Source organism: Balearica regulorum, chromosome 5 (assembly GCF_011004875.1).
Source record: "Balearica regulorum gibbericeps isolate bBalReg1 chromosome 5, bBalReg1.pri, whole genome shotgun sequence".
Classification (NCBI taxonomy): domain Eukaryota; kingdom Metazoa; phylum Chordata; class Aves; order Gruiformes; family Gruidae; genus Balearica; species Balearica regulorum.
In genome coordinates this window covers 67,824,580-67,946,475 of record NC_046188.1, presented here as the reverse complement: position 1 = coordinate 67,946,475, position 121,896 = coordinate 67,824,580, and the positions used below count along the sequence as shown (strand labels likewise).

Below are 121,896 nucleotides of genomic sequence, written 5' to 3'. Positions count from 1 at the left end.
CGAATACACACATAAACATACGGCTTTGCTGTTACTCACCGATTTTGGAGTGGGGCTTTTTAAAGCAGAAGTAGCCTGTATGCATCTTTGCCAAGTACCTGAACCTGGAAGTGATTAACTGTAATCTCTTATCATCAAGAAGACCCAGAGATGATTACCAGCTCTCTTTGGTCAGAGCTAAAAGACCAAACATCATAAAGATGCGGAGAAATTTGTTTTCAGAAGTAAAATTCAAAAAGACAAAAGTGAAGAGATTTAGTAGAATTTCAGGACTGACTCTCAGTTTTTCCTCTTTTGCTCTTTGAAGCCAGGAAGAAGATGTAGCTGAAATTCATATTCATTTACTCCCAGGACTTTCACTGTTCCTTCCCTTCTCCCAGCTCCTTCCCACTCCCAACAGTGTCTGAGTAGAGTAAAACACCTGAGCAACTCTCGGAGTGTGGCACAGAATCCACCCGATTGCAGAGATGTTTAATTATGGACACCGTCTCTTGCTGACTTGAGAGGTCGTGCAGTAAACCTGGAGTAGTCTAGCCTGCTAAGATCTATTACTTTCCCACTTGATGGTTAATTACTTGTAATTACCTACCTTCTTTACTTGCAGATGTATTTTGAAGATTAATACATTAAGAAATGTGAGCCTCTCATCTAATTACACGCTCCTACCAGGACAGGTGGGAATTCCATGCTTGTGAGCACCATGCCACGATGACGCAAGGCTGCCATCTGCGTTCAAAGCAGGTGACACCGGCAGATCAGCCACTTACCTGCGCATCGCCTTTGGGGCTTGAGAGACTTATCTACTCCAGAACCAAAGGCCTTGTACCAACTGGGACTCGGCTTCAATGTTGGAAGCCGTGTGAGAGTTTATAAATTGTTCTGATCAATGTTAAAAATGTGTGTTCCTAGAGGAACTGTTTATTTTTGGTTGCCGAGGATCGTAGTAGTATTTGCAATTCAGTACATCAGTGGAGAAGGCATAGTCATCAAGCCCTCACTGATGCCAGAGAGGTCTTCTCTTCCTTACTCTGTTTGCATCCGTTTCCTTCCAAAGGACCAAAGCCTTCCAGCTTTCATCTGAACACAAGACCAACAGTGTTGCACCGCTTGGCAGGACGAGATTGCACATCGCAAAAACGTTGGCAAAGGCTACCTGATAACCTACCTACAAGATGGCCACATCTTAGGAGGGGATTGTCTTCCCAGAAAAACAACTTCTGTGGCTGATCTGCCAGCTAACTTGGATCTGAACATCAGCTGAAAGCCTTTTCTTGCTCCTGTCCCTATTTGCACCTTTTTCCTAGCCTCCACTTTTCCTAGCCTCCACCTCAAGAAGATGACCCCTCTTTTGTCATTTAGAAGTAAAAATAGGGAATAACCTTTTCTTCTGCTCTAAGAAAGATTGCTTAACTACCTGCATTTAACTCTTGCTCTGATAAACAGACTTTGTTACACTTTTGAGTTTGTTCATCACGACGACTCTTCTGAATGTTTTGTGGTTTGATTCTTTTTCTCACGAGCATTGTGATGGATACATGTCCCATTTGGGCATGAATTTTCTCACACAGGTGGTACTAAGCAAGATGAAAGATATGACCTCAAAGCCTTCAAACTCATGTAACTAAGTTCGCATGCCTGTGTCATGCCTTTGATTTTCTGAGCACTTTACCTGGTGGAAAATAGCACAACAGCGTGCACAGCTCTTTGCTGCTCGCACAACTCACTTGTATCACTGTATTTTGGCTTAACTCTAGGTTACAAAAGTACCATTACAGTAAGTGTCATGAATTTTTATTATAAGTGGAACCAATCATTTGATAAGTAATACTTAGTTTCATGCAAAGTGTGCTGCAGTCAAAGGGAATCAAAGAAAATACTTTCTTTTGCTTCAGGTGACCTCGAATCAGACGGCATGCATGGTATTAAAAATTAAGGAAAAAGCTTAAAATTAAAAAGAAGCCACATTAATAATTAGTTTCTTCTTCAGAAAGGCCTGTTGGGCTAAAAAAAGAAGGAGGTTAAAAAAATAACTTTGGTTTTTCTCTGCTGTACTAAAAATGGCATATTGTGTTTGGTCATGGAATAAATAGTACTCAAATGTGCAAAGAATTGAACCAGAGTTTGAATGGAATCCATATAAATTTTAAGTCATGGTTTCTTCCGTGGCAAAAGGAAAAAGATGTTTACTCTGAAAACTTCATAGGAAAATATAAATGCACTCAAGTGATCTATGAAACTTCAGGAGAGTTCAGACTCCTGAGGTAACAAGATGAAAAGTAAATTATTATTGCTTATTGGAAATCACAACAGCCAAAAAGATCATTAACAGCTCAGGACCAGAGAGCACGGAGGATTTAAAAATAGAAATGAATCTGTGCCTTGACTTGAGACTTATTCACCCTTAAGCTATTTAAGACTGCAAAATATTTGTAAGACAGTATCTTAGAAACACAATGACATGGAAATCCAGAAGATTCGGACTCATACTGTCAACACAGTAGGGTGGATATGATTTCCTCCTTGGATGCACCAACTGAAGTTGTCTTTGCTACAAACTTTGGGTAGCAAAAAACGATCAGCGTGTTTTAGCAATGGTTCAAAAACAGTCTACGCAGCCACTTTCAGCTGTAGTATTTCCTCCTGTTGTTTGCATTTGCTCTTGGACTAAGCAAACCAGTATAATGATCTTTCTGTTTAATACATTGATACATTGGGATTTGGCTTTTTTTTTTCCTTGTTTTCTTTGATCAAAGCAGGGCTGAGAAATGGGGTTTTATACTTACAATTTTCTGGCAGAAGCATGCCAAGAACAGGTTGAATGCACGTCGTGGAGATACTGTCAAATCAATACAGAATTCAGGTATATTTGTACAAATGCTACTATCTTCCATCCAACCTGACCCATATGGTAGCTGTGAGTCACGTGGAGGTATTTTCTGTTATTTCTGGGTCACTTCCAGATCCTTGCTTCTCTGTCTTAACTTTGTTTTCCCCCCTCTTCCAGTGAATCCTTATTAGTGGAATCCTGCGTCAGATTTGCTGTTGGTAAAACCCAAACTTGTTTCTACTTGCATCACAAATACGAAAAAAAAATCTTTCATGAAAAGTGCCACAAGCGCAGTGCAAATCGCTTTCTGGAAGACATTATCTTATATCTAATGAGCTTGTATCCGTATTTTGTCTGTAAGAACGGACAAAACCAAGGCAGTTACCAACTAGGCAGTGATTTACCTGCTTCTGGTTTTCATACCCATTATCTCGAAACGGAATTCCCATCTTCTAACTACATTTAATGAGAGCATTAATGTTTTCTAGTTAGAAAGGGAGAACTGGTATGAAGCCTCATGCTTTGCCTTCTCACAGAACAGTTAAATGGGAGCAGGAGAAAAAATGGGAAACGGCAAGTTAAGTTCTGAGCCCAGCTTTGCTTGTAGAGGTCCCACAAGGCAATAAAAACACGATATACGCAGTGTAGCCCTGCTGCTTCCTGAGCTACTCCCCTTCAGAGCTGCATTCAGCAAGACACAGTCGAAGGAATCCCCGAGTTTCATTCCTTTAGTTTTACCATTTCATTTTTTTCTTAATAATGAATACATTTTTCCATTGAAATGAACAAACCAAATAGCATTCTTCCTCGTTACGAGCCCCTTTCAGATGTCTCAGTGAAAGCTCTTACACCTTGCGTTCTGCTAAATGCCTAAGACTAAAGTCAGAAGAAAATGAAAGCTCCCAGGATAAGATCCATCACTGAATAGTCCGTGTCTACGGTGCCCCCATCTACGTCTGTGCTAGAAGCCAAACCTCCCTTTGTGCTCACAGAGACAGATGCATCTTAGGTGGGACTCACTTCATCTCAGAGTGGGTATCTAAAGCAGCTAGAACACAAGATTTGCCTTGGACACTGTTACAAGGATGTCTATAAATGAATGATGTCCATAAATGAAGTAGTCCCTACCTGCAAACAAATCTCAGTTCTGGCCTCTGCTGTCTGAGTACACAAGGAGCACTGGAAAGGGCACCGCACATCCAGTTTTAGGCAAACTGTAACAGGAATTACCCTATTTCTCAACTCTAACAGTACTCGTAGTTGCACACTCAGAGCACAAGGAGGATTGGGAACAGAACCTGTCCCACAGGAGAAACTCTTGCATATTTAAGTTTATTTCAAATAAATGTTCAAAGAAAAAAAAAAAACCCGAACTAAAACAGATTTAGTATATATTTGCTTTTCTTAAAAAATGATTCCATGAAAGAGTTTTATAGTTATCTAAGTAGTAATACAGTTTTTTTATATACAAAATTCCATTTCAAACAATTTACTGTACAAAAGAAAGTATAAGCAACTGTTACTATTTCATGATTTCAGCAAATAATGAAAAATTCGGATAAGTATGTGTTCAGGATATAGTTCTACCATTTACAGGAATGTCAGTATTAAGTTGGGAATACTTTCACATAAGTATTTACAGATGAAATTCCCTTCGAGGAAGTTCCTTAAGATTTCTCTTCAGAATAGGTAGTTCATGTTTGGCTTCCTTCTGGATCTTTTGGGCTACCGAGGAATGAGAGGAAGAATACTTACTTTTTCAACAAAATGTATGGACAGAATTCTGCTTGATTTATTCCCACTCACAGTCCTGTTGCAGTCAGTGGGCCTGACCCGGTAAACACTTACTACCAGGTGTAATGCGTATTGTGCGAATAAATCAGGCAGGATTGAGCCCGACAGCAGTAAGCTATCATAAGTTACGAATTTTAAAAATAGTGACATTCCTGCAAGTCAAAATACAACAGAAACAAGAGTTAACAAAATATAAGCCCTTTATTAATAAAAATCTTTGGTTGGATCAATATTTTAAATAAGCTTCAAGAATATTTGGTTAATACCATTTTCTTTCTTCCACATAATTTCTTTTCTGGTACCTTCTTTGGACAGACCACAGAAAAATATCAAGTTTATCACATACTTTAAAACAAATAAATATATCAAAAGCTAAATATGGCATAAATTTTTTTTTTAAGTTCTAGCATTAATTTTTAAATTAGTTTGGCAAAGAAAAAAGAAAAGGAAAAAAGAAATAACTAACTTCTCTTGAAAACAGTCCTTTGACGTTTGGTTTTGTAACAAACCATACAGTAGTTAGACTTTAAAGAAATCTTTCATTTTTATTTTATTTTTCAGTTTTATATTTGTAATGCAAGTGCCATGGACAAGACAAAGCAATAAGAGAAATGAGGGTAATTGCACCAATATTATTTGGAAGTGCAGTTTATCATTTGACAAAGCAAAACTAAAATGTACTATGTTTAAAAAGAGTGGTACTGATGGGATTTAGCTAGGCATCGTAAGTAAGGATTTTAGACTTATACTTTAAGGAAGCTCCTTGTACAAAAGATAGAGTATTTTAAGACAAAAGAAAAGTCCAGTAACTAACTGAAGGTCTGGTCCTGTAGCCCCAGTGCAGGCAAAACTTCCATCAAAGACAGTAAGTGGGACACGTTTTGGATTTACTCCTCCAGCACAACCTCTGGGAAAGGCCATTCAACAGCAGAAAGTCTGCTGTGAAAAACGGGTGCAGACTCCTTTCTCCTGCAGAGGATAGAGGGCTACAGAGAAGAACCTGGCTACGAAAGGGATGTGCTAAAACAAGAGGAAAAAGGGAATTTCCTCAGCAACAACGGTGTCCGAGTACTAGGCAGGGCAGTGTGAGTCACTGTAGCTCTACGTGTGCTCGTTAATTCAGGGCATTTAAGAAAATGCTCTCTGATCATCTACCTGCTGGCAGGATCTCCAAAATTGTGCTGCCGCTGCTTGGCCATGAGCGAGGAGCTGCTGGGGGACCACTCAAACAGAGCTGATGGGGCACTGAGGCACATCAGTTGTTCACTGGTGAAAAAGAACTTTTCCAGATTTATTTTTCTGATGTTTCTGAAGAAAAGCAGTGCCCCAGTGAAGGTCCCGGGTACACAGCAGAATGCCACAAGTGCCCCATGCGCCTAAAGCTCAGTGGGAGCTCTGCTTGTTTCAGACCTGCGGGTTCACACACAGACGTCTGCCAGCAGAGCTAAACCCTCTCTTGGGCAGCAAGTCAGTCTGGTGGGCGTTACGTGGTTTCTCTCCTGCCAAAAGGAGTACTAGGGCACACTCTAAAGCTGATTTTGCATATGCTTTATGGAGTTATCTCATGGACCTTCAAGGCTGGGGTTCCAAAAATATTTTAAATTAGTAGTATTACTATTACTTAAAATTTACCTTTATTTATTTAGTTAATTAATAGGCTAAGGTCAAATTCTCAGAGAATATCTCTATCAAGACATACTAAGTATCTGCATTTATTAATGCACACCAACGTCAATAGTGTTATCTATCGATGAAATATAAAAATTCCCTGCATTACTGCTTGTGCAAAAGAAAAAACAACAACATTATCAGAAATAGAACGTGGTCCTCCATATTTGTAAGAAGAGCGTTTCTCACAAAGATGGGAGCAAAATGGCAGCACATCCTTCAACATGCACCAGGTTGTCCATTAATCGAGTCCTGCCCTTTACGCAATGGCTTGTGTATCAGTGGAATGCCCCGACATATTTAACTCCCTCCTCTTCTATACGTCGAGAGGATACGAATGGCAGGAGGACAAGCTCCCACTGTGGCTCCTGGAGAGTCTGGGGCTGTGATTGTTACAGTTTTCACCTTTTTTCTTGTCCTTGTCTTTCCAGGTTTCTAGCATTTGCAGCTTGCCTTGCTCTTCTCTCATGAAGACCTCCACCATGAGAACTTTCTCTTTATGAATCTGCTGACTAATGTCCTTGGGAATGTCTGGGATAATCCAGTCAACAAAGTCACTCATAAACATGACCAAGTTCTGAAAATGAAATTGTGAGAAAATGTCAGCAGGGTCAAATGAAAAGATGACTGGAGGGGCAGGGGCCATTTTTGGTGTACTTGGGAAGAAGGAATGAAGAAAGGACAATATTTGAGTTGGGCTCAGCTGCATGTCGCAAGTCTGATACTGAGCCAAACTTACCTCGACTTCTTCCTCATGCTAGAAATAGGAAAAAATGGCAGGCACAGATCTCTGATTTATGTACAAATACTATCACAGCCACTTGGAAATTCGAAGGGATTGATAAATGCCTTACGAGTTTTACATCAGAAAGGTCGAAGCAAATAACAAGAGGTAAAATGATGAAAGTTGGTAAAATGCATTCCAATGAAATGCTTCTGGTTTTAAAACCTTGATTCAATGAAAATTAGGTCTTTCACAGAAAGATACATATTTTGTAAAAAAAAAAAAAGGAATGAAAGTTTTGAAACAAGTTGTTTAGGTAAGACGGACTTAAAACACTTGTGTCACAATAACCAGCATCACTGTTGTGAGCAAATAATGTCAGTTAGTGAAAAATTACAACATTTTGCCTTCTCATTCAGATGCGAGTTAAACTCTAACTGGGAAAATTTTGGAAATTTTGTATCTTGGTTAGGTCTAGAAATTATTTTGGATGAAGTTTATGCTGCTTCAGTGAATTTGTTGATGTCCTACTGGAGAAACTGGTGGGATGTAATTAGTATGAGCCCTGTGCTTTGCTGCTCACTGAAGTCATTAAGTTGCTTCTGCATCAAACTGGTTCCGGGAATCCCTGGGGATGAATTTTTCCACTGAGGATATATCTGGGCCTGGGTGGGTGGGAAGAAGAGGGTGACTGAGAATGGGCAAATTTCTTTGCTTTTCCATGAAACAGCTGAGAAAGAAGGTATTTTCTTTGGCCTAGTAACTTATTTCCAAAGGTGGCTTGCCTTATGTAGCTGAAGAAATATGGTAAATTTTTTTTTTCCTTATATAAAAAGTGCCTGCAGCATAACCTACCTGGAAAACTATCACAAATGCTAATCTTGCTGCTAGGACAGCCCAGAAATCCTTTGAAATGTCATACTTGTTTTCAGACCAAGGGGGTTCTCGATAATCTTTGTATCTGCAAAACACAACTCAGTAAATCATTCAGAAATTTTAGCACCGTGAGGAATTAATACCCAACAGTCAAACAGTAAAACAAACCATCTAAAAGCAAGTTCACTATTACAGCATGAATTAACCTCTCAGAAACAAGACACAGTAGAAAACCTCCCACAGCCTTCAAGTTTTACTCAAAATTAAAGGTCTTCAATCTTAATAGCCTCTGATTAGTACTAATATCAATTCTGCATAAAGATGGAGTAAACTACACAGCTCAGATAATTTATTTTCTTTTAAGATTGGTAAAAAAACCCAAAACATATATTTTTCAGACTAATTTTAAAGAGAAAAATACTGATCTCAGATCCATAGAGTGTGTTATGCTATGTGATGTTCTCTTTGTTCATGGTTAGCAAAAGATTGCAGCTAAATTTTGCCATATAGAGAGAAGGTGAGAATTTTGCCTTAGCTATGGCTTACAGAACAATCTACAAGCTAATCAACAATAACTTGTTAGAAAAATACATTAAATTTAAACCACAGCATCCTGTTGGTATTTGGAAAGAATTAGGGTTCCATATTTTCAAATGAATTTAAAATCCCTCTAACCTGGAAGAAACGATGGGATGGGAAGAAGAAAGAGGCTGGGACTAGAAAGCAAATAAACCTGGTATTTTTGTGTTGGACCACGACACTAACACTTCTGTAAGTTCAGTGCTAAAAACACGTTTGCCAACCTCAGTTATCTTGTGCCCAGAGATCACCAGGAGGAAACCACGAGAAAGTAAAAGCAAGCAAAGCTCATATATATGCAGTCTTGGTTGGTTTATTTTCCTTTAATCTCAGAGTGATTTGTCTGTTTAGCAGTCACTTCAGCAGATTAACTTGCACTATTCAAATATATAAAGAATATACACTTAAAAAAAACCCAAACCACCAAAAAAAGTGGGTTTGGTTTTTTTTCCTGGTCAGTTGGTGTAATATTTTAGTATATGTATACCAAAATCATCTTTCTTTTTTTCTCCCCTGGAATGTCTCTTCCTTCCTCGTTCTCCTCTTCCCCTTCTTACCCTCACTGTCCTCCTTCCAGTTTGGTCCAAGCGCTTTCGCTGTTATATTTGGCTTTGGTCCCCAATGCTAAGCGTTAAAACATTTGTTTTGAAGATAATGCATATCTAAGGAGGCCTAGGCAAAGCATGCATTTCAGCACTGACCTAGATTGCTTCACAAACTCAAATATGCAACAATAATTTTCCATTAAAAATGAAAAGAATATGTAGAAATTTACAGGCGTGCAGATTAAGTAGGTCTTAAGTTCCAGTGCAGATAAGGATGCTATTACTCTTATCAGGAATTGCAACAGAAACTGGACAAAAAAGAGAGGTGTACTGTGAAGCCATGGTCATTAGATCAATAGCATGTGATACAATAACATGACATCAGAGTAGCATCGTTTTGTTCCCTTAAAGCATCATTATTTATCTCCTTTCCTGAAAAAAGGAACATGTAATAATAAAAATCTTTGCACGGACAAACACTGAATTTAACAACGCCAAAATAAGCAGTACTTCATATTGAGGTTTTGTGGTTGCTTAATATGTAAGCCACAATGTTCAAGGCAGTGGATCCATCTGATATAAAAGGCTACCGAGGTGCTAAGAAGATATTGAAAATACAAGAGACCTGCCCCAGGAATGTAAAAATTTGTCCCATTTTTAGCCAGCTGCGACAATACTTAAAAGCAGTTATCATTCAAGAGAGTACCTGCATATCTGAACCTCGTAGCCAAGATCCATGGGGTCGTTTGGAGCTGTTCCTGCTTGAAAATCGCTGACATTAAAAGAGGATAGTGTATGGTTCACGAAGCCATGCATGGTGCCATTCTCACTGTACATATACAGGTACACGAGGCGTGGAATGAAGTCGGATGTGAATGAGATCACAAATGCCTAAGCCATAAGAGTAAAGAGTGAGCGCAATAGTCAGGCAGCGGTTAAGTTCACAATATCCTCAAGCACGTCTTGCCCAAAGAACTCGCGCAACTCGGGGGCTGCTTCAGAAAACAAAGAGGGGAGACTGCAGCCCACGGGACCCTACAAATGGAGTATTCGCTGCTGCAGCAAGGTAGTATTTACTGCTCACTCTTCCGAGTTGCAGGATATTAGATGGAGTAGTTCCAGGCCGACTGAGATTTCTACGTGGATAACAATCTGAACTCCAGAGAGAATGAAGCGGCCGTACCCCCCCAGCACCAGACCAAAGCAAAACCACGGTGCTGCTTCCCCGTGCCCCAGTCCCAGCTTGGCCCCGATGCATTGGATAAGGTCCAATCGATTGATTTCCGAGTACTTTTCTATTCTGCAGACAACTCACAGTGAATTGACTCTTTAAATTCTCATCGCATTGCAAAAGGCCATTGATCGTATGTGGTTTTTAACTCCACCAAGATAAAAGGATGAGCAGACTGAGCCCAGTTTCATATTTATGGTCACAAAAATTGCATTTCATTTGGTGATTTAAAAAGGTTTTCTAAAAACATCATACAGAAAAATGCAAGACAGCCAATTCGGCTGAGTTCTTCATAACTTTAGCCTTTCTCATTTATCATTATGAAACATTCTCACGTGTATAAATCTCATGTACATGCGGAACAAACAGGGTACAAAACATTTTACTTATTTTATGATAAAGAGGGGTAGTATATAGATGAAAGAGGGAAAAATAACACTGGATAATGACGAAGATAGACTACATGGAAGAAAAGAGGGGGGGAAAAAAAAAAAGAGAAATTATTTCCAAAGGAAAAGAGGAGAAATGGTAAAGACTAATTAAGGCAGCATACCAAATAACCAAAAGAATGGTTTGGCCATAGCACAACAGACACTTGTGGACAAACCAAAGGGATTTCCTGTCTGGATAATGGTGAAAAACCCGTGTGGGCCCACGGACACGTGGCTGAAAGCCCTACACGGCTCCTATTCTGCTGCATCGCAAACATGTTTTCAGCTTGTCATTCAGCTTTTTTTTTTTTTTCATCTTTCCCCAGGTAGGGTGCAATGAAGGTGATCATTGTGGATGTCTATTCATATAGAATATTAGATAAGTACATAAATTAATATATTAAGGTGTGCTAAAATTTTCTAAGGGCTGGGCTGTTCACTGTTGTAGTAAATAAAAATATTTTCATGGATTTTTAGAGTTATCTGAGTGAGAGCAATGAAGTTCAGGGCCAGATTTTCAACAGAGGGACACTGCGCTCTGATGAACAGAACTAATTCACACCCAGTTGATTACCAGACTCTAAATAGGCTTTAGCACTGAAATTAAAAAATACATCGTCTTAGTGATAGTATTTCAGAAGAGCAAAAGCAAGCAGCTGTGATCTTATTTGTTTGAAGGGCAAAACCATTTTATGAAAACATACTGGAAAAATGCTGCAATGACTACTTACTATTTTATATTATTGTTACTACTATCACAGCTTTAAAATAAACACTGCATCTGATTCTCTAATATTTCAGAAAATTTCTAAATCATATACTTTCACTTGATTTCCAGGAATTTATGCTGAAATAAAACAAATGGAGCAGAATGGAAAAGCCAGCCTATTGAGTTAAAATTTTATTCATGCCAAATTACTTACATTTATGATGACAGCAAGCTTTCCAATACCTCTGAGGATATTATACCAGATTCCTAAGAAAGGAAAGAAACATGTAAATGCTGTTCCAGTCATTAAAATTAGAAAAATTACATTTTAAGTTAACAGCGTTAGGAGCACTTATGACTGTGGCAAATTAGAGTTATAATTTGTTCTTTTTATTTAAAATATAAGAGATTAACGTAATGACCTGTAAGCAAAGGGAGCCCAACCCTGTCTTCCAAAGCTTAGTTTAGGTGCCCTTTTTTTTTTTAGGTTTTAAGCTGAAAGCTTCTTTGAGGAAGAAGAAGGCAAGTGTGAGACAGAGCAATGCCGGCATAGGTAGAAAAGAAAAACCTCATGAAATTTCATTCAAACTTCTCAAATGTTTGAGGAGAATAAGAAGGCTACAGATAGGGAGCTGGAACTTCCACACGCGTGGTGCAGAACGTACTGATCTACCAGCTTTAAGGATCCACCTGAATCTGTTTCTACACCTCCTCATCACTATTGATCTTACCTCAGTTTCGAGAAAGCAAAGCTCCAGTGGAGCCACCCGATGGGATTTTTCCATTTGCATCTGGAAACCATACAGATTTCCTCAGCATGGGCTCTGTGCACACAGAAGGTAATACCAACCAACCCCATACCGACTCAGGTTCAACCCCTCTGGATTTAGTCTGAGGATGATGCATGAAGTCCCACAGCTCTGCCCCTTCCCCATCTCCAGATCCTGTTCCTCATAGAAGGGCTTCTCTTAGCGTACGTGGTCGTGCACCCTCATGCCTGGCCTCTCTAACAGTCTCCTGGTCATTAGTGACAGCTTGAAAATTTCTCCTTAGTTGAAGCACTCAAATTGCAAGATTCAGTCTTGATGGAGAAGTCCAGGGCTGCTACCAGATCTGCGTGGTCACAGCCCTGATGAGCAACTCTCCTACTCTGGGTCTGAAGAGGAAGGAAGGTGTAGGAGGCTTTACACAGGGTGATATCCCTGGGAGACACCTCCAGCCTGGCCAAATCCCGTGCCTGATAACTAACTCGTACTTCATGTAGCTTTGGTCTTCTGGCACAGCATACACAAGCCAGCCTGGACAGAGTACAGAAGTGGACTTCAGGAAAAGATATTAGAGTATCAGCGGAAGCAGAGATAGACCTCTGCTTGCTGCCAGCGGTTACCCACTGCCCTTAGCAGGTGGGACCTTCTCCCTTTCCTCATGCTGCTGACGCTTGCCCTAAAAACTCGTCTGGTTTGTCTGTGGCCATCTCACAGTGTCTGACTTTGGGATGTCTCTGCAAGAAGTGAGGTTCTTTAACCCACAAGAGTGGGATTGAATTTCAATAAATTGTAAGTAACACCCTCTTAAAAGTCCCCCAAAACCTCCAAAACCCCACCACAACCAAAAAAAAACCCAACACACATCCCCAACATCGCCACCAGCAACCTTAGCCTGCAGCATCAAATGAGCCAGCCACGAAACACCCCAAAAGCAATCTCGTGGTAAAGGCAATAGCATGACAAAACAGGACGTGTTCTTCAACTCTAGGATGATTCTAGGGCACAAGGATGAGCCCAGGGAAAAACTCGGCTTGCACAACCCCAGAATGAACACTGAGTTTGCTAACAGATCATAAACTTCTCCGCTCTTGCTGACTGGCTCTGTAATATGAGCAATTATTTTAATGAACTTTTTAGTCGTAAGTAACCAACATTTGGGAGAAACGGGTTCCTCACTGCAGACGCCCATCGCTGTTAGCCCCCCACAGGAAGGGGAGGACTGGTCTGTTGTCACCGTACAACCGCAGAGCCCAGCTCTGAGCTTTCAGGCTTCACCCTTCCGACATTCGTGCTGAGCAGGGACGAAGGGACACATGTACCCACAGACTTTTGAGTCCCCTCTTGTTCCCACGTGTATTTCTCCAGCCCAGTCCCAAGCTATTAAATGCAGAAATTTTTGCTACTGCAAGAAAACCGCATTGCCAGGAAGGACCGTTGATGTGCAGAACCACATGACATATTTTGCTGTTGTATTGATCATTTTGATTTGAAAAGTGATATTGTTTACATAATAAAATATTCATCTGAATTTAAAGCTCTGGTCTTTCTATTTTAGAAGTAAAACCTCCATAAGTCATTACAGTTCACGGTTAAGCCACAGTCTAATGTTTTGAATTTTCCTATAAATATCTTCCTGTTAATGAAACTAACTCAACATAACAATATCTTGCCATCAATCCAGGAATAAACAAACAGGGATAACAATAGCAATGTGCACTTACCTATATCCTTTGCTCTGACTGCTACCGGTCTCCTCAGCTCGGTAACAAATTTTTTTGCATCTAGACGGATTTCAATGATATTGTTCAACAAAGCGAACAAAGGCGCCAGCGGGAAGGATGCAACGAACAAAGTTACAAACCCGAACTGAATAACTGAAAAGAAAAAGAAACCATTTCAGTGGCCACGGTCAGTATTTGTCAAATGCATGCACCACCACGTCAGTGCCAGCCCCCCAAATTCTAACAAGACGACACGTGCTGGGAGACTAAATCACATTTTCTGTCGGGCACAGCTTGCCCGACCGCCGCTCCGTTCCGGCATTGAAGGGCCAGTTGCTCCTCTTGCAAAAGGCAAGGTGAGCTGGTTTGGGCTGGGATAGAGTTAATTTTCTTCACAGTATCTAGCGTGGGGTATGGTTTGGGTTTGTGCTGAAAACAGTGTGCACAAGGAGTTGGGAGGGGACACAGCTGGGACAGCTGACCCCAAAGGGATATTCCATACCACATGATGTCATGCTCAGCATATAAAGCTGGGGGAAGGAGGAGGAAGGGGGGGACATTCGGAGTGATGGCATTTGTCTTCCCAAGTCCCCGTTACGCATGATGGAGCCCTGCTTTCCTGGGGATGGCTGAACACCTGCCTGCCCGTGGGAAGTGGGGAACAAATGCCTTGGTTTGCTTTGCTTGTGTGCACGGCTTTTGCTTTCCCTGTTAAACTGTCTTTATCCCAACCCATGAGTTTTCTCCTTTCTACTCTTCCGATTCTCTCCCCCATCCCACCAGGGGAAAGTGAGCGAGTGGCTGTGTGGTGCTTAGGGGTTAAACCACGACACAAGGCAAAGTAACCAGAAGGATGGGGAAGCTCCTAAAACAATTTCTCTGTGGGTGAGGCTGGCACAGGAGTGGGATTATGGCGGTGACTGTGTTAGCTCTACATAAACCTGCCATGCTCCACCCGGCAGGTTTTTAGCCCTCACTAATCCCACTGCAAGCTTTCTCTTCTGAAGCATAGAAACTTATGGGCTTTGAAAAGGACACGACTGATTCTCCGCCTTTACTGGGAATAACTTGCTTCCTTCAACCTGGGATTGTATCAGCTTTTGTTTGATGAGAACATCACACTGACATCATACTGTTAGTACTGGTACTGTTAGTGCCCCATCTTTCTCTTCCTCCCTTACTTCCAAATGCTGATCTCAGTAACTGCATCTTTTCTTATTTTTACGAACTGATGACATGACCTTGTAGTTTGTACCATTTAATTTCAATCTTTCAACTACGCTGCGCATCAAAGTCATCAGATATTCTAATTTGCTTCTGGATTCACTGGGCATGCCAGTTTTTGGTATTAGCATATTTCATTATCCTTTACCACTATTTTTGCTGAGTTATTCCTTAAAATACTAAATAAAGTTGCTCTTTTAAGACAGATCCTTCAGGAATGCCTGATTCTGTAGCAAACAGCATTATGTCAAACAGTTCTCAGCCCTTCCGAGATTGAAAATAGGAAAAGAAATGTAGTTGTACAGCCACAGCAATGTAGGGCTGATAGCCGGTGCTTAAACTCTTTATCACTCACTCAACATAACACATTACTTGAGAAAAAAAAATTATATGTGATCTGTCAAGTACAACCTGGTCTGCAGGGACATACCACTCGGAAGATTTAGTCCAGATTTCAGAAAACAGAAACAATCTGGTGTGAGAATACGCAATGGAAATTGTCAAATCTGAATTAAGTAACTTACTTCCAGTGTGGGGTGTACCTGATAATAAAACGTGCCTCACAATCTCAAGTTTATGCCATTTAATCATTTGCATTTGAAACTTGACAGTGGCACGTCCCATGGCTTGAATGAAAATATTTCAAATATAATGCTGAAGCAAGGGCTCAGGAAGAGCAGAGAGCACAATTCATCCCTGAAGCAGCCAGTGGTTGGCTGAAATATGCTCCAGCCCCAGACTATACACTTTAATAATTAAATTATGCCTCATCTCCACTGTCCACCGAATCTACAGTTCCAAAACCTCAGCTCTCCATCCCAGTTAGTCAGAATAACTGTGGTTTAAGATGCCTTCTTGCCACCTCACTCACTCATTTCCATGTATTCAGGGGTAAGTCCAGCGAAGGGCTCCAGGTTGTAGTCCACTTCGTAACGCTGCTTTTTTTTCATGTGCTCTTCATGGTCTAAAGAACGTCGACGCTTTAATTTCATGTATCGTATAAATTTCTTCATTTTTCTGGGGGAAATGAAAACGTTAGCATGCCATTCCGGTCAGAGTGCCCAATTCTCAGTTATTTTACACTAACAGACACAATAAGGTCCATACCTATTTTCATAAAAACTGCGCAAGAGTTGCAATACTCTAAAGGTATCAGGAATAAGCATATATAGGTACTGAACCCTGCTTTAATTGAATCACGTGTTCAGTATTACACCTCCTGCTAGCTAGTAGGAAAGCAATAGATTTTCTAACACTTTTCAAAGACGTCTGCATTGCTGGATGCAGTTGCAGCGAGGATGCAGGTATTTATTTGCAATACAGCAGACACAGGTTTACTGTAAAAATCTTGTAGGTAGCCTACGGATTATGTACCCGTCGAGGGGCAGCAGGTATAGCGTATCGCGCGCACCGCAAAACGTGTTAAACCTCCCCCCCCAAATAAAAGTCGCTACTTACGGGATGCCAATCTCAAATAAATTGTTCTGAATCAGCTGCTTGCCCAACATGATAATACTGAGCTGGATACACAACTCCATTAGGCAACCGCCTGGAGCACACTAGGGTGGGCAGAGGAAAGGTCAGTCAGAACATCTGCTGCGTCCCTGGGGCAGGGGCAGATGGTGCTCCCACCCGAGGCGATCACAGACAGGGTGAAAACACAATTACCTCTTCCATTCGGAAAGAATGGAAAATGTAGACGTAGTCTCCTGGACGTCCAACAAATCTAGGGCACAACAGTCAGAATTATAAACTTCATATGTATTTTATACTTTTTATACTTGATTCCTAAAGTCATTTATATCAAACTCTGTGCCTTTGTGTGGGACCACCTAATGTTTAGTCCTGAGAAAGTGAATGAGAATAATTATCTTGGTTTTGTTTTAAAGAGTAAGTCCCGTTGATTGAGTAAACAACGTGGTAAAACTGCAAGTCTTGTGCCCTACAATATTATAGGCGCATCCTGTCAGAAATTCTCTAAGGTAATCCTCATTTCTGTTGCATTAGCCAGATCGTGCCACGTGGAGTATTTATTTTAACCTTGCGCTTCCACGCTGTTTGCAAGGAGAGCGCTGGTTTCTATGATATAAAGTTAAAAGCGGTAAACAGACAACGGCAAATAGCCTGACGGGGGGGGTTGCATCTGAACGTACAAAGTTATCTTAACAAAATGGCTGTAACAAATTTGAAACACCAAAGTAAAGTCCCTGCTTTATCCCATGAGGCTGCAGAGGTTTTGGGTCAATACTGAGGAGTTTTTAAATCAGCTTTACTTTATCGTCCACCTATGGCCTTAGCTCAGCTACAGGGGTCTCGTAAGCAACAAGCTGAAACCCCGAACAGCCTTTTGCATTACTCACCGGCCTTTGAAGAAAGCAACGTAGAAAATGGGTGTGTAGGCATTGACAAATTTCAGCAGGAAAGCCTTAAAAATCAGTCGCTCTTCGAAATTCTTGTCAGTTTTTGGCACCTCTGGAACCAATGTGACATGAATAAGAAATGTTAAGGAATTATCCTGCCTGGAACATCTCAAGATCTTCTAAATGTGGACTTTGGAAAACATCAGCCATCTTTTAAACAAAGAGGCATATATTTATAGCGATATCAATATATTAAAGCAATATGGCCTCACTGAGGTCAGTGGTCAATCTGCTGAGGATCCCACCGTTCAGATGTGTTACAACAGTCATTCCAATTTCATTCCACATCTGGCTGACCTCCATGACAATCATTTGCAGATGGACGAGAACTTATCTGAAAAGACTGCTGGACCTTTTGTCACTGATGCTTTTTGGAAATAACACAAAAAGTTTTGTTCTACCGTTTTTTTGCACTCAACAATTTTGCATTTCTCAACATTTCTTATGCCAACTAAAAAAATGGCAGAAAATGAAAAGAGTAATTGCGTGATAGAAAAGTGAAGCTCAGGATTATGTATAGGAATTTCTGCTGTAACCCCATCACCCATAACTGGATTAGTGATTAGCATTACCACTGCCAGAAGAAAAACTTTTAAAATAAAGCCAAATCCATGTGCGCTTTGATATTTGTAAGTACCTGGTTAGAATTTTAGCCACACATTTGAATTTCCTGGGTTTGCCCACCACGTTGAAGCTAATCATGAAAGCCAGCCAGTTGGGTCCTCTCGTTTAAAATCGCTCTAGCAAACATCAGTTGAGGATTTAAACCTACCGATCTGAGTTAGCCACCTTGCGATGCAGCTGTATACTTCATCCAGGATGATGATGACGACCAAATTGATAATGACTGCGGTGGCAGTGACGGTGACCCTAACGCTTGACCGGCCCGAGGGAGTGGAACTGATTGCCAGCGCCGCTGCAGTCGAGATCCTGTATATGATGACTCCAAATACTATAGCGAAGGTCAGCCCAACCTGCAAGCAGGAATAGCACAGCCTCTTATGAAAGATTTAACTATAAATACTTCACTTGGGAGTTAGAAACGACCCTAAAAATGGGATCTCTGGGCCACATCCCAAGTCCACCCAATTATGCACGAAGGCGCCCAGTCGCTTTGACGAACCGTGGGAAAAGATCCTCTTTTGCTAGTAATTTGATCATCACATGAAAAAAATTGATATAATGATGCCACTCTCACTTGCAAAAGGCATTTTTTAAAGGCACCTAAATGTAAACTACTATTCCAAATATCAGTGGGCTTCCTTTCAGCCCTAACAGCAGCAGCACGTATACGTGGCATTTGCTTCATTATAAAAGAAAGCCAGGGTTGAAGCAGAGAGGAGTATTTCAGCTTAAGTTTGCACACAAGCCTTCAGATATCCTACTCAGGCTCGCTATGCTGTCATAATCCCAAACTGAAATTAAATCCGACTAAATCAAGGCACTTCCTGGCAACGTAAAGGTGCACAAAATCTTACTCAATTTTTCATGGCGTACATAGAGGAGTAATTTTAAAACGTGATTTTTATAAGGCACTGATTCTTCAGCTGAGATTAGATTTACTGCATTTCCATTCTCTGAAAATACAAATATTAAAAAAAAAAGAAAAAAAGCCACCCCAAAACAGAATCCCTATCCCCAAAAAACCCCAAATGAACTGAGTTAGTCTGACATATTCTACCTTTAGAAAGAGCTTAAGCTTGTTTATCCATTTGCCAATCTGTTCCATGTCTTGAATTATTATTATTTCCTTCAAAATTTATTTTAAATGCTGATGCTTTATCAGCAAACGGAGAAAGGCTGTTCTCATCATTATTTTACCTTTTTCTTGAATTAAGTGCTCTGTTTGCAATTCTCCTGTTAGATGATATAACCACAAGTTTGACTGATTGATTGAAAATCCTTGCAATCAGGATTGCAATTGGCCACATCATTTCTTTCAAAAAAGTCTGGTATAAAAATGAGGCCGTTCTCTCCTTCCTGACTACTTTCTGACTCTATCTACCTTTTAAGTTTCATCCTATCAGTGGTGGTGGTAATTTCCATTTCCATGCCCTCATTTTTCCCCTACTCTAGTTAGGTATTCTCATTTCTTTACTGGAAAGAGACAGCAAAGTTGAAATTCAAGCTCTTGAAAAGATTTTAGGTTGTAAAACAACAGAATGCTTTAATTTTTCCACTGGGAAAAAGCCATTGTGAACCACATCAACCTGATAAAGCCTGTCACGGTTTCACTAACATTTCCATCACTTCTGTTCTACTACAATGTCTCGGTAATATAAATTTCAGGTTTTGCCGGGTGATGCTTACCATGAAGATAATGCCAACAAAATTGGTTAAATAGGCTGGGAAACGATCCTTCCATGTCAGCTTTTCTTTATCTGTCTAATGTTTGGGGAGAAAAAAGGATGCATTTAATAAAGGTGGAGCGTGCGATTTTGCACGTGACAAAAACAGAGAGAGGGGAGGAAAAAAAAAAAGTCTAGCAAATACACAACCAGTTAGAAGATGCAAAGACACAGTGTTTACAGTTACAATTCCACACAGGCAAATTGTTTACTCTGTATCTAGGCTCAAATTGGTCAAGCGCCTGCACTGCGAGTATAAATAAACCCGATTTTTCTGTATACTTTTTGAAGGAAAGATGCAAATAGGTTGTCATAAACCATGAAGTAAGATCTCTCTTACTGTTAAATATTTTCTTTTGCTTTCCTTAGAAAAATTCCCCTTCTCCCCTCTCCCTCCCCAGTGAATATTTGCAGCTTTGCAGTTGCACCAGTGGTTCCAGTGAAATACCGAGTAAGGATGCTACTCAGTAACTCCAAGACAAACACACAGTTGACAGGGAAGATCTTGTTTTGGCGTGTGATAAGACTTGAAATTCCTTCAATATGAGTGATTTTTAGCTACCTGACTATCCACATGGTATTCGACGGACCATGCCGATAGGAGTTAAGATACATATGTATAATAACTCTTTATAGGATACCCTAAATCCAGTCGACCAGCCCCTGCCTGAATTTGGCCATGAAAATTTCATTTACAACAGTACTGCTCATCTAGAGTCCATCAACTTTGATGCCGGGAATTGTTTCTAAACACCAGAAAATAAACAACAAAAGGAACATGACGGAAGATGACGCACACGTTATAATGAACATAAAAATATTACTCAAATTCTATTTTTATTACATGCACGTTGTCTCAGGGAAGTGCAAGCAACTCTTTCAAGGCATGGCCCATGCTCCACTGCAAAACGCAACGTCAGTCCAGGAAGGTCGATCTCTGATTAGCCATGCAGTGCCATTCCCAACGCATAGAAACAGTGTCCCAAAGAAGAAACAAGGGGAGGAGGGGGAAGAAACCCAGAACTGAACGTGAATATTAAACAAAGGTTCAACAGCCAAAACCAAATTGATTTGTGTCTTCCATAATTACTCATAATTTGAGTTTCTTCATAAGTTTGAATAAAAAGAACCAATTTCACCCCAGCCATGACTGTCTTAACTCTTTGTCTCCATTTGTTTGCTGTCTCTTCTGGAAAATACCGATGCTTCTGATGGCAATCAAAGGAAACAAAAAAAGGATCGGGCAATATAGCATTACAAAGCACCGCTAAATTAATCTATATACTCTCTACCGACTTAGCGTACATAGCAGTTTAGCCACAAGTGAATGCTCTATTAGTTTGCTTAAGGCTTTGTGTCTCAGCTTCAGACTAATAAAACATAACAACAGCAAAAGACAAACCTTTGCCCCAAATCCTGGGGTAGATCAAACAATTCTTCAAAGGATATTCCCTTTTCAGTTTAGGATTGTGCCCCTCTTTTTCCTTTACGATGTATAAAGGATGGCCAAAAAGTTTTTCCCTTTTTTTTTAATTGGACTTCTCTTGAAAAAATATGGGCAATTTCTGGTTTAGTTTTAGGTGTTTTTTTCTTTAAGAATATTTCCAAGTTGTCTTACAACTGTTGAATTTGAACTTTAACACTATAGATCCCAATGAAAGATAATTACTGAGCCTTTCAGAAAAAACTCCTTTTCTCACGTTTCCCAAATTAGTAACATCCAAACTGAACACAGCCCAAAAAGTTATAAATAGTCTGGTTGCAAAGAAAAAAAAAAAAAATCCTCTCTTAATTGCTCAGCTTTCATACGCCGATATTTAGAGGCCATCGTTCATTAATTGTCTGATGACCCTACAGTCTTCCACCTTTAAGATCTGAATTCCTAATAGACCCACAAGTACAGCGAGCGACGGGTTTTTAGCAGAATACAACGAAGTCTGTATTCCAAGCCTGTTTATCCAGCTGGTAAGACGGCAGCAACCCCAATTCTTTTTCTTCTGCATGGGATTTTAAAGCAGTGCTGCGAGTGAGTTATTGCACGTGCTGCTGAACTGCTTACGCGCTGCATCCTATAGATTAACGGGAACGTACCACCGTCGGCTTTGTAGCATCTTTTAAGAGGCACCCAACGGTACTCAAGGACAAGCACGTGACAAAATCGGACACATTCAGTTTAATGCCGGTCCAATCTACGTATGCTGTCTCTTGAATAATTAATGTTAACGTGGTTATTGCAGTTGTATTTTCATAGAGTTTTCGTAAAATTCCAATTTAGGGCATGGTTCCACGCTACCGTGCCACTGGCAACAGATACAAAAGAGGAATTTCTGCCGACAGATTTTGTTTACGCCAGAGCATTTACTTCCCTCCTTAAAAATACGGTCGTACAAACAGCTGGATTATTGCAGTTGGGGGGAAATAACCTCAGGCAGGGTGGAAATCAGCACGCGGGGGAGAAAAGGAGCTTTTTCAAATCGGTGTGCTGCTGACAGACATAACGGGGAAGGAATTACAGCAAGGCTTGCACCGTCCGTTGGCGAGATGCACGTGCCCCAGGGATGACGGGCAGCACCTTTTTCCCGGTGATGTAAAGAGCAAGTTAAAAGCAGAAGTGAGCACTACCTTACTCAGCGGAATAAAACGGAAGTTATGTTTTTAAAAGGCAGAGAGGTATTATCAAAGCTGGAATTCAGCAGGGAAATTGGTGTTAGTACTCTTCATTAATGCTCTGGTAATATGTTTGTAAACAAAAAAAGTCTAGCAAGACAGAGAACCTCTCCTGAGAGGCTTTAGGTACTTGTAGTAGCACAGAGTCAGATGTTTTGTTACAGTTTTCTCAACCTCGATTTGTAAGCTTAATGGGAGCGCCCCTTCACTCAGCCTCAGCTTCCCTAAGCCACGCTCCTGTTCCTCATTATTAGACATTTCTAGACTTAATGAGGTCTTGTGCACTGGCATAGACCAAGCATCCCATGTATGCTCAGACCAAAGACATCTGGAATTTAAACACCATGTGCAGTGGCTTTATTTTTTAATCTAAGTCTTGGGTCAGTGCCTGCTGTAACAACCTTCTTTTTACAAGTTTTTTTTAATAAGTGAAACGAATGGGTATTTTTACCATACCTCTTTATGTTTGTGTTCTTTTCTCAGCGATTTTTCTAAAACTTTAGCTTCATATTCTGCTCTTGGATGATCCTGTGAAATAAGTCATATTTAATAAAAAGCAAAATTCTTTATTTTCTATATTTCCTACATATGAACTGTTTGCAGGTCGATTTCCTGATAATTTCCATGTTTTCTCACTGAATTTTAATTTACTCGGTATGTCATTCATGTCAACTGATAGTTGGCTGGAATTAAAACCCCAAAAAAGTTAAATCCCCTATCATTCGCAGTTCTACAGCAGCGACTGCAGAATGATCTGCGCTCGCTATCAGCCAGCCACATGCAACGCTGGGTGGGTTAAATTGAATACGTAAGAGTCTACAGCACAACCTGCAGACAGCGCGGTTCGTACCGTGTGGCGTTATGCTTGGATTTTAATTACCTATCTTTTTGATAAACATTAGATTTTGCATGTCATTAACTGTTCAATTCAGCGATCCTCAGCTCGCGAGGGAAACAGTTATCTGCTGTCAGTATGCAAAATACTTGGCTTTGGGATCCCAGAAAATTGTCAGTCGGGGTCTTCCTCTAATCCTGTCTTGGCCAGCATCCACCGATTACCCGAGTGCATTGAAGGAGAGGGTGTAGGAGACAGCCAAAAGATTCAGAAAGATTCACGGATTCAGAATTCACGGTAATTACGCATTCACGAAAGATTCAGAAATCACAATTATGCATCGGATGGGAAACAGAACGGAGTTGAAAAAAGTCTGAACGAGTGGAGAGGGGGAGGGTGTAAAGGCAAAGCAATCAGTGGAAGATCTAAAGAAAATCTGATGCTTGAAAAAGAAGAGGTGGAGATCAAAAGATGGCATTCATCAGTAGACACGTAATAAAAAAGGGAGGAGCAATTAAAAAAAAAAAAATGTTTTCCAAACCTTGACTGCCTCCTTCAGGAAACCAGAAAAAAATACGAAAAACAAGAAAAAAAACAAAACAAAACAAAAATTTGATTACTGAACTGTTGCAGATCATATTGGATTTATATTTTTTAAATTACATGAAACAAACATAGGTACAGCGGATGGCTAGACACTACCAGAGAAATTCAGTCTACTCATGTTCTACAACACTTAGTAACATGACTGTAAGTACTGTATGGAGTTGGTGTCCCTAAAAACACCAGAAGATGAGACACTTTGCGTTTTAGTATATCACTTGAAACCCCGATTCTTCAACATGATACTAGCTTAAGTTTCACCCAAATCAGAAATGGGAGGAGATTAAATTCTTTGCTAAACCCCTGACTCTATTATCTAGCACTGGCCACATGAAACAAAGAATAAAATATTCTTTATTAACAGCTGCTGGTTGAGCTGTGTAAGAGCTCTGAACTCAGACATGAAGGGGATAGACATTGGAAAGATACAGTTAATCCTTTCTACTTTCATGTATGCTAACAACAAGTTACCAAAAATAAAAGAGCAGTACAGTATCCAGGAAATAAATCCCTATATTCTCTCCCAGTAAAATAGGTACGGGCTAGCAAAGCGCACGGCGTAGGGGCTGCTGGCACAGCGCGCCTAAATATATTGTGGAGGAGATAAACATATTAAGAGGAGGTAATTCAAGCAGAAAGATTTTGGGGGTGAGGGGAACAATAACTGTGCCGGGCTCGTCAAACTGCATAGTGTTAAACCCAGGTTTTTGTCTCACGTGAGCAATATTTGTTGTGTATCTATTTAGAACATCTAGAGATATCACAAGGGCGGTCATGCTTCTTTTAATAATAACAACAGCAAAAAATAATAATTAAAAAAAAAAAAAAGCGACGAATGCCTGTACAACCCGTGGGTCCCAGCTCGGACCTGGCAGCGGGGTTTTCGGAGCACGGCTCGTCACCTACGATGGGAAAAGGGAAGGGACCCGCGCGCCTCCGCCGCCTCCGAACCAGCGCGGGCCAGGGCTGCCGGGGCTGGGACTGCGTTATCATCTGTCCAGGAAGGTGTTCTCCTTTTTTGTAAAGCGACAAAATTAAAAACAAAAAGGTGGGATACAGCTTCTCAGCTGGCTGAGGATTTTCTCTCCTTTCCTTCTAAAACTTCGTTGATTTTAAGATGTTTTTTTCATAAAGATTTGGCCCTTTTCCCCCTCATGCTATTCAGCACGTTTAGTATAAACCTGGCTAGGGATATTTGGGGGTTTTTAGCAAATGAAAAAAAAATTAAAAATACACCTCCACATTTGTGTCTCTCCCATTGCCCCAAGCCCACATGTCTGGCAATATTTTCTTAGGTATTTTCCAAGTCAGGGCTTGATCCTCCATCGTTAAATTTAATAGGATTTTTTCAGTGCTTTTTTACAGTGCTGTAACTTTATCACCTTCGATACATTCGTTTCTGATTTACAGCAGCGGGAGATGAATGAGGTCCTTGGTTGTTAGCACCCTGACATCAGCCCAGGAGTAAGGTCTGAGCTGTATATTCCATGCCTACGCTGCTAGGTGTGACCCGACTACACACTTGAAAAAAACCCTACATTTTGTGGCTATACAATTATGTTTCTATGGCAACAAGACATACTAGTCATACCCTTACTATAAAAAACCTCAAATAGTTCATGTAAAGGATTTTCCTTTCTTCTAAATGACAGAACCGCCCCAAGAGCGGCTCCCCGTGACGCAACGTCTACGGGCTCGGGGCAAGGGGCTGTCGGCAACGCTGCGGGGAAAGTCAAAGAGTCAGAACTGCAGGGACCAACCTCCTCCTCTTCAAACCCAGTCAGGTCCCACCTGTAGTTGAGACGCATCTGTTTTCTCTTCCAGTGTTCCATAAAGGTGGCAGCTGAAAAAAAAATAAACAAACCCAAAACCAGTTTAACAATTATTTTGACATTTTACAAAAAAAAAAAACCCACCCCACAACCCAAAATAAAACCCCAAAGCATCAGCCTCTGGGATTTGCCTTAAGCGGCGTGCTGGCCACGCTCCGCATCGCCTGACGGATGCCGCCCGGCTCTCGCCTCCAAAAGGTCTCAGCAGGTGCAATATCACAGTGTAGACCCGGCCAGGGTCACTTCATTTTTGTTACTCTTTTATTCAACAGTCTACCTGGGAAATACTGATTAGCAGTGTGAGGAGCCAACCTTTTTATCTAGGCAAGCTAAAAGAAAGGGCGTTTATTACAGTCACAGCTTCAAGTAGACAGATGCTACAATGTTTTTAAGGGGTGTGAGGAAGTCAGACACCCAAATTTATTTAAATATTTGTATGTGTGACTAATGATATTGTTGGTCTTCATCTGCATATAATTCCATCCGTAAGTCCAAACAAACCTGTATTTTATCTATACCAAATATGACTGATTTAACTAGCCTTGTACTGATGGGATAGTTATTCCCTCAAAGATATCAAGATAAAGCATTTTTATATTGCTATAATTACATCCATATAGTGGTCACAATAGTATAGCTAGCTCTAGTGATCACACCCAAACCCAAATACTCGTGCCAGTGAGAAAGCTGCAGGTGGGCAGGCTGTTACAGAGGAAGCCTTTAAGGGCTTTTCTCATTAGAAACACTGCCGTTTTTTTTTTTTTGACGGAGGAGACTTACAGAAAAGAAACCTCATTAAAGGAATTCTTGAGTCCCAACAAACGATCCCGGTCTATATCAGTCTATCTGTCTCTGAGACCGAGCAAGTTCTCAGAGGACATATTTAGATGCTGGGAATACACCAGTGCTGTATAATAAATAAGTGATTATGAAAGAGGCAAGTCTACCAAGAAATGGTGTTCCCAGGGGAGTTTCCCACAGTGAGTATTAACAGATGTGCTCAGAAACATTCATATCCAGAAAAAAACGGAGGCAGGGAGAGGGTAAGAAAGTTGAATAGAGAGGAAAGGACACCCTGATGACTGGAACCAGGCTGCGGTCACGACATTCATTCGCCTTCCAAGTAAAACTCTCACGTGCAAAACTTACAACTAAGCCCCTTTACGAGCCACAGGCTTCCTGTAAATCGGGATGGCCACAGCTGTATCTTAAGAGGGTCTGTGTCATGGTCCTGGAATTGCTTCCCCTTTCCTCACCGCCGGCAGTTCTCGTGCCGGGGTCTGCAGCTTCCACGTACAGTGAGCGATACGGAAAATGAACGAGATGTCGTCTCTTTGTGCTACTAGAAAAATCTCTCTGTGGCGCTGACTTACAACGATGCAAAATGGACAGACTGCGTCTGAAACACAGCCAGCTCATTGCAAAAGCCCTCGGCGAACGTGCCAGGTAGCGATGCACCGCCGCTTTGCCAAGCGCATCTGCATTTTCATATTTCATCTGGGCCCACAAACATAAGCAGAGCTTAAAAATTAGAAAAAGCTCACTGTCCAGATGCTCTTATCTGGATTCTCTGAGGTTTTTAATGTCGTTTAATACCAAACAGCACTGGGGCGCAGTCCATGTTTAATGCTGACCTTCTAACCAGTGCTATAGCTGTTGTAACGCTCGTGTGAGTAGAGTTCTCCAGGGTGTTACAATACCACAATATTGGTCACAATAATACCCCTGAACTTGGGCTAATTTTCTTGCCATGCTCAGGATGCCCTGCGTCACCGGAGCAGGTTACTTGGGTCTCCTCTGCCTCAGCCCTTCAACTGTACACAAACCTAAAAAACTTCCCATTACACACAGGGGTGTTCACAAATGGCACTGGAGAGTGTATGCGTGCCTACATTTGGAGAAAGCCAATTTTTGTTGATTTTCCTTAAATAATAAAGTGCTCATTTAATTTTTTTTTTTAAAATCGTTTAGACAAATCCTTTAGAAATGAAATTTGCAATAACACAAATTCAAAACTACGTGGAAAAAGTTCTAATTTTCTCAATTAAAAAAGACCTTTTTGAAACAACATTTATTTTATGTGCTGTTGTACCACAGTAACATTTTATGTTGACCCCAAAGAACTTGAGGAATTTCACATCCCACTCCAAAACTATCCCACATATTAAGCCTGACTCAGTAGAGAACACAGAAACTGGCTTCTGTCAACCTGCCTTACTTTGCCCAGGAATGTAGAAAATGGATGGAGGGACCCATAGTTGTTTGCTAAGGAAAGGGAGGCAAACAGAGTTACTTTTTGGGCAACAGAGTATTATGTGCCAAGATCCGTGCGGGGTTCAAAATAATGGTAAATGCGGGAGACCGATACTTGACTCGCCACGTGAGAGCATCAGGCTATTTAAAGTCTCTGACACCACATCCTGCTTTGGGGTATATCACGTTTCTCCCTATGTGCTACGGGGCGAGATGATCTGCAAAACAGTGATCCCTTTCCTCTGCTGAGAAGCTGGTCATGTTCTACCTCCCCCCCACTTCCCAGCTTTCTCTCCAAACACACAGTGCTCTCGACTCCCCAGTGCTCCCAAAATTCCTCTGCAGGACCGTCCTTATCCTATGGTACTTGATAATGAGCTCTTCGCTTGGCCTCTAAAACATAGTCATCTCAAATGGAGACCCTGGTCAAAAAGGCACTGCTGTAAATTGAACTACGTCAAATTGCACTGAAATCAGTTCAGATGAATGTTAATGTAAAAGCGGTTCCCTACACACTAGCGCAAATAAAAACTTGGGCTATGGTTTTAGGATTAAATGTAATCCAAACCAGGTTATTTGCTAACTCGCAACAAGGCGTACAGGAGGGGCAAACGTCATCTTGTGCAGCTCTCACTGACGCCGGGACTATGTGGCTATCAAATTCAAAGCTGGGGGGAATAACGCACGTTTCCCTGCTGTCTGTACAGGGCTTGGTTACAAACATGGGGTTTGGAGCCCATCAGCTCCCTTTTATCTTTACAGGCCCTCTTGGCCCGCAGCGAGGACGACGGGAGGCTCCATGCCTGGTGCTGGGGTGCCCGAGCAAGGAGGTCCCCATCCCTCCTCCAGCAGCGAGGAGAAAAGCCCTCGATAACCATTCCTGAAGACACTCTCACGAAGATTTCACGAGAGGGTTAATATATTTAACCAAGTTCTACGCACGTGCCAAGAAAGGTTAAGTGATGTGCTCAAAGTACAGGAGCCGTCAGCATCAGAAAAAATACCTATAACGCCACCGTTCCGCTTCATGGCCTACATGCATGATGTCTGGCTACTGATAAACTTAATTGCATCTCGGAGCACACTCAAGAATCAATCTTGGTTTGTCCTGAGACGCTAAAGGCCATTACACTTCCCTGCGGACCCCTCCTTGCGCTCCCAGAGTACATTAATACATTTCTTCTGTAATGTTCTAAAGTGGAAGCTGGCTCTGCAAATAGATTAGTGTGTTTTTTTGGCAAGCTATGCAATCCCGTTAATGAAATTTTGACATACCACACAGCAGTTTTATGACAGATGCTTAACAATTTCATTTGATATTCATCTTGAGCAACTTTTTGAATTTTAGCCTTCAGTCCAGAATATAAATTTGGGGGTGACAGTTTCATGGGAATTAAAAAAAAAAAAAAAGATAAGTTCTTTATATAATTAACTGCCTGAGTATAAATGCACTGCTTTATCTCTTCTGTTTCTTCCTGTTGTATTTTAAATAATTAAAAACTTCACATGAAGGCATATATCTTCTTACCCCAGAGAGCCATGAAGACCGAGAAGAAGACAGTTGCAGGGTTATCGAACAGATGACTTGCGCGAGCAGTCGCACAAGCGGAGCTCATCTTCCAGTAGCTGCACGTTCTGTCACATAAGGGACACATGGTGATATTGTTTCTCTGGTCACACATTTCCATACTGCGACAAAACAACAAGATAAGGAAAAACCACGGTCAGTACGGCTCCATCTTCCACGCACCAATGATCTTTTCTCTGCACAGCATCTTTCTGGTCTGTGGGACCATGAGATAGTACCCTCGCAGTGCTTCCCAGCTCTTGCTCCCTCCAGCACCTCTGACCGTACCCTACACCATCGTAGGGGCCGAAACCCTCACGCGAGGCTGCTGCCTCCCTCCATCCCCTACTTCTATTCCAGGGCATGAGAGAGAGCATCATGAGAGGCAGCATCACGAGAGGCATAAGGCTCTATGCTTTTTACTATAGGATCTTACAGTAAAAACAAAATTTAAAAAAAATTAAAAATAAAATTTAGAAATCATTCTTGTTTTGAAATAACTACAGCAATAGATAAGGTACAAGGGAAGTGCTGAGTATCAAGAGACTGGAGTTCAACCAATTTATCTTCTACGCACTCCAGCTGTGAAATAGCAACAGTGACACTCAAACTTTTGACTTTCTTCAACTTTTGGAAGCAGTACAAAGCAATCTTCACGAACAAAAAAAAGAAAAATAATCTATTTTTCGATATCCGTTATCTGCTTTGTTATTCAGTGCCCATGCTTGTACAAACTATATAATTTTCATCTATAGCTGATGATGCATGCAGGGTAAATAATGCAAAATCATAGGGCTTTAAAAATATTATAATACAAAACTTATTAAAAAATTAAAAATAGTACAACTTCAAGATTTTGTTAATCTGGCCACAATTGCTTATTTTAGGCATGTATATTCTTGATTCATCTTTATGTCACACAACGCCCTCCTCAGCACTTGATGATGGGAAGCACTAAAACCTATCATTAGCAGTATTTTGTTGGTTTGTTTTAACATAATGATCTGAGTTAGGGGGAAAAAAAAAATACCTGAGCAACTGGCCAAGAATTAATTTTAGTACTTCCATGCAAACTCCACAAGTAATATTAACAACCAGTGCTAACGATTTAAAGGCGTGCTGCAGTTCTGCTGCTCGCTCTCCTCCTTTAGTAGCGCTCCATCACTTACTGGAAGCAAAAATCAGTGGGGCTGCAAGCTCTCCCATCCATGCGGAGGTGGCTTCATTTTAAGCACAGCTTCCAAAAGACGAAGCGTGCGGGGTGTGAGGAGGGAGAGCGGTGGGAGCACGCTGCACCCCGACAAGCACCACTTGGCAGAGGGACCTCGGGAAGCCACGGCCAGCAAACACGGGTTGGGGTATCGGGCTGCAGGTGGCACAGAGCGAGCACTAGAAACAGGGAGCCGCAGTTTCAGCTGTGCTCGCCCTAGGTATTAGTGCGAAAACTTTGAGTTTCTAGCGGCCTCCAATAATAATCTATTTACTTATTTATTTTACCTTGGTATATTCTCATCCACAGTTGCGCAGCCATAGAGGAAAACGATAATCCCTACGATTGAAGCTGGAATAAGCATTTGTGTATAAACTCCCAGCCAGGCAAAATATAGCCCAATCTTCTCTCCAAAGTATTTTCTGAAATACATTAAAAAAAAGAAATGAGAGAGAGAAATGTTTCCTATTTCTTAAAATATAACATGGCTAAAATTACAAATCGCAGCTGGATTAAGCATGGAGAAAGTAAGATCTGATGACCTGTGGGAATTTTTTTCTTCTCAGAGCACTCTCTTTCTCATGATGCTTGGAGTTAATCCAGAGATACAGGCACCATGAAAGCAAGTCAGTCCAATTAGTAATTTTTTCCCCCCGTGTTTCTACTGTATAAATTGGTATCTTTGGATCTTCTGTGAGCTAATCCTCTTTAAAAAGCACCTAACTTTCTCCAAAGAGTCTCAGCTCTCACCACGACCAAACAAAATTCATTAAACATATGTCCCCTGCAAGCTTTCACACTAGGTGGGATACATCAGCGTGTTTCTACACCCACCAAAAACTCCTTTCCCCCCCAGCCAGTGAACTGCCTGTTCTCCAGAGTCCCCCAGGGTGGCACCGAGGGCAGCGTCCACGCAGGGACGCTGTCACGAGCATCACTGTGCACAGCTTCAGCACTGCCCTGTGGAAACACGACGTTAGGGGCTGACGTCTTACCTCACCAGGTCAATTGGCTGATATTTGTAAAAGACTCCATAGCTCGCCCACTCCTCACACAGGAGCTGTAAAACAGAAAGGCAAGGCGAAAGCTAAAGCATCGCGTGCACGAGTGTTTTCTCATAGAATCATAGAGTGGTTTGGGTGGGAAGGGACCCTAAAGCCCATCTAGTTCCACCCCCTGCCACGGGCAGGGACAGCCTCCACTTGCCCAGGTTGCCCAAAGCCCCATCCAACCTGGCCTTGGACACTGCCAGAGAGCCAGGGGCAGCCACAGCTTCTCTGGGCAACCTGTGCCAGGGCCTCAGCACCCTCACAGGGAAGAATTTCTTCCTAATATCTCATCTCCATCTCCCCTCCTGCAGCTTAAAGCCATTACCCCTTGTCCTATCACTACATGCCCTTGTAAGAAGCCCTCCTTTAGTCCCAGCAAACTGCAGAGCTCACGTGGTAGATCCAGTCTCACCACTTTGTGGTTTCAACCCATATTCTGCCAAAACACACAGTTTGCATTAAGTATTATAAACAAATTTGATGATTAGGCATGCTATAATACAGTGATGAATTCTAGTACATTAAAAGGCTCTTCAGCAACAGGACTGATGGATAACTATAGCAGGGACGGAGAGAGTAGGCCTGATTTTATGATCCGTACAAGGTACCTAGCAGAACGGATGTGAAAGATGAATATGCTTTGAGTTAGAAGACAGAAAAAAATAGAATAAACTGGTTTGTTTTCACTACACTAATATTCAGGATCCATCAGGAGGAGCTGTGCAAAGGTGCCTCGAAGGCTGCATTTAAGTGTTTTTCAGCTTTCAACTAAAAGAACACGGTGATTTCCACTCATCCTTTTGGTTAGGATATGGGCCAAGGAAAGCAATGATCACCATTAGTAATTTATAAAATTGAATCCCTCACAAAAATAGGTTCCTCTGAGACCTTCACCTTATCCTTTACTTCATAAAATATATTAATAGCGCTTCGCAGATCTGTGGTGTTTTGTGGTTTGTTTTTTTTTTTTCCTTAATTCAGCTAACAGAGAGAACAAGAAATCAGTGTGTGCACAAAAATATACTGGAGAAGATGAAGTGTGCTCACTGGTCACCCAGCCATCACCTCCTTGTGGGACAAGGGGAAGAGAAGCTTTACATCTGCTTGTGAAGTCAGGTCTCCCTTTACTGCTTCTCCCCCTGCTTCAACCCAGTGACATCAACTTGGTAGCAGGATGTTCCTGGACCAGCTACTGATATTTCAAGGAGATGCTTTGATGATCACTTCTGTTTGCATTAATTCATCCGGTAACATCATCTTTTTCCCTTTTTCCTCTTTTACCGCTCTCTCAAATGCAATAGCATGAACGGACTACTGCTGAAGTATTTATTTTCATCAAACATGGGGTAAAAAAGAAAAAAAAAAAAAAAAAAGGCAGAAAATTTCAGAGCTTGGTTACCCAAACCCTCACCGGTGGGTGAGGGCTGCACAACCAGCGCAGCTGTGGAAGAAACCGCAACGGGCAACCGAGACCTAAACCAGTTATCATCACAGGGAGGGCAACATTATTAATCTTATTCGTAGAAGAACAGACCAAACAGGATGTTATTGCTTAAATCTGTGGGTTATTTTATCATGGGAAACTTGACATGTGTCAGCCTCCTCCACTTCTCCAGTGAAGGGCAGCAAAGCAAGGAAGGGCAGACTAGCAGCCCTGCTGCCGCCCGTACCCATTCCTCCTTCTCGCGTTTTATCGCAGGGAAGTCATACAGAGAACAGCATTTCTAGAGCAGTTTTGCAATTCTCTTGCCAAATCATTAACACAAAGTTTCCAAGCTGAACTGCTGTCCTTCTCGTGCGAACGGTTCAAGTCACTCAAAAAAATACAGCTTCTTTACTTTTACAGAAATATGATGTCAAAAATGTAAGTGGACTGTGGATTTTCCCCTCTGCAACCCAAAATCACGAATCTTTATTAGTTTCCTTACAATAGTAAGAGCAGAAACTGAAACCTAAAGGCAGGCCTGTATTAAACAGCGACATTCTTGCAAATTTTATTTTTATTCTGCTTTAGGTTTCTTTCAACCACGTTTCCAAAAGTTTAAGGCCAGCTGCTTATGTCTGGGAAACAATTAATGACCCGGGACACCTCAACATCCATGTGCACTAAGACCCTTCCTTTTACAACTTTTTTACTTCATTTTTACAAGCTAAGCTTGTGCTAGAAATTAGATTCCCTTTCTGTGATCTAAGATGGTTAGGGATATCAAAATACTAAGCTAAGGGGATTTTTGCATCAGTGCCATGTTTCAGTTTTGTACAGAGCTTCAAATTTGCGGTTAAAGTACAAATGAATTATCTCATTTATCCTGGCATTTATCAGCCTGATATTCAAAGCACAGCTTCAAAGACATCATTAGAGGAGATCAGGGCACTAGCCCTAAATATTTACTTCACTTCTATGCCTCAAATCTCTAATTTTGTTATTAAAAAAGGCACAAGCCTGGCCTAGCAATGGATTAGATTAAAGAAAGCTTCAAGAAACCAGAAGAGACATGCCAAAACACACCAAAAGATTATTTGAGGGAACTGGAAGTCAAAAGCCAAGGTAAACATTTCCAAACACAGAGTGAACTTACGAAATGAGTGAATTTGCAAGGTTTGAAAAGTTAGTAATAAAGATGATAATCCAGATGCTTTGAAAAAACATGGACTTTCATCCTATTTTTGGTTGAGCAATGCGTTGCTTAATAATGACATGACAGGTTAGTGGTATTTTTAACACAAATCAATAAAGGGGGAAAATAACAGTCACTGTCTTTTGATGAGCCATTTGCACCTCGAGGCCCATCAGATCTTTAATTTGGGGTACCTATTTTTACGTGACCAACTTGGAGGGCTTTAGATCTGCTTTTCCTACGACGTGACCTGAGCCCATGCTGGTCCACAGCATTTCTTTGGAGACGTGACCATGAAACAAACCAGAAACGCAAAATTTCAAGGCTGAAAGCCCCACTTACATGGCACCCAAATTTAGTAGCTCCTCCCGAGAGAACTGGTTGTAACCCCTCTACTTCAGTTTTTGCCTGATACATGGAAAAGAAGCCTATCTTCTGCAGAGAAGTGTGATCTGGAGTATGTAGTAATTGCGCTCTGACTTTAAGAAATCAACATTTCTGCAAAGGGTGAAAAATTTGCTTTTCCTTATGAAAATTATTTCCTTAGAATAATTCCTACTTGCTCTACTACCACGAACAAATGTCTTTCAATGTACAGGCAATAAAAACATAATTTAAACCACAGACTTACACGAAAAGTGATGCAATGCATCAGTATACATCCACAGGGCAGTTTTGGGCTGAACAGCGCACATTAAAGCTCTGCTGAGAATGCCTCATTTGTGATAAATATTCAATCCGTAACTTTCCCAATAACTCTTATGCTTATGTTTTCAACTGTTTCCCTCCACCTCCCCCCAAATCTGATCCTCACACTCCGGATCAGCAGCACGTTAATTCAGCAGAGGTTGCAGTGCTGAGACCGGAGCTCGCCGTGGAGTGAGGCAGGATTTACGTCAGATACGGATACCAGAATATGACTGAGCAAATTGTCATCAGAGCTGGCCTGAAATTACATCAACTGAACTTTAGGAGGAGTTATATGTAAATGCTGTCAATACTTTTACCAACATGGCAAGAAATGTATTATTATCGAGCTAGGTAATTTATACATATCCATACTGCATTCCACATTCGGGCAAATTTAAACACTGGAAAGTACTTCTGTGCTTCTACTGCTTGGCATTTAGCGCCTTTTTGCAGTATTTTCTGTGAAATCTTTGGCAAACGTCCAGATTCCAACAGGTGACTCTTCAGGCTGGGACACTTGGGAATATATTAAACCCCCCTTTATATCAACTTACTTTTCTGTCGTTAGGTTCAACGTTTTCACCTTCATAGTCACCCTTTAAAAAAAGAAAATCTGCGTCATTCAGTGAGTCGCGCCCAGAGCTGCTATGCATCTTGCATACCCATGTATCCCCCTCACTTAATGCATCAAAACCAGAAAAAGCAATCTGTAAAATAATGCTGTATTTTAAGAGTTCATTTGTCATAGCACACTTTGTCTTCTGTCGTCAGGCACATTAAGGAAGAGTAATAATGTCTGTCACTGGGGAAAAAGGAATGAATAAGTGATAAAGGTGGCCTAAAAATGTCAAGGGAAAGGATGCGGTATTGCCACAGTATTTGGGGTTCAGCTCAGTCCACTTGAAAGAGAAGAGACCGGCTGGAAGAGCTGATCCCTATCCAGACTCTCCAAACACTCAGGGCTGATTAGATTTGAACTTTTCATTTGGAGCTATTCTTAAATACGATAAAGGAGTAAACTAAGACAATAAATAACTTATATACAAGACTATCAGTAGCTGTCTAAAGACGTGAGACAAGAACATGCAGAGAAGTTTATTTAACCTTTCTGGATTTCTAAGCAATATTGCTGTAGCTTAAGAGTGCCCGACGTGTACGATAAACATCAGGCAGATAAAAAGACTGTTCTGGTCTCAGTTACATCGAGATAAAACACTCGTGGTCCTGTGTACAACCAGTGCGAGTGAGGGGAGCAGAAAACTAGGAAGACACACTTCATCTTCACATCCCAGACCGGAAAAGCAGCACCAGGCTCGACAGCCCTTGTACGCTCACACAGCCAGCACATCGTGAGCAGCAAGACCGCCACGTCCCCTTGACGTCTGTCAAGCCTTCCTGTAAGGGTCTAGAGCATGTGATTGTCAGTTCTAGTCGTACCTTGAACCTCTAAGTAAAAATGTCATCAGCGTCCAACCGCTGTGCACCTCTGGCAGGACGGGGATCCCCAGCTCGGGTATGAGTGCCACCAAAATTCCCTACCCCTCTCTAATCCTCTCCATGAACACTATAGTTGAACACACTCTTGACATCTTACTGAACTGCTCAAAAGAGATTTCATCAGTAAGAAGGTCTGCAGTCACATCCAGTCCCATGAAACGTGTCGCTTCAAATTCTTGCTTATGGTTTTTCCTCCAATGGCAACCTATCGCATGGACACACAGCTACTGACATCTCCGTACCTGCCAGGGGGATGCCAGGGAGATGTGGATGAGGGAACTAGCCACTTGGTGCTCCAGGAATAAATATGTTTCCTAGCACTGATGCCAGGGACCTCGGGAGCAGAAGGTCAGAAAAATAACAGAAGCATTTCGTCTGACAAGCCACCAAAACAATTCTCCTAATGTTACGTTCAAACATCACTTATGATCACCAAAGGTAGAACAGAGGCGGGGAATTCATTAAAAGCAAGTAGAACGATGGAAACAACCTGCAGAAGTTAGTGCAGTCGTGATACAAGCAAGCAGGAAGTCAATATCCGAAACGCTCGTGTTTGGGATGATGCCATTAATACGTAACACATTAAGGATTGCTTGGTGTCAGAGAGTAGACGTGTAAAATATATTCCAAGATCACTTACATCATGCAGAGGATATGCAGCACTGTAAACTCCATTGGCAAGCAGACTGGTGATCCCTTGAAAAATAAAGACGTAATAGTTATTTACAATTTTGAGGTTAGACAGTCTCACTTTATCATCCTTCCTGGAGATTTCCCTCAAAATAACAGTCATTTGGTCAGATAATGATTTTTCTGCCATCTCATTCCTTTCCATGTAGTTTCATTTTTAATCATATAGGTTATTAAACATGACTCATTTTATGAAATGGAAAACTGCAGAGAGCAAGAGGAAGTCATATATATTTGAGAATCAAGAATTAGAAGCCAATGACTTGAAATTAGTCATTAAAATAAATTACATTTTCTGAAAAGTCAGTTTGATTTAAGGGCAAGCCTGCAGATTTGAAAGTGTGTAGCAGAAGGCTCGATCACAAGAAGAATATGGCTGGAATTGATGGCATACGGGAACACGCATACGCACGCATCATCCACACAAAGTTTTGAATTCAGATTTCAGATTGATTAGAGAAATTGTAGGGAAAGCCTTTGCAAAGACCTTGGCGTAATACTTACCATATTTACCACATTTTCGTCTTTTATTTAAAAGGGTAGTTTCCTTCTTTCTTCCCTCTCCTTTCCCTGTTTACACATCCGTTTATTAGTGACATGCATGAGGCTGAAAGCAATTAATGCTTCATCTACAAAATGTATGCGGCATAATGGACTTTGAGGAGTCCTGCCTTCCCAGGTGTGGTATTGCTCCTTAACTTGGGGCAGGTCGGGAGGAGTTAACGTGTAAGTTTGGAGGAGCACAATGGCGAGGGTCTCTTCGACACTGCAGCTCGCTGCACCATTCCCAAAGGTCACTCAGCTGGACCTGGACCTTTGAGGGGTGTAGCACGTTACTTCTCTAAAGTTCCTGCTGCAGCTGCTGGCATTAATATAGCTACTTCCAATTATGGAGTATTATCCACATCTGAAAGGTGTCGTGTTATCCGTGAAGATACATTTGGAGATTCAACGAACCAGTCTTGGGTGCTGAATCAGAGCTAAGTACTTGTCTTTGTGCAAGGCTAAGCTGATTAATGCGATTAAAAAAAAAAAAAAAAAAAATCTGGCCACTGGCATCATGGAGAATTTTAAAAGGATTTAGAAAAAGAAAAGAAAAATGATGTGCTACAGTGTGCTCCGTGTTGCCCATCAGTTCATTGCTAACAAAAGAGCATGGGACTGGATTTGAAGGAACAGTGACTATGAACCAGGAAACAGATCACTGTAGGTTCACCGAGACATTTTTGATTGTTCTTGAAATGAGAATTTTTCAAGTTCATTAACATTTTTGAGATACTAATCACCTGCTGGAGGAACTGCTCCAGGAGTGCTCAGTATCCTGCAGTATCATTAATTTTCAAAGTCCTGGTTAAGATTATACAGCACTATGAATTGTCTGCAAATGTTTCCACACTTCTGGCAGAAACAACTAGTGAGCAGATAAATGATTTTTCTAGGGCTGCGTGACCGACCGAAGAGCTACATAGTACCCTTCTACATATGGGTATTTCACAACGAAGACAGATTCACATTTTCACAAATTTACGAAATAACTGACAAAGACTGTGCACTGGGCAGCCGCCTTTTTCCTGCTGGGCAGAAGTGTTGCAGCGTTATCTGTGTTTGCTCAAATCTGTTTGCATCCTTTGCTGGGTTGTAACCCAGCATTCCAGCACTGGAACACAAAGGACCCGACTGAGTTATGCTGAGTATAGCCATGGACGGGCTGGTCAAATGACATTTTTATTAGGTATGCTGTGTGACCTTGTCAGTCTCTGGAAGAAGAACAATGCAGGAATCCCAACACTTTACTTTCCTTTAGCCTCTGCCCTACTCAACTAATCTCTAATGTGTTTCCCATCTCTGGACCAAGGGGAAAAAAAAAAAAAAGAAAGAAAAAAAAGATATCAAGTGAGTAACCAACTCCAAGGCAAGAATTCAAACTGAGCTGTATGACCTTCCCCTTTCAAGAGTGCAAAGACGTAATTTCCAATGAAAATGATCCAGCACCAGACTCGAAAAGGGTCCTGAATGTCACAGATTAATTTGAATTTCCCATGCTACAGGGAAACAGTACTTCTGTTAATACTGGCTGAACACCAAAGTTTAGTGTATATAAGAACTCAACAATTGCACATTGTACGTTGTTTCTTCAACAGAAAAGTCAAAGCATGGAAATCAGTTCTGGCATAAATATTCTTCTATTATTTGATGTATTTCTAAGCAGCTGATGGGTCAATATTGAACAGAACTACCTGTAATTCAGGTTCCCATTGTTTTATTTAACTGCTTGTAGGCAAATAAATGCTATAACAGATTCCAACAATTATCAAACATTTTCTCCCATATTCATGCAGTTTTCTGATACAAATTTGTTTCTGTTGGTTGTCTGTTAGGAAGCGTGAATATGATGAAATTCAGCCGTCCACCTTATATAATTTCGTTTACCGTTAACTATTTGTTAACTTTGGTCCCACAGTCAAGTATATACCTATATCTCACAATACGTATAAAATAAAGTATATAACAGCCGAACAGGAAAAGCTGCCAACAAATCTTTAAGGTGACCTGATTTGCAATTCATGTTTACAAGTATTATGGATTTAGTTCTTAGAGCACAAGCCCTAAGGCTGAAATCCTAAAAGTCCTGGCCGTGGCAGTACAAACTTCACACCCACTGACTTGCAACAACTGTTTTGAGGGCAGGGAGAGGGGCCAGCTTTCAGTCCATGCCTTAGTCCTTGGCCTTTCCACCAGGTTAATCTCAGTTCCGCTTAGGACAGTGTTTTGGGAAGTCCACTGGTTAAGACCATTTCACTCAAGTCATTGAAAAGCCATCCCAAGATAAAAATGTGATTTTACTACTTAAAAGGAAGGGACCAATCCACAGACTTTCACTGCAGTTACTGAAATTCATGGTAATACCCTCATCTGCTTCAGTGAGTGTAAAACTGAACCAACGCAGAGCACGGATTATCCACAGGGTTATATCACCATCCAGTCCTGCTGCAAAGGATCTCTCATTTGCAGGGGCTATACGCTCACTTACCATTTAATTTAGAGTCAAGTCTATAAATTCACATTTGAAAACATTCCAAACAGCTACATTAATTAAATTAAATTTCCAAATAAAACAATTATATCCATATACATCAAATTAGAGAGCAGGGGAAAAAACTAAACTCTGCAGACAGCTACAACTTGCAATCTTTTTCAATATCAAAAACAATATCGATCTTAAAGCTAAATAAAGTTCCTTACCCATGCTATATTTTGCTTTGGTACATGTCGTTCTTTTCAATATTTCATAAACCTATGGAAGCAAAATAAGAGAAAGGAAAGGGTTACTTCAGATACTGCCAGCAAAAAGCACGATCTTTTTTGTGTACAGCTCAAATATTGGCAAAACCAAGATGTCGATGAAGTCATGACTCTTTATTAAAAGTCATGGTATTCAGGAGAGCAGGGCTTAAAGATTTCCATGCCGAGTTATCTGTACAAGACAGAAAGGCTTAACTAAATAGCCAGCTACCAAGAGGATTGATTGGGGGAAGCAGGGTTACATCTAACTACTCGCAGAACAGAAATGCTGTTTTCACTGGTGTGTGGACATCGATCAAAGATCAGAACTCCTCTTCTACCCGGACTAGGCGGTTTTGCTAGGCCAGCTCTTCCCTTGCCGCCGATGGCGCAAGCTGGCTTCAGCCCAAGGACCTCAGCAGAGCTTCGGGCTCACAACGTGTACGCGGCCGTTTATCAGAAACTGGACTAACACAGGCTGACCTTAAAGTTTCCGAGCTTGCATGACCTCAGTGACAAAACAGATGTATTTATTTTATGATTTATGGCATTTATTGTCAAATAACCTTTGCACACCTCGGCACGCCGCCCCAGCGGTTAAGCTTTCGGCCGCTCCTGTGCGGCGATGCTCTCAGGCAAGGCAAGCTCTCGGCCGGCACGAGGCTGGCAGGGAAGCGGGCGGCGCAGGAAAACCTCGAGCAAAGGCACCTGCGGCCCGTTGCCTGGCCCATCCGGGGACTCGCGGACCGGTTCCCTGGGGATGCTCGCTAATCCGCATGCCAACTCGGCCGGCGCTTGCCCAATTCACGGAGGGAAGCGAGCGAGGGCATAGGAGGCAAGCCCCGCAGCTCATCTGCCTGATGTTGTTTTGTAACTCCTGTGAGATAAAGGGCTGTCACAGAGAGATTTCCAGTTATATAATGTTGTGGGTTGTTTTTTTTTTTTAAATAAGTAAAAGGTCTTTGGCTTAGTTTCTATTCATCAAAGACTTGCAGGGAGTGACTAGATTCCTGTTCATTTTGCAGTAGGCGGAAGGGTCAATATTTGCACTGTGGTTTAAAAATACATATGAGAAAGGCAGGAGACAACTTTAAGAAACAAGAATATAAAGACAAATGCACGCGGGATAAAATGATGCTGGGAAACATTCAATATGTCTTTTACTACCAGGTGATTTACAGGGATGTCAAACAAAGCAACATACAATCAGTGTTATTGTTGTATGTCCAGTGTTCCTTGAGTGCTTTAAAAAAACCCCATCTCTCCTCTTCCTCCCGGCCTCTGCTATGAGCTCCTTTGGTTTCAGTCCATTTTTCAGTTAGTCTTGCTCGCCCTCGTCTCCTATGGTGCCATTTTGTCTTGCAACCTTTCTCAGACAGCTTGTTGTCATGAATTTTAACTCTAAATTTGCTCCCTTAAGTTTCTTATCACTACTTACAAGTTTTTTGACTATATATCTAGACATAGAAAAGAGAGTCTATGAACAAAAGCTACGGGGTTGTTTTGTTGGTTTGGTTTTTTTTTTCAACCAAATGAAACTTTTTATTGCAAATAAACCAATTCAATGTTTGTCTTTTTCCTCTCCGTTTCCGTGCTGCTGCATCTGCCTTCCTTGGTCAAACTCACCTAGCCCTGATAACCTGCGCTCACACCAAATCAGCGCACTTCAAACTACAGGGGAACTACATCGGGGGGTCCACACACTGGAATTTCAAAGCAGGAAAGGGAAGTTAGATATCTTACACCCCTTATCACCGTAGCAATAAAAGGCAGCTATAATTGTGATATAAGCTCTTTTTGAAACCACTTAGCATCCAAAAGGCTAATGTTAAATATGAGATAAAAGCACGCTCACAGTCACATTCCAACGCACCGATTAGCAGCAGTGGACTGGGGCAAAGAGTCCACGTTATACTTTGAAAAGTGTTGCAGCAAGCGCTGCTTGGCATGGTCCCTTCAACTGCTCTGGATGTCACACGAGCTGTCCTCTCCATTCCCCCCTCAGAGGCTACAAAGGAGGCTACACCTTCTCCTCCACTCTATTTTACGTTCCGTAAGTCACAAGGAAGTACTCAAATGTAGTTTGTGATATCATATTCCTGCATCAGGCTTTACTTCTCTAAGGGAACCGCAGAAGTTTAATTATGAGAGGAAAAGTCCCATGCTAGCTCTGAAGGAGGAGAGACACCCTCCAACACGAAGGCAGGAATGGCTCAGCCCAGTCCCGGGGCCATGCATGCGTACATCGTACCTGCTAGTATAATAGGGGCGGACAGAAGCATGAACTATCAGATCAAGATGCAATTTTCTGTCCTTGTTGCATTTGTTTCATGTAAACTTTAACGTTAAATACAAATCATACATAATGTAAAATAAAATTCATAAACCTCAACACTTTTAACACCATTCCAGAGAATTGCCCCAAAAAAACATATAAATATTATTCCCTGTAAATACCTCGCTGTTTCACTGAAATTTGTTTTGGGAGGTTTCACAGCATTTTATAAAAAAAGCAATGTACAGTTACGAAAAGGTAAATGGGACACGGGTGCAGGCACGTGGTGGCAGAACCGGCGGCAGAATCCAAATCTATTCCTTTCTCATGATAGGTCTACTAAGAAACTACGTCCCAGATTAACTGTGAACTAGAAAGAAGATCCAAGTTATTTTCCAAAAGGCAGCAATCTGTTAGCATCAAAGACTATTCAGCGCATAAGCTAAAGCTGGAAATGCTTTCTTTATAATTTCAATAACTGATGTTACAGGCGATCCCTGGCATTTGGTTAAGACAGACGAACTTGCAACAGGCTTTGTACTAGAGCTGGCAAAGGGGCTGTTAACACCATGATTAAGGCACTATCCACCGTAAATTATTTATATATAGTACTTACTATAGTGCTTCTTGTTTTACTGTCAAAGAAGGAATCTCTGTCAGACAAATCAAATCTGTTAAAAGATTAGAAGGAAGCCCATTAGGTTAAAAAAAAGAAAGCCAGTAATTTCCTGCTCTTGTTGACCCCTTCAATAGTTTCGTTTCTCCTGGGGATCTCTCATAGCTCATATTAAAGAATAGCTTGTAGAAACCTCGTTAAAAAGAAAGTCCATCCCAACTCTCATATTTTAAAGAGGATGCTTATACATTTCATTGGTTTTATATATTTATAGGTTTTTCTGCACAAGAGAGACTGTTGATGTTCATTTAAGTTGAATTCCTGACCGCTGCTGGCCTTAAATTTCTCCTAATAATCTTTACATTTTGTCTGTACTTTAAACCCTGTGAAGCCAGTCTTGCCTCCCTTATTCAGCAAAGACACAGGTGGTCTCACCGAAAAAAGCCACCGCTGCAAACAGGCACGTCCACGCCTAAGCTAAGGAGCATCTTTTTGGGCTTTCTCTGAGCCACCAGGCTCCTTTGCTGTAGGAACATCCAACACGCACATAAATGTGTAAACGCATTTCCTGCAAGCCCAAGAACGCGTCAAAGGTCACACGCATCGACTGGCCCAACTAACGTACACAACTCCATCGGTGTTCTGCATCCCTTGATTAAAAACTGAAAGCCCTGTATGTACGGCGAAGGAATCCTGTCCTAGGACTGTTATTTGTTCCAGCTGGCATGTACATAAACACGGCCTTCAAAGCTTCTCCTCTGGGATGCTGGCCAAGGAAGAGCAGCAGCAAAGCAATCCAGGGCAGTCAAAACCTTGGCTGGGCCCCACCTGGTGATTTTTTCCTACACCCACGTTTACAGCTATTCTACTGATCTGAAATCGATGGCAAAGCTACCACGGACTTCACAGCATTTCCAAAGTCTGGTTGGCAGTACATGCGTGAGCTGCCCGTACCAGATGAATGGAATTATTCTGAAATTTATCAACCCACATCTCTGGCTCCAGATTTTGCCGAGCATTTTATGTAACATGGAAAAGAGACTATTGTAAACCACATTGCAAATCTTGTCTGGCAGTCTAACGGTTGATGTGTATTGTTACATAGATACGTATTAGATACCACAACAGCAGCACAGAGATTTCACAGAGGGGCTCTACAAAGCCTCATTCCTCAACAGTGAGGGGAAAACCCCCCAAAACAGTGAATTTACTGCAAAAAGGAAATATTCCTTACAGCAGTCACTAACAAAGTGTTGGCGTTCACTTTCCCTTTCACCTTCTCCTGCCTTAGCTGCTACCAGGAAGGCTGGAGCCTGTTGACATTTACAGAAAGCTTTCACTTACAGGTGCTGCTTCTCTCTGGAGAAGGGGTAGGAGAGGCGCTTCACCGTCTGAGGTTTGTGTTCTGCTACTTTCGGCTGGATGGGCTCTGTTATTTTTTGAATTACGGAGTTAATCTTTTTCAGAAGACCATGGGTCTGATTGATCTGATACATCTGAGTGGGCAAAGAGAAAAAAAACAATAGTAAAACTGTATTGCTTTTAGGTTGTCCATAAGAGAGAGTGACTGTAAGGAACAGATCATCAATTAAATAAATACACGAGAAGAAATTATCGAGGAGTATTACCTTTTTGAAAACATTTAGAAACACATAGGTGGATGGGAAAGTCAAACCAAGGCGAGCAGAGGAAGCCTACTGCTTCTCCTCGGAGCCAACGCCTGGCCCGTGTTTGGTTCCAAATAATCAGGCTGGGGTGTTCAGCGGAGATATACTCAGCACTGGCTCCTGAGACACCCGCTCCTCTAGCATTTACTATTTTCTTGGTGCAATGGGACAAAGAAATGAAGGAGCTACGGAGTCCCTGTGCAAAACAAAAGAAGCGGTCTCCTCTCCCAGGGAGCTTTACTGGGAATATTGTACAGGTTTCAGGAGTTTCCCTTCTTCCAGATAAAGGAACCAAAATATCTTGAACCCTCTATTGCAGTTCTGTAGCACTACCTGCAGGAATTGTGTTAGCAGGTCACAAAAGAGGATTACAGGCTTTCTTCTCTGAGCCACAAATACTATCTGCAGATCCAGGGCTGGTCTCCCACCGCAGGAAGATGCTCGGCTGGAAATAAGGCTTTAGGGGTCTGAGGGTGTTCTCAGACACATTGCTTCTCCTGGGCAATGCCTGCAGGCTGAGCTATCCTCTTTCACACACACACAAAAAAACCCAAAAACAAAATGCCCACCCTAACTTTTCTTTTGTGGCAAAGCAGCTTCAACCATGGGATCACAACAGACTTTTTTTATCTAATTGTGCTTCTGATTAAAATCGGTGGTGAGGCAATAATGGGGATTAATATGAAATCCAAACCAAAAGTGTGGGTTTAGTGTTGTAATAAATGATGCTGGGCTTTGAGACTGTCTCTTGCTCCATTATAGACTTCCCTCTGCAGTCTGGGACATGCACTTAGTATGTGTTTAAATATTAATCCATCTCTAAGCTATGCTCACTGAACAGGTAGCTATCTATCACAGATGATTTAGAATTGATGAAAATATGCTGTCATCTCTTTAATGATATTTCAAATATTCTGAAAGGTGATTTATTTTGTGGTAGAGTAGTTCCAACTCCTGCAAATATGACTAATGATGTATACGAAGAGTCACTAAACCCAGCGAGACTACTGCACGAGTTGTTACTCTTATGTTCATTTTTTAGCAGGCTGGCATTTTGAGTGAGAAAAAATCCTCCAAAACACACACAGAAATTTCACCATCAATTGCAACCTCTTCTTTTAAAACACGCCGAGAGGATGAGGCATTGTATGAAATCACTTGCGTCGGGTACAGATAGCGGTAGCAGCTGGGAATTCTTAATTTCCATTCCTCCTTCCAGTTATTCTTTCTGCTGTCCTAAGCAAACATGTTTGTGGCTCTCATTTGTTGTACAGTTTAGTTAACTATTTTAAAAATGCTTGTGGGAAGAAAAGTCTACATTTGTAAAGTGCTCAGAGCTGAGCATATGTTTAAACTATGCCTTCCAGAGCAGGAAAAAAAAAAAAAAAGAAAATCAGGACTCACCTTTTTTGTGGGCATCTTGAGCTTAAGAAATTCTGCCTCTCGACACAATACATTCCACGGTGCGTGTATTTTTACAAATCCAACCCCATGGATTTTAGTCTTAAAAAAAAAAGCAAGAGAAAAGGTTAATAACATGAGGAAATTAAGTATTTTTCCTCTTGTGTTTCATACATATTTAAGGAACAGCCTATTGCTGCCAACACACTAAATCTCAGTTGAGACAGCTAGTTTCCAACAACAGGACAATCACTGAACACCTCTCTGTGCTGAGCTGCTATAAAACGTGACTCAAAAACGCTATTGTCTTCCAGAACAATTACCACAAGGTTAAACAGATAAAAATTGTTTGGGAAATAAAAGCTAATGACTACGGACACAAATACAGACTAAGCCAGTTACATTTGAAGCACAGGCATCCAGCCAAATGGTACGATTTTGTGAGTGCGTCGTAATTAATGGAGCTGAGAGAGTCCTGCTGCCTCCTAAGAGCTGCTCAGTATCTCCAAGGACCAGAACTGCACTAAGAAAGAAGCAGCCTCAGATACAAATGTGAATATCTACATTAAAACACTATGCATTTTAATTAGGAAAACTGCTAGGAAGAATTCAACAAAACAAAAGAAAAAACCCAAAGATAAATGTTAACGATAATACTAGGGGTATGCTTGCATCCCACTGGTTCTCTGAGCTCCGTTCTAGATGGCCGGACACGAGGGTTTGCTCCTGGCCTCCCCCATACACCCGTATTTACTCCCACCATCGGGGTAACATTACACCAATGGAGTAACCATTTCAAAGCCGTTGGACAAATGATATCAAACCAGCAGGCATTCAGCAAACAGAAGAGAAAGAAACTTTAATGAATCTTTCTAATCTTGCTGCTGTATCAACTCGGGCAGTTATTATAATAACTAGCTTTCACTCAGCTATATTCCACACTGGCTTTCTAGAAACCTGTTACTCAGAGGACATAAATAACTGCCAGCCTTCCCACAAGGCATGACTTCCAAACCACCTTTGAGTTTAATTCATTGAAGAGAGTTTAAGTGACTTAGTAAACATCATCTATTTAAGAAACCTTTGCTCTTTTTGCAATTAGCACGGTCTCCAACGCAGCTGCGGGGCACGCTTTTCAAGCCGAAGTGGTTGCAGGTTTTTCCCCTTACGGCGATGTGCTGGATCTGGAAACTGATGTAAAATCCCTGCAGCTTTCTTTCATCTCTATACATTCCTGATCTGGTTTGGTATCTTGCACTGAAAGGACAGGGTTCTCTCTCTTTTACGGTGTCCTGGCTTGAACCCTGAGCCCTTCTCCATCATTTGAAATCATGTTACATGTCATAGGTGGGGACCTCCCATCTAGCAAAGGATTTAAATATCTATGACTTGGCCGAGGCAGGCTTCAGTTCACTACAACAACTTGCAAGTTTGACTGAAAGCAAGTCTTATTTTCACATGGGGGACAGAGAAGAGAAAGGGTTTTTTGGCATTATACCATGCAAAAAATATATTTTTATATATATATATATGTATATCATGCCTGTAATTTGTGAACAGTAGTGGCAGATTTATTTTTTTAACACTCTGATCACAGGTCTAGATGTCTAATCTCAACTTTTAGATCCTGTAAATAAAACCATCATGAATGTTTACTGTCTGTCACAGGAGTTTCAGGCATATTGGTTGGATCAGTTAATTGTGACAGCCCTCTTTGAAATTAATACGGCTGTGGCTATTTCTACTAATCACACACTGGCAGTACTTCACACACATCATTTTTTATATAGTCTAATGGTCTTTTAATAGAATATATTGTTTTCAGGGTACAGGTGAAAGGCGTTACAAGCTGTACTGTTCATATCTAAGAATGGAAAGAGCAAACTGTACTACAGACCCACGTGCTCAAACACGTACCAGAACCTCCTGAACAAACTTAATTCTCTTTAAGTCTATACCGAGGCATAAAAATGTCATTGCCTGCATAGGTATTTTTCATCAGAACTGGAATTACCAGTGGATCCCAACCACAGCACACTGTAAACCCACCAAACTGGGATTAGCGTTCAGAACAATTTAAGCCTCGCTTCTAGATACAGCAACACGCCAACAAGCTGTGTTGCAATAGTGGATGTGCCACAAGTCTTGGCCAAGACAAGTAAGAAACTTCACCTCATGGGGCATTAACAACACCACGGCCCATTCCTAATTAATTAAATTAAATCGGTGAGTGAGGATGGCGCTGCCAGAACCGAAGTCAAATCCTGGAAGAGTTGAGCTTGTGTAACCTTGACCAGAGCCAGGTTCACAGAAACAGCTCAGCACCTCCCAGGATTCGACCACCAGTGGTCGCCCTTATCTTTAACCATTTGAAAGAGCTCCTTACATCCTCATCGCGTTCCAGTTCCAGACCGGCCTCCACAAGGTTCCCTTCATACTCCTCCCTGCGAAACCTCTTGTCGTCTTCGTGGTAATCCACGTGAGGTTCGCTTTCCCCCATCTCCAGCTGGACTCCCCTCCCAGGAAGCGGCTGATCCTGCTTGGCGCTTCGGGCACTTGAATCATTATGATGAACTCTCCTGGTGAGCGTCTTCCCTGCTGAGGACTTCTTGTAGTGATAAACTAGGATGTAGTCTACTTTTCTCTTGCCGTCTCTGAAGTAGAGTCCATATTTGCAGTCAGCATCTGGATTTTTGGATAGGGAATTTAATAACTGGAAGCAGGGAATGGGGGTGTGGAGAGAAAGGGAGAGGAGAAGAATAATGAGTATACACGCCAACACGGACACCAGACCGACCATATCCTTGTATCAAGGACTCCTTCTCGCCTGGAGCACACAATGACCCATCTTCAAACAGCATACGGGAGGAGCCCCCCCACGCTACTTACTCAAAACAATTTTGCAAGTTAACACCTGCAATTTTACTGATAGCCAGCTGGGATTTTATTGGCCAGAAATAAATAGCTAAAATGACTGGGATTTAATCTAATTACCAGCACACTAGCTCATAAGTCAGCTATTTGGTGGATTTGGTTTTCTCCTTTGGGGGTTAATCACCACTAAGATCATCTGTCCTTTGCCACCCAAGACATCTGTGTTTCAATTCTGACAAATAGATTAATATCATGTGCAAACACTTCTCACTTCTCTTATCTATCGCTGCAAGTTTGTATCATCTGAGAAAGAGATCATCTCAGATACAGACTGAAGGGAGCCAGCTGGTCGTGAAGCGCAGCCAAAAATGCAGATGGACTGTAGCCAGGGAAGTGGGTTCACTGCTTACTGAGTTCATCACTGTTTTTCCCCCACTTCTAAAAGCTGTGTCGCTTCACAATCTGATGGTGGCAAAAGCTTTATTCCCGCTTTGAATTAATGCTGTGTAAGTGTTGCAAGATGCAAGAAATGTAAATCTTAAAACACAATTCCATTTCCGAGCATTTATCTGAAATACTGCACGGGACGACTGCAGAAACATACCAAAGTACTAATAATTATTCATTTCTACTTTCAGTAGCACTTCTCATGCATAATTCACAATTCTATCCTTGGAGATGCACAGACCATTCAAAAAAAAATTAAAAAAAATTCACTAATAACTTGCATTTGTTTTTACAAAAAATGCTCATCACAGGTGTGGCTTTTCAGGGACCAGGGACATTTCTGGCTTTTAATTTTACAGAAGAATGTTAAGCCTCCATGTAGGGAGAAGGACTTCTGCGTCAAATGATAGCAATTGGCCATCAGTTGCAAATCATATAGATCAAAATCCATTTGGGATGTGTACATCTTCTGCTTGTTTCATATACAAACCCATGAATTTAAGTTATTTTGCAAACAGTTGTCTCTAAGACAGTCCAGTTTTTAAACTCCAGATGAAAAGAGCAACCTCTGGGCTTACTGTATGGTAAATATATCACAGCCAACATAGCTAAAACTTCATCGAAACCCAGCCAGTGTTAAACAAATTTGCGTGCTTCTCTGAACATCGCTTTGGGGAGGGTAGGTCCCAGCTATCGTAACAATAAATCAATGCCTTTAAGGGACAGTCTGTTCGTCCCTTTTTGCCTCAGGGAGATTTTTACTCAGACAACAAATTCAAGCAGTGCACCCCACCCCATCATCCTGAGTTTGGAGGGAGGAGGAAGAGCACTGAAGAGTTAATTAGACAAGTGAAATCAGATGAGCGCGTAGCATTAACACACAGCAAAGAGGACCAGCAGACAGCAAGAAGCCCGAGATGCCAGACAGTACGTGGAGCACCCGTCTGCCGAAGCGGGGATGCCTGAACGTGCATTGCTTTCCAAAGCCTGACTTGACCGTGTCTGCCCAGGGCCAGCTTGGCTGCAGGTCCCCAGCTCCTCAGTCCCGCGCAGCTTTGCTCCATGCCTGCCTTGGCTATCTGTTCTTCTCGCCTTTTCCCATCTCTCTTTTTCATTTAACCTAAACCCTTTGCTCCAAATACATAAATATGTAATAAAATAATACGGCATTTGCTGTAGTTCACTCTTTGTCCTATTCCCTCTTTCCCCTGCTCCATGTCTGTCTTATTGAGCCATGACAATAACACATTCTTCAGGGCACGGGCTGCTCATGTTTGTGCCCTGTCTACATATTCCTATTTAGTTCTTAGGCATAACTACAATATAGAAGGCCATTAATAACTATTACTTTCTGATTGCTTCATGTTTAATGGCATGCATGTGGAAATTCAGAACATTTTCTTAAAAGAAGCTGACAGTCTGCTGGTGCCCAGCAACTCAGTGATGCACACTTCTATAGAAACAAAATATTAAGAAATAGTAACTAACTGGATTTTCAGGATATAATGCCTCTTCAAAGTAAACAGTTGTTGTAAACAAGATACAGGAATACTGGCATTTCTTTTAAGATAACTAATTGTATTTCATTTTTAAAGATGTGTTGATCTTATTGATTAATTAAACATCAATTTCTGAAAAACTGGGCAGAACTGATAGATGTTCAGGTAAGTGCAGGGAGATTAAACAGGCAAAAGACTCAGAGGCCAACCACTTCCTAGCCTCATTGGACTGACTTTACGAGGGACAGCAATTAGCTTGTCTGTTCTGGAGACTAATAAAGAAAGGAAACGGGCAGGACTGAAGATGGCACTTGAAGATGACAGCAGTGAGCATGCCAGATGTTTCTAACTGCTTGGGGAGCTCAGGAGAGATCCATACATCCTGGTCACAGCTCCTCTTCTCCCGGAGCACACCTTGGGTAGAGAAAAGTGGCACTGAAAATCCCTGGTTTCTCTGTTTCTTTGAGCTACTGCCATGGGGAAGGGAATAGGTCACACTGCAGAAACTGAATGAGAGCTTCTTCCCATTTCTTCAAACTTTCCTGTTGAAAAGCTCACTCTCTGATAATTTAGGAGAAGGTGCTGCACTGTGGATACTAAAGCCTCAACAAATTTATTTAATATATGAGAATATATCCCACTGTGAAAGGGGTGCAGCCAGAAGACTCAAAGAAGCCCGTTGGTCCAGTTTTAAAGAAAGAAACGGTTAGATTCTTTTAAGGATGTGGTATTAATGCTGGATGGTACTCAGGCCACATCCTTTCTCGCAGTGCTGCTACGCTGAAATAGAGCACGAGCTGTGTTGACTTAGACCATGTAAGGTTCACGTCTCTTCGGTTGAAAATGAGACATAGGAAAGACATTTCAGTTTTACCACAGCAGGAGGGATGTTTACACTCTGACAGAATTATTCCTCCATGCTCCATCCTAATTAAGCACAAGCACAACGAATCAAGTATTGCTTTTTCTGGTACATCTTTCTCCAGCGAGATCTGTTATACAGCTCCACCTCAATTCCTTCACCTGAATAAACTCCTTTTTATGTGTTTATGACATAACCAATTACTAATCCTGTTGGGTATTCATGTTACTAACTTTCTTTAACATCGGTGTTAAAGAATTTAACCAAGGCGCAATTAATGACAGTGGGAATCTAACCTCTATTGAGCGCTACAGAATATTAGTTTAACGTTACCTATGTTAACAATAGCTTTCGCATGAAATTTTAGACATTTTCTTCTGCTCTACTCTATACAGACAAAGAGATTTGAAGGTTGCCACAGCCTTATTGCCAGATTGATTACTCTGAGAATAGCCAACCCCTTTTTACGCTATAGGTTAAACAAGGATCCGTTGCTTCCCTTCTTCACATCAAAGAACAAACCCCACTGAACTAGCATGTGGTGTTGCTGGTGGCCATCCTCCTCAGCACCTCTGAGAAAGGGAGGGAGGGGATTTCACAGCATCCTGGGCATGGAAAGAAGGAGAAATAAGCTAAGGGGTAAAGCACAGTATGCCAGTTATGACACATCTGGCAAGTCCTTTACTCACTGTACTCTCATGCTGGTCATATCCTATATCCTCAATAGCTCGGATGTTGATAATGTGGATCCCCTTCTCCTCAGCAGGTAGACAGGAGTATTTCTTGTTCACCCTCATTCCTGTTTCCGGAGCCTCGTTGAGATCTTCCGGAAGAAAATCCACCCCATGAAACTCACTGTCTGCGTCTGAAAAGAAAAGGAACAATTTCATCAAGACACTTTAATCCCAACACTTGCTCCTCCCAGAGCCACCCAAAAGCTGAAACGTATCCTGTTCCTGCCTCCTTCTGCCAATGAGCCCTTGTGCAGGGCTCCCACCCTCCTCCGTACCTCCCTTCTCAGCTTTCCTGCAGCCCTCTTCAGCCCTACCTAGGTCTCCTCCTCCTCCAGAGGAGTGTTCAGTTAACTTCCTTTCTGCGCTGCTGTCTCAGGATGTGTTTACTGTATGGTCTCATAGAATGATTGTATTTCTTGGCAAGAGAAGGAAAAAATGGGAGGAAAAAGAAAAATAGTCTGAGAATTAGCTGGTGACAATAGGTGGCATGGGTTTTTCCCCTTCTCAGTAGGCATTTTCTCCTTCAGAAGCACTTGTTCATGCTAAAAAACTAAGTAGTGGGTTTCTCCTCAAGTACCTATATACCGCATCTGATGTACTGAACCATTCTTATTTACGTAGACTTGAAAATCTGAGGTTTTCTCCCTCTCAACCTGCCAGACACCCGCACTGTTTCCACTTATTACTTAACTACACAGATGGGCTAAAGGATTTTATGTAAAAATTTCACTACAAACTGAGCAACCAGATAACTGATAAAATGTAAATTAGTGTTTGCGTATGTGCATTTATGCAAGCAATAGAAGGCAAAGTTCTCCAAGATTTGATTCGATATTGAAGTAAAATACTGCAGCATTATGCCCTTTTTTTAAACCACATGGGAGTAGGATTTGCTTGTCTAAAGAGTGAAGATAAAGCAAGAATTTTAGAATTTAGCCTTGAATGGATACTAAATTAACTCTCACCCCCCAAAACAAACAAACAACAAAACCATGCAGAGGAGCACGCTCTGATATCAGCTATATTACAACAGTCTGTTGCTGCAACTAGTTCAACACACTTTCTCTGGAGCAGACAGCAGTAGATAGTAGCAGAAATGGTACAGAATTAGCCCCTTAGGAAAAATACTTCCCTCCTACCTAGAGCTGCCACTAAGCTTATGATGAGGTGAGGACAGATATCACATTTTAATTAGCTATGTCTTAGCCTAAGAACATATTATTCCTCTTCACCAAACTACCTGTCTGGATTTGGTTGAACTTCAGGGATGACGTTGAAGGAAGAGACAGGGAAAATCACATTCTCCAACAAGTTGGTAGATGATGTAAAACTGAGGAACACAGTTGATGAGCTGGAGGGTAAGGTTGCCACTTCTGGGGGTCTCAATAGGCTGCAAAAATGGGCTGAAAGCCGCCTCATGAAACTCAACAAGTCCTGCCCTTGGACAGAATAGTCCCAAGCACAAGCACAAACTGGGCATGGACCAGACAGAAAGTAGCTGTGGACAGGTTCAGAATGATCGTCTTCAGTGGTGAAGGATAGCTGTGTACTGGACTTCATTAGTAAGAAAGCCAAGACAGCAGGTCTAGGGAAGTGATTTTCTCCTCTATTTGATACTTGTCAGACCACAGCTAGAATGCTGTGCCCAGTTTTGGCTCCTCAGCACAAGGAGGACATTGACAAACTTGAGCAAGTCTGGTGGAGGACCATCAAGATGGTCAGGGGGCTCGAGTGTGTGAGGAGAGGCTGAGAGACCCGTACTTACGCAGCCCAAAGAAGAGAAAGCAAACGATGGAGTCTCACCATTCCTGCCTTCAACTACCTGCTGAGTAGGTACAGACACGGCAGAGCCAGATTCTTCTCACAGATGCACAGCAAAAGGATGGGAGGCTACAGATACAAGTTGCAACAAGGGAAATTATGACCAGACATTAAAAAAAAAAAAAAAAAATCTTAATTGTTTAACAACAAGGGTGATCGCATAATGTGGAAAGGGCCCAGAGAAACTGCAAGTCTCCATTCATCCCTGGAGAGCCTCAGAGCTCAACTGCACATGGCCCCAAGCAACCTGACCCAACTTTAATGTTGGGAGGGCACTGCATGAACCGGCGGTCCAGGTTCTTCACGGTGACACGCAGGAGTTAGCGGGGACAACAACCTGCAGCAGCAGAGGAGGAAGGTGCAGCCAAAGCCTTGGCGAATTTCTTGAGCTTATCAGGATAAAATAAACATTATTAGTATGAAAGCCATGCTTCTCTGGAACTCGCAAACACCACGAGTTTGTGGGTCTTCATTTCAGTTCCTTTATCTGGGAAATCTACTGCCCCAAGACACTCTCTACAAGCTGCCCGCTTTCCTAGGAACTGTGGCGCTCCTTAACGCCATCACCTTTGCATAAAATCTGGGCAGCAATTATTGTTCATATTTCACGCACACAGCACGTAACGCCCACGTCTCCACAGATCTCTGCTGCTGTTCTTGGCTTTTCTTTAAAATTCTCAGATAGTTACCTCAGAAAAGATGCCACACTTGCGATCTTGGGCAGCATTCTCAAACTCAGTAAATCACTTGAATAACAATTTGTAATAGTTGAAGCAGCTTTTTATGGGGTAATATAGAGATGCAGCCAAAAATCAGCTAATGGGAGTGACTAGCGCGTTTGTAACAATTCCCTACACGTATACGCTCTCTTCTTCCCAACATAGGCATGCATACACACACCCCCCACTGAACACATGGAAATGGATACAAAATGTGATCAGCTGCAGAAGCCTATAGCTGTAAAATACTCATATAACAATACAACAACTCTTGGAACTCCATAAGAATAACAACCTGTGTTTTTATTTGGAAGAATGCCTGAAACAACTTTGTAGAAACAATAGCTTAAGTGCTGTAAAAGTCCTCCCTCCTTTCTCCTCCTTTCACACACGTACGAAATAAAACCTAGTTACTTCAGATTACAGAGGATATTAGAAGAGTGACTATGAATCTGAATATTTTGTATATCTCATAATGGACCCGTCAACTGAAAAGTGCTAGTTTAGAAATTGCAATTAGGATGGAATTGAGAGCAGAAAATCACAAGCTTGGTTGAGTCCAAATGAGCTCCCTGCACTCTGGAGCTGCACTTCTGAGGAGCATTTGTTAAGTCCACGGTACAGAGCAAGGAGACCTGCTCAAATGATTCAGTGCTATTGTGCAAGCCCAAACAATCACCCATCCGCAAGCATATATTTACATTTCTGTTTACACATCAGTAGCCTGGCAATATCGGAAAGAACAAATACTTTAGGTAGGCAATGAGTCATACAATTTTGGTTTATTATGACTACTGGAAAAGATGGGAAATGTGAGAACTTTATTGATACAATCTTAATTACAACAAGTTTGATTTCTGTACTTAAAGATGATGTCAGGATTTAATACTAAGTAAAGCCATCCAAACCACTTTGGTAATTACAAACGCAGAGGGATTATATCTCGTTCACTTATGCTGATTTGGCAGAGGTCAAAGCATTCTGTTGCAGTACACAAAACATCTTTTTATATGGAATAGAGTATTTTAAAGACTCAAAACCATGAATCTCCATTTTGTGTTAATTCTATTAAACAAGGACAACAATTTAATCTCAAAATAAATTCACGTTCAGAATTATTTATGGCAAGATAGTAGATGTAATACGAAGAGCATAAAGCACATTAACGTCCTAATTCAGCTAGAGTCACATCTTAATCTCTTTGTTGGGAGCCAAAAGAGGAGAGTATTGTGAAAATTGCCAGCTTTGCTGCCTTCAAACACTGACTAACTCACTCTCTTCTACTTACTAACCAGAAAACACTACAACAAAGACTTGAAGAAGTGCTCAACGTATTTCAACACAGCCATATAACCCATCAGCCCTTTCTCCTCCATATCCAGAGCTGATGTTGTTCAGAAACGTATGGATTTTGAGACAGCAGAAGCTCCTAATATTCCTGGAACATAGACTCAGACCCACCCGATGCTTCTTTTACGCTTTATTATGTATTGCTTTGTCATTTCCCAATATTTGCTACGAATTGCAGAACACCCTGCCAAGGATTCAACATATAAGGATATACTTAAAGCATTCCTCACCTGTCTCAAAACTTCCACATTCTGTAAGAGTGCAGAACGCTGAAAAGCATTCGACATCAATTTCAATCCCATCCATGAACCAAGTTTGAGAAATGACTTGGTGAACATCAGACATGTATAGAACTTCTACCTTCCTTAGCACAGGCGCTGCCAGGGAATTACCATATTTACTGTTAACAACCCTGTATTTTTCATGGCTGGTATAAAAGAACAGGCTTTTAGGCAGGACTTGTGATTAGGAGCAGCTCCACGGGGTACGTGACCATGCACATATGTTAACAGCTATGCCTTTGTTGTTAGAGTGAGGTAACATGGGAGACCAAAAAAAAAAAAGACGACATAGAAACAGATGTTTGCAGCAGCTCTCGAGCTACCTTTCTGCTCTCTGTGGGAGTTTTCTCAGAGATCCTGGGACGCTGTGGATTACACTGAGCCACCAGCTGCAAATCAGAGCGTGAAGATGCTACAACGACCTTGCGAACTGCAGTAAAGGCAGAGATATCTTAGCCATTATGAAATGATTTCTCTGTCAGATGCATCAGGTACAATGAGTTCTGTGCCATTGCCAGTACAAAATAAGCAGGCATTACGTTCATCTGAAGTAGATAAACTTCTATTAATCACAGAGATGAGAGCATGAGGACAGAAACTGGTGAATGAAAAAGATCAGAAGAGACAAGTGCATTATAACAGTGAGAAGGGTCTGTGCATGTCTGGTGTCTTCTCCCCCTGAATCTCCAATGAGTCTCTCGCTCTGAACAATATGGGAAACAAGATTAAATTCATTAAAAAAAATAAATCCCTCAAACTTGCAAACATCTGCTCCTTTGTTCAAACTTCAGTTGCAGCTGTAAAAGTTCTCAAACTCTTCTTGCAAAAATTAACACTAACTCATTAATGATACATTTTCCACCACAGAAATTTGGCACATTATGCTGCAACCTTTACTCGTTTAGACAATGCTTCTTCACTGGACTTTGGTGACGAGGTGAACCAGAACTGGAAATCTGCTCTAGAAATGGGTGTATTTTCTCCATTACTAGCCTCAGACTTGATCAACCAGCTTATTAATATTATAGCCATAATCACGTATAACCGCTGAAGATTCTCAGGCAAAAAAAATAATTTTCTCATTAACAGAAATGGAAAATTGCATTCACACAATGTGGTTTTTACAGAAACATCCTGCGCTAGTTCTGAAACGAGCACCATCAAGTCAGCATGAGTATATATAAACAAGTGAACAACTATTGCACTGCTCAACCTCAAACCAGTAACTTCGCTGAAGCCGCTTCTCTCATCTCCGCTCCTTTTCTTTTTTAGGGAGTACGTTCAGGAAAGTCGCTAGAACAAAAAAGTCGTAAAGACATCTAAGTCGGCTGTCCCAGTTGTTCTCGATGAGGAAGAAGCAGAAGTTACAAGACTATATGATTTAAGGCTTTTAAATGTCCACATTCTTATCTTTTTGCCTTATAGAAACTGTGACAGAATTCAGAACGAAATATTAAGAATCACGCAGGATGAGTTCCCCGAGTGAATCTTTTCAAAGGAGCCAAAACACCAGTTCTTCGGAAAAGCTTCTGAGATACTAGCGTATGGGGTTTAGATTCTTTAAACCGAAGACATTTATTTCATATGAATTAACAAGTAGAATTGCTGTGCTCAGGTCCCAGAACCGGCAATGACCCTACTGCGATAGGGAGGAAGCATATTAAGGAAGTCGTGCACACACACACATACGTATCTTAAAAAAAATACATACACACATACACATATAAATATAGGTTGTATATTTTCTTTATACTATGCTCTTTCTGCAGAGGAATTGCTAGTGTATGCAATATGTTGGATATTTTTTTGGGGGGTTATTTTTAAAAAACTTTGATAGATACTGAGAGAAAAACACCTTAGTGTGTTTTTACTGACTATATATTGCCCCCTAGCAGCAGAATCCTCCTTCAGCACATTCTTACCCATTTCTTAACTTCCTGTATCTTCCAAATTCAAAGCTACAGGTTAATCCTTGGGCTAGGAAGGAGAAAAAAAAAAAAATCTCACAAGCAACTCACCTATCACTTTGTTTTGTTTGCTTGTTTTTCCTCCTGATATATTAAAAGGTTATCAGATTTGGAGCCCCAAATCCCTGCTTTGTCCTCGGGAAAATAAGGCAAGGCAAATATCAAGGAAGCCTCGGTATGCCACCCCACCGGCGCGTCTCATTCCTGACCTATGGGTCATTCCTCCTGGCCCGCGAAGCTCTGCCGTGGGGCCGCCAGCGAGGATACCCACCGCTGGCAAAGAGGGGAGTTCTTTTTTGGGATGCTGACACCTGTTTACGAGGCACTGGCCTGAGACCAACAGCCCGGTCAGGAACCACAGTGCTCTCCAAGGAGCGCTCGTACATGTCCTGAACTTTTGTTCTGTTCAAAGTCCAGAAGTTAAGCACTGATTAGATTCACATCTGCAACAATTTGATTTAATTTTTCCTTGGCCTCTCCAGTTGCGAACAGCCAGATGTTGCCTCTAGCAGCAACACTTCTGGAGGTGCAGGAGGTTGCACTAATACCACTGACTGGCCTGGCAGGTAAAGGGCTGCTGGAAAAGGCAAGGACCTATCCCTGGGCAAGATTAATGCTCTCAGGGATGCCGACACCTCCTGTCCAGCTGCCTGCAGAGAGGTGACTCCCTGCCCCTTTGATCTCCTGTAGCACCGTGCTAAGTAGGACACCCTGGAACTCACCCATCTCCTTTGCTTTTGCATTTATTTTAAAACTTGGCTGTAGCCTAGGTCTGTACAGGGTATTACCTTAATGAAGCAAACAGGAGGTTATGATCCAATCCATTAAAAAAAAAGAAAAAGATCAAACAGCGAAATAAAACTTGGATTCCAGAGACATTTTCCTTTACAGATTAGAAATATTTTTAAAGCAGGACAATCTTAATATAGCCGATGCTGACAACTTTGTTAGCACTTTGCATTACGCTGAATGGCGGAGTCCATTCAGAGACTTTGTGTTCAGTATTCGGGAGTCTGAAAACCAACTCCTGTCACATGGGTGGAGAAAATTGAGCTCCCAGCAGGATTATTTGAATCATCAACTTGCTTAACTATATTTCTCAGTACTGACTTAGCAACGGTGGGTCTCTAGAGTGGGGCTGCAGCTTTCCTGGAAGGCTGTCTACAGCTTTAAAGTTATTGATCTATTATTATCAGCAACATGTTAAAAGAAGCTTAGAAGGACACACAACGATGACATCATTTCTATTTCTGCCTTTCTATTTTTGTTTTTAAAGATTAATTTACTGTTTGCAGTATGCAGCCCTAGGCTTGAACACATCTAATCTGATACAACCCTTGTGAAATGTGAAATCTAAAAATGAAGAGCAAATTACCTAAAAACCAAAATGATAGTAAAAAGAACATTTTGGTTGAAATTTTGGGTTGAAAATTGGCATTTTCAACAGCATATAAAGGACCAGCAAATATAAATTCTACCATAACAAGACTCATATTGCCCGTATATTTAGACCCTGGAAAATCCCACATTTTATAAAAAAAAACACAAAGCCTCCTCCACCCACCCCCAAAACAAATTGCACTTCCCCCTCATCCCCCCCTCCCCACCTACCAGGAACTGTTTATTCGTTTGCATTTTATATTAGTTTTAATGAGGGCAGAAGCACTGGTGTGATTCACTGAAATGCATCAGGACTAAAGGCTGTAACCCTCTTTCTCAGGTGAGTTACTGCTGACATCCAAAAGCGTACTGATGACTTTCTTGAACGCACTCTGGAATGTCACGTCCCGAGTTATATATATCGTGAGAAGAGGATGGACTAGATACAGAAGATCCACTGAATCCATGCTCTGCAAATCCTGTTAGTGAAGGGTTATGATGCTCGTTGGTTTTGTTTGCGTGTTCCGAGGGAAGGCAATTTTTACAAATGGGACCAGTTAAGGTGAAAGGAAAAAAAAATACTAGAGATTATGGGGAGAGAATTGGTATGTACTGCGACAATGTATACCTAAACTCTCACAGCAGCTTTTAAAGATATATCTAAAGACACTGAAAATATTAAGTATATTTTCCTTTACCAAGCTATTACAAATAGCTCCTTATACCAACCATGTGAAAATGAGGATCCAAAGATTATCAGGATTTTTTTACTATTAAAGTACCAGTCACAGACTGCAACCTGGGGCTGAGCCCATAGCGTATACTGACTGGCAAAGCTGCTCTTGATCCAAGAGATTTCCCATTTAAAGTCCTAATCTTGAAACATTTGCACTCCTGTTTAAATTTCATCAGTCACAAGGGTATTCAGACTGCATAGACTTAGGCATGGATGTCTCAGGCGGTTTTGCTAACCTGATAAAGGTAGTTTTGACTACAATCACCGTATTCAGTAACCGCAGCTCTTCTACGTTTGCGCTGAAAGAGCCAGTCACTCTGGGTGGGGTCGGGTATTGTATGGCAGAGCTCCACCTTATATATGTTCTTTGGGTGTGCCAGAGCAGGTGGAGCTGATTTGACACCGAGATGGTGGTAGGCAATATTCATCTGAGGTCCCAGTGCAGCCTCTAGCACTGTGCTATTTGAGAAAATAAAACCAAAAGGCTGCACTCAGCAAAAGCTTGGTTCTAGCGAGATGTCGTGGTTTAACCGCAGCCGGCAGCTATCCGGTGGGATGGGGGAGAGAATCGGAAGAGTAGAAGTGAGAAAACTTGTGGGTTGGGATAAAAACAGTTTAACAGGTAAAGCAAAAGCCTTGCACACGAGCAAAGCAAACCAAGGCATTCATTCCCCACTTCCCGCGGGCAGGCAGGTGTTCAGCCATCCCCAGGAAAGCAGGGCTCCATCACACGTAATGGTGCCTCAGGAAGACAAATGCCATCACTCCGAATGTCCCCCCCTTCCTCCTTCTTCCCCCAGCTTTATATGCTGAGCATGACATCATGTGGTATGGAATATCCCTTTGGTCTGTTGGGGTCAGCTGTCCCGGCTGTTTCCCCTCCCAACTCCTTGTGCATCCCCAGCCTCCTCGCTGGTGGGGTGAGGAGCAGAAAATGCCCTGACCCTGCTCAGCAGTAACAAAAACATCCCTGTGCTATCAACACTGTTTTCAGCACACATCCAAACCACAGCCCCACGCTAGCTGCTGTGAAGAAAATTAACTCTATCCCAGCCCAAACCAGACAAGTTTTCTTCATACCCCGGCAGTTTTAACTTGGACGCAGAGCAACATTGTTGTATGACAATGAACTGCTAAGTTTCACTGGCAATTGAAACAATATCTCTCTATCCCTGAGCAAGTGAATGAAAGTCAATGAAGGGAAAAAGCTCTACTGACTCTTGTCTATCCATGAGAACAGCATTCCCTGCGTTCCCCAGTCTCAATGAACTAAGTTGAGGCATACCAAAGGCAGAAGACCTAAGAAGTGACTATGCAACCAGGCAGTCTCCTCCTTGTTTTTAAGGAAGAGCTGTGATCCAACTGCCACAAAGAGTCTGGTGCTCCGAGAAGGTGCCACGTGCTGGCCAGCTAGCTTGCCCTATGCCAGAGGATGCAGGAACACATGCTATAGGAAAATACGATACTCCTGCTCAGGATTCCTGGTGGTCCTATCTTGGCTGGCAAAATTATTGGAGCAGAAAATTAATCCATCAGCACAGCCAGCTTCCCTTCGGTGCTGGCAAGAGGAAGGACTGGGCCAGTGCCTTGGTAAGGCATTTCGAGACCCCCAGATGAAAGACACACTTGGAATGTTTGAGCAGAGATAGATATTCTTTGTAGTTTGGCCCTCGGCAGGGAAGCTGATAGTGACAGCGGCGCTGAGCTCAGGCTCACCAAGTCTCTTCCTTAATGAGCTTTACAATCTTTACTGTCTGGTACATCTTCATATCAAAGGGGCAATCAAGACCCAGTCTAAGCGCAAACTGCTGCCCTGCAGGTTTTGTAACAGGGGACAGACTTATGAAAAAGCCTGGGTTATCCAAAGGCACACCGGTCAATCCACGTTTACTACCTAAGACCGAAGGAGAGGAAACGGCCACGAAATTGCTGTCAACTGTAAAACGGAAAGCAGCAGAGCGTGGAGGGCTCTGCGGGTGCTGCAGGCGGTCAAAGGCAACTGGGCCAAAATCTCTATCCAGATTTCCAGGTTTCATTCCTAACTTGCTCTTGTTTGTTCTACAGCAGTACTTTTCCAAAAGGAGCTCAGAATCCATACCAAAGGTATGGCCCCTAAAGAAGATTTCTGCATGAAGGCATTCATGTCCACAGCCAGCATGTAGGCACTTAACACCCCCTACCTCCCCCCAAAAAAACCTCCAAACCCAATGAGTTCATATCGTGGGCACCTAAGATAGATATATTTTCAAAGATCATTGTGTTCAACCTGTGCATAAACAAGGATGTCTTGGCAAAATCAGAGAGATGTCCTCCAAGAAAAACAAACAAAAAAACAAAAAAAAAGGACAATTTTTCTCATCATTAAGATGATCATGTATGACACTAATGCACTAATGAAACCCAAAATAATAAAATACTGGATTACAGTTGCCCTATATCTCAACAAGTGTGAGATAGATATGAAAAGGGAGAGCTCCTTCTGCCTTGTTCATTATTCTTTGAGAAATCATCCCCAGAACTACAAGCATCAGCAGGCGAGCATACGTCTTCCTATGACATACTCTCTCTTTCGTATTAGGCATAAATCCCCCTCCCTTGAGGAAACAACTCTGAGCACCATAAACATATGACCCACCAAAACAAAACCTAGCAATGATAGTTTCAAACAGTATGTCTCTATCGTAGCCAAATATTTGGTTAATTCCAAAACTGTAGCTGTTCCGTTATGGTCCAGCAAGCAAATGGTATCAGTCGCTCCTGGACTGGACAATGTAAGGCTCCACCAAAAAATGTTTTAGGGTTTGTTTAGGTTTTTTGTTTTGTTTTTGTTTTTAAATTATTTCTACAGCTCTGAGACTTTAGCAAAATATAACCATGAAGCAGACCAAAATGGATCTCACCCACGTGTCCGGTGATGGTCTGCCTGAAGATACTCTGGGTAAGAAAGGAAACTGCAGCTCCTGCCAAGAGCAAGCGTTTGACATCAATGCAGATAGAGAGAAAACATCATTTGTTTTCATATTTCCTGAGAAAGACATTGAAGATTTTGTAACCATGTTATTTATAGAGGGCCAAGGTTTCATCCTAGAATTTAGGAGAGGAATTTATTTTCCTCTAAAGTGTGATTAAGTTTATAAGCTTAAGACAAGGTTTTATTGTGTTTTTCTGTTTTGGTTAGCAGAATAATATTTCACATGCTGTCTTCTTTTTTTTTTTTTTGAAAAAGGAAAATGTTCTGTTCATTTATCTGGTAAATGTTTATCAGTTCAGTGAAAAAAACCCTAAACAATGGAAGAAAATGGAATTAAATTTTAATATATTGCTTATCTTCAAGCACTGAAACATTTAGAAAAACAATACTCTGCATGAAAAGAAAATAATTCTTGTTTTACCAAAACATTTAGAAAAGTAATTTCTTTGGATACTGTCCTTCAGTATATCTGCTATTCCATAAACTTTTTCAAAATATATTCCAAACTGCTATTTGCAAACTGTATTGCTTTTTAATAACACATACTCTATGTTAGTTGGTTCGTTCAACCAGTTTACAAAACACATGGTGGATATTTGCCAGCTAGGTTTCTAGTCTCATGAATAGTGTCTAAATTTTTTAATTTTTTAAAAAATATTTAAGCTCTTCAGTAATTACCTTGAAGTTATTGCTTTCAAACCTGCAATAAATATTTTGCTGATTAAGAGAAAGCAAATTTCTCCTCCCTGACCACAGTTATGGTGTCGGTACTGGCATTTGAAGGAATAGAGGGTAACTAGGTAAATAAAAATTAAGGTGGCACAATTCTGACTGATTTCAAATCTAATGGAGATAGCTTGCTAGTAACGTCCTTGAACTGTTTGCTCTACTAACCTTTGGGATGTCTGGAAACCATAGCTGTTGCTATTTTTTATTATGACTGGCCATGTATCAGAGATACTATGTGAAGCAATGTGGTAGAGCAACAGTGGTTACAGTGGAACAGGTGTCATTACGCTGGATCAGCTATTGCACGATGCCTTAATTTGAGAGACATACAATATTTAAAATATTTGAACCAGCTGCAGTGGTTGAAAAAAAAAATTGCTAGGGGTGTAAATTTTTATTTTCACAGTCACTCTCCAGCCCAACTCAAGATCAAGGCACCTTCCACTAGCTGCTTGGTAAAGACGTACAGAGTGCCAGGCATCTCACCTGGCTCAACGGCACCAGGGCATTGCCCACAGCCAGCCCCCGAGCCAAGACACACGTGTGGCCCCGTTCACCTCCTTTGCACGATAAAAACCTTGAGAAAAATAAGACAACCTTCCAAATGATGTAAATTTGTTTCTTGCCAATACGAGAGCCGTAGAGGAGCAGCAGCAGATCTCCTTGGGATAAAATGTGCGTGCAATCGAATTCCCTGGCTTTATAGACTGGAAGAGACCAGATGTTGAGGAAGGAGGGAGGTGTGCAAATTGGTGAGGGACTTGGTTAGGGAAAGCTATGTCAGACCTCCTCCCTGAGGAACAGCTTCCATCCAAGCAGCTCCTCTGGCAGCGGTGAAGAGAGCAGGATCCAGTATAGGCATTTTGCACGCCACCAATACATACATAAAGGATATTAGTGCCCCCAAGCAGTGGATAATGACTGCATCTCTATCAATAACTACACGTACTTACATGAAGAAATATTTCAATGATTCAACACATGTAATGTTTCTGAATCTATTTATTTTCTTACCTAATTGTAACATGAGCCTTTTTTTTGTTTATATGAAACTAAGTTCCTGATAACTTTCAGTCTCTAACTATATTCCTTCATGAAGTATTTATAACTCAGATCAACAGTTTATATTCCTTATTCCTTCCCTACCTGTGGGCTGGTTCTTGCCTGTGAAGCCCTCCTGACCAAAGGCAGGAAGGACAGTGAATGCCATCACAGCTCCAGACAAAGCAGCCCAACAAGATACTTCAAGGAAACTTCAGAGAACAGAGCGAGTCTTCTTGATTAATATCCCACAACAGTACATCACAAAACTTAATTTTGTGGAAGGCTGGATGCTCTAATGGTACTGAAAATTGGAGCGAGTACAAACAGAGGTATGACTTGACCCAGCCCAAAGCTTTTGGAGTGCCAGTTCTCACAGGAGAAAATATCTACAGACCAACGCTGTACATATTTCACCCCTGAACATGATGTTCCAGGAGGAAAAAAATACCTCATTGCACCTACTCCAGCCTGCGTAACAATTCCTGCAGCACCCTATCGGGATCTCCCTGGACAAGAAAACATCAAGTGCTTTCTCTGCTAATCTTTCCACTTGCTAATCAGCCCTCAGGCTCTTAGAAGGGACTCAGCCTGTGACCTTTTAAACAAGATTTAAGAAGCCAAGCACCAAAATCAGTCAACTGTAGAAAAATATGTATCTGAAATGCTATTTTTCATAGTAAAACAATTACTTGCTGCTTTGACAGAAAGGGACACATCTTGCTAATCTGGAGGCTTTTTAGCACTTGTATCCTGTTTGGCTTCTCTTCTCATGCCTATTTATTTGGGAAATTTATGGTGCGATTCCCAGAGGTTTGGATGGCCTATCGCTTACCCACTTCAATAAACAATCTGGAGTACTGTTTAAATATGGAAACGCTTAGTAGCAGCACAACTAAAGTGAATGGTTGTGCTGCTGCTATGCCTTAGGAAACGTACACCTTCAGAAAAAAAAGAGGGGGGGGAAGGGATCTTCTTATGCATTTATCTTTCATTAATCCATCCATATCACTGGGGTACAACGCACAGTTGTAAGATTTACAAATTGCAAAATATCGATTCAGTTCAGCAGATAACAATTTCCACCCAGTAATGACCTTATAAAACACTGCCCTTCTGAACGGAGCCTTGAGGCTTCATCATCGGGAACCAAACAAGGTACGCTGGTGGCATCCTCATGGGCTGCAGTCCTCATGGGTGCAACGGCTGGCAGTTTAAGCTGGGATGCCAAGCTTCTGCAATCCTAAAATGGATCGATATCCCCACCACTGGCCTGAGGTCCTTTCTCCCCTTGAGCTGGAGTCTCCTTCTTCTGGTTTGGGGAAGAATACTTATTGGTTTTACCATTTACTGACAGTTCTGCCTTCTCCTTACTTTGTAGGTACCAAAGACAAGGCTGTTTCTGCTCAGGTCCTGGTGACAATAGATTTCTCAAACTTTTCAGAGTATGTGAAATATAGCCACATAGAATGTGGTAAGCCACACCTGACCAAACGTTTCTTCAGTTTTCTAAATCTCACCTCTTGCCTAAACTCCTGTAAAAATACCTTCTCTCAGAAACTCAACTTGCTGTGCACAATGAGGATGTGTGATTCACTCTACCAAAAGAGGTGAGAATGATTAGCTGGGAATCTTCTGAGTATTTATACTACTGCCTCATGATGCTCACCTTCCAAAAAACCAGCTGAGATTTTTCTTGCTCAATCTCTAGAAAAACCTCACCTGGTACATCAGCTCCTTCCTCACGTGTCAGTTAAGGGACAATCTTGTAAACCTCTTCTTCCTTGTAAATCAAGCAGAAATTGGTTTTACTATAGGTAACAACTTGAAGTTGCTGGATTGCCCGAGCACCCTCATGATGGTGTAAGAAACCGCTAACACAACACTCCTCTGCTCCCACAGCCACCTTCGTCTTGCTCTTGGGAGACACGTTCTGTTGAGCAGTTCTAGTCACTACTGGTAGGAGAGGTACTCGCAGAGCAGAATAGCATGTATTTACACAGTTTCAAACCAACTTGCAGCTGGCACCTTCTGATCAAACTGCACGCCCACTGCCTGTCCACCCTGTGCCCAAAAGCAACAGGACTTCTCGATTTCAAGGAACACCCACAAAAATATCTTTCCTATGACTGTAACTCCTTTACAAGCCCATCACGGCTCTCAGTTCAGTGGAACGTGGTTTCTGCTCAAACGCAGGCTGTTCCTAATCTTCTCCAGAGGTATCACATGGTAGCTCTGTCTAGCACTGCAGGATACTTCAGGATTCCTTCCTTATGTGTCAGTTATCGCAGTACAACTATCCCTCTGCAAGACATAGCTCAGAAAAAGGCAAATGACAATTTAGGGTACATCAAACAAGGTACTTCCAGTAAAGAAGAAAGAGCAACAGCAGTGTTTCTCTGAGTGCCTGCAGCACTCATCATCCCCTATTTCAGAAACATGAACTCAAACTGAAACAGATGCAAAAGGACTGAGGGGGTGGTGGCAGTGATGGATGGAGCTTGTCTTTCTAGAAGACAATAAAAGCACTTGAGTGTGTTAAGCTAGAAAACTACCCCTTCACTACCCTCTTCCCCCCTTCCCAGTCAGGTCATCAAGAAGCCAAAGAGCAATGAAGAAGAAATAAAGCACACATGTGACTACATTAATGTTTAAAACACTCAAAGATGATCATTAGAGATGAGGCTCCAGATTAGAGGCATGAGGTTCATAGCAGAGCAATGGAGGCAAAAAGAAGAAAATAAATAAATAAATTAAAAATCAAACTATTTTTATAATGGTACTTGAGAAATTTATGAATGGGATTCTGTGATGTGGTTGCCCGAAATAGCAGAGATTTGGACATGATGACCCAGGAGTTCCTGAAAGCAGCTGGCACGGAGGCCATGCACGCACAGAGGGTTTCCCACTATTTCCTTTCCCCTACTGTAACGTGGACTTTGCCCTTCGTGTCACAAGCAAATTTCAGCATTAACACAGGGCACCTCAGAACAGGACAAGGATAATGAATATTCCCCCCAAAACAACAATTCTGCCTAGAAACCCAAACAGAAGTTTGCAAACCCCGTTGGCCAAATGCCTCTCTTCCACTACTTTCTTCCAAGACATATTTTCTTCCCCTGGACTTCTTTTAATTTTTGATGTTCTCCTCTCAGCTTTAGGCTGTATGATACACACTTTTCTTTCAAAAAGATACTTGAAACTGGATAAGGTACTCCAGGTCAGGCTTTTCCAGCCCTGAGCAGAATTACGACATTGCATAAGCCAACGTGTTCCCTACTACATAAGATACTGTGGATTTATGCTTAGTTTATGACTCCCAGACCCTTTTCCGAGGAACTGCTATTTAACTAGCTAATCATTCCTACCCAGATCAAGTATTTTGCACTTGTCTGGTTCTCATCCCAAGCCATGGGAGCACATCCTTTCCCAGGAAGATCAGCAACAACAAGTCTGATTTAATAATGTGAGATCTAAGGCTCCTAGTACCAGGTCCAAAACTCCAGTCACATAACACAAAATGCTGAAGGGTAAAAACTCTCACTTTATTGGTTCAAGTTTCACGAAATTTTTGGTGGGGCAGTTTGGCATCAGCAGGCTTTATTTTAGATCTATGATCAACTGTCCTGCCACAGCCAACCTAAAGCTGGCGTAGAGAATAGAGCTACCGTTAACTCATTTGGGTGCTTCGAGGAATTCGACAGAAATGCAAACCATATGTGCCCATCCTCAAAGAAAATCAAACCAGTACTTTTGAGTGACCTGATAGTACACAGATCTGATATCTAAAATTGTGGAATCAGGGCAAAAGTTTGGTTTTGACATAGTAAAACTTAGCTTCACATATAACTGGATGAGATTCTTCTCTGTAAACACAAGAGCATGTCTGATGCAAGACCAGAAAGAGAACTTAGGGTAACACATACACTAATTATACTGAAAAACAATCAGTGCTCCAGAACAGATAATAATGAGAAATGAACACTGAAGGAAACTTTGATGTACTTCTTAGATAACTCTGGTACTTTAAAACTGGATTCAGTTCAAACATGTAAAACATCTCAGCCCGAGATCTACATTTCAGATTGAGAATGTGTTGATGCACAACCAGATTTTAAAATAAATACATGGTGGAGCAGAACACAAACATGGATAAAAAAAAACCCCAAAACAAAACAGCCCTCTCCAGTTAAAACTCCCGTGTTCAAACAGCTTTTAAACCACTTCTTCACACAAGCTAAATCCAAATGCAAAATTTTACTGAAGTCCCTGCTAATAATTCAGTTTGCAGCCTGGATTGGCCAAGATGCACGTTGACTCGGTGCAGTTTGAGTCATGGGTACAACTCGGGTCAGACTGCTAACTCCTGCTCTGACCACTTGACTACAAGGCCTTCTTTATAAAGAAACTTTATAAAGAAAATAAGTCAGTACAACACTAAGGGCAAAGCATGTCAATCCTGATCGAAGAAAACACAAACCTGTGCATCTTTAAGCAGGCCATTTGTTTTGCTGATGCTAAGCGAAGATTTCTCAGGCTAGACAGGTCTGGTTCATCACTGACTAACTCGTAGGACCAAGTTGAAAAGGTATTTCCAAAAGCATCAATGTTCCAGTAGCGACAAGGATGAGGAATAACAACACAAAGCAAAAGGACAGAAATTTGGAGTCATTCAAGCTTCCCTAAACATACCATTTTTTCTTACACTCCCATATAGGAGTAAAATATTTTTCTATAACACCCTTCACCAGAAAGTTACTGGAGACAAAACCAAAAAGACATCTTAAGTTTTTTCTAAGACCACAACTGAATGAAATAAATGAACCCAAAAGCCACCACAGGGAGGAAAAAAAAAAAAAAATCCAACAGCAACAGCCCTCAATCCCTCCATTTACACAAGAAATACTGTCCATGTGAGACACCTCATTTTCACTCTCTGCAGCCAAGCCATGGAAAGTGGAATTTCTCACTATCATGATGTGACTTTGATGTCAGGTGTCACAAAAAAACCCATATGATAATCTTCAATATACCACAAAAATTCAGAAAATGGTATTAGCAACACAAAATAATTTCCCCCCACATTTCCCATCTACATTTCCTGTATTCTTAAGTTCCAAATTCCTATGAAGGCCCCAGCTGGGGGCACAGAGAGCACAACTGGAACACGTCCATGAGCACCACAAAAAATTAACATAAATTTTTAAAACACCCTATATGTAAACTACAAAACGGCGTGCTTTGCCAGCATTACCCTTCATGAACAACACGTGCCAGCGCCTGTTGGACTGTTTATGAAATTCGCCATTAAATTTAAACACTTCAGAGCATGGAGAAGAGTCCGTCTTGCTCACCCATGGCCAAGAGTGGTTTTAATTACATTGCTGAAGGGAGACTAAGTGAGTACGTAACAGGTCTGGGGACGAGCGTATCATATGAGCAGACCCAATCTTTTGAATGGGATTACCCGCGTGCCCTCAGTTATATACATGCTCTGGGAAGTACAGCTTTTCAAACTTAAGCAAATTAACCAGCGGCTCTCATTAACGCAGCCAACCTTAAGGACATTTGAAACGAGGGCACAGAGTGGGGGCATCAAAGGGGAGACGGGGCGCCCTCAGTTGCAAGTATGCACGGGCTTACTGCCACCAAAATGTCCCTACACGTTTCCATCATGTTATTTGCAAAACAGCTGCTGCCCACTGGCACTGCCAAGTGTTTAATTACGTGGAGTAAGCGTTGCCAGCCCGCTGCTGCTCCTGCCTGCACGCTGAGCGTCAGCATGGCCACCAAGACGGGCACCCTCTTGCCCCAGGTGACAGGACTCAGACCACGGCAGTCACCTGCAAGGTGGGTCCTTCATGCACCTACACAACTTATTTACTGCTGGAGCCCATCCCTTCACCTCGGTGAAGCTTTGGTGCCTATCTTCCAACGCAACGTTTCTGAAGCCACCCAAACAAGTAGCGTATGAAATCTGAACGCATACCACTACGAACATTGGTTTAACATGCCCTTTCCTTAAGAGGCAAAGGAAATGTCTCTCGTTTTATTTTCAGGGTGCAATAGCAGCTGGTACCAAGGAAAACAGAGGTGGAAATACTTTTCTAAAGCCCTTTCCAAAACATTTGCATCTACATGCTGGATGACAGACCATGTCCACACACTACATGATGCTGGGACCAGACCAGGGTTTTTGCATTTCAGGAGTCGGGAGTGAAACATTTCAACCAGTCAGGAGTCAAACATTTTCCAGTGATGGGGCAACCTGCATTTCTTTCAATTAATTACCTGCTTACTGGAGCTGAGCTACAGCAAGTGGGAAAACACCAACATTAAGGCTTAGAAATCCTACAGTTCACAACCATTATGGTCCAAATTCATTATTGGAACACATAAATCTGGTGAGACAGCATGCATCTTCCCCTCTTCCCTAACAAAGGTTTCCCACATCCCATGCTGCAAACTCCCAGGCAGCAATTCCCGCTCACACTGCAGTTTTAAAGAGAAGAAATAATATCAGAGTGCCTCCTATGTTTATAATTATAGCTTTAATAACATTCCACCTCCCTTCTAATTTTTCTTTCAGTCTCCCTTTTTGGTCTGTTCTCAGTGACAGTCTCTCACAGACATTTCCAAACTGTAACACATACTTTGGTGACTATCAGTTTCATTTACTCCACACAGATTTTTACTTGATGGTTGCCTGCCCCCAGAAAAATAAAACCTAACAGTCTACATGTTATTCCCTCATAAAGCACTAGAAAGAAAGTTTAAAGGATAAGCTTCTCTTCAGTGCTCTCAGAACGGTTTAGTACATAGCAGCAGGTTTTAGACATCCATGTACACACCCATCTGTTTACTTTTATCTGGACTTTTTGATCGGGTTTCAGTTTTACATGCATCGAGTAAGGAATGACAGGATCATCGTTTTAAGCTGTAAGATTCTTATCCTGATGAGCTAAAGCTGGTATGGCACTAAGATCCCTGCTTCTAAAACCACAGACAATGGAAAGCAAAACACTTTATTGATGTGAGGGCTCAGAAATGCTACAGTTACAACCCTCATAGTCCAAGTTCATAATTTTACTGTACAAATTCAGTGAGACAAGACAGATCTTTTCCTCTTTTTTTAACAAAGAGTTCCTCGATCCTATGCTGCACACTGCCGCTGCTGTAAAACATCACTAAAATACAGAAAACACCAAGTGAAACACTTGTTCACGCAAACTTTGGCAAACTCTCGCTATACGACACCAACCGATGCAAAGAGCTTATGGATTCAAGAAGTGCCATGATGTGTGTTTTACCAAAACAGCCTTTCAAACAACACTTAACCAACCGACCTGCAACTCGGATGTTTTGAACCTGAAAGAAAATTTTTCAGGGGCAAATCATCCTCTTTGTTTGGACTAAGACTTCTTGCCCCCTTCTTGGAGGAGGCTGTGGGACATGCCTGGTGGCAGATTGTGGCTGGTGGAGCTCCAGCCTACGGGAACATGCCGGTTTCCCACGGCAAATTTCTGTGCCCTTCAAATGGGTGAGTAAATATTCCAATGCCTCATCTATTGATCGTGCCACAGATGTATAACAAATCAGTCTGTGTACAACAGGAAGCTAGAAAAGACACAGCATCACCCAAATTTATCCACTTTCAAGAGCTTTAAAAAAAAAATCCCCTTCCTCCCAGGTGCAGCCTCTCTGGACAGCCCTTATGCTCCCACATTGGTCCCAAGAGGACTCTTAGGTTTCTTCTGGTCCTGAATCCTCCATCCCAAACGAGCCAGCCCCAGAAGGCAGCGAGCCGCTGCTGCCGCACAGCTGCCTGGTTCTGCCTCTGACTCACCGCTCCTCCCCACCGCCCTCTGACCGTGGGAAGCGATGGGAGATGAGGGCACTCAGCGCCTCTCGGGGTGCTCAGCCTTGGGATGTATTCGGTGCTGTGAGAGCGCAGCTGGACACAGAAAGACAGCAAAGCACCGGCTGCTGGCATCAGGCGTGCTCAGGCACTGGTGAACAAACTGTTTCTTTTTTGGAGACCTCGATGTTTAAGTCTCCTTTCGGTCACAAGTACCGTTCAGATAACCTATGTTTTTAGACATCCGATCCACCATTGAACAACCGTACGGTTTGGGAGTCTGCTCAGTCATGCCAGGGAAGTCTTGGGGCTTGCAGGGACCTGAAGGCTGTGACTGACCTCAACCAGCACCTCTCTGCGCAGGAGTACTCACCAACACTCTCAAGTGCTCACCTGACCAAAGAACAACATCCATCCAGAAAGAAAAAGAAAAGACAAAAAGGAAAAAAAGCTGTATTCTTCCACATGAACCTCGGGGACAGCTTGGGAGTATCATCTCTTTCCTGCAGACAGAGACCTAGTAGCTCCCGAGCTCCTGGAGGTCCCTCCCGGCTCCGGGGACGCAGCACGTGGCAGAGGGATGGGAGCGGGGGACATGTCTCCCACAGCCAAGGAACTGACACTCTGACAGCATCCAGCTGCTCTCTGCACCCATTGCTTCCTTCCCAAATACAACCAGCTACTCACCCCAAATCCCCAAACTTAACAAAGAACTGGGGCATGATTTTATTTTTTTTTGGTACAAAAAAGGGAAAGTATCCAAAAAAAAAAAAAAAGAGGAAGAAAGAGAACAGACACAAAATTAAACAATCATCTACCTTAAAATAAACCCTGCAGTATTATCTGTCTCTTGTCAAAAGTTATTAGGGAATAAAAGTGACAGACTGTCTGCTAAGATACATCCCATGTCCAAGTGACATACCTAGAACTTGTCAAAGATTTCCCTTTGTTGATGTGTCTGCTTATCCTTAGTGCCAATACATGTTACATTGCTGTATATTCTTGCATGGTGGAAGCACTTGATTTACTTGTTGAAGGGAAAGAACACTTTTTTCCTCACCTAATTTTACTCTTCGGATGAAACAGGTCTTTGTCTGTTCCTCACATAAAACAGATAAGTCCTCGACTAAAACCAGACTCCATGTAATTATTTTTCCTTAAAAATAAAGTCAATAAAACTGGCAAATGTGAACAAAAATGGAACTGATCTATCAAAGAACTGCAAACGTATTTTCCTACGTTGCACATTCTTCACATTAAGAAATTACTACTGGTCAATATTAAAACCAGACAAATTAAGTGGTGCTTTGCTGAAAGAGAGGATAAAACAACTCATGTAGACAAGTTACAGGAATGGATAAACGAGACGTTGCCTCAGTCCAGACAGCAATTAGCTTTTGGGAACTTGACGTCTGCTCTCCAGCCTTCGCCGAATGTTGCAAGTAGGACCTGTATACAACATATCAAATCAAAACTGAAAAAACAGAGTTGGCCAACTTGGGGGGTTGTTTGAAAACTGGACTTCAACCACAGCTTTGATGTGGTTGTGGACTGGGTACATTCCCATGAAGTTTTAATTCTCATTAAAGCTGCAGAAGGGTGGCGCAAGGACACTAGGAGAGTTCAGGAGAAAAGTTCTGTCGGGGGGGGGGGGGTAATGCGGAAAGGGTTTTCTATGTGGTGGTAACATACAGTACAACCAAAAACATTCAAAGAGATTAAAAAAATATTTGCAGTTCAATATCTGGGGGGTTTTTCTTAGAAGAAACTTTAAACGGAAATTAAACCAAGCAAATAAAGTGAGCTACAGCTATTGAAATAGAAAGCATACGGATAATGGGAAGGAGACAAGAGCAAGAGAAATGCTTCACATGGAAAGGTGCACCCCGGGGGTGCAATTACACAAGAGTTTAAGTGAATCTAAGCAAGTGCAAGTTGTGTATCTGAAACCTGTCGACACCCTGTCAGCTTGACACATGGAGAGGGAGATCTTACCCGTTTAACCTTAGTAAGAGCAGATTAAGCACAAAATCTCCTTTTGTTTCTTCATCTATTTGTTGATGGGGAACATTTGAAACTCTCTTTTCCAAACTGCAAATATCTACTTTTATTTTTATTTAACTTAATGCAACTTGAGCCGTGTGAAAGTAACTTGACAAGAGCAAAGCATTCCTTACCCAATGCTGCGACAAATCCATAGCCTGGGGTACGGGGACACCCTGCCTTCCTAGACTGTTCCTCAGAGTATCCCATCACCAACACAACATTGCTTCAGAGGACTTTATCATCCAGTTCTAGAGTTACTATCGAGTCAACCAGAAGAGAAAAGCGCCTTCAGATTACGAAGAAAAAAATCTGTGGCCTTCCCAAATGTAGTGCAGGAGGTAGTTTACAGCTGAACCCTAACAAACCCCACGGTCATGGAGAGTTTCAACTTTTAATATGGTTTAGATTAAAATCCTATCTGTCTCCACAACTTTGATGAAATTTTTGTTTTCTGCGTCAAGGCCGAAAGCAATGAACTAAAACAAAGAACTTGACACGTACGGTCTCCAATATGCAAACAACTGACTGTTTCCATAGAAAATTAGAGAACAGAGAAACTGAAGTAACTCTAAAAAAATGAATTCCTAATTTTGTAATAAAGGCCACATGGTCCACTCAAGTGAGCGCAGAACTGGAGAGGCATAACTGATTAGTTTTAACCAAACATCACTACTGATTTCATATGTGACCACATGGGTTTTTCATCTCAGGACACATCCCTGTGTCTCGGTCAACGGGAACTGCAGGGCTCACCTTCTTTCTTAGCAGAGCACTTGCGGAATTAATTACTGAGCGCTTAATCAAATCAGTGAATGAACTTACTCTGAAGTAGGAGTTCCTGAAAAATACCAAGGAAAAACAACCCCGTCGTCCGAATTTTTGTGGTTGAATTTGAATCTCTTATCCATACTCACTGGAACAGTTTTGGTCTGGGTTGCACAGAAACTTGTTTTGTACACCAAAGTTGAATACAGTTCAACAAAGTAGAAAATTTAGAGAAATGGCATTTGGAAGTTCAATATTACAAACACCTTTTGTGAGATTTTATCACCGTTGCATCAGACTCCAGATTCTTCCCTAATTTGGTAATAAACCGATATTCTGAATCCCATCTTACAAACACCACAAACCCAAATTCGACCTTGCCTCCGCTGGCCATCACTATTAGCAAAAAGCCACTGAACAATAATGCTGGCACTGGAAGTTCACGCAAGGAATGGTACTTGCAAAGGTTTCGGAGGCGACCTGAAAACCCAGTTCGTTAAGAGTATTTTATTGTGGAAAAGGATGTGGAAACAGAAAATAAGTTAAAATGATAAAGAGACCTGAATAGAAAACCCAGGGTTATAAATGGAACAGTTGCTGTAAGCAGATAGTTCTGTACATCCACATCTGTTCCAGTTCAAAGCAGTTCATGTGAACCAGGGGAAGAAACTATTTTTCCCTTTAGCTTCACTGCTGCAAACCTATCTGCATTCAGGCCAGGGCAGAGAGTAGGATAAGGGAGAAATCACTACGGGTGTACTGGCTCAACCCAAATTTCAGCGTGCTGGAGCTGCCACTGAGATCTCTTCTTGCCTTTCCCCACTCCCCCCCCGCCCCGCCGTATTAAAACACATTTAGAAGTGAGCAGCAACATTTGTAAATACTTACGGCAATTAAAGTTGTTTGGTTTTGCTAAAACCAAGGCATCTGTAGTTTAACAAAAACTCTGGGTTTGTTCCTTTACTCACAGATAGTTTCTGTTTCACAACTGTCCCTTCTGGGGCCACTTTGATGATAACGTGGGAAAAGCAGTCAGAACAGCCAAACAGGGAAATAAATATATAAAAATAACGAGACTGCTCCAGGACTCATTCAGGTTCCAGAGGAGCTCAAATTTCCTGCCTGTGGATAGCTGAAACACTTTCCCTACCCAGTTTGGTCTCTGTTTCTGTAATATCCTCTTTTCCTCCCCCTTTTGAATCTTAAAAATAATAATTTAAAAAAGGGGTAAAAAAGAAAGCTACAAAAAGGACGTGGTGCAAAGAAACAGAAAGAGCAACGGTATCAAACTTGGTAAAGGGTAAAAGGTGAAATTAGCTCCGTTTTGGTCTGACAGCAATATCAAGCTCCAGAGGAGGGACAGTCCCCTGTAATAATCTGATTATGAGAAATCATTATTTTCTTTCTGACTTTACTAAACGACAGCACATATACACCCGTCATGCAGTGCATGAGATTTAAATGTTTGTGGGGTTGGGTTTTTTTTTTTTCCCAACATTAGGTTGTTCACGTTGACGTTGAAATATGTTTGCTAGGGTCCCTGATTTTATTTGCCACCTGCAAAACGTGAAAGCTTCCCGCAACCGAGTCTCTGCAGGCAACTCCCGCTATCGACGGACAATGTGCTCGAGTCAGTCAATACAGAGTAATTGCTGGACTGAAATCAATTGCAGGCTCCCAGGAACTGCTTTGTCTGGATTTTACTTTAAAGATTTAGTGCCATGACTGGTGAGATGCTGAACTCCTCAACTACCATTAGACATGTGCTTCGCTTTCAAAATTAAGATGGACGGCAAAATCTCTGCTGAATTCCAGAGCAGAGTTCATGAGAAGCTACCTGAAATGCAAAGATCCTCCATTTCAACTAAATAGTTCTTAAAACCTCTTAAAAAGGATCGGGATGGGATTGTGAAATACTGTTAATGTTTGGTGGAGAAAACATCGTGCAGGGTGGGAAGCGTGCTGCAAATTTCCCTTGGAAAGACAGAGACACGGAAGCTGTCGGGCCACACGGGAGGGTCTCGCGCTCGGTTGCCCACTTCCCACCAAAACCAGGGCTATTTGTATGCTTAAGTGCTTCACTGGATGAGGGCCAGAGGGCACGGCAAACTGCAGGATACAGCCCCGATGAGCTATTTTGAGAAAAATATATTGAAGAGAAAAAGAAAAAGGGAAAGCTTTCATTAATTTATTTTATCAAGACAAAAAAGATCTTGTTTTGGAAACAAGGATCCGGCTCTTTTAACTGAAAGCTTGTTAGGAAGATGGTACAAGGAGAAAGTTTCAAAATTAAATTCATTCATCTGCCATTTAGAAACTGTTAGCTTTAAAAGGCTTAGATTTGATTTATATGCCTCTGGTATGTAATGGAAGGTTTAAAATCTAAACCAAAACCTGTTTCTGCTCTTCCATTGGTAATTAGTACGCAGACTTTGTTTTTTATTATCCCATTAGTCAGTAATATTGTCAGATGGACTTAAATGGTTAAGATTAATTAAAATTACTTTATCCCAACACGCACAAGATAAGTCTTTACAGCAGTGTAAGAACGGTACCAGCGAGCACCATTTCTTTTGCAGGCGATGACCTGTCATTACTCATAGTCTGTTTGAGAGACCAGATTAATTCTCAAATGAAAGTGATCAGCTGCAATTTTAAAAAATAAGCTATTTCATTTAGGCCAGATTTTCCAGTGTGATGACACTCAGCAGTCCCCTGCAAAGTAAACAGCAGAGCTAATAAGCACAGCCTGATAGTCTAAGTCCAATGCTTAACTAAGGAGCACCTCAAACAATTTAGGCTATTTAATTTGGGGCAGATAACACGCTGCTCTGCTTCTTCCACCCTCACCTAGACAACGCACACGGTTGTATCCTGGACAAGTAGTATCTTCTCTCAGCTGAATCCATTTCAAGTGAACTGAAATGACAATTCTTGTTTTCTGTTACCTGTCAAGCCCATAAATTCAACACATCCACTCTTGCCACATAACAAAAGTTCTGTGACAGCAAACGGATGCGATGCAGGAGGAGTTGATGGGCCCTCCTGATGGCTCACCAAAGTTCATGAAGTCCTTTAAGATCAGTGGGGTCAAGAAATAGCTTGCACAAAAGGGCTGGGACATGAGTCCTGTGTTCAGCTTTTGCCTCTCGACCCGGCTTCCACATGAGCTAGAGGATCTCCTGCATGTCCTCAAGTACAACTGTTCAGAAACGGGATCTGTTCCTATTCTGAGAGCCCGAACATCGTCTTACATCTCAGGGCACACGGAGTAAAATATTTCTACAAAGTGATTGAATTAGAAATACAAATCAGTAGCATAGAAATAATTGCCTGTTAGCTGAAGTATGTCCTCGCAGTGTACCTTAGGCTGTTCTCTTGTGCCTTTTAGCTGGTCTCAGATGTCTGCCAAATGGATTATTGACAGGAACTGTAAAGATGAAGTAGCGTTTTAAATCTATGTCCCTCCCGATGTCAACACTAAACCCTAGAAGACTGTTCCCAGACAAATTCATGGAGGCTGCAAACACAACCCTACTAGTACAATGCTGATACTCATATCCCCCAAAACCCGCGACCTCCCAACAGGTTAAATTTTAGTAGGCAGTCACCACGGAAAGGAGACCATTTCCTAAAAATCCCATTAACATGAATTTATTTTCAGATCTATTTAGTTTTGGACTAAGTAATGTCCCTACTTATAGAAGGCTTTCATTTAACTCAAAGGAACTGCAAACATGGATCCGGGTGAGAAGGTTATTGTTTTTTGAAGCTTTGATTCCTTTTAATTAACTCGACATTTAGAAGTGAAGCACAGTAAACTTTTGCAATACCCTACACAGCAGCTCTCAGAGAAGCAGCCGCTTTCACCAGGCAATCCAACAGCAAGAACAGCTGAGGATGAAGCCAAATAAGCACGGTTACTAATGAGAAGAGAAAGAAGAGAAGGAAGCAAAGCTACTCATAAAAAGCAAAACAGACGTGGTGCACATGAAAATGTAAAAAATGTATGTATTGGCGAGATCAGAAAAGATATATGGATTGTGTGTGTGTGTGGGGAAATCCTATGTTATCTTCCACTACATGCAAGGTCAAATGATATACCCCGATATACGGCACAGACTTTTAGTAGAGCTGAACTGAATGGATTTAATCATTTGAAATTAAAAGTTAAGGACTACTCAATTCACACCCTCTACACATTCAGTCATGCTGATAAAAGAAAATGGAATATGTTGATGCTCACTCTCCATTATTCCATTTGTCCCACAGGACACAAAGTAAGCCCTGTTAGCCAGCCCTGAATGCACAGGATGTGTATACACAGAGCTGCAGACAGCACAAATTCATACTGTCCAGTGTACCTTATAAGGTGTCTTTCCTATTTAATATACATTATAACACACAGATGTGCTGCTTAGCAACAAAGAGAGGTACTCCCAAGATATGTCCTGGGAACAAAAATGATGCTCAGTATGTTGTAGGTTAGATTACTTCTCATTTCTAATGAGAAAACAAAATTATAGCCTGTTCTGCTACCACTGTACAGAGCGGCCTTAAATTTTAGTAAGCAATCACCACAGAAAGGATTTCCTAAAAATCCCAATTTTCAGATCTATTTGTTGGAGCACACTATCAGCAGCATGACGAATTGACTATATGCCCTAGAAGACTAAATTTGTTAAAGCACGTTGCTTGACCTGATTAAGTGAAAGTAACTGTTGCTTTGGATGTTGGTCTGATCAACCTTAGAGGTAGTGCAAGAGGAATTATTAACTGGAATTTCACTCGGGTTTTATTATTTTAGTGATAAACTAACCTTAAAAATCCACTCCTTTTTTTTAATTTATGTTTTAACTCTTTGCACAGAGCTGCAAGGTCTTACCACCTCGGAAGAAGACGCAGAAAGCAGCAGCAGGCAGCCTTTCACTTCCGTGCTGCCTATTTCATGTGTGAGAGCCCAGAGCCAGCCCTTTCCCTCGACGAGCCCCCGGCTGCAACTCCGACACCTGGCTAAAAACCTGGAAAAAGCCTGGCTCCACATCCTTACTCTGTCACTCAGGCTCATTTCTGTTTATATTCCTGTGAGCTGCAGAACGACGATGACTAGTAGCTATATAGATAAATAAAGTATATTAAGTCACAGGAAGTAAAAAGGGAAAACCATTAATTTATTTTTAGAAACCTGTTCTTGCCATTCATCAGAAAAAGAACAGTCAAAAGTATGCAGCAAGATACAAGCATCTGGATGAGGTTTGCTGACCACATACCAACATTCAGACTACACACAGAGAACCATTTTCCTTCTTTAGACCAGTCTCAGACTCCGTGCCAGGAGCACAGGATACGGACAATAATGTAGTAGTTTCCACTAGCGAGCCTCGGGAAAGGGTGCTTTCACCACACGTGCTATAGCTGCTTCGACGTGGTCTGCTTAGTCTTACCCTGTCAGTGGTCCTACAGCTGATACCTCCCTTCAGATACATCGTGGCACCAGCCGGTACATCCCCAAACTGTTTTACATGCACCTTCCATCAACGGCGTCCATAACCAGGTTAAACACACGAGGAAAGGTCTCGAGGTCTAGATCAGGTTCTTCATATAAATAGACCGTGTCAACGCTAACCAAAACCAAATAGGTGATTTAATATGGAGCTGGACGCTCAAGTCCCAAAAACATAGCAGCAAATGCAGTACGCCCACACAACCCTTCTTTTTCCTCCTCTTGCTGGGTTGCCAAAATAGCATCCATCCATCAGAAGAAGACCTTTTCAGGACAAGAGCGCTGCAAAACACTGTGATGAATTTAATGGTATTTGCATAAGAGCTTCCATCTTTTGCAGTCTGCAGTAGATTTCTTCTGGGCAATCATACCACAAGCATAAAGTCATACCATATTTGGAATCTTTGCCTGCCAAAATCCGGGAAGAATTGCAAAGCACGTTCATTGACATATCTTGCGGTACATCGTCAGCCAAGATGCTATAGTACAAACGATCAGACACAAATACAGAACAGGTTTTTCTTTGACTCTTAATGCTGTGCTGGACACGTTTCTGCCACTTCTCTTACTTCAAAGCAGTAAAAAACTAAAACTTTAAGTGATGCTTAGGCCTGAAACTTCCACTTTGGCTCTTGTTCCTCTTCTGAAGAACAATTATAAAACTCCCACAATATCAGGTTTAAAAAAAAAAAAAAAAAAGAGTTTTAAAATGTATTCAGATGACTTTGCGTTCATTACTTTTACCTCTATGAGGCTGCTGAAGTCAGTATCTTCTCACTTTTCGTATTCGCTTTTTAAAAACATGTCCTGCATCTGCACTGAAAATGTAATTTAGTTGCCAACCTTTTCCCTTTTTTACAAACTGAGTGCTGTGAAATCTCTTTCTCTCTCCCTGGACAAATTTTTTCTGAGTGAACCTTACTTATCAACACACAAATCCCTATTGCATATTCCAAGTTTGTTCTGCAAGCAGGACATCAGCTGACGTCAATGAAGATGTACAAGAGGCAACAAATATTTGCAATGTGTTTAGAAAACAAAATTTTTTCTCATTTTAGTACACACACATCAAATTTCTCTGTACATAGGATACAAATAGAGGGAGAGGTAAGACAGCAGGACTGGGAGCCAGGAACACATAACTTGTTATCACTGATGTCACGACATAAGTTAAATAATTTATAAAATATAAAAAGAGCAGTTAATGCCTGCAGAACATTTAGCCTTTTTGTAAAAGATTTCAGATTTTAAAAATCCCTCGGAGCACTTAGAGTTGTGCGCAAAAAGTCATAGGTGTTTGTGTCAGTCTAAAAAATAAAAAGGTTCTGTTTTTCAGAGCTGCAGTCTGAAAGGACATTTCAGTGATTATATATATTACTAATACACCACTCGTAGGAATAAGAATGTACACACAGGTCCCAGCACAGATACAGAGCTGCCAAGAATAAATCAGATATGCAGATAAGTTAAGCAGGCAAAGATACTAAAGAGGAATGGCATTGGATCTGGCGTAACTACTATCTTTTTATCAGTTCAAATCTGGAAATAGTTTCTGTAATGGCTGGAAGGACAGACTGCCAGTAGAAGGTTCAAAGACGTGAACTGTGGGAGTCTGAAGAAGAGAAAACACTGGCATGTGGGCCAGCCGCAGAGGAGAGGCAGCGCTGCTCTGGGGACAAGACACTGGAAGCAACAAAGCAAGCTGAAACGGCAGAACACGCGGTGCAGCACAAAGAAACAGAACAAACGAGACGCGAGGATGTACGCGGGGACACGGGTCAGCTGTCTGCAGATAAAGGCTAAAGGATACAGGGAGGTTAGGGGGCAGGGAGAAGGGCTGGCCCTCCCACCAGGATGTAGTACTACTTTCAGAAATAGAGGCATGAGGGATACAAATCAAAGGCTAAACCAAATAAATAAAAACCTATTTCCCTTGAGGGCGTGTGGGCTAGCCTATGAAGCTGCGGCAGTGACTAATGCAACCCAGCACGAGGAGCATCGCCTCCTGCGCGTTCAGAGCCCCCCAAGCAAGGCAGCCATTGCGGTTGTTTCTAAAAGGCCTATATTTACCATAAATTACCTTGCAGCGACAACGGAGGCACCACTATCTTTTTGCTTTTCGAAGTACTGGAAAAAAGTCGTGCGCTGTTACTCACGTTACTCCGTTACATTACTTAGATCTAAGAGCTGGCACACGATGACTTAGCGCCACTGGAAATAATACCGTGATAGGGTCCCCGCAAGGCACGTAGGCTGCCAGCTCCTGAAAACTGGTCATTTCTAAACCCACTCTTGGGGTTCGTACCTACGACAGAACTGCGAGTCCTGCCACAATCTCAAGTTTGGCAGCAAACACGGGTGAGGTCGGGAAGGTGAGTATTCCCATACTGGCACACATTGTCCCCAGATAAACTGCTTTTGTAGTCTCTGGAAGTAAGCAGAACTATTTCATGCCACTGTCATTAACTTGGCTTGTATAATAAAATATGAGGACGTGCCCAGAAGAAGTTTTTCCAGAATCCCTGGAAACGCTTGCAAGAAATAAAAGAAGCAGTGGCTTCTGTTCATGGAGCTCATCAGTCTAATGGTTTACCTATACGGTGACCCAACAACTCTATATGAAATGAAGGTTTGATAGCTTAAGTACTTCAAACTCCCCATCATCTTGCCGACGGACAATGCCAAGGACTTGGGACAGGTCCTCCTGTGAAGCCTGCTCCCTGAGATCTCCTCCCTGGGCTGACCGCCCTCTGCAGCAAAGAAAGATATAGCAGAGGATTCAGCCTTTTGACGGTGCAGTGCAAAGATTTACAAGTTCCGTTGATAATACGGAGCAGGGTACTGAGCTCTGTGCAGAGGGTAACGGGATCTCTTTCCCGAGAAGTCGCAAACCTTGCCGTACAGTGCAATACAGCAATATATTTAGCGCTATGCTCTCAGTGAGGACAGCTTCTCCCTCCTTTGCCTCCTGGAGAAGTCTCTGGTCAGGAGTGTAATCAGAGGGTGGCTTGCTGAGGACCCAGCTGTGTCAGATGCCAAGCACGCCCCAGCGAGTGCTGAGTAGCCCCACTAAAATGGGAGGGGGGTGAGCAAGCTTAGCATTTGTCAGCCTTTCACACAGTAAAGTCCTGAAGCTTGTCATGCTTGTTACAGTCCCTTCCTTTCTTCCTTTTCCCCAAAGTGATCCTAATTTAAAGCAAGCTTTATTTTCCAACCACAGCACGTCCCCAAGCATTTCCTTTTCTCAAAATCGCCAGAATCCAAAGGGTGTAATTAAAGTCAAAAGGGACATTTTTCCCTTCCTGATGCCAATAAATACTGCTACTTCCCAGGGTTACTCTCCTGCCTTCTGTTTTGGCATGCTACTTCTACCCCATATTTCATGTCATACCCATACAACCGCAGCGTGCAGCCAGAGCTACACGTACCTTACGAGCGCATCCACCACATCTGGTTCCGCAATGCCCCATTTCCCACCACCTCAACGCTCCGTAAGAGCTCTCGGTGACTGACGAACCGCCCCGCTTGCTGTCAGCCTCGTACAGGACAAGGCACGCTTCCCGCCGCTATTACGGCGGACCGAGGCACAAGCCTGCAGTCCAGCACAAAGTCACAGCTGCGGCTGCGTATGTGCTCATTTACAGAAATTAATAAGTTATTACTACAAATTAAAATATTAAGTTAATGATGTGCATGACTGCAAGTTACAGAGCTGGAAAAGAAGTCCTAATTAAATCAATACAGTTATTAGTCCCTTGTCATCTCTGATTAATTATTAGCTTAATATGCTTCATCATTTTCACTGTTAATGGAAATAGCTGCAGTGCTACCATGGGAAGCAGGGTAATACATATGAGAAACCTACGGAGCTGTGCTGGAAGTCCCAGCTCCGGATTAAACAATGTGAGAAAAAGGGGAAAACATTTCATTTTCTGGGGTGATAGTCTGATGACATTTAAGTCAGTGACAAAAAATTCTCCTGGTTTTCAACGGGGTCAGATGTTTACTCAGAGATCTTTCGACTGCTGAAATCTAGGGCGTAAAGACTTGACTCCTAATCCTGTGCTTAGTCCTGAGCACTCCTCTCAGTGCCTCTAAGCCTTTCTCTGAAGTGACAGGGTATCACCGCGGTCCTTTCAGAAGCCAACAAGCCAGTACCTTTCCCCAGAGCCCACCCCAATTCCGACCCCCACCCCATCTTCATTAGATGCGCCCGTCACCCCAGAACACAAGGAAGGAATTGGCATAAAACGAGCAGGCAGCCATCAGCTGCGATGTCTGGGTCCTGAGGGCACAGATGTAGCTGAGGACACCTGTCCTTTCATGCCACCGAAAGAGCCAAAAATAATGTACTGAGGTCACTTTTTTCCTTCCTAGCGAAAAGTAAAATCGTACTTTGGATGTAGGCAACTGATAGTATTTACCCAGAGCTAAGAGGAGCATAGGCTCCCCTTCGTTTTCCTGTCTTCTATCATCCTCTCGCTGACCCCAGCTTTTCCCTAACTCCTTGCAACAAGCACGTTTGATTAGCTGTCTGCAGGAGGGTCTTTTTGAGCATCAAGACCATGTAAAACTATCAAGGACAGGTCTCTACAGGTCTCTCCAGCAATAAATGCAAAAGTTACCAGAGAACTGGATAGGATTTGGACTGCAATACATGGTTCCGCTATGTAATTAGACAGGAGTTCCATCTTCTAAACGGCTTTTACAAACGAGCTTGTTTGGATAGGTTATCAATAGAAATACAAACACGCGCTTCCGAGAACAAAACTGCCCCCTGAACTCATTAATGAAGCTGGTACACAGTGTTCATGCTGCTAATGGGTGATTCAGTAAATTAAATAGAGAATGTCACTGTAAAATATTATGTAAAGTTCCTCAGAAATAAAGAGCCACTCAAACAATTTCTCAGGACTCTCACCCTATCGCTGATTACCTCATGATAAATTGCCACCTGCTCCATGAGTAATGGTAGAGCTTTCTAGTGCCATTTTATCATTTAGTCCTCTTACCGAGCTCTCTGTTAATGCACTGCAGTAACACTTCAGCTTCCCATGCTTTACTTGCTTTCCATTTCAGTTTTGAAAAGTTGGAGCTCCTTCTTACTTTAATAAATAAGTTAACGTGGGACAATCAGCGGCATACAGAAACCCCGTCCCCGGTATTTAGATATAAAGCCCAGCTGTTTCGTGTCAGACATTAAAGAAATAGTTTTCTTTTCATTCTGAGCACTCTGGCTAGCCTACGGTTTGATGAGCGTACAGCATTTCTTTCAGAAATGGGCTGAACTCCAGTGAAATATTTGGCCATTTAATGAGTAGACTCTAGGATAACGGTTTTTGTGGGAATCCAGAAAGAGGGAGTAAAGAAAAGGGCTCCCCGTGCTATTCTTAGCTGCAAACAGTTAGATTTGGAATTTTGATTGTAAAGCATGGAATTTATAAATGGTGCCATGCTAAATTTACTTCATTTGTATACAATTCAGCTGGATAATCAAGCGTGTTCCAGTATGTTCCTGGTTAGCATCTCAGTTCTAGTTTTATTGTCTCTAAACTGGTAGAAAAATGTGTTCAGTAAATAGTGCTTGTAAAATTTGTGTTCCAATGCGTGAGCGTAAAGGTTTTATATACACAGTGTGCGTGCGTGAAGATTTTATATACATGCATATGTGGGTGCACATGCATGCACACGGACACTGAGCTGTGATTTATTTCTAGAGGGAAGCCAAGGAAATTCCCACCCCCTACCATTTAAACGATCTGCTCTTTGGCTCTAAACCTTCTGTAACTTCTCAGCCAAGGAATGTATTTTCCCCTTCCAATATATATAATTTATTTTGCTGCACACATTAGTTAATGATACAGAGATACATGATTTAGCCGGTTCTGTAAAAACATTACTGACAATCTGAGACAGACCCATCTGATTTTGTAAGACCTTTTTTTTTTCCCGCTCATCTTCCACAGTGCAGTATGAATTATCAGCAATCATCAACTCAAAGATTTATCCCATATACTTTATACTCCAGCAATTTTTCATAATTAGATTGTCTTCCCGGGGTTAGACAAGCTTTTAATTACTCTATTAATGTAGGTAAAAGGACTTTACACTATTTTACGGTTGGGGGGGGGGGGGGGGGGAGGGAAGACAGCTATTTTATTTCATTAGTACTTTGCGGAAATTATTCCTGGATTTTTAAAAATAGACGATGAAATGCTAGTAATAAATCCCTTACCGGGGCGGGGGGCCGAGGCGAGCAGCCTCCCGCAGAGCCCGCGTCCCAGCCGGCAAGGAGCGCACCCCAGCCCCGCACCTTCCCCGCCGCCGATGACTTACGTGGTCCCCAGGGCGCCGCGGCCGGCAGCCTGCGCAGGTGGATCTCATCCTTATCCATCTCCTAGCCGAGCCCCGCAGCCCGGCTGCCACTTGGTACCAAACTGAACTTGCCAGGATCCCTCCTCCTCCTCCTCCTCCTCTTCCTCCTCCCTTTCCCTTCCCCCCCTTCCCTTGTCTTTTTTCGGGGAGGGCGCGTTCATCCAGCGAGCGGCACCGCGCAGCGCCCCGCCGCCCCCCGGCCAGACTTTAAATAAGGGCGCCGGGCGGCGGCCCGGCCCGCCGGGAGCGCGGCCCTCCGCGGGGAGCCGGCCCTCCGAGTGACGCCTCCGCCGCCGCCGTCGTTCTCTTCCCCGCCCGCTCGCCGGGCAGCGCCGAGCGTTTCCCCGCCGCCCCCGCGTACGCTGCGCGGAGCTCCGCGCCTACCTGCGGCGGCAGCGGGCTGCCCTGACCTTGGGCGCGGAGCGACGGGCGCCGGAGCGACGGCGGCAGCTGGTGCTGCCGGGCGGGGGCAGCGCGGCCGCGAAAGGTCAGCGCGCCCTGCGCGCCCGCGGCCCGGCGGCGGGGGAGGCCGCGGAGCGACCCGGGGCGGCGGCGGCGGCGGCGGCGGCGGGGGGGGGGAATGGAACGGACACCGCCGCCGAGGTTCGCTGGAGCCGACCCCCCGGCGGTCCCTGAAACTGAGGGGATGTAACCGTTGCCCCGCTCCGTTTCTAGTTTTTGCGGATGTTAAAAGCTGCCACACCTTTAGCTTAACGAAAATAAGGGGGGGGGAAGGAAACAGCGCGTCTTGGTCTGCTACCGAAGTGAAGCTGTCATTTGTGGCTGCCGGTGGTAACTCTCCTCTCATCCAAAGTACAGGCTGAACCTCTCCCCAGCTCAGCTCCCCTTGTCTTTCCCACTGCCCCACCCGTGAGGACTTCACATCCATCCACGCTGGATGGAGCTGCCAGGGCCCCCTTTCCCAGGGGGGCTGTGCCTGCCCCGGGCAGCCGGCTGCCTCCTCTCCCCAGCGCTGGTCCACGAGGGATGCTCTACATGTCATGGTATACACACACAAACTCGGGCCCTCACAGAATACCACCGGGTTACCTTTTTATTACTTTTTCTTTTTAGAAATTTGAAGTGTAAAATAGCCACCACTCGCTTTTTACACCTCCAGCTGGAGGGCTACGGTATTTGCACAGGATTTTTAACAGGATTCCAGGCTTATTCATCTCCATGGACTTAAAGTCCTCTTCAGTGCCCCACAGGGATTCCCTGGTCTTCTCCAAACCTGCTGCCTGACCCCACGCTGTGCTGCAGAACCCAACTTTGGCAAAACCGACGCAGATTTATCCGCACCATTCTCTGACTGCTTTCTCTTTTTTTAATCTGAGACAAGCACTTAACCCTCAAAAACGCGTTCAAAGACAGAAGCGTGCAAGGGCTCTGTCAGAAGGAAGCAGGCTCAGCAGGCTTCCTGACTTCTGGCAGGCAGCCCCCAAGTACCCCCCACAATCGCCATACGTGGGCAAGCTCCTCGCGCTGCCGTGCTCCCGCTGCACCCAGGCCCTTCCCGGTCCGCTAGCACCCACAAAAGGGACGTTGCTGAGCGTCCCCTTGCTGGTGGTACTCACCCCCAGGCTACAATGAAGCTGTGCTGAGCCACAGCCAGTTGGCCTGGGGGGGCCAAGTGACCTCCTCTCCCCTTGCTCAGAAAACGGGGTGCCCAGCACCCCTGGGGAGGTAGCACGGGGCACACTGGCTCCCCACCGCATGACAGCGAGTGGACACTGCTCCAGCTTAGATCATGGTACTAATTCCACTCTCAACTCTCCATTGTTACCAAAAACATAGTGGGTTGCAGCTCAGATAGCTCTGAGGGACTGTATTTTTAAAATGGTAAAAGCATCTTTCCTGGTTTGGTTGGAGATTTGACACAAGGGATTAAAAACACATTGCGATAAATACATAAACAAGGGAATTTGCGTGTATAGACTTTTCTTTTATGGAATATAAACCTTAGAGGCTTTGAAACTGAATGAGGAAGCTTTTAGGCTACATTTTGTATCTTTTTGCTCCTTTCTAACTTCTGTGCTTTTTTGAGACAGTATGGTTTATTATTAGCAGAAGAGCAGGCAAGTAGCTTGTGTTGAACTGAAGCCCCACTTACCGGCTTGCTTAACCAGGGATCAAAGGCACTTGGGAGCGTGCGCTTTTTCCTTTGCCTAAAATTAATTTATTTTGGATAGAGATTTGCGACAGAACCAAATGTGGGCACGAGACCAACATATATATTTGTTTTATGAATGTGAAACACAAAGAAATCTGGAAATAATGCTGGCTTGCAGTATCCTATCTCGTAATGACCACGAGTTCCATGAGCAACTGCTGAGTACAGCTGGAGTAGGAACCCAGCCTGGACATACGCACAGGGCAGGCACAGTGTGCACCTTCAAAGGGCTGCCTTTTCTGCAGGTAATTCTCTACTGAAAGCCAGCCAGAGGCAGGCCAGCTGATCAATGACATCATTTTGTAACAAGCTTTAGGAAGTTTTAGTCTGACAAACAGAATTTCAAAAATTAAGCTTGTATTCTAGCCCCGCACATGGAGAAAAATAAAAATAAAGCTAACGTTACCGCCTCATTCCAGGTGTTTAAGTGTTAACAGGCAATCATTTTTAGTGTCCTGAAAATTAAAATACATTAATTGCCTAGTATTATTTTAGAAGGTCCTGGCCTGACACGGCCCAGATTTGAGTGGAAATGGAAAAAAATCTTGGTGTCCTGTGGAAGCTGCGCTCCACCCAGTAGTACTGAGAGGCAGGACAACAAGTTTCCTTCCCACTCCCCTAGATGAGCTCTAGCAGATCCTTTAACTGCTCTGGAGAAGCCCATCATTGCAAAAAGCTATAAAGATCATGGGGAAAAATCACGCATCTGGGCAGAGGCTGCCTGACCTCCATCACTCTGCACTCCTTCCACACACTATTTCATTTACCAGGGAAAATCCCCTGGGCTCCTCCCTGTGCGCGCGCATGGATTTTGTGATTAAACTAACATCAAAGGCTGGACCACTCTTGCACCTGAAGTGACAGAACTGAGTAGTGGGACTGCTCAGACTTTGACCGTGCACGAGAGTGGAGAAAATATGATTTGTCTTTTCAAGAGCCCCATGAGCTAAAATAGTCTGTTGAGCTGATAGGAAACAGAGGCTCCAGCTACAGTTTTCTTCCTTAGTGTGTGATAAAGCCAGCGTGCCATCTCAACACATACTTGTGAGAAGAATGGTAAAGGGACAGAGAATCTACTGTCTATGCAATAAAACAAAAATGCTTTCTTAACAATTAGGAAGGAGACAGTACTGCTTGGCATCCACACCTATAGTAAGTGCACTTGCTGGAAATATTTATAGTCTGCTCCTGCAAAATGTCCTGTGTACCTTTATAACAATAATAATGCAGTTCTCAGCTCTTGTGATTTGGAGCCGAGCAAAGGCTCCGGGTATTCGGGCTACTCATGCTCTGGGGAAATGCCCGGGCGTAACACCAGCCCCACCATCCCAAATGGTAAAACAAACCGGCCAGCCCACCAACCTCACAGTTGCCTCTGAACTATTTTTATGAAGTCTTTTACACTTTTGAGGGGCACACAGAAAAGGCAGGGAAACACTCCAGCTCTCCTTTCAGCTGGGGCATCCGGAGATAAGAGCCCATATCCCTGGCAGCCACCCGAAATGGCGTGAACACAATCACATGATGGTGAAACAAACCCTGGCCGTGGCTACGGCGGCAGCAGCGTACCCCCTGCCTCTTCGCCTTCGGCGCTACACACAACATACTCCCTGGCTGGCATTGACATAGACGCAAAAAAAAGTTCATGGATATGTTGTATGTGACGTAGAGAATCAGGTTCCAGAGACCCCTAAAATCACAGGCAATGCGGAAAAAATAAACAGGAATGGTAAGTCACAATACAAAAACTAAGGCATAACCAGAGAAATTAGCAGGTGACAAGATTAAGATAATCAGGAAAAGATATTTTTTTCCCCACATAATATACTGAAACCACAAGATTATTATGCAAATTATTATATAATAGTAAATATAACAAAATTATGGCTAAAGAGCATCATAACATTTTCATGCAATACAAGTGAAGTCAGAAGCATAGATTTTTTTTAAAAAGTGATGAGAAACATTTTTGAAAAAATAAGTCCAATAGTGTCTACTGTACAAAGTAGCCTGGCTATAATTCTCAGCTCAGTAAGCTCTTAAGCCTCTGGTTGTTGGAAAGGCATTTGTGGGGAAGGATGTTCTGTTTCTTATCTCCTTTCCTTGCTACTTACCACTGACAGACACTGGGTCCTGGGCTAGACAGACCTCAGAGTATGGCAAGGCTTTTGGCGATATAATACTTAGCATTTATATAGAGCCCGTGTACCTAAAGCACAGAATATTTCATTTGTTATGAACTCATTTAGGTCAAGCATAGTTCTGTGTTGGAATTAAGCAGATACTGCTAAAAACATTATTTTGTCAATGCCCCAATCTTGCAAGTGTTTCTGTGCATGCTTATATTAAATATTACTTCTGTGAACAGTCTCACTTTTTTTGTGTGTGTGTGTTTTAACATTTTGCCAAAGTCAGGTGAGAAAAATATTACTGTTTGTAAATAGTAATGTCTAGTATACCAAGCTGAAGGCAGTTTAAGGACTGAATCAAACAATATCTAGAGTGAAAAGCATCCACTACTTTGCAGGTCTTTGCCTGTGCCAATGGCAGAAGCAAGTTGGGGGTCACCACACATTCCCTAAATTAAGAATAAATATTTAGGATGGCTGATTTTCACAAGTTTAGACAATGTAAGAGAAGTTAAAAATGAAGTTCTGCATAAGAGCAGAAAAAATTAGAAGACAAAACCTCCTCTGCATATGTGAAGACTATTCCCTTTCTCATGTCCCCATGAAATGCTTTCGGTAGTTACTGTTAGCCACTATGGATATGCACAGGGTTTTCCCATTAATGCTGCTGAAGTTTCCAAGTGTCATTTTACAAAAATTAGAGGAACCTCCCACTTCTTCCCTCTGCAATTTACAGTTGGAAGTAACACCACCCAAGAGCCCAGCCAGGACTTTGAAATTAAATTAGAAGATGCTGTAAACTGTGTTCACAGGAACAGCAAGGGAGAAGATTTGACTCGGACCATGTGAGTCACAGTTGGTCTCCGATTCTCCCCTTGCTACTGACGGAAGGAAATTATGACAGCCACGGCTAGCCCAGCTGCGCTGGCCAGAGGGGTGGGGGAGTGAAACTGAGCCCACTCCAGGTTTTTTAACCCTCTGTCTCTGGATCCAGTCCCCTTCTCTATCCCAAAGTGGATTCAACTAGACCCAAGCTACTGCGGATCAGAGTTTTCCTGACTCATTTTTACAAGATTGCCATCATCAGGTTCAAGCTTCTGCAGGAATCCGGTGCTGTGCTTAAAGTTCTCCTTGCACTTAGGAAACTTTTTCCTAATCTCAATCCCTTCTTGCTATAGGGCAAGTCCATTGGTCCATGGCCATTTCCATTAGCAATGAAAGCATACGTTCCCTTCTCTTTGATCTGTGTGGCTAACAGCAGCAGCTATTGCTTACCTTCTTGAACTGAAGCTTCAGGTAACCAGGATAGGAAAAGTAAGAACAGTTTTCTTGTTTTTCTTTTTTTCATGGCGTACAGTCCAAAGCAAAATCAGTCCGCAGTGCTTCCATGTGCAAGCTGCAGCTGCATGCTGTGACCTGCCTCTGTATCTTTGGTCTTAAGCAATGAAGTTTAAAAAAAGAAAATTGCTTACCAGAAGAGACTATTATAGCTTTACTGCCACTTGAATCATGCAGAGGAAAAAAAAAGGCTAAAGTATTTACTTGTGACTCAACTTGCCACTCTTTGCATTTATAGGAGCCATCATCTCCCTCGACACACATTTAGTCCAGGTGTTTACTGCAACTTCTTTTTTGAACCTGCAATTGTTGCACCATTTATAATGGAAGCAGCAAAGCCTTTTCTTATAAGATACAAAGAGGCACTAACAGTGACTCAAACTAATACCCTTTAAGTGGCTTGAATACTGGAAGACTGTAGCCCGCATTCTACAGTCATCTACAGGAGATCTACAAGGCAAAGAGGCAGCAGAAATATCATCCTGCACAAACTGGCAGCCCACTAAGAAGCAAGTTTTTAACGCTTCAGTAACAGTTATGGGGGTTTTGCCATGAGCACCAATTGTTTTCACATGCCAGGACCTAAATACTTTCGTATCCTCATTAGTTATCAGCAGATATGCCACTCAAACAGCTCAAGATTTGATATTCACTGGAAATTAGACTCTGACAAGCCCAGAGATTTGACAGCACCTGCAGAAGGATCTGCTGGTGCTTCTAGCCCCTCCATGCAGCCACCTACCCCCCAGGATAACAGCAATCACACCTACAGTCCCAAACCATGGTATTGCACCCCCTGGCCATCCCCCTCCTAGGCAGCCAGGGGCTCAGCCTGACCTCCCTTTCCTACACCCAGCCCAAGTGCCACAAACAAAGCAGCCCAAAGCGTTTTTATTCCCTGCTGACTGCCCAGGGATCCCTCCTTTCCCACAGCTCCCATCTCCCTGCAGGACACTCAGGTGTTCCCAGTTGGCAGCCTGGCCACAGCTGGGAAGATGCTGAGGCCTCTGTTAACTCTGTCCAGGCTGCTGCCATCTCTGAGGTACATGATGCTGTCACAACTGCACTGTATGCAGTGGTAGCTGACGAGTTAAGACCATTATATTACCGAAAAAAAGTAGCAAGTTAGGACTTGCGTAAATGAGTAAAGACTCGAAGTTCTAACAGTACCAGATTGTAGTATAACAGTGGGAACCTGTTGCATTAATATATAGATAATATTACAAATGAGCAGATGTCTGCTTTTTCAGAATTTAAATACCATAGTCCAAGTCTCAATGGTCTACATACAGCAATTATTTCCCAGGTAACATACAAATGTTCTAAGATCTTTCCATGGACATGAGACATTAGCAATGAAATTACACATACGACTATCACTAATTATAGGTTTAAATTCTATACTTACATATATTCACTTACAACTGCTGGTAGCAGGTGTTTGCTAGTTTTTTGGTGTGTTTGCAGTTGTTTTTCTTTTTAAACTGGTTACATTATCTATTTTAATGTCCACAATTTATCTCCAAGGTGTTTGTGGTTTAAACATGTGAATCATGAATTCAGTCAGGACCTCTGTGAAGACTCCCTGGAAATAAGGGAACAATGACCTGAGAATCCAGCCCAGAGCTGTGAGTCAATAGCAAGTTCAGAGAGAATCACCAATATTTTCCAAAACACAAATATCCAAGGACCTGCATGAGACACTTCGGGGATGATGAGCTGGTTAAAGAAACAGTTGTGTTCACTTTTCCAGCCTCAAACCTCTGTGTTTTTGCAGGACAGGTGTTGAAAGAAATATAGACAATTTTGAAGGAGAATGTTTTAATGTGCAATCATCCCTCTGGGACAGGGTATGCGGATCTTGGCAAGATAGAGCATCACCTGCAAGAGATGAGCGCTGGTCCTGGTGATCAGGTACGGTTGTATCCTCATGTACGTGTTTTCAAATATCAAATGGATCCAAGAAAGAATACAGACATTTTTACATTGTGCTTTGAATCTATATAAATAAAATAATGCAGCAGTGATTGTTTCCTGGTCAGGTTGAACACCATGTACTTTCCCGCAATGTATCTGTAAATATAACTAGCTTGTCTATATCCACCTGGGTAATTAAGAGTAACGAAGCCATGTCAGTTGTTATTGTCCACAAATGCACCGGCAAAATGCATCGCTTACAGCACGTAGCACACACTGGTGTTTTAAAAGCAAGTGACTGACAGGGGGTCAGGTGTGTTCCCGCAACCCAGTTCTCTGCTTTCAACAAAGCATCACCCGTGTAAGTCAGGGTGGGAAGTCAGGCAAAGCAGGAAGGGGTGACAAAACCAAGGTGACGCAAAAGCCTATAACTGTGGGCTAGGCCGACTGATAAGAGGAGAGGGCTTGGCAAAAAGGGATAAAAATGTTTGATAAAAAAGCTTTGTAAACTCACGGCCTCTTATTCGCTGTGACTAAGCCAAGGTAGAACTTCTCCAATTAGCTGTTGCCGCATGGCAGGGTAGGTGTGACATCCAGGCCATTTCTTCAGCTTTAATGTCACCTTCTCCACCTAATCTTAATAAATCTCTTTAATTGCACCACTTGGGAGTTAATCTGTCATTTGAGAATTTTTTTGTAGCTCACCCTCGAGACTGTCAAACAGACATCTATCTGCAAGAAAAGAAGAAAGGGTGGTTCACTACTACTTATGTCAGGACTGCGATCCAAGAGGTACCGGATTAAGGAGTTTTCTTTCAGAAGTGAGCTGCCTTTCAGGCATTGAATCACAGCAACCTCTTGCTGACAACAGATAAAAAACTGAATTTGAGCAGTTTTAGGAAGTTCTGTGTGTATTGTTTATGTAGATAAAAGCAGGAAATAGATACTTCCACACAAATTTCTGGTGATTCATATTCTTCTTAAAATCAGCTCTCGAATATTCCCTTTCAAAACAGAGGACCTTCGACAGCTCTTAAAAATCTGCCAGATTCTTGTATTGTGCTGGGATGGTTGCCACCCACCCAGCCCATGTCTGGTCACTGCTCTTCTAACAACTTCATGCCACAGTCTGGTAGTTCTTTTTCAGCTGCTGGGTTGCTTTGTCCTATGTTCCTAAGTCGCAGCAGACATCATGGATGCAATTTTCTGCCGTTAACCAGGACCACAGCAAAATACGTGCTTGGCAACATGCCTGGTGAGCCAAATCCATCTGTGTTCGTTCTGGGACTGAAACCCATGCTTTTTTCCTGTTCTGTGTTGCTGCACAAGAAAAAGGGAGGGATCTGGTCATTAGTTACCACATATGTAACTTTTTTTTTCTTTGACCTCTTTTATCAGCTATTCCAATGATAAATTAAAACCAAGAGACTTATACTCAGTTCTTTTATCTTAACAGCTGGTTGAATTCCCATGGGAAGATGCCAACACATATACCAAAGATGAAGATATCAACAGCTATGAAATGATGTACTCAGCACAAGGTCTGGAAGGGGAACAGTGACACAGTGAGAGAACTTCCAGTGGCTCATTGTGCTCCAACTCCTTTTTCACACGTATAACCTGCACACCCAACAATCCTCACACCTTAAAATGTTGGTACCCGAAACCAAATCCATAGATACTTTTCACCATCAGATAATAATTAGTTATTGATTATATGCATGAGAACAATAAACTTGAACAGAATAAAGAGAAGAAATCTCAATGTTCTTTTTGAATATTTGTTTAAATACTTTTAAAAATACAGTTACTATAAACTTCTAAATGTCTTTAATTTATCAGTGGTTTTGGTTACATCTGGAAATATGCAAAAAAACAATTCTGAAAAATTACAAACTAAAAATCTGGTTTCAATTCTTAAAAAAGCTTTTAAAAATCTTGTTTTCCTCTGCCCTAATTTTCATACCTTTACCCAATATAGTTATTTAAGTTCTTCTCCATGAATCTTGTGCCTTAAAAGACTCACAGATGCAATGGATCTTTATCATGTTCTTTTAAACACAAGGGGGCACCAACAAGCTAGTGCAGCAAGATAGAAACTGTTCACATAGAGTAAATCAGAAAAAAACTGTTAGAACTCTTGATCTTCTTCTCAAGTGAGACGAATTTTGAAAATAAAGGAAAGCAATGCAATGCTTTATCATTCCTTCATCTGAAATGACTGGGAAAGTAATCCCTGGCATGTACATATTATGCTGCCTCATTTCTTTTACTAGCTAGAATTTGGATTATTTCTGACCGCAGATGGTTCTCTTGGAAGGTGGAATCTTGTCTCCTTGGTTTTGTAAAGAGGAAATCCAGCTTCTAAGTAAAAAAATACCAAATACCCCCCAAAATGCAAAGTTAAGCCAAAGGACCGTTAGCTTTTTTTTAACATAAGACATATCAGTCATGTTTGTGTTACTCCAATTTCCAGTCCCTTTTTGATTTCTTTGTATTTCCCTAATAAAGCTGACTAAAAAGGAAGTCTTGAAATATAAATTAAGATATGTGAGTTCTTAATGTAGCATTGAAATATGGGCATCTGCACATACAAATAAGTGGAATTTGCAGCGGGTGAGCACGAGACCCAACACCATGTAAATCCTGAGAGCAGAGCTGTGGTGGGATGGAAGGGCAATCTGAGCTCTGCTTGCTCACCTTTCTAACTGCTGAAATTCAGCCTTGCTTTTCTAGTCCCATTGCAAGATCCTGTGTCAGGTTGTGAGCTTACGTGCAAAAGATCTGTTGCTGTTCATTTTCCCACTGTTGCTCATAGAGGATAGCTAGATTCAAAGGAACACGATGGTTTTGTGCAATGAATGAAAGCAAGTCACTTTGGGGACTTCAGTGAATGGTTTTGAGAGAGTACTTTCCTTTCTAACTTTTCCATTTTTCTCTTCTTTGACTTCAGGCACTGCGGGTTTCCTCCCTGGGTTTTTCCTGCTTTCTGAGGTGCACTCTCATTCTTCCTGGATTTGTTATGTTCTTCTAATTCTCAGGGTAATTATCCATCTAGCCCTTCCCTCTTCCCAGCCTAAGCAAACATTGGTAGACTAGTTTTCAAAGGAATTAACACTTTCCAGGTGAACTTGAGGTCTCAAAGCAGACTCCCCCTAACTGAGAGCTCACGTAGGGGGGACCCTTAAGTCAGCAGATAAAAATCACAGGGAGGAAATCAGGTTTTTTCAAGGACTGAACTATTTTCACTCATTTGAAATCACAGCTGAGCCCTGCACAATGCTGTATAGAGTTAAAATGGCTTAGCAATGTAGTCATACCATACGCAGGATGATTATACCATTCATATGATGATGATCCAAGTACGAAAGTTTCAAGCTTCTATTATTCTGCTTGGGAAAATGGTTCTACAATGACATAGATCTTACTGTTAAGATTTTCCTGATAATTTACCATGTTTGGACCTGCACAGAGATGCTTTTCCCATTCTCTATGTTCATACAGGTTATGAACTGCCTGTTCACTGTTGTGTTCATTTGTCTGCCGCATTTAGGAAGGATTTATCAGTGGATTTCAAATCATGAAACCTGCAGGTGGGGTAACCTCTGCTATCAATTTGTCTGTCCCAGAACAAAGATAGAGGTGGTTGTGCAGAACAAAAAGCAGAAGGTCTCTGGGAAGGTTGGGGAGATGAGGAGCAGGGCACTGCTGGATTAGAAGTCCCTCTGCATTAATTGCATGCAAATATAACCTTGACTGCCGTGTAATCACAGCTGTTAAGTTTCTTTGCTCAGATACTCTCCAATATGTCAACATGAAAATATAATTGCTTGTAGCCACGAAAATCTTGTTTCTTATTTTTTACCCATTTCACATAGGTAGAACTGCTAATTAATGGTTTCCAGATTGAGAAAACTCTTTTGACTTTGTAAATATATATGTGTTGAAGATGTAATGTATTCTTTTAATTCTTCATAAACTCAGAAGTATCCCATGACTTAAAAATGGTTTTGTGGATAAAACACAGAAGACCGAGTCAAGAGATGTGACTCCTTTTCACACCATTAACTACCTTGCTTGTGAATATGAGTCAGCTAACTTGTCTATGCTTTAGTTCTCATGTGTAAATGTTTACCTTGTACATTACTGACAACAGGCGCGGTTACTAGGGGAAAAAAAAGACCATCACTCCTGCAAACTTGAGACCGAAGCCTGGCTTTTCCAACCTTAGCAACAGTGGCTTCCAACTGCACTTACCAGCCCTTGAAATCAGGGAAGTCTCTGGCGTAATAAAGTTTGTAGGTGCATGAGAGGGGCTTCTTCTTCAGTCACTTAATCTTAAATAGTTGGTGGGATGGAGTTGGTGAGGATAGCAGGTCAGTTTAGGACTGTCCAACTATTGCCTAAACCAGATTTTTTTCCCCCTTTCTTTTTACTCAATTCCAAAAATACTAGTGGTTTTGCTTGCATTATGCCACGTATCTCCAACTGTGTTTATGACACAGGCATTTTTGTGTGTGTGTGTGTTGGTAGCAGTGTTAATTCCTGCACTTGCAAAAGCTCGACTTTTGCTTGTGCTGAACTGCAGAAGATCACTTCAAGCAGAACTGTTCCTGTCTTATGCTGCTGGGACGCTTGACAGTCAGCTCGTTCACTACGATTGCCAACTGAACATCATCACCTGATGCTTTTGTTCAGGGTTTCGGTAATCAATATTCGCTGACATCCTCCTGTTTTGCTTACTTTTCATGAGTTGTTATTCCTGCAGTTGTTTTTATGTTTACCTCCCCTTTTTCCCTTAGATAAATACATTTGACTGTTTTTGTCTTCCTTTCATTTATGTTCTTTCCCTCTTTTATCTACAGATATTTTACATGTGTGCCCTGTACTTCTGGGATGCCTTTGATAGATGCCTTACGTTAAACATGACTGTAGCATCCATCTCTGCAGTGTATCCAAACAATATACAATACAAGTGACAACACCAGAGAAGCTAGCCAAGGACACCAGAGCAATCTCTATCATTGCAAAAACTGTCCAGGAATTTTTAACATTCACATAAAACATCTGTTTCTCATCCATGCATGGTACTTAATATATGTTCGTCAGACATATGAATCAACTCTTTGGGGATTTGGATAGATTGTTTGAGGGAAGCAAGGTAGTCCATACATGATAATGAGATTATACAGTGATTATGGTTCCACATGAATAAATTTTGGTAGCAATACTGGCTTAATCCATCCCTCTGCCTGTACATGCCAGGCCTTTTATTGCTGCACTCCCTCCTTCCTCTGCACTATGGCTCTGGAAGCATATGTGAGAAACTACTCAGGTAACTTAGCTGAAGGGGAGGGAGGAAAAAAAACCAAAAGTTTTGTTTCGTTTTCTGTTGAATCAGCTCCTCAAAGCATTTCACAACATGACAGCACACATGCTGTTGATGGTCCAGAGCAGGAGGCAGCTCTGAAAAGGTGAAAGAGGTAAGGGCTACTTATCCTAAATAACTATGCTGCTGAATGTGACACTAGAGCCTGAATTGGAATTGGTCATGGAAAAGTTAGAAAATGAATACTGAAACTTCTAACATCATGGATATCAAGTCTGATAAAATGTCATTTCAAGCGGCAATGCAATCTTCCTGAACTTTATTTCACTCACTATGTCAGCTATGGTGTATAATATTTCAATCAACCTGAAATAAAGTGTTCTTTCCAAAGCATGGAACTTTCCTGCAGACAGGAAATTCTCTTACTAACCAACCAAGTGGAAATAAAGTCAAATGATGAATACAACCTGTTTTTCTTGCTGTTACATTTAAATTTCCACCCAAGACAATTGAAAAAATAGAAGGAAGCTCTTGACATGATAAAGATAATGCTGCCAAAGCAACGTACCTTAACCTTTCCAAACTCAAAAACTCAAAGTAAAGCTTTCCAGCCACAGTGCTCTTTCTTACCTCTGCTGTGCAGGTTTGCTGCAGATTTCCCCTTTGTTTTGCACACCGAATTTGTACTGATGACAAAAGGAACTCTGATCTGCAAAGCTGAATTTTATTCATGAGCTCTAGAGCTGTACTTTAAAAGGAATTAGTGTTTCCTGAATGTATTTTATACATGCAAAACTCAAAAGCAGTTAGATAATATATACTATACTCAGATATACTAGATAATAAAATACACCAGGGAATCAGAAAACATAACTAACCTGAATACAGAAATGCACAGAGCTCATGTAACTCATACACATCCATACATTCATCCCTTCTCCCCACTTTCTACCCTTTGTATTTGGCACCCGTGCACAGAAGTCCATTTCCAGTGACAGAGGCAATAGTCGCCTCCTCAAGTGGCTCTGCTTCAGTGGCACACCATGCTACAAACAAAACGAAGTAGTGATAAACACGTACTCCTTGCCTTAAAACAACCTGGCTGTGAAAAAAGGGAGGTGGCGGTGGTTTCAGCATTCTGACAGTGCGTAGCTTTGCTGTTGTTGGACATCAAACACTCAGCTGATGAGAAAAACCTGATCTGGCAGAACTATACCAGCATCACCTTCAGCACTGCAAAGCTTTAAAAACTACAGTGCCTCTTGTGATTTTTGTCAGGATTGAGGAAGACACCCTTTCTTTTATCCTGAATGCACTTCATTGCCCTCGGTTCTGGGTGTGAAAACCCACTGACTTACATTTTCCGGTCAGAACATAATGCAAACTAGTAGCAGGGAATAAAATCCTGAGGATGTGTTTCATCTGCTTTGGCTTGAGTCTGATGCCAAGAAAACCTCCAGCAAGATGAAGGGGTCATCAGCACCGGACAGGACTGGCATCACAACCAGGGGAGCCCGAGATAGCTCTGTTAAATAGCTACTGGACTTGCAGGGTAAGAAAAAGGTAGGAAAGAAAAATATTTAATGAGGACTACATGGTCTGAATCTGTCTCCTTGCACTGGTGTAATCAAAAGCAACTCTGGTTAAGTCAGTAAAGTTACAGTGGTAAGTGGGAATAGTAACAAATGTTTAGTCATTAAAGAAATTTAGGATGATGTCAGACAATATAATGTTTAAGTTTTGATAAGAGGCTAAAGCAGTAGTTTGAGAGTCATCTAGTGTAAGGCTTAAGTATTTATACATATTTTATTAGCATTCATTTTATAATTACCAAAACAATATCGTGCCAGATGTATATGTGTAAATACCACCAGATTCACTACAGCACCAACTTTATTTAAGTGATAAATATTGGCATGTTTGCCTTAGAAAATGATCTCTTTTGCTCAGGCATCTTTAATTAGTTCCGCTTTCTGTCATTCTCTGGAATTGATTTTAACATGTTTACTCTTTCTGAACTGTGTGTACAATCCTTGCAAAAATGCCAGAACTTGGGTGATATGTTGTTCAGCTCTGAAGCTTTGTTAAAGTGTTTTGAAAAGTGAAAAATGGAGGTTTCTATAAATCTGCCAGAGAATTGTAGCCAGGGTTAGATTTTTTTTTTTTTTTTTAGAAGTTGAAGAAACTTGGAAATGGGCAGGAAAAGTTTAAATGTGTTTTCTTTAACAGTTTGAAACATCGTATTTCATGTTGCTATTATAAACAGTGAAATGCCCTATTCCCTTATTTGGTTAAAAAAGCAGACAAGCTATATGCAGTGGGTATTCTGCCTTAAAGACCTTTTTTTACAACAATTATTAATTACAGTGCACGATAGTTGGCATACCATATTGGTGCTACTGAGCTGAGAAGCCAAATATTGAAAGTTTCTGTTTGAAGGCTCAGTTCATAACCCCTCTGTTTGGATTAAGAGCAGAATGTTTGTGTGAATTTTTTTGCAAAAAGTTGAGCTTCCAATGTTTAATGGAAGTGGTATTATAACACAGGCCATGTCTCCAAAGTCATCTGAAAATGAACAGCAAAACAGTTTTAAATGCAAACATACATTTCATAAACTTTGGTTTATTTCACTTTTTTTTTTTTTTTTTTTTTTAATGAGGAGATGAATTTTATAGCTGACAAAGTAGAAATTAGACAGTATTATGTTCAACAGGCATTCCACCCTGAGGTTTTTTAAGCTTCGTAACCTGTTTATCTTAGATTACGCAACATTCAGTGACTGGAAGTCTAGTCTGTGTAAGAATTTTCACATTGCTCTGCATCCCATTTTCCAGGTTAGTTATCTGTTGCGATCTATGCCTAAACATAGATGTAGCATTTAGAAGCTCTATCCTGGTCTACAGTGTTCAAACATGAATCACCACATAACTTCCCAACACATTAATGGCATTTATTCAAGAGGAAGAAGTTGATCTCGCAAGACACTAGTCAATGCTTGCCCATGTGTTGGGTGGCAAGTCTGGTTTCTAGAAGTATTAAATTACAAAAAAGTATGACTATATGAATGCATCATAAATGTTTTAAATGTAAAAGTGGAATAAAAGAGCCAATTGTGGAAGATTAAGGAGAGAGAATTTACCCAGTAAGACTTTGCTTATCCGGGTTTCATATAAAGCACAGTGTTTGAGGTGCTGTAAAAATCCACCAGCATGATACTCACTGGAGTTTTACAGCACAAACTGGGGGATCTCCACCCGTACAAATGCGCTGTGAAAAGAGAAAGTTCACACTCTTCAGACCCCTGCACTAAGGCACTGGCGTCTGAGCTTTACTCCCTTTTGTCCCCTCACAGATGATCTGGGATCCCACCAAATACCGTATAGAGAGCGTAGCCATTCTGGCGCGCTCTGACCAAGTGAAAGACTGTGTCTTCCATTGAAACTCGTAGGTATTTTGCTGGTTTGGATATAGGATGAAGTCTGCCAAGAGGTTGTTAATACCTGACATGGATTTACCTGGTTCTGTAAGTGCCTGTGTAACTACCAGGCAAGTAATTCAAGATTGTTATGAAAAACAGCAACAACCTTAAAAGGGAAATAGAAATATTTTTTATCTTTTTGAATTTTTTAAATTCAGCATTGTTTTTCCAAGTTCAATTTTAACTTGCTTTAATTGTTCTTACCTACTTATAGGCATGAGAAAACACGTCTATAACATAAACCTCCAGATTACCTGTCTATTAGTATGAATTTGAACTCTAAATGATGAGCTAAATGCAAGCACTAAAGAGTGGTTTGGTTTAATTTCAGAAAGTGTTTCAGTTTTGTTTCTGAAAATAATAGTCACTAAAATGTAATTATTTAATGTGGTGATGTGTAGTACAGGAGCTAATCTCATCCTTGCCAAAGTCTAACACAAAAGACAGCAGGAATATTTGAATTCAGGTGCAAAACCTGAAGTGTGGGAGCATTTTCCTCTAGGATTTGTGCTCATTTCATTATAAGATTCAATCCAAATTGCCTATCCAAGGCTCTCGCAATCTCTGGCGTGCTGACTGCCAAATCTGAACAACCAATAAAACTAAAATATGGAGCTAGAATCTGTCCGTACATTGCACATAATTGGCAAAATGGTCTATTATATGAGTACACCTCACATTAATAGAGTTCCAGGGGTTAATGAGATTAAGAAATATCACTGAAGGCATTGGGCAAACTGGCAAATCTGTTTCTCGTGAGGCTGTGCAATTAGAAATGAATCCAGTCTCATTCTTAGATCTCAGACTGAGATTGCAAGGTCTGCAGAGGAAGGGAAAAAATATGTAACGATCCAGCAATGCAATATGAGCTGTTACAGTCATGTAGCTGAAGAAAATTGTAATTGAAATTTAGTGGAGTGACTAAAGCTTTCTAAACACAAAACTAAGGTACCCCAAAACTCACAATATACACTCAGAATTAAATCCACAAATTGGGGCTGTTTTCCAAGATAGTATTTGCTCAGCACCTGCCTCTAAGTCTCATTATGCAAAATCCAAACTCCATAACATAGAAATATAATCAGGTTAAGCAGATAGCTCTTTTCTTTGCTTCTCTTGACTTGGATTATATATCTCCAGCAAGATGGTCTTAAATTTTTAATATACACAACAGCTGTTTCAGAATTAGTAGAGAAGGGAATAGCTGAATGGAAAGAAAATGTTATCAAGTGAGCAGAGCTAACAAAGGCAATTCTGAATCAGTTTTGTCAGCAGTGTTTGTGGCTTCTGAGAATCTGAAGGGTCTTGTTTCTGGGATGTCAAGTCACAGCGGGGGAGTTGCCGAAAATAAAACATAATTTAAGAATAAATATAAATCCTATCTAGTTTAGAAGAACTCGTCATAGGGTAACAGTTTCCCACAGGCTTGAATACAGTTAGGGAAATGGTCCTTCTAAGGACATTTCCGTTCTGGAGGAATCCCCCTTCAAATCTTCAGCATGTTATTACAGAGTCACTATCTCCAGCTGCCAAGAAGAGTCCTATGAGAAAATGACTACTCTGACATTTCCTTCTGAGGTCTCTTCTTTCTCATTTTCCTTCTGGAGAACTTCTGCCTGGGAGTGTGAGTCAGTGACAATAGTGGGATTCAGCACATCACAGACTCTGATCTAGTGTGTAGAAATACATCTTCCCAGTGGGAGAAGAGTGTACAGTGGAGTATGTTTTATAATATACACACATGCTCACCGACATGCGTCTAAAGGCATACAGAGCTATAAATGTGAATTAGAGAAAGTTCAACATCCATGACATGTTCCCTGCACTTCGTTTGGAAGATTGTGACGTTTAGGATGGTCACCAGCTCCTTTGGAAATCATCATGAGCTGGGGTGACATGCAAAGAAACTTTGCTGTCTATGTAGGTGAATTTTACCCTCATTTGTAGAGAGCTCCACCACACCACGGGAAGACCTCCTGCCAAAGATGTTTTTGTATGTTATTCACAGCAGTTGATATGTAGAAGTTGCTCTTGAGAGTCCATGAGCATTTCTAATGTCAGTGCATGCTATAGGCTTGACTGACCAATTGCAAGACCTTTAACCAAGGACATTAAAATATTGCTTATTTGTTTTCATAAGGTCTATCAACATAATATGTGCTGTGCTTTGAAAATACCTGGGTTGCAGGAAACAGTGCATGTGAAGGACTTGCATTACAGTATAATTAGGTCTGAATTCAAGTAATTGAATTTATACGAAGCAGTTCTAAAATATGATCACTATTGAGAATGAAACTGTAAGAAACCTGACCTTTTTTGCACACAGACTACTCAAGATTCTTATGCTTGTCTCAAAGTGCTAGTCCATGGGAGTTTCCATGTCTTGATTCTCGAAGGAATTCTGAAAGTACAGCAAAAGTTGCAGGAAAAAGGAGTACTCGGAGGACCCAGTTTCTCTTATTCACGTAACGTATGACCTTCGGTATCTCTCTGTGTTTATATCTTTTTCTATTCTTGGTCTGCTTAGATTGTACCTTCTTAGAAACACTAATTTTATTTGGGTATTTTCATTACTTTATTTCAATAAAACTATTATTAATTAAAAAAATGAGGAGCTGGGGGACTAATAGGAGCTTTGGACCAGGATTCAGTAAAACTGAGTTCACTTCTCAGGTCCAGCACAGAGTTTCTATGTGAATTTAAACAAGTCTTTCCCTGTGCTTCTATTCCTTATCTATAAAATAAAGTAGTTTTGCTTCCTTTCTGTGTCTATTTGTATTATAATTCTGTAGTGCATGGACATCTTCCAAAACATACGTATCTACATACAGCACCAAGCCCAATGGGACCTCCGCCAATGTCTCTAGCGTAAGATAGTATTACATCTACTGATCAAACATCAAGTTTTGCCCGGTGTTGAAGAGCTACCATGTATGCCACAGTGATTCACACTTTTTTTCCCAAGCCTGGAAGTCAAATCAGCTTTAGAATTCAAACCCAAATTCAGATTATTTGTGAGGTTCACCAACTCTTCTAAACTTTTTTGTAAGCCTGGCTCTTTAGGTAGTGAGAAAATGTAAAACTAGATAAGCTTAATCTATTTTTATATTTTGCTATCAGAACTTTACGCAGCTCAGATTTTCATATCAATTGCAGATAAAATAAAAAATCTGAATTCCTTACTGAAGTTAAAATATATTAGTGTTGTCAGAACTGTTGCCCAAGTATGGATTCCTCTATTTAGTCCTTGTCATTCAATCTTAAAGTTGGCACCATCATTGTTATAAATGTACCAGTCTAGGCAGAAGGAGATGCTGGCATTGTGTCCTTTTTGTAGTCATCCCATAGATACAGAAATATTTACCCCACAGTTGATCCTATTGCTCATAAGCAGAATTTGGGATTCAACAACTCTAATAGCAAACTGCTATACAGGAAAATTAAGTTTGAAAATTCAATGGCGGTTATTGTTCCCTCTTCTCCATATTTACTGTGCCTTAGAAATTACCCTTCTCTTCCCACTGCAGAGAGACCTCCTTTTAAGTGTGTTTCCCTAAGGAAATGAGAATGTGTATCTACTTAACTTAAAAAGACTGAATATAACTGTGTTTTGGAAATTTTTTAATCTGATGATGAGCTGCAGTTCTTCTCACTATGCTGCAGACACCATACCAAAACAAACAAGTTATGTGGTAGCACCCTCTGCTCTCCAAGTGAATTTGCACTCCTCAGAGGACTAGTGCACTAAAGTAGAAGGGATAAACATAGGCGAGACATCTTTGGTGAGAGTCTACGGATTTCAGCTGAGTCACACCAGGGATAAACATACTGGGGCAAATTCAACTCCTTTCCTTTCTGTGGGCAGTTCAGTTACTAACTAGAGGTGCCAAGTAACTTCTGAGAGGCTACAAGACATGACATTTGGACCACATGTGCTGGCAGGAGGGGATGTTTGTTTTACTCATTTCACAAACAAACAGCTCTACATTATCATTTTCACTCTTTACGGTAAATAACTGTTCCAAAATGCAGAGAGTAAAAAAAAGAAATCTGTATTTTTCAGACAGCTGTCCTTAAACCCAGCCTAGCATCCCTTCTGCTCACTAGATTCTTACCTTATCTTCTGCCTTGCTACTGTGAACTGCAGCCAACTTCACATTCAATAGGAAAAAACAAAGAATTCTTGGGTTTGTTGTTTGGGGGGGGTTTTGTTTTGGTTTTTGTTTTTTTTTTTTTTTTTTTTTTAAATAAGTCCTGCTATTAAAATGGAAGCAATTTTCTAGGAGAATAAATAAAACATTTCTAGTGTGGCAAAGTGAATATTGCCCTTTTTCAGCTGACCAGATCACTTTCAGAAAGGATTAACACATCCTCCACTACAAAAAGGTTTGGTTGGGTCTGAGCTTCATTTTTTATTGGAATAGGAATTGGTATCACCAGAAACTGGGACATCTGTTTTAACCCTTTAGAGAAATGAGGGACTTTACTCATTCATGATCAAGATTTCACACAGTTTAAACCAAAATAAAAGTGCTGAGCCAGCTTGGTAGAAGGAGAATGTTGGGTAAACAGGGCTGGAAGCTGGTATATAGCAATAGTTGAGCACAGATAAATGGTAAACAGCTGAAATGCACCTATATTTATGTTGATCTCAGTTCATTGAAGATGACGGGGAGTTTTTCCTTAAAATAAAAGACAGGGCATGACCAGTTGGGAGTAGGACCAGCTTAGTAGATGCATTGTGGCTGATCTAGAGGAGTGGATATCTTTCATATCGCAAAGTGAAATACACAGACCTTGGATCAATCATTGCCAAGTATGAAATCTCCTTAAAAATCACTTCCTATTACCTTCCTCTAAACTTCATGTGACAATTTGGCAAGGACCTGAAGAAAAAGTAAGGATGAGTATATTAAAGAGATTAAACTGGAGAAGAAACATACCTATAGCTAAGTTTATTGGAAAAGATTCAGCTAGCTTATTAAATACTCTAAAGGATTCCCTGTGCTGAGTTGCATGAGTTTTCCTGGGAAGTGTTTTAAGCCAATAATCCTTGGAAAGACTTTTTGAAAACTGTGTGTTAAAGCTGGTATGGCACTAATAACTGGGTGGTTGGTTGAAAAGTATACAACAGCAGAAACAGCAGCCAGAAGGATCTGGATTTACTTCATGACACGGTTACTTGTAAAACAAGGTATATACCATGTCTCAGCTCTCTTTATGTATATATCGGTCATAATATGCATCAATATCACCCCACTGTCTGCTGGGCAAATAAATTGCATTAGGCAACACTGAGTAGGAGCTCCTTTTCATTATATATTTTTATATATAGAGAGAAGGGTAAAGAAAAGAAAACTTTATCTGAATTACAGGTCAGAAGAGCTGAAAAAACCCCCAAGTTATTCCTCTATTTTCTATTTCTTACATAATGAAAAATAGGCCATTTATTTAAAAGAAATGAGACATAATATGTAGGAATTAACAATGATTAAATATTTAGACTCCCTGAAAATAATATTCAGTGTGATGTTATTATTGCTTCACTTTAATCCTTCAAAATACATTCTATTCTCAAGCTCCTCAAATGAAATGATTTTATTAAAAACCTTTAGGCTTAGAAAATCATAGTTCTTTATAAATTCTCGGCTAAAAAAAAGTTATATGCTGTGTGAACTATGCTACAATAAGAGTGTACACTGTTGTCATGTATTATTTCAAACTTCATTACAAATATGAACTGATTCTCCGTCTGAATTATAATACAAAGTCTCTTTTTATACTTGATTTCCCTGCCTGTGATACAATCCTTTTGCTTCAAGACAGCAGTATGCATATTTTATCCTACCCTGCTACCACTCCACTACTATTTTAGACAATATGAATAGCAAAAAAACTATGTTTGTATACCTTTGGGTGCATCACAGGTCCATCTTTATTCCTATGCATGTTTTAAAATAAATACTTCATATTTAACTTTTTTTATAAATAGCTCTAGTAACTAGATCTATTACATGCATGTGATATGTTACTAATTCTTGAAATAAGTAAAACAAATTCAGTTCTGATAAAGAATACTTCCAGATTATCTTTCTGTTATAGGTAGTGTTCTTTTAAGCATAAAATATTTGCGCTAAGTTGCCAGCTTTTCTGTAAAACTTATTTTTCCTTTGGGGCTGTCTCTAGGCACTATGACAGTTCAAATAGTATTTAATCACGATTATTTCTAAGTATTCTGAAATATGTTTCAGAATGGCTCCTATAGCACGGAGTGTAATAGAATAATGCAAATTTAAGGGAAATGCTTATATTTTACAAAGTGAAAACCTTTAAACTGTGCCTTTTCAAAGCTTTCTGTAGGCTGAACTAGTATATTGAATCAGATCGTCTTACTGAATGTGTGCTGCGCACAGCTGCCCACACATGTGCATGTCTGAGTGCTCCTGCCTTTGTCAGACCAAATCCCGGCACTTCCAGGTACTCACAAGTTCCCATCCTAAATATTCTTTTAAAGTGGTTTTCCTTTGATGATATAATAATTAACCTCTTTTTCATCCTTAACTTTATTTTAACAACACCTCCTAGGTCACTGTTGACAAGCAGAGCTACTGGAAGCTCTCTTATGGCATGGAAGGACTGTGGCTGTGCTATGGAGAAGCGCTCCATGGTCTGGAAACCTCTGGGTGCACCCAGCCTTGGCTCCAGCCCCACAGGAGGACACGCAGGCTGATGGCATCAATCCCTTTAGCAGCTGGGAACTGATCTTGCAATGAAGAAAGCAAGCAGCAGATGATCAGATAGAAGTTTCAAAAGATAAGGAGCATGTGTTACGGGGAGAAGGTGCTCTTGTACCTACTCGATTTATCGTCCTCAGCCCAGCTCGGCACGAACTTCATCCCTATTTGATCAAGTTTCAAAATTCCATCAGGCCTGGCACTGTTTTCTTCAGGGCCTGCTGCTGATTTTATTAAAGCCAAGGAGAAGGTGGTTTTTCAAGAATGGGCAGAACACCCCAACTCTTTTGCAATGTTCTCCTTTCATTTCTGAAGCATGTCCTGTGCAGTGGCCTTAAACCCCAGGTAATTCTGATTCACCAATCAATATTAGTCATATAATACCAACACATGGGAATAATTTTCTACACCTGACATTAAACTGAAAAGCATTTAGGACATATATTTGGGATATGGAGTCATGAAATTTTTCCTTGCTTATTGCTGCATAATTAAAAAAAAAAAAAAAAAAAAGTCTGACACTAAAATCCCATGAAGATGTCTAATTCCTTTTCATAATTGCCTTTGTATAAAGAACAACTATAATGAGTCCATCATGCTGTTGCTCAAAGTTAAATCCAGTGCTGGATAAAACCAGATTTACCACAGGTTCCATTTTGATTATCTCAGAAAAATCCTTTCTTTCATCCTTTCCATTTTCCTGATTCTGCACAAAAATTGTCATCAAAAACCACATGAGTAATGAATCAAACTTAAACAGATTTAGCATCATTCACTTCATACTTGTTTGAATAACTTTTCCTTGGAATCCACACTGCAGATCTCATGAGACCTTTCCATCGTATTGACATTTCTTCACCCAGCTGGGTCAGAAACACGGCACTAAATGTTCTTGTGCTCCTTAGAGCCTTCGCCAACACCAAGCAATGCACAGGCATGCAAACAATTAACACAAAGTTAAAGGCTTGCTGAGCTCCACAAAAATTAAGTACATTCAGTTAAAATTTGGGCCACAGTTTATGTCATACCCATTTAACTGAAGACTAACATAGCTGTCTTCAGTAACGAGGGACAATAGCCATAATTTGGAGGCCTTTACTTAGCTTTCATTCAGTCCCTCATTCAAACTGTTGTAAACAAAGAACAAATTAATGAACAGAAATGAGTGAGGAATTAAAAGGATTGTTTAGAATAACACCTAAATAAGTAGCAAAATCCACAATTACTTTTTATCTTACATATATGTAAACATGCCAACGGACATTATATGCCTTTCAATATTGCTAGTATTTCCAGATGAACATTTCACCACTAATGTTGAGGGTTTTTAACTTTCTCTAATGACCTACTTGAATTCTCAGGGAATAAGTTCAGGCAACTTCATCTTCTGTTTATAGAAAATTCACTTTCTGATTGTGACTCTTCAATGCTTGAACACAGCACAGCAAAGTTGTGGCTTGCCTAGAGTTAAGCTAGACTGAAGTGATTTGCTGCAGATTAATAAAAAAACCTTGGGAACTTCAAAAACAACTCAAGAGGAAATTATATATCTCAAAGGGAAAACAACTTCTTTTTATTATAAGTATTCTAATAATGTTAAATTCTATCACAGGTTCTTTTAAGATGTCAGATACATAGGGGTCAGCAAAAGTTTTTACCATTATTAACTTCAGCACTTTACTGTCTATGCTCATCTCTATCAAGTATGTCATAATTGATAACCATCAGTTAAACAGAGATGTCAGTTTAACGGTGCCTTTTCTAAATATTATTTTGATGATGAATATGATTTATTTCTAACATTTTAAGTGTTTTTCTTGTTTCTGAATTGGAAAATGCTTTCTATAGGTATGTTTGCAATATGTTCTCTAGCACTAAATTCAATTAAGCATAGGTTAACTTACTACTGTAATCATCGCAGAAAAAATGAAAGTGTTTCTTGCCTGGATACTAACAGCAGAATACAGCAATTTAGATGAACACTGCTCAGGGGCTGGGAGTTTTTTTGATTGCTCCAAAGGAATCTGTTGAGAAAACAGGATATTATTTGCATAATGTATCAAAATGACTGTTGGTTTTCCTTTATGAAGGCACAACAAACTTCCTGACACAGATAATATCCTAGCAACTCTTTGTGGTAACTGAGACACCATTGCAGCAACAGAAATATTTACAGTATGTTTTTATGGCACATTAAGTCTCAGCTATTTAAAAAGCTGGAATTGTTCTGTATTTCTAAAAATGGAAGCTAAGAGCAAGCCCTTAAAACTACGCATACTTTAGAATCCAATTGTTTCTTTTTATGTTAGATGCAGGGTGAATTTGGAGGAATATTTTTAAGAGACATGATATTTCCTGTCATTATGTATTGGTCAGCATTTTTAATAAATTTTCAGCAATGTTGTAATTTTTTGTTAGGAAACGATCAGAGAGGTTAGAGAAAGACTAGCAATGTGGCAAAGGTCAATGTTTACTAAGTAAATTATGTCATCAATATATAAGAAAAATAAAATATCAACAGAAAGCTGGCATAAGACATCATTGAGCTGACAGCGGAAAAAAATCTTTATTTTAATATCCAAATATTCAAATTTCAATTTACCCCAAACCTGATTTATTTATGGATTTATTTAAGAATAACATAGCATTTTATTCATAGTGTATATATACATTTTATCACAGTCTTAATTTATATGCAGATTTAATTTTGAAATTTGCTATACTGTCGAAACTTTGCATGAAGGTGAAACTCTTAAATTAACAACTAAAGAAGTATGATAGTGAAAGGGCAGTTGCTGAACTGCCTTTAGACTCTGGGGTTGGTTACTCATATGTCCCATTCCATTACAGTCCATGAGACTTCATGGGTGAGGAACTTGCTGAGGCCCCTTCCTGCAGAAATATTTGCTGAAGAAGGATGATTAGGTAAATGTGTAAGTATCTCCTGAATAACATTTGTTGATACGTATGATGAAATCTCTTCCATGAAGTCTTGCCATAGAAAGTGAGTATGTAACCAGTTTAAAGCTGCATTAAATGGGTATGCAAAAACAGTTTGAAATTCAGGGATCCACTTATATGTCACAAATACACTTTTCTTTAGGTCCAGATATGGGTACTTCATTGTTTTTCTTATGTTTCAAAGCAGATCAGAAAAATAAAACATAAAGGGAGAAGTGCAGCCCCATTATCTGTGAATGAGCTCTCACACATTTCACTGACTATAAATAGGGTATTTCTAAGACCTGATGATATCTCTTTGGAGAACACCACAGTAAGAATCCAGCATGGCAAACATTTATATATTTGTGCTTTTACAGCATTTTCATTGAATTAGTTTTATTCATTTGCTTAATGACCCAAGTCAGGAAAACATGTGTTCAAAGTACCCTGTCATCATTTTCTTAACCTTAAACGTATGTCAGGTCGCCATGAAGGTGACCAATCCTTTAGGTCACTTTTTGAAAACTGTAACTATTGAACAATTAAAAGAAGTGGGATGTAGTTGTGAAGAGTGACATAACATAATCCTCTATTCCTTGAGACATAAAAGTCAAGAGTGGGCAAGTCAGCTTATGATTTTTAGCAAATGGAAAATAAAGCTCAGCATGCTTAGCTACCACTATAACCAGGATCTCTAAGAATTTTGCAAAGTTTTCTGTGAATACAGGAATCTGTGTGGAGTTCTGCTTAATTTGTTTCATTAACTTAGTCAGGAAATATGATATAGTACTTAGGAACGTAAACACTCTGACTTACGAGTTTGTTGCTATACAAGTAAAGGGCTCTTTTCTCAAAGTCATGGCAGACATGAGCATACACAAAGATATTCCACATAGCAGAGAAGGCCACCCACAATGTTATGTGAATTTAATTTTTGATTCACATTCCTCTTCTCCCATAAAAGCCAAGGTGGGCCATAGCTGTTTTCCCATAAAGTGCTGAGAACGCTCAATCCGAGTCATTAGGGCCTTGAACACAGAATATACCCCCCCACATCGCCCCCACACCCCCGATAAGATCCTCTTTTTGTGCATACAACAGAGTAGCAAATTCCCCAGAGGAAACACTCAGTCTGAGGGAAGCGTTGCAAGGGCGTTATCCTTCTGCATTTTAAAAGAAATTTCCTGGCTGCCATCAGACCTGGTTCCTAATGCCAACCAAAGGACCAGCCACGAGAGATGCCACTGCTGGAGAAAAAGCATTTTGGTTCTTGGCACCTACGTTTTATAGCTGCTAAGCAGGCACCGTGGGTGGTCGGAGCCATTGGTTTCCCTTCTGCAGCCGACAAGAGACAGCAAGGGAGATAACAGCAAGGGAAAAAAGAGAGAGAGAGTCACAGAATGGAAGCTCTAATCTGAGACATGTGGAGCCAGATTCTCTGGAGATATAAAATAGCTTGTCTCTGGTTATGTCAATTTATGATTTTGATGTCTTGTAAAAGTGCATTTTATGTCAGAAAGAATGAAGGAGCAAAATTAACCCCTGAAAGCAAATTTCTATTGAGTACGTTCTTCATCTTCCACCTCCACTTTAGGACAAGCTAAACACAAATCAAGACTAGCGTTGGTATATTTTCTTAACATAGGCTAATAATCTGTCCCTGCTCCTTTATTATTTGTTGTTGTACTTCTCTGAAATTCAAACGGACACTTCTGCTTTGTATGATCAGCAAGTGGCAGTTCTGGGGTATACGGAGTCCGTAACCTTTGTGTCTGAGTATTTTTTATATATGCAAAGCAGTTTCTGGCATTCCAAATATGTGTATACATATTCATTGTCAGATCATTTCTTTTTCAAATTACTACTGGCTTCTAAGAAAAATCCCAGGAAAGGGCTTGCTATAATTCTCTGCAAATATCACTGTTTTAGGAAGATGAAATTGCAAACTTCTTCCTCTCTTGGAAGAAGTTGGAAACAACTTAAGCTCAGCAGATCTGTCTTAATTCTGTCTACATTTTTTCCCAAAAGTGAAAAGAAAGCTTTCCCTTATAATCTTGACAATGTTGGTGCTTGATTTGCAGCAGACAGCAAATATACAGATAAATTTTGCAATTTATTGGAGGCAAAACAAATTTCTCTGTTCCCCAATTTCTTTATTGGGGAAAAAAAAAAAAAAAAAGAGCGAGCTTTCAGGACAAGCCTGTGCTTCTAAAGGAAGGTGTGAATTCAGCATAGACAGATGTATCCACACTGGCTTTAATCTGTCTAACATGGATGATAGTGGGTGGAAGTGGAGATTAACATGTTGCCCAGAGAGGTTTTTAAGACCCAGCCGGATAAAGCCTTGAGCAACCAAGTCGACCTCATAGTTTGACCCTGTTTTGAGCAGGAGCTTGGATGGGAGATCTCCTGGGGTCCCTTCCAGCCTGAATTATCCTGTGGCCCCATGGTCCCATGTGGGGGCACTGACAGCAGCACAGACAACAGCATACCTGCCTACCCAGAGCTGCTGATACGGCCATTGGTCCCTTTTTGTCTTCTACAAAACGGTTGACACCACCAGCAGTCCCTGCTCACTGACTAATGACATTAAGGGTTACCTCTCCACTGTCCTCTTTTGCTTTTCCCAGTGGCATCTATGGAGATGAAAGCCTTTGACTTTTCTGTCCTACCCTTGGGACATCTTGAGAGTCCCAGGGGAGTGAACTAGGGCCAGTCCTGACCATCCAGGGCTCTGCAACCTTTCTGGGGGCACCCCCACACTCAGTCTGGGCAACCCACACCCTGTAGTGCACTAAAGCTTCCCAAAACACTCCCGAGGGCAATGTCCCATGAGATGTACTGCTGTTCCTACCACATCTCTTCAGAAACTCCAGCCCTGTCAAGACCTGTGGTCCTCTTATTCTTCATGCAATGTTCAGGATCATGAGCTAGCAGTGTGCAACCTGCACTTGGAGATGGCAGTGGGGCAACAGTGTGGAGCAATCAGGAATTCTTTACGCTATGTTTGCAGGAAAACATTTTTGGAAAGGCCACACTTAACAGCCACATCTCTGCGGAGTTCGCTGACCAGAGGGGCCAAGCAGCAGATGGAAACCAAATGCAGCAAATCCCTCCCCTGAGGGACGCAGATGACCCCGGCTTTGCTGGGCTTCTGCCTTGAAAGGAGCAGAGCTGCACGGGACGATGCAGATGGTGGGCCTGGGAGTCAAATGCATGGTGTGTAAGTTCAAAGAACCTTATCCAGCAGCAGCCTCGTGGGCCTGCAAGTACTTGACTGCTGTGTGCTGCACTGCAGAGCCCGGGAAGCAGCCTCAGGCAGCTTCGAAGGGCAAAGCCTGGTCACTCCTGGGTCAGGAGGGAATGAGCGGGGAGCCCAGAAATGGATGTCCTACTGTCTACAGGCCATGAAGTCCTTTTCTATCCAAAAGTTTGCCACTGAAGCACTGGCTATCTCATTCTGGGAGACAGCTTGTTTACTCCAGTGATCCCAAGTGATGGACATGCAGCCGAGAGTGGTTTGAGCTTTCTGGCAGCAGTGTGGAACCAATGAATCTGACACTGTCCCAAGCAGCAAACTCCATCCATTTCTCAGAAGAAAAAGAGGATACTACAAATCACTCATCTCACCAAATACTGCGTCAGTTTGTCCCTCACAGGAGGAATGTGGAAACAAACTACTAAAACAAAAATCACCAGCTACTTGCTACCTTGATTTTGACAGAAACTGTAACCAAAACTCCAGATCTTGGGCAGACATTTATCACTCTGACTTACTGAGGACAAGGGCTTGATTCAGTTGCTCACACACCCATGCCTCATCCCATTTACCCACCTCAGCCTAGCCAAGATATTCACATGCTAGAAGACTTACAGAACACCCCTGGAGCTCCAGGTGGAGACCAGGCAGGATACTTTAGAGCATCTCAGATGGTACTAGATGACTGTAAGCATCGAGATCTATGTCTCTGCATTGACCTTCACTCTCAGAACTAAAAAAACCCACCCTGTCAGACAGCACACGGTGATGGGCACCATATGGGAGCACAGACAGAGAGGTGGATCGCTCTCTGTGTGTGTATAATTTTTCTGAGGCATGCTTATGATCAAGTCCAAACTTCTCCTTATCATCACCTTGTTAGAGCAACTGTTCATTTACTATAGCAAGATCTGAAGTTTGCCTGTGTAACATGAAGTTGGCTTCCTACGGGAACTTGTGTGATCTCCAGGAGTTAACATCCTGAGGCTGAATTAGTTTTAGCACCTCTTTATTGGGTGGGTAAATATTTACATCAAATTGTCCTGAGTTTAGCATAACAACTTCAATTCTTCCTGGCAAGAAAGCCAGCACAGGTCACTTTGTCAATGACAAGGCTTCTAGATAATTAAACAACACTCACTGGCCACTAATTTATATGCATTATAACTCAGACTTAAGAACCTAAATAGACCAATAGAATAAACTTCACGGACACTAAACACTTATTTGCTGTGACACAGTTTACATTCAGGACTACAGAAAGCAGTAAATCAAAGGCGGACTTTAGAAGAGGAAGAAGAGAGAACAGTCTTCCTTTTCCCAATATTAATACTTAATATCCTTTCAGACATACGCAATATTTGATGCAATTGCTAGAAATGCATTTAGTATGGAAATTTTAGATAAGGATTTGAATGAGTCAAATAATGCATGTTTCTGAAAAATACACCTTCGACTTTCTTTTAAAGTACCCGAAGTGTACACAGAAGTACACTAATGTTTTTTCCAGATATAATGCACCCTTTAGAGCTCCCTCCCATGAGCATGCGCTGAGCTTCTGTGTAAGAACTGCAGCACATGGACCCTGGGCTTTTAAAATCTTCCTGCCCTGGAGATGTCACAGTCTAGGCTCAGTTCCCTGGCAAGTGTCTGTCGCATTTACAGCACACTATGACCTGATAGCCCAGTTGCTTTTGATCAGCACTAAACCTAGTCCTGAGCACACTTCTGTTCCTTATTAACATGAGAAATACACTTGATATACTCTTGTTGTCTTCTTGCAGCCCTTACTCTGGGCTTAGCTCAGAGGCTTAAAAAGATATTTTCAACCCATTCTGCAGCAAAGGATAATTTGATTTACCAATACTCATGCTTCTAAATTCTGTTTTTGTGGAAAGAGGACATGGAAAATATCTTCAGTATTGTCAAGCAAGCCTGATGACAGCTGGTCTACCGTCCTGATAGCCTGATGTTATGTTATATTCCAGTAACAGATGTAGACATCAGGCAAATCTAGCAGTGAAGCCTCAGCTGGTGACCAAGGAGTGGAAGTCCAAATTTCTGCCTGTGTTTGTGAAAAGGATAGCAGCTGTGCATGTACATACCTACAATAACAGTTGCACACAAAATTGTGTCCCAACAATGCATAAACCAGAGTGAAAATAAAGGAAAAAATCACAGTGGCAACAAACTAGAAAATGAGCCAAAAATGTTATAACTGCTTTCTCTGGCACTGTGACAGGGCCTACTGTGAGATTCTAGTGCCTGGTGTGAAAAGAAGCAAAAGAAGGTGCATAAAAACATATTAGAAGTGGTTGCTCATGGGGCAGAAAATTAATATCACAAAATTATTTCCAAGAGTGCTATGATTTCTTCTCTGTTTGCAGGAAATAAGTTAAAGAGCATACAGAATACAAAGAACAGTCTATCAAAAGGGCACTCTCCACAAAACTAGGATAGAACAATCCTGTCTGGATAAGCAAAAAGTTTGGGGTTTGGGGTTTGTTTTATAAAACTAATTGTGACTGTTGAAAACAGTGAAGCTGAACAGGCTAGAAGTACACCTACAATTCCAGGGGCCGTTGATGTCTGCCATGGGGAAAAAAATAAATCCATTTCTGTTAATGTTCTTGGGTTTTAGTCCCTGGTGCTCCAATTTTGTAACCATTTTTATTTTTCATTAATCAAATAATTTTAAATTATGTAATTTATAACCATAACATGTATAGAAAAATAATTTCCTGTTCCTTTTTCTCTATGCAGTAATATTCAAATCAATGTATGAGTTTCTTTTTGCTTTGAACCTGGTACTTCTGTATTTCACAAGATGTTTTATTTCAGAAAAACAATCATAAAGAAGATAAATTACATTCTTCATTGCTTTTGTATTTCCTTAGTTGTTGTATCTTTTACTCCTTTTGGCAACAAATCAAAACCATGAGAGGTGTCTTCCAGTTACAAGCAGAGAGTTTTATATAATATACATGCCTTATCACATCATTAAATCTATTGTGGTAGTGATTTCTCAGCTTTTCTTGGCTGTTCTTTCAGCAATTTTTGAGTTTTCCCAAACATAACAAGGTACAATTAGTGCTAGTACTCAACCATTATCTACATCATTTTTCAAATGGGAAGTCTTTGATACATTTCACAGTACAGGAAATCTGTCAATAAAGTCAGCTAAAAATGTAGAAATTATTCTTAGTTCTAAATGTTATTTTTTTAACATCTTGTTTGGCACTGTGTAAATGTATTGCTTAAGGTTGTGGCATATTTTCTTTTTGGACATCTAAGAACTGAAGGCACAAGCCCAGCTGGATTTCTCATGGCAGCAGACTTGTCAGTAGATGTTTGTATTTAATCCTTCTCAAGGCATTGAGAGATACCTCGATGCCTTTCAGGGCAGATGCAGTGGTGCTTCTTCTTAATGCCAGAGGAATTTTCACTATCATAAATAAGAGACCATATCTCCCACACTGAAAATGAAATATATTTGCAAACAAGTGCTATCAGATCGGATGTATTAAGAGGCAGTCTCTTCATTAGCCCCATGGGTGTCAGCGTACGCGGTGCTCTATCACACAAACCAAGGCTCCAGCAAGTCGTGTTGCCTCCTACTAAGCGCTGCTCTTGCTCACTGCTTCCCATATTAGGCAGAGCAGCCATGATAAACGGTCCTGCTCTTGAACTATTCTTGTAAAGACAATGTCCTGACGTTTTTTAAGATCTGTATTGCTACTGGATTTGTGTACTTCTGTTTATATACATTTTAGATTCAAAGGTCTCCCCTCTGCTGGAATACATCCAGTCTCACAAACGAGGTCACATTAGGGATAGTTTTCTTTTACAGCTTCTTGGGGAAAGGCGTTTTCTGCATTTTCTGTGCTTGGAGACCTGGGCTACTGGGAGAGGAATCTTTGATCGGGGCTACTAGATCTTATAAGCATGCAAATAGGAGTAAATAATTTGGAACCCAGGGCATATTAGGGTGTAAGACCATGTATTCATCTAATACTTTCCCA

The 121,896-nt window shown here is 41.4% G+C and overlaps 1 protein-coding gene across 6 annotated transcripts; it reads right to left on the bottom strand.

The window, feature by feature from the left end:
* Positions 1-4,158: 4,158 nt before the first annotated feature.
* ANO1 (anoctamin 1) lies at positions 4,159-88,980 on the bottom strand. Of its 6 annotated transcripts, none has more exons than XM_075755390.1 (27): positions 88,959-88,980; positions 52,988-53,163; positions 49,003-49,329; positions 46,620-46,718; positions 44,893-45,044; positions 43,549-43,603; positions 40,619-40,670; positions 37,880-37,945; positions 37,326-37,381; positions 35,743-35,784; positions 31,827-31,891; positions 31,119-31,253; positions 29,583-29,743; positions 25,730-25,812; positions 23,908-23,919; positions 22,988-23,059; positions 19,827-19,901; positions 18,289-18,490; positions 17,457-17,568; positions 16,765-16,822; positions 16,555-16,655; positions 15,968-16,113; positions 13,873-14,025; positions 11,599-11,651; positions 9,720-9,904; positions 7,869-7,974; positions 4,159-6,866 (listed from the first exon to the last, which is right to left on the bottom strand). In XM_075755390.1, exons 2-27 carry the CDS (start codon positions 53,093-53,095, stop codon positions 6,606-6,608), a joined length of 2,937 nt encoding a protein of 978 aa, XP_075611505.1. In that variant the 5' UTR covers positions 53,096-53,163; positions 88,959-88,980; the 3' UTR covers positions 4,159-6,605. The 6 variants fall into 6 exon arrangements, with proteins under 6 accessions (XP_075611505.1, XP_075611502.1, XP_075611506.1 ...); XM_075755387.1 differs by lacking the exon at positions 88,959-88,980 and adding an exon at positions 88,536-88,874; XM_075755391.1 differs by lacking the exon at positions 88,959-88,980 and adding an exon at positions 82,141-82,548.
* Between the last annotated feature and the right edge of the window lie 32,916 nt (positions 88,981-121,896).

Bases quoted from the DNA above. Each gene is read 5' to 3' on its own strand.
- ANO1 (XM_075755387.1), bottom strand. From the start codon at position 88,593: ATGGATAAGGATGAGATCCACCTGCGCAGGCTGCCGGCCGCGGCGCCC. The intron at 53,164-88,535 runs GTAAGTCATCGG...TTTTCTTTTCAG, and splicing joins CGCGGCGCCCTGGGGACCAC to ACGCAGACAGTGAGTTTCAT. The intron at 18,491-19,826 runs GTAAGCATCACC...TCCTGCTTGCAG, and splicing joins TTGTTGGCATTATCTTCATG to GTTGGGCTGACCTTCGCTAT.